At 40.8% G+C, this 144179-nt stretch overlaps 2 protein-coding genes across 2 annotated transcripts; both read right to left on the bottom strand.

Moving 5' to 3' along the window:
- Positions 1 to 38749: 38749 nt before the first annotated feature.
- Positions 38750 to 40636, bottom strand: VMO1 (vitelline membrane outer layer 1 homolog). Its single transcript, XM_048935492.1, has 3 exons — positions 40469 to 40636; positions 39721 to 39815; positions 38750 to 39035 (listed from the first exon to the last, which is right to left on the bottom strand). Exons 1-3 carry the CDS (start codon positions 40634 to 40636, stop codon positions 38750 to 38752), a joined length of 549 nt encoding a protein of 182 aa, XP_048791449.1.
- Positions 40637 to 79063: 38427 nt separating this feature from the next.
- CWF19L2 (CWF19 like cell cycle control factor 2) lies at positions 79064 to 142067 on the bottom strand. Its single transcript, XM_048935155.1, has 18 exons — positions 141934 to 142067; positions 135553 to 135663; positions 134745 to 134864; positions 133305 to 133412; positions 130820 to 130939; positions 129499 to 129592; positions 128254 to 128369; positions 124712 to 125409; positions 120859 to 120955; positions 119888 to 119977; positions 106625 to 106750; positions 105269 to 105406; positions 88161 to 88373; positions 87438 to 87554; positions 83546 to 83701; positions 82447 to 82527; positions 80484 to 80585; positions 79064 to 79629 (listed from the first exon to the last, which is right to left on the bottom strand). The coding sequence occupies exons 1-18, from the start codon at positions 142015 to 142017 to the stop codon at positions 79489 to 79491; spliced, it is 2712 nt and encodes a 903-aa protein (XP_048791112.1). The 5' UTR covers positions 142018 to 142067; the 3' UTR covers positions 79064 to 79488.
- Positions 142068 to 144179: the final 2112 nt, after the last annotated feature.

Here is a 144179-nt window from a genome sequence, read left to right as displayed (position 1 = left end):
CTAACCCAGGGATTAAAATTTGAAAACTGCTGCTATTCCTCCCTAGAAAGACTGCATTTCAAACAAATCCGTACTTCAGTAAATCTCAAAGTTGATCTTAATCAACTGCTTAAAACACTCTGAAGCACTGAGCAGTGCGCTGAAGTTACCAAAACTGAAGAATCACCTAATTCTTGGCAGCATTCTCAGTGGATGTAGCGTGTTCTCCATGAGGTACTTTGTACAGAAGCAAAACCCCAGGAGATGGCAAATCATCTGGCTAGGACCAGCACAAAAGGTCTGTTGGACTTTGGAGACTGCCCATTTAAGAGCTGTTTCCTTAGGCATTAAAAGGCCAAGGTTCAGGGTGTTTACTTTTTTTTTAGCAGGGTCTAACCAGACAAAGACTGACTGTTCTGGTGGGAAACTCATCACTTCCTGAAGCAAATTAAAGAAGTCCCCACGTCCTGGTTTCAGCTGGCGTAGAGTTAATTATCTTCCTAGTAGCTAGCACAGTACTGTTTTGGATTTAGGAAGGGAATAATGTTGACAACATACTGATGTTTAGCTATTGCTGAGCAGGTTCTGCAAACATCCAAGGACGTTTAAGCACCTTGTGCTGCCCGGACAGTGGACAGCTGAGGATGCACAAGGAACTGGGAGTGAACAGAACCAGCATGGCTGACCCCAACAAGCCAAAGGCACGTATCATACCATGTGGGGTCATGCTGCACGATAAAACTGAGGGAGTGGCCATTGCTTGGGAACTGGCTGACACTGGTCAGGTGGTGAGCAGTTTCACTGTACATCACTGACTTGTTTTTTTCGTTCTTTTTTTTCCACTTTCTTATTAAATTGTCCTTATCTCAACCTGGGAGTTCTTGCATTTTTTCCTTTTTTATTTAATTCTTTCCCTCATCCCACTGGGATCAGTCAGTGAATGGCTGTGTGGTGTTGAGGTGCCTGCTGGGTTAAACCACAACACCCCAACAAATGGTAACTCAGACAGGCTTTGAGACCTCAAGGGAGCTCAAGGGAGCTCAAGTGACAGAGAAGAGCAGAGAGCTCCGCTTTGCAGAAATCGTCACTGTGGAAATAGCTAAGGAGGGAGAAAATGAGCTGACATGTGTGTGACTTGAAGGAAAAGTTGTGTTCAGAACAACATTACATTCCCTGGAGGTCTCACGACCAAGGAGGGCAATGGGGCACTGAATAGTGTTCAGGTGTTTTATTGCAGTTCTCAAGCTGTATAACTCAGTATTAAAATACTGGATTTCGGGGGGAATATTTTACAAAGTCTGGGCATGGCGTGCTTTTGTGTGTCAGAAAATTGTAAATTCCGACTGCACGCAGTGAAATCTCTTGGAAAAAAATCTATTTAGATTTCTGGCAACCTGAAGAGACAGCTTCAGGACAGGTGGTCTGGGGCTGTTGGGCTGCAAATCCTCGTCTCATGGGAAAGGGATAAGCAAAGAGCCTGTTCCAAGCAGACAGGCCAAAAGAAGCAAATGAGCCATAAACTAACCAAATGAGGAAGAAGTAACAGAGTATAGATCCAGCCTACTATGACACACATGCAACAGCTGAGGAAGCTTCCCACAGGCACAATGATTTTAAAACACAAAAATCCCTAGCTGATTTTTCATCACCAATAAGTAAATGCTCCTAATGAATCTGGCCCTTATCTCAGTTAGCAATTCTGCAAGGCAATCTATATAATCCATTTCTTCTGAGTCATTTTTAGCCAGCTGATCATCTGTGATGTATGCCAATGAATTTTTGAACTGTGTGATTGACTGGGTAAGTCAGATGATGTCAGCCCTGCTCACTGCATGGCACAATAGGAGGAGAGTGCTGAACAGTGACTAATGGATACAGAAAGCAAATATTCTTGTTTAAGCATGGATTTTCTTGTTTGCATATGATGTACAAAGAGCATACACAGATATATATTTTTAAAGCATGCTACAGCAATTTCTTACTCATTTTCATGGCACAGTTGCAGACATAACAGCTAGAACATATATTTCATAGTCTGCAGAATTACCAAAAGAAAAAGGAGGAAAAATAAAAGAATGGGGGAAGGAAATGAAAGACAGGAAGGAAAGAAGGGAAGAAGGGAGAGAACAATGGAAGAAAGAAAAAGAAAGGGAAAAGAAGGGAGGAAGGGAGGAAAGAAACACAATTCTTATTTTGTTTAATGCATCTGTTAATTAAGTACTGAGGAACTTCCACCCCACGTCAGTTGAAAGGTCTGTCTGGTTCTTTTAACATGACAGAAATAGTAATATGTATCCAGTTACTACTATATATTCTTGCCTTCAATAAGAACAGGCTGAAGAATTTTCTTTCTGTGTGACAAGTGATTAATTATTGTCTTTGGTGTTAATGAGGCTTTTTCGCGAGGTTTTATTTTGGAGCTAGAAAAGCCATGCTAAAGGCAAATCTCATTATTTGGAATTACTTTGACCTTTATTTAACTCTGCCTGTGTGTACTCTTAAGAAATTATCAGCAGTGAAAATCCAGACAGCGCATAAATGGTGAGATTGATTCTCTTGAATTGCAAGACATGCGAAATAAAACGTGGAACTTCCTGCACTGTTTTTGTCTTAGAAATTCTTTCATCAATTTTTTGTGCTAATGACTGTTTTCCTACATGGACCATATCCTACAGGCTGTACTATGTGGGTGAAAAAGGAAATATTTAATATATCTTTCCTTTCAATTAGGACAATAACAGAGATATACCAGGAAGACACTTCACTTATCTACAGTGCAAAGAATCTGAAAATTTTCTTCCACAAAACTTGCAGTGCCTGATATAATATAAGCAGTTAATTCAGGCCTGTCCAATCTCTTTAAGCAATCCTGTTTTGAACAGACACTCTCCTGTCACCTGTATCAAAACCAGCCCCAGTGTATGTCACAGTTCTTATGTATGCATTACAGGCTGCTCCAGATATTCAATATAGACTCATTTCTGCTTTCCCTTGAGAAGGCCTTGGCTGAATATGTAAAACTTTTTTAAAAGAGAGAAGGGGAAATGGTGTTTCACTCATTGATATTAACTCACTATATTAAAAGCTAATTTTCACAGAGCTATAAGGGCAAAGAAATTGAATGTTGGCTTGCGCTTGAAGTAAAGGTTTTCTTGTTCTACCTCTCTTAATAGCAGATTATTGGGAGGAAAAATTTACATCTGTAGTTGAAAACTGATGCATTTAATTCCTGTGATATAGAAATCTGGTGTGCATTCTTTTCATTTCATTGTCCCTAAAATGTGGTCCAGCATCCTAAACTTCATATCTCTGATTTATATGGAATCAAATTACCCAATTCCAGCTCTGCTATACAAAAGCACACAACAGAATTGGATCAGCTGTCAGAATTTCCTGTGACCTGCTTTGACAGTGCTATCCAAAGTATTCCTGGGACATGCCAGTCTGCACAGTGGTTATTGTAATTCAGTATACAAACACTTGAATTCCATGCGCCATTGGCCACTATTTCTTCACTCATATTTTTCCATTTTTACTTCTGAAGCATTTCCCTGTCTCTCAGAGAAATAACAAATAAAAGATCAAGGAAGATATTTAGAGCCCAAGCTAAAATAGCTACAGGCCAAATTTTGTTCATTCACAGCACTGAACTACTGTCAAACTCCCTAGAGCTTTACACTGACATGCAAGAGGAGAATTTAGTGTTGACTTTGCAATTTTATTTACCATTAAGAATTTCTTATCGCTAATATCTGTAATAAGTGAGCAGATGCTTACTGTTTGGGCAGGAATTGGATACAAGTGAATATTGTTGTTGTACACTTCTGTACACAAAAAGTAAGTGTGGTTTAAGAAATGTGGTGTAAGAAATGAGGTCACCCCATCATATTCACACATCTCGAATCCCTTACTGCACCATACCTTTGAGGTGGGCAATCACTACCAGATCTGTTTTACTGGCAGGGAACAGAGTGCTTCATTGGAGAACTTGACCTCAGCAGAATTAAATAGCACCTCTGGCCATCAGGCTCAGAGTTACAGATCTGGACTGCTGCTTGAGGCTACTCTGCAGTGAGAGAGATGAGCATCACAGACTGGGAGTTAGGTACTCTGTGCTTCTTTTTAAATGCTGATGTCTGATCTAAAACAGATTTGAACTTCTCTCCTAGGGCATCTGAGGGAATATTCAGAATGAACTCTTTCTCCTCTTTCTGCTGGGTATGCATAATTGCTGCACTCGTCATTTTCAAGCTGAAGGTGGTGTAAGAAGGTTGGGAGTCACAGAAATCCCCCACGGAGTGGCAGAGCCAGATGTGAGTGCTGCACAGACTGGATGAGCTCTGACGGAACCCCCTCCTGCACAGAGCAGCACCAAGCAGCCCAAGATGGTACTGGGGTTCCACAGAATTACTCCTCATTCCTCTCAATGACTTTGCCCTCCTGTCACAAGGGCATGTTTGAAGAATCAGAAGGCACATGAACAAAGAGCAGTGTCTACCCCTGTAGTGAGGGTAGAAGACATGGAGATAAATGTGGATTTCAAGGTCTTTTTCTTGAGCTGCTTATCTGCTTTTACCTTAAACAGTCAGCAAAGCAAAATTTAATGTTGAGAACAGTCAAGTATCAACATCTGTGTCTAGGAGCAAGAGATGCAGTCTGCAGAGCTTCTGAAACATAATGGATGAGGGGTCAAATTGGGTGGGCTGGAGAGCAGTGGGTCCCACTGGGACAGAAGCAGCAGACAGCAGCTGGCAGCTTGGCTCAATTCCACTCATAGAAACTACAGTTGGAATATGTTGCTCAGCTGATGGATCAGACAAAAAAAAATAGAAGATGCAGAAACAATTAAAATGATTTGAGAGCTGGGGAAAATACATTACTAGGGTTAAAGCACTCATTGCATTTCCTGTGTCAAAGAGAAGCCTGGACAGGGTCCTGCCCTCAGAGGGGATTTGGCCTGTCACATAAGTTCTCCTTCATCTTCCTGAGATAAAAACAAGCTGTAGGAGACAAGTAGCATTCAAATGTATTTTAATCAGAAATAAGTCATATGATTCTAAGGTGGCTAACCAACAGTAGAAATGATCAAGGCATACAGTGTGTTCTCTCCTCCTTTGCAGTTGCACATGAAGGCTACACGCAATTTTGGAACATTACTTGTAGCAAAATACAAGTCCTGGTCTGAACAAAGACAAATGGATGGATTCAAAGCAGAGTGATGACTCCTGTGTTATGCGTGAGGAATGACTGGATATCAGACCTAATTTATTGAACAGCAATTTCTACTAAAGGCATATGTAACTAAATATAGGTAGGAACACAATCCCATTGCCTCACATATGTGAGCAATGAGCATGCCCTGCCATCATAGCCAGGTTTTCTCTGTTCGAAAATTGGGACACAGGAGTGCTCACCCACCCTTTCCCTTCAATAGGAAGTGAGGTGCAACCCAAACAGATGCCAACATCCAGCAGCCTGAAAACTTATACGGAGCCACCAAAGCTGCAAATGTCTGCAGCATAGTGAATTTACAGGAGGACATCTCAAGAGGCCGGGCCCAAATGATTTGCTCGTTGAAAAACATCTCTGATAACAAGAGCATGAGAAACCAAGTGGATATGCACACATGGTAACAGGGCTTATTTGGAATATTTGCTTCCGCATGTTCTTGTTCAGCTTTCACGTGGAAATCACGGAATCACAGAATGGCTTAGGATGGAGGGTACCTTAAAGATCACCCAGTTCCACCGCCCTACCTTGGCGGGGCTGCCCCCCACCAGCTCAGGCTGCCCAGGGCCACATCCAGGCCTTGAATGCCTGCAGGGATGGGACACCCACAGCTCTCTGGGCAGCCCATGCCAGAGCCTCACCGACTTCTGAGTAAAGAATTTATTCCTAACAGCTAACCTAAATCTCTCCTCTTTTGTTTTAAAGCCAAGTGCAAAATGAAGAGAGTTTTCCTTTGAGAATCCATGTCCTTTGGTCACTACAAACTAAAAGCAAAAAGCATATGCAGCAGTTGTTAAAAAAATAATGTAAATAATCCATGTGGGACATGCTGGCTTCCACTAGTGATGTCTGCTGCTTCTTAGTAAGCAGGAAGGAATAACTCATCATTATAACATTTACATCCTGTTTTAGAGTCTGTTCTAATGCTGTTTCCCAGAGCCATAAAGAATCTTCATGCTCTCAAGACAAAATTTCACATCATTGCTCTAATTTGCCATGTTGAGAAATATAACGATGTGTCAACACACTAACACAAGTGTAATGCCTGCACTGCATGCAAGATAGCTACTTAATGTCACTATCCACAGGGTTTTATGCGCAGTTTGAAGAGATAACTTTGCTTCCACGTTGGCAGCTGGTGGTTAAAGTTACGTACATGCTTAGTCTCAGGGGCACATTTTCTTCCCACACTGTACTAGATTAATGAGACTAATACAGGCAAGAGTATGATGGATATAATCTACAGCTTGCAAAGAAAGGAAGGCTTTTTTTTTTCCTGAGGGCTCAGGAAAAGAAGTAATGGAGCCAGATCCAGTGCTGGCTGTGCTGTCAGGGAGCTGCCGTGCGGTAACTGAGGTGTCACCTCCTGCAGGGAGGTGAGAGAGGAGAACACAGGCACAGGGAGCTGTGAGTCAGCTAGGGGCTGACACACACAGGGAGCACAGGGCACTTCTTATCTGCTGCAGATAAACAGAGCTGGAAGTAGGTCACTAAGATTTCAAGTTTCTCTGTGCAAAAGTAAATGAGAAAAGTTTCAGAGACACCATTAATGCCACACAGTCATCTGCCCACAGCTTCTGTTTGGTCAGGCTTGAGGCAATGAGCATGAACAATTCCCTTTGGAAATGTAAGTGGCTTCTCAGTGGGCAAAGAAATCTTTACAGACCATGGGAATGTAATCTCCTGAGTAGGGTATGGAAAGGGGGTTTAGCATATTTATAATCATCCATTTGAAAAACCAAGTGATCCAGTGTGTAAAAATCTGCCTTGGTCTGAGAGAACTGCCTTGTACTTCATCAGGAAAAGAAAAACTCATGAGATCTTGTGCAACCCAAGTTTCTGTGTTCTTCAGTAAAAATGCCTCACAGCATCTAATGACATACCCATCCATGTCAAGACCAGGACCTTCTGATGACCTTCTCCACCACATGAGATCTCAGCTGTACCTGGTATGGGCATCTTCCCTGTAGCTGGGCAGCTCAGAGAAGGACCTGTCACCTTTGACATTCCACAGCAATGCTGCAGGTCACAGGGGCTGAGGATCACCAGCTTTCCTGGAACAGGTTTCCACCGCAAATTCCACCAACGGAGTCACATTCACAGCTTTCTGGCAGGTCTGACTCTCCCAGGCTGACCTGTAGGTTGAAATACTTTTTCCAGCCAGAATTTCTCAATTGATCTGAGCAGAAAACATCAGTTTTCAGCATAAATTAAATAAAATAATATTAACGTAATCTTCCTGTAGCAAGACAAAAAAAACAAACAAAAAAAAAACCCACCCTACTGAGCACCTGCCAGCCCCGTTAGAGTTAGACAAAATCCCCCCGCTCCAGCTTGTGCTGAAACTATCAGCAGCTGATAGATTACATTTGTCACTAAACGTGCAGGCTGGGTTTAGTGGATTTCCTTTATTTAAAGGGTTCAGCCATTGACTGCAGCAACAAGTCTGACTGAGGTAAGTCCCTTCTCAGCAGCCCTTACTCATTTGTCTCTCATATAAAGAAAGCCTTGCATCCACAAAAGCTCACCCACATCTGACCAGTCTTGATATTGCTCTTTGATGCAGATTTCCTTCCTGTTTCTGTCAACAACATGCATTTATCCTGACTTGGGAAAACTCTTTCCACCCTGTGACTATTTTTTTCCCAGTTTAGTAGCTAAGATTGCTTTTTGCCCCAGGGATGAAAACACTGTGAATAGGAAATGGAAGCATTTGCCATCCTGAAATTGGAAAAAGAGGTCATATCAACTTGACAGATTTTAACTAATGGCTTCAAAAAGGGTGTCACTTGGAAATTAGTTTCCATTCCTACTGGCCTGAGCCAATTTCAAAGTGCTAAGCAATTCATTGCAGCCTCCATATGCTCACCCACAGCCTGAGCCTTTCAGTCTCCTCTGAGTATTGATTTTTGCTCCTGGAATATTTATGTTCTGCACAAACATGTTATCCAGCAGCTGCTCAATCCTGTGAGTTTTAATTCTTACTTACAAATGCTGAATTCTCTAGCAAGGTATAGAAACATTTAAGCATAGGAACGAACTTGGTATAGTTGCAAATGTCTCCCTTTCATGTTTTTAGTTTTTCAGTCTCTTCCTTCTCCTGTTTATCTTAAGACAAATGTTTCACATCTGGGCCTTAGCAAGCCTGTGGGCTGTGCTGGTACAGTAAGGAATGTTTTTCTCCTCATACCATAGCAGATAGAAAATACTGCCAACAGCTACGGACCCCCCAAGGAGGCTTAAGTACCATAGTGGGTAATTTTGCCTGCAGAAATTTATTGAGAAGCAAGGGCAATGCCTAAATATCATTTTGTTTGTACATTGCTCATTGGAATCATGTCACTGCAGATATCCTTTTTAAGGTGAGCATTCTTCCTCCTATTGCAAGATGGATGGGGGGGCTGAGAGAGGCAAGGGAGAGCCCTCTTCGTTGTGCATCGTGCTCAGGGACATCCCTTGGCACAGAATGTAGCAGAAATACCACTATAATCTTCACAGGGGATTGCATAGAATATAGCTTCCTCAGCCACATCATGAAAATCTGCATTCTCTGCCATGAGCTGGTGGGAATCTCACATCACAGTCTAAATGAGTACTTCCCATGTGAATGTGTCACACACTGTCTGTTCTGGAGGAATCTGCTGGTGCTGAGCACAGTGCTGCATTGCCCCACTATGCCTGATGCCCTCATCCAGCCACCAGAGACTTCCCAAGTTAAGCAGAAAATTCATTTGGAACAGTTTTCTTCTTGTTCTCCCTCCAGCTGTGCCCTGAAGTTTCATCTCCTGTTCCTTTAAATCCCAAGTTATGCAGCCTCTCTTTGTTCCTAGAAAGACTGTTAGCATGCAGAGGGCACAGCCACAGCCCAATGCTGCTGCACTCATTCTTCACTGCTGTTAGCAGCAGCAATCATGTCCCACTGCGATCTTTTCAATTCCTCCTTTCCCAGATGTGAACAGATCCCAATCCTGCAAAGCAGCAGGAGTTTCCCTAGGGGGTGGAATGCTTCCCTTATTCTTCCAGCTCATCTAGGTGGCTCTTTTTTTTTTTTTTTTTTTTTTTTTTTTTTAAATTTTATTTTAATTTAATTTAATTTTTATTTCACTGAACAGGAAAAGCCACTTAGAAGTTGTTCAGCTGTGAGGATTCTCTCTGATACTGTTGCAAATAACACAAACAAGTGCTTTCTCCCATATTGACAAACTCTTAAGAGAAACAGTAATCGTTTGTTCTGACAACTGGTCTGATGCCTAGGCAGCCTTAATAATCTGGATTTTACTCAGTACTAAGAAAAAGCAAACTTCAGTAAATCTCAGATGAGTTATAGCATGGTTAGGTTGAGGTTGGTCTTGATGATCTTGAAGGTCTTTTTCAACCTGAGCAATTCTATGATTCTATGGAAGGTGCATACAGTGTACAATTTGCCAAAGTTTATCGCTTTTGTCTTGTGTAAGTTATCTTTCAGCATGATAATGGTGAGGTCGAGATCAGTAGTGCCATAGAAGGTAGTGATGAAGAGTGTTCATGCTGCAACACATTAAATACTCCTGGGAGGTGCCTAGGCTGGTGCTTCAGTTCAAATCAGAAGCACAAATTGCAGTTGCCCCTTTTCCTGAGATTTACTGGGCAGCAGTAACTAATAGGGAGTAAGATAGCAAGTAAGAAACCTTGAAACATGTGCGCATGTCCTAAGTACCAGACATCTTGCTCTGCAAATCAGAAGATACTTTATACTGGACCATGCCCACCTTTCCCTACCATTTCCAGCACCTAAAGCACCAGCTCCATCTTCTGAATGTACTACCAATGTCTCTAAATGTCCTTAGCCTGCTGAGGGGAGCAGGGAAATGGGACCTCCATTACATTTCTGCCCCACAGGTACTGGGGTTAAAGAGCACTACAGTAAGCATGCAAATTGACTAGATTGCCCTTTGTCCTTGATGTAGCCACTGTGGGGAAAAGTTTCTAAGGATACTGCTTTGTCCAACTCTATCTGTATGCATCAGGAGGAGATGAGTCACACCGTCTTCCTCTGTCCATGGGCTATAGAAGAAACCTAAGGTTTGGTTTGCATGTGGACACCTTAAACTACACCAAAAAACTCGTATGTTTTATGGCCAGACATATCTATTTCAGGTTGTATTGAAGTTGCTTTCATTTGTTCTTGATAAGATACAAAATCCTGTAACCCTCTCTTTGGCCATACTTCCCAATTCCAGCATGCAAGTGAAGAACTGAAATTCTTCAGAGTACTCAGGGAGTAAATTCAGTGTGAAACAGGTTTACTGCAAGCATTAAATCTATCATATGAGTGAAGACTTCATCTCTTCCCCCTGCATAGCTGATGGTATAGAATTCTTCCCGGTACGTTCAATATGAAGATGGTGATTGTTTTTTAAAAGTAGAGCGTTTATTAACTTGTCTTATTTGAGGGATAGTGTTACTCAAATACATCCTAATAGTTGGCCTCTGAAAATCTTGTGGCAGTGAGATCCTGTGAGTAATTAAGTTTTTCTCCTCATCAGTGTAGATGTTTCCTCAGCTTTGTTGGCTCTTCCTTTGTTCAAATGTTGTGGCCAAGGGCACCAATTCATGCTGCCATCCAAGAGGGATAGCAGTCATGACCCAAGTTTATTGGGCCTGGTGGTAATTGGTTGATGACTGGACTTCATCTTGGAGGTCATTTCCAACTTTAATGATTCTATGATATGCAAGGACCAGAGACAAAATTGACTTGCTTTAAGTGGCGACACCTGAAATCAAAATGACTTTGCAAGACAAAGAGTGCATGGTCTGACTTGTGGGACAAACTCGGCCATGGAGCTCATGTGGCCAAATGTGCCCAGGGTACTGCAAGCCCCAGGCTCCCTATACGCCTGTGGGAACCTCAGCCCTTGCTCAGGTGTGGTCTGGGAAAGGATTGCAAAGGACCCTGACTGCAGGCTGGCCACGAGGAGGCTTCAAGTGGGAGCCGGCCTTCATCTACTGAGAACAGGGTCTGTTGTGTAGAAGGGGAACAGCAGTCGTGGAAATTATACATTTTATGGTGAAGATAAGCTAACACTGAAACCATAAAGCTCTATCTGCTTCATGTCAACACTGGCTAGAGGCTTTATTTCAAATTTAAACAGAATCTCCAGGCCGATGGGCACAAAGGCAGTTTGTGTTCAGAAATGGCTGCCCCACCAGCCTTTCAGTGCATACTGGGAATGCTCACTGTGTTCTGTGTTGGTGGGGATGACATGTTTAAATAGCAGAAAATGGAGTGGTTTTCGCTGAAGGAAGGTTGTGAGCATCTGCCACAAATCCTCTCAGCTCTGCAACATTCAGAGATGGCAAATTTATCTCTGGATGTGATGGAGCATTTTTCTCCCATTTCCAGTTTTTTTTCATCTCAGGCTAAGGGTCTGTGTGTGATACAGAGTTGGCAGCCAGTGGAGCCATTGCTCATTGGGATGCCCAGAGAAGCTGTGGATGCTGCATCCCTGGAGGTTCTCAAGGCCAGGTTAGATGGGGTTTTGGGCAGCCTTATCTGGTGGGGAAGGCAACCAGACCATGGCAGTGAGTTGGGACTTCAAGGTCCCTTCAACCCAAACCATTCTGTGTATATAATTCTATAATCAAACTGGGACAGGGCAGAGCCTCTCCAAGGCTGTGGATAGCCTTCACACAGCCAGTATATAACCTTCATATTTGCATGTCATTTTGATGGCATAGGCATTGTTTTTGCATTTTGCACGTATTTGCATAGCCATGCAACAGGCTGACCTGTACTTATTTCAAGGTCACTGATGTCCCCCACCCCCTCTGCCCACTACACCTGATTCTTCTCATCAGAGGAGAGTGCTGAGGAATTCAGCTGTGATTAATAACCCCCTCTATCCCTCGGGCTTATTTTTTTTCCCTCCATTTTTAATTTTACATTCTGCTTACCAGCTGTTCTTGTTCATTAAAAAAACAAACCCTCTCTAGCTCTCATTAACGCCATATGTCTGCTGGTTATTTGAGACAAGAACGTAAAATATATTTTAGTGATTAGTCAGATCGTGGTAGGCAAAAAGCTCAAAAAGCAAAATGCAAAGGCGAAGAACATCAGACTGCTGCATCACTGCTTCAGCTTTTCACAGCCATGCACAGCCTTTGTGTTCCCTCCCTGTTCCACTCATGCTTTCACAGGCGTAGTGAAACCACAACCATTTCCCCAGCTCTCACCCCAGAAGAGATTTTTTCCCATTCTTCAAGGAAGCCAAAACTGACCAGAAGCAACTTTGAAGTATAATCCAAGGGCTGGTGCTTGCTGCAGACAGCTGTTCCCTGAACACTGGTGAGGTTTCTCAGGACTGTCCCCATGATGCATTCCCAGAGCTAAGCCCCACAGAACACAGCTGGCTGCTGTCTCCTTCTTTCCTCTCTGCAACACTCTTCTGCAGAACAGCTCTCAGTATGCAACGCTTAAGGCACTTTTTTCCTGAAATCTCTCTCTATTTCCAAGTCCAAACACATTTAATTAATTTAAACTCCAAGCATGGAAAATCAGTTTTCTTTGGGACACAATAAGGCGAAAACTCTAACCTATTTCTTTTCTCCAACGACTCGTGTCATGCAACAAACTCCTTTCTGGTATTTATAAATTCAGTCTCCATCCTGACATCCTGATTGGTAAAGGAGAATATAAACAGCAGAGAATTTGGCTTGTCTGAATGCCTCTGCACATCTTTGGAGAGTGTGACATCTCATCTGATGCACATTACCTCCAGCAGCACACTGTCCCTTGGTGCAATGAACGTGTCCAGATTTCTTAGCTCATCTATTACCATCAGGCTCGGAACAGCAGAGCTGCTGACCGATGCTTCTACAGCTCCAGCATCAAAATTCAGTGTTTAGTACAGATCTGCAGATAGCTGCGTGGAAGAGAATGACAATCTGTACCTCTCCATAAATATGGGAAAATTTTTGTGCAAAAACCTTTGTCTTCTGTGATTGCTGGATTTGTAATATGAACAGTGTTGCTTATTATGGTCCTTTCTTTATTTGTTGTTTTTCCATAGGAGAAAAATAGCAAGCCATTAGCTGCCTGGGCAGAGACTTCCTGCCCGGAGAACATGGGGAAAAGGAATGGCTTTAAGTGGATCCTCTGCAGCAGAAAATCTTGTTTAGAATAATAGCCCAAAGTTGTGTCTCCTGAGAGGCTGTGCATATGCTGGAGGTGGGTCATTTTCATTCTTCCCTGAAGCACATCTGGAAAAACTGAGGCACCTGAGACAGTGCATGAATGTCTTGAAAAGGCGGGGAAAAGAATCCAATTTTGATCAAAACTCAGCATCCTATGCAGAAGATCAGGCTCTGTGCAACCTGATGGAGCTGTAGTTGTCCCTGTTCATTGCAGGGGTGTTGGGCTACATGGCTTTAAGGGTCCATTCTAATTCAAACCGTTCTTTGATTCTATGACTTCTTACAATCCATTACAGGGAACAGAATTGGATAGATTGCGATAGTTACGGCCATTAGGCAAATACACTAATGTAGAAATATTTTGCTGTGGGTGCAGCAAGATTAATACAGTTTTTAGAGTGGCCTTCGTGGGAAATCATAGGATTGTCAAGGTTGGAAAGATCAGTAAGAACAGCCAGTCCAGCCATCATGCCCATTACCTCTCTAGACCACGTACCACAGCGTGACACCTCCAGGGACGGTGACTGCCCCACCTCCCTGGGCAGCCTGTGCCACTGCCTCACCACTCTTTCTGAGAAGAAATTTTTCCTGAAAGCCAATCTGAAATATATTATAATATCTGGATTTTCCGGTCATTTTATCTTCTTCAGGTTCACTATAACAGCACTTAGTAGCTGGTTTGATCAATGTCAATGAAAGCTCCAAGTGCAGTTTGATTGTGGTCAAAATATTGCAGATTGTGCAGTTACTTTCTTACATGGATCTCATTTATGATTGTGCTTCCCAGCAGGCTCAGTGAGGTTCCACTACCCTGGGTAGGTTTGCCTGGAGCAGAGCCTCCGACCTTTGTGCTGTTGCTGCCTTGACCAGCACCAAACTCACCCCTAGAAGCCCCAGCATCACTGCCATCTCAGCAAAGCCCTGCAGATACTCTCTGAGAATTCATGCTTTTAGCACTGGCAGCAAGGCTAGGTATGCTTCACCTACTTGTTCCTCTTGCTGAAAGGATGGTTGTGGGATGAGAGCAGAACTACACAGTAATTGTTTTTTAAGACAAACATTTACAGACTGATTTTTAGAGCTTTTATTTATATATATATATATATATATATATATATATATGTTTTCAGGGGAATTAATAAAATTTTGAAGAAAGTGTTGAATAACTACAGAAAACCAGATGAGAGCCATAAGTGGTATGGCTCAGTACCGAGAGATCTGATGATTTTCCCTTTAAGCAAACTGTGATACAGAAGAAAGATTGAGTTCTTGTTCTTCTGGTCTCAGAGCAGAATTTCAAGACCAGACTCTCAAATCTGTCCATAAATAACTAGCTTCCTTCAAGACCAGTGGGTATAGGATGTCTACATTTTGTACAGAGAAGCCTTGGCATTTTAAGAGGAGTCTAAGCTTCTGAGCAATTCTCATTTAAAGGAATTCCTTTCTCCTCTCCTCTCCTCTCCTCTCCTCTCCTCTCCTCTCCTCTCCTCTCCTCTCCTCTCCTCTCCTCTCCTCTCCTCTCCTCTCATTCTCATCACTATGCAGCTATTGGAAAATACAAGACATTTGATACAACAGTTGCCCTCTCCCAGGAGGAAAACCTGCATATATTCTATCATGGTGTGTTTCCAGTCAGTTGAGTCTCAAATAAATTTTTTCCTTCATACACCTTTGAAAAAGAAAGGGTGCTTAGGTGGAAATTAGCAGTGAAAAGCACTACAGGTACAAACAGTAGAAATCTAATATCAGAACCGTGATGAAATACTGCTATTACCACATCATCAGAGTTACAGGGTTCTGTAAATTAATCTGGTGTAGCTGTAATTACTGGGGGACTGTTTCTGTCTTCTTTAAATGTTCATTCAAATTGGTATGAATTCATCTGGAAATAATGATATTCAGCAGCAAAGCAGTGCATCTCCCAGGGGCTGTTGGGCTCAGAGGTCGGTCTGGGTCTTCTTCGAATCTCACCCTGCTCTCAGATGGCAAGAAAGAGGATTTAGCCATATTTCTGCTGTGATTCTTTAAGTGTGCAAACATCCCGGCAAGACTGTTGTTGTGGTTCCATTTGTAGGACACTGATGGAAAAAGGGCATTAGCATGTGAAATCATTTGTTCACTGTTCACTAATGAGCAGAGTGCCTCTTGGCATCCAGACTGGGTCGGCACAGCCAGTTGATTTTCTGAACTTGCATCTTGGGTCACCTGAAAACCTTGGCTGATTCTTTTTATAGAGTAAACACAAATCTCAGCTTTTCTTCAAAGAATGGCAGAGCATTTCAAATGGGTTTGTTCATTACGAATCTACAAGTCATGATATGTATTTGTTAAACTTAAATTACGTATACGCATACGTCTTGACAGTAGTAAAACTAAAGCAAGTAGGAAATAAATCTCCAAACGCACTGATTTGCCTCTTTGCACAATTTAACTAAGTCCTCCTCTTAATTTGGTACTGTAGAGAAGTCACTGACATAAAGGTAGAATTTGTTTATTTGACTAGGGTGCAGGCTAGAGCTGTGTTGAAGCCAAGAATGTAAATGTAGTATCTCTAATGGTCATGGTACTCCCATAGTCTCCCTGTAAATGCCTTCTAACCTCGCTTCTATGCCTGGCAAAGAGCTGAGCACAGCGTCCCGAAAGTGGGGACAGGCAAGCAGGGACAAAGCAGACACTTGGGGATAGGAAATTCCAGGCTTGTGGCATCCTGCATCACCTGCATTGGTTGCATGCCCAAAGTGATGGCTTCCATTCACTACCTGGAGAACAGTTTTATACCCTGGCCTGGCATATGGTATGATGGCCTCATTGTGGGCGATAGAGCTGATGCAGGCTGCCCAGAGGCTGTAGGGTCTCTTCCTTGGAGATCTTGCAAAGCCTGGATGTGTTCCTGGGCACCCTGCTCTGGGTGTCCCTGCTGGAGCAAGGCTTGGGCTTAATGGACCCAGATGTCCCTGACAGCCTCATCCATGCTGGGGTTCCTTGATTTTGTACTTTCTGCTTAATTTTGATGAGGCTCCATACTTTCTGTATCTCCAGCTGTTTCTTTATATGAACAAGCATTTGTTGGATAAGGGTCCATAAAAGGCATATTTGGCAGATGATGTGTTACTTTTACTTGAAAACAGAAGCTCCAATAGTAAGTCTTCTTTTGGAAAACTGCCCCAGTCTGCCTATTGACATCTCAGTGGGACTGGTTTAATTTAATAAATAGATTTTGCATTTCTATAACTCTAATAGGAACTATGCTCATTGCAGCAACAGCCAATGCACCTATCTGGCCTTATTACTTACCCCTCTGCTTGATATGAACAGGTAAATTGGGGAGTTTCAAATAGCAATCAATGGCTGCTGTGAGACCTAATGAGATCCTAATCCTTTCTCCCACTGAGTCAGGGAGTTGAAGCCCCTTAGAGAACAGTGGGATTCCTCACTTCACCTTGATTTTCACAGTCATTACACAATATTCTTATTTTTCTTCCCAAACCTAAAATCTGCATTCAACCAGAGTTAAAGTCTGTCTTTCAGAAAGATGTCCTTCACTTCTGGGAGTCCTCATGAAGTGAAGAATCTGCTCATTCCCCCATTGCCCACTGTAACAGTGAGTTGTGCCAAATTAAATGAATGCCCCGTTTTTCCTTCTCAGTTTTTCTGTCTTCAGCATCCAAATGCTGCATCTCACACCTTCCTCTGTCCCAAACTTAACGAGCCATTCCTACCCAATCGTTTCTTCTTGTCAAGACTTTGCAGGTCACAATGAAGTGTTATTTCAGTTTGATTTCCAGCAGCCTGAATGAACCAAATCCTTTGATGCTCACCCAGTGCAGCATGTCCTCTAAATATTGCATCATTTCTACAGGTCTTTGCTGTATCTTCACCAGCCTTTCTACATCCTTGAAACCAGACACATAGCTGGGATGGGATGTACCTAGCACAGTGTCATCTCTGCACCTGTGGCCCTGGGCTCCTCAGAGAAAAGAACTGTTGTCATTGTTTTGAGTTACCCCACAGCCCATGCTAGGACGCTGTGTGTCACTTTGCACATGCACCTCAAGTGGTCGAAAGGAAAGCAGGAGAGTCTGGTTCAGATGCCTGTATTCAATTCTAGCCAGGCTTTTAGCCTTATTATGTTCTCACAGTTCACCTGTGTGCAAGCTGAACTTTTCATTTAGAACATGCTAATTTCTGCATGCCCAGACAAATTAAGGATAGATCTGTTAATGAAGCTACAAAAACACTTGATTTTACAATCTGTGGTTGGAGTAATGACTGGTAAAACACCTGCAGCTGAGGTACAGCACATTAAAACACAGGGAATCACAGGTTTGTGATTTGTTGTTCTTTGTCTTCATTTGTGACATGGGGCCATGCCTCAACATTTGATTGACAGCAGAGATTTTTCTATTGGCCTCACAGAGCAGGGAGGGCTGAAACTCATGCAGGAGGCACAGAGCAGAAGTGCTGCAGCAGGACAGCCCTGTTAGAGGCTGCCAGCAGCAGGTGGGAGCCCAGAAGTCACTTTCTTTTCCCCAGAGAAGCTGCAGAAATATACTGTGTACACCAGATATTAACGCAGGTCTTTCTTCCTAGCATTTTCACCTGCAATGGCCACAGGGAAAGCCAAGTCTGCATTTAAGGGAGAAGGGAAAAAGGGTGCAGCAGAGCACTGTATACAAATGAGCAGCAAGGGACTGTGCTGTGCAGAGCTGAGCATACAGCATCATCTGTAAAATCATAACTCTTTGCCTATTAAGCCCCATCATGTCCAAATCAGGCATTTTCATACAATTTGCATTCACTTGACCTTTTTTTCCTCCAGTCATATCTCTCAGGGCTGTTTCACATCAGCATCCTTCTGCAGAGGAGCCAGTATCAGTAGGCAGCCAGTGACAGTGATCTGCAGCACGTCACCACCGAGCAGAGGCAGCTACTGAATTGGATTGATGCTTCTGCCTGCTGATGCCCTGTTTTCCATTTCAGCCTAGGCACATGGCTCCCTCCTGCATATATTCCCTTTCATTACATTCTATGTTGTGCACATACCTAGCAGCACTGGAGCTTCCTGGTGGAGAAAGGACAGCAGCACCCAGACTCCTCTACCACTCACACAATGTAAAGACAGTGGGGATGCACACACCAAAATAAAAAGGTGTTGTTTTGTTTCCATCTCATGCAATAAACCTAAGAAAAAGCCGGAAAGAAATAGAACTTAAAGGGCATGTTTTTTGAGAAGAGTTATAAGGTCATATTAAGCCTGGCCAATAGAAGGGACAGAATTTCCCAGTTTCCCTCTAAATACAGATCGGTGAAATGACTGTAGCAGGAAAAAATATATTGCTTGTCTGTGGCCAATACTCAGTAGAAATTGTTGCAATACTTCCTCAGGTGCTGTTCAACTGGTGAACCTGGCAGGATCATTGCTTCCATGGGCTGTGTGTCGTGTAAACTGTCTCTGCCTGTTTCATGCTATCAGATAAAATGAAGCAAACCATTTAAAGCCAGGTTAGGAAATCTGAAGCATGCTTTATTTGCTCACTGTTTTTATACATCCTCATTCAGGATCCCTCAACCCCAGCTAGAGGCACAGCACTGAGAAATCTTGCCCTAGGCTGGAAGTTTGGGCACTTGCTGCTTATCTCCTGTCAGCTTAAGCAGACAGTCTTTTATGCATTGAGAAGGCGGATCATAGGTCATCAATGTGCTCTGGTACTCAGAGTCATGGCTGACAAATGAATCAGCGCACAATGAGACAGCTGTTGGCAACAAGGAGCTAATTCTCCTCTTTTTGAAATGCCAGAGCATAGGGACAGAGGCACCAACCTCACAGAATCAACACATTGCAGAGCTGCTCCTGCAGGTTAGGCTGATTTCATGAGATTTCTTCTCCTCCCCACCAACTTGTTTGAACAACAGAGAATAAAAGAAAAGAAGGAATTATCCCCAAATGGGTAATCCTACATGCAATGAGACAGATAGAGTGGAAGTAGAGGGTTATGGAACTTAAAGGATCTTTATCTTCAACCCAGCTATGCCATTCATCTATCATTCACTTCAGTCAAACAACTGTGATGCATTTTTGCTTAACTTGTTGACAGTAAGTTCTTCAAGACATGATCTACCCTTGCCTCTATATTATATCAGGCAATGCAGCATGGATCTTGTTCACATTTCTGGACATTAGTAAGCAAGGAACAATACTACTTCCCTAATTAGACTAGTTAATGCATTTAAGAGTTATTTTTTTCAGAGCTGTCACGCTCACTGATTCCAGTCCCACCTGAAAATCTTTCCCTGGGCAGCCTGACTAGTGGCTGGCAAACCTGCCCGTGTCTGGGGTTGGAGCTCCATGATCTATAAGGTCTCTTCCAACCTAAGCCATTCTACCATTCTGTGATTCTATCATTTGAGTATTTAAAAGGGAAGGTGATAACACTGGTGAAGATATCCATTAAAATCATAACCTTGCAAAAAAACAGTAGTAGCAAAAAGCTCTTACTACTTTTTTAGTGAACAGAAACCAAACAAAGAGGTGTTACTTTGAGATGTGATTAAAGCATCTTCTTACCAATGGAAAAAGCAAGTGTAAGAGCAGGAAGCATCCAGAAACTTCTGAAATTAGGTATTCTGTGGAAAAAAACTTGGCTATATGCTAGACAGCATGCAACTAGTCTGCACCACATTGCATTTTGAATTGCATTAGTTGGTCTCCAAGGCAACTCATCTTGAATTCAGTAGGAATCCTTCCAGAGAAGTATTTACAAAGACATACTTAGCCATCAAGTCACTACTGAAAGCCTAGAAGTAAAGAGCAATACAATGTAGCTATAAAGGAGTAACATATACCAATTCTTATTCCAAATTGGAAGCAGGCCATAGTTAAAAATTACAAAGCTTCTGGATTACCTGAAGGTCAAAGGAGAAAACACTTGGATTTCTGGTCAGCTCTAGCAGACTGCTTTGCAACTGGTCTGCTCTAGCAGAAGCAAAGTGATGCAACAGACAGCAATCGTGATATGGGTCATCCTCATCTCAGCAATCATCATCTCAAGCAAACACATCCCTCTTATGCTCCAGACCTCCATTGTTATAATTGCCATCACCCAACCCAGAGTTTGGGTTTTCTGTGAATACACATCCATCTTGGTGATGCAGGAAAGAAGAGGATGGACGTGCATGCAGACCACAGGTTATTATTTAAACAACACCATCTGTCTATGTGTTATGCATGACTCATTCAGCAAAGTTATAAATTTCTGTTAAAAAGAGAGGGAAAAAATTCTATCATGGTTGTAAAGAAATAGCAAATGTTACCTACTTCCCAGGTTGCCTATCAAAATCTTCAAATGAGTCTGGGAGGTGTGACCAACCCATCTCACTTGCTCACATTCATGACATTGAAGCATCAGTTTTAAAAGTCAGTCCTAACAATTTGATGTCACCAGGTGTGTCACCACACGAGAAAGAAATTAAGCAGAACTGGGCTCCACTGAGAAGCTGGAACTGTGATGCAACGAAGAGCAAATGGAATCAAGTCTTGATGACAGTGCAAAGTTTTACCCTTACCGCTGTCTTTTGATGATAAAGAGTTTATAGGTTGGTTTGTTTAGCAGTAGGGATTAGCACATTAATTTAAGAACCGATATATTAATTTAGAGAAAGGAATCCATAAGAGATAGTTTCTCTGAAATACAAACAAATGTGCTAGATATTACACAACCTTGACACCCATGGCAACTTTCTGTCATCTTTTTTCAAGAAAAATAGCTATTGCTGTCTTGGGAAAGGACAAAAAGGACTTGGTTGGACTTCTTTTCCATTAAGCTCAATGGAGTAAGGAGTCAGGCTTTTACAAAACCAACTGCCTCCATCCAAACCATGAAATAAGTACACATAGCTGAAATACTCAGGAAAGTATTGTGTCTTAGTCACACAGAATGGTTGAAGTTGGAAGGGACCTCAGAAGACTGTGTAGTCAAGAATTCCTGCTCAAGGAGGGCCACCTAGAGCTCATTGCAGATGATTGTGTACAGGTGGGTTTTGTGTATCTCCACAGAAGGAGACCCCAAAACTTCTCTGGGCAACCTCAAACCGTCACAGTAAAGAAATGAAAGAAATCCACAAGGTTCAACAAGGCCAAGTGCAGGGTGCTGCATTTGGGTGGGGGCAATCCCAGGTGTTTATACAGACTGGGGGAGGATCTCCTGGAGAGCAGCCCTGTGGAGCTCTTGGGAGTTTTTCTGGTAGATGAGAAGCTGGACATGAGCCAGCAGTGTGCACTTGCAGCCCAGAAGGCCAACTGTGCTCTAGGCTGCATTAAAAAAGCAGTGGCCAGCAGGGAGAGGGAGGTGATTGTCCTCAGCTCTTGTGAGGCCCCATCTGCAGAACTGCGTCCAGTACAGGAAGGATGTGGAGCTCTTGGAGCAGGTCCAGAGGAGGGCACTAAGATGATCAGAGGGCTGGAGCACCTCTCCTATGAGGAAAGGTTGAGGGAACCAGGCTTGTTTAGCTTGGAGAAAAGAAGGCTCCTGGTAGACCTCATTGTGGCCTTCCAGTACTTGAAGGGAGCATATAAACAGGAGGGGGAACGGCTGTTTATGAGGGTGGACAGTGATAGGACAAGAAGGAATGGATTTAAACTGAGACAATGGAGATTTAGGTTAGATATTAGGAGGAAGTTTTTTGTACAGAGGGTGGTGATACACTGGAGCAGGTTGCCCAAGGAGGCTGCGGATGCCCCATCCCTGGAGGCATTCAAGGCCAGGCTGGATGTGGCTCTGGGCAGCCTGGTCTGGTGGTTGGCGACCCTGCACATAGCAGGGGGCTGAAGCTAAGTGATCATTGTGGTCCTTTTCAATCCAGGCCATTCTGTGATTCTGTGATGATTCTGTGTCAGATAAAATGTCTCAGACATACAGCCTTATGAACTCTTCTCCCAGTTTCTGCAAGGAAGCATTAAATAACAGAAGCCATTGTCTTATGGCATAAATAACCAAATTAAAGAAGGAACAGAAAGCTCCACAGGGAGAATGTGCCTTTCCAGCATAACTGCAAGGACATGGCACCTCCTGGGATGTGAGAGGAAAGAAAAAGAACTTTAAAAAACACATAACCCAGGGTAAAATTCTTACTAATTAAGACCAGAGGCATGCAGACTGAGACCCAGGTACTGAACACTTTCCTGGGTTTCAGAGCTACTTCCTTGGGAAAAAAATTTTAGGCAGGGTCTCTGCAAGCAGGAGGGGTAGTGATGAGCCAGCCTGCAGAGAGCAAACTGGCATTGCAGGATGGAGCTGAGGGATTCCCTTTCTATGCAGCTGACTTCGGAAAGGAAGGCTACACCTCGGAAACAGTTCTTGCAGCAGGTTGGTGTCACTTTGAGTCTCTTCTCCTCTGACATGATATCATTTGCCTCCTCCCCATGGAAGCTGCCGCAGGGATGTATCCCTGTTATCTTCACTCATCTCTTTCCCTTCACTACTTTCTCACAAGCTGTCTCTGTGTTTCAGACAGCCTGAAAGACTCAGGTGAGGCAGCCAAGTTCAATATTACAGGCTTTTAAGTGCATTCCACTACACTGCATGTTAATGCCACCATTAAATGGGAAAGGTAGTCATAGAAAATGACAAAAAAGTCGTAGTCATCGTGTGAAACCTGTTGTTACAGGTATTCTTTTTCACAGTGGCTATGAAAATGACAATCCTCTGGTGGAACTCCTCTGTAACTCAGTTTAAGTCACAGATCATAGAATCACGGAATGGTATATGTTGGAAGGCATCATAAATTAACTCCAACCCCCATGCCATGAACTTGCGGAGATTCCCCAGCAACTCTTCATTAGATTTCACCCCTCTGCTGATCCAATCAGCCAGGTCTGGATAACACCTCAGCTCATCTGGAGGCAAGATGATACCTCTTCTCCTAGATGGAGAACTTTAGGGTCATTCGAGATCTGACAAGGAGATCTTGCCAGGACCTTCAAATGTGAAGAGTGAAGCTGCAAGGGGTATTCTTTATTTGCCTGGGAAAGGAAGATCACTGCATGTACTGAAATTATAGCAGACCTCTCACCACCTACCGCATGATTCAGCTTCCTTAAAACCCCTAGACATGAGGGCAAATATCAAGCACTTTCAGAGTGCTAAAGATGTATGACTACTTTCTTTGTAGAAACTTGAGCTACCAAAAAATATTTCAATCTCTACTTGTACTGAGGGACAAAGACCCCTGCAGATACAGTGTCATGGGAAAGACATAGTCAGAGTGTAACAGCAGCTCATTTTACCATGTTTTGAAGTGAATGCTGCTTTTATGATCCACTAGTAATTCATCACCAAGTGCAACTCTGCTGACTGCTTTTTCAGCAGGCCAGATTCAGGTCACAGCTTTGCTTGTGGATACCTTCTCCAGACATCTATTAAGCAGCTTCCTTGAATTCTTTCTGTCATCTTCAGAGCACCAAGGGCTTTGACAAATTCAGCAGAGTTATCCTACAGTATTCTTCTCCTGCAGACCCTGAGAATCATCTCCAGATAAAAGAAGAGCTGCTTAGGGCAGGCACATTCAATTCATGGCCCAGCATGGCTGGCACTACTGCCATCCCCTGCCCCGCACTTTAATGGCAGCTCTGCCCTTCAGAGCAGCCCCAGGCATGCACCCATCACTCAGCAACAGCCAAACCATGGATGTGCTATTAATGCTCGGTTGACTGAAAGCAGGGCAGGGGGAGGGCAGTGCTGTGCAGTGCTGTGCAGTGCTGTGCAGTGCTGTGCAGTGCTGACTCAAGTGATGGCAAACAATTGCATGCATTTTGATACAATGGCTAAACACAGTCCTCTGAACAGCAGAGAATATGCAGCCACACTTTTCAGTTTGCTATAGGAATTTGAAAATAGGCTGGGCTCTTGGCAGAAGGAGCGGTCTCCTGTTAACTTCCCTGATGTCATATAGTGAGCTCAGCTCCTTCATCAGCAACTTCCCTCAGTGCCTCAGCAGCTTGACAGCAGAATGACCCCTGCAGAGAAATGTAGATCATCCCTGTGGATATCCCAAACAGACTCTGGGAGACTTTTGTATGTCTGAGCAAATCAGCACCAACAGCTGGTTTCCCTGGAGCTCCCTAACAACAAAGTACCTTAAGTTACAATTTAAATGAGATCATTTAAAATAAAAAAGTTTTAGAAAATAACTCTTACACTTGTAGATGAGCATGGTGACACAATACAATGGCTCATCTCACAGCTGCTTCTCCATCTGGTTTAACTTCAAGACAGCGCCTGTGTCCCTCCTCAAGTCTCATTAAATCCGTCGATGATTTCTACCATTCCTCAAAGCGGCAGCTCTCACTGTGGCCAAAGAAAGGCATTTGTAATAAAGACTGCTTGCCCTTCTCCTCATCTCATCATCAGGGATGGCTGTGTCCAGTGCCAAACCATTCTCAGTTTCTCACTATGGGCTAGACCATCAATTTTGCAGCTGGGACAGCATACACAGTAAGTATTGGCAGTATGGAGGGCTGTGACCAAGCTCTCATTTCCCATCAATGCTGATCAGCAGTACAGAATGAGCTACTCAGAAGATTTCTCTCTGCCTTACTGAAATACAGCATTTCAGCAACAAGCTAGAACTGCTTTTTCCCTTTTAAACAACAAGGGTGGTTTGTATTGTTACTGAATCTCAGATGGTGCTCCTGCAACAGGAGAAGAAGAGAAGGACCAGAGGATATTGCTACTCACGAGCACACAAACATATTTAGCCTGTATTTAGTCAGGTATATCCCACCTGAAGGCCCTGTAATTCAGATAACTGTCACTCAGAGTAAATAATTTTAGCTAAACTTAGCTCAATTCTAATAAAGCACAGACTTATCTTTAATTGTGAGTGTTGAAAACGAGAGTGTTATTCATGAATTTGCATTAAACCTAAGCTAAGTTGCTTAAGTGAGTTGCATCTGCATTATACATTTAAAACTGAAAAAAAAAAAAACCCCACAACTTTATATAATTGGATGAATCAGAATGCATTTGTTCCATATTTTGTAAAGATTCAGCCCTCTTTGTTCACATTCCTGAACAGAACAAAACAGCAGAGCTGAGTACATCTTCCTTCCCCTCAGCCTGGTTGCTACATTTTCCAATAACTGCTGGTCTGGCTGTTCATAAGGAACCTCTCCATCTTTCCAACTGGAAATATTTATTTCCAGGCTCAATTTTTATGAATCACTCTATTCAGATAGCAAAAAAACATCTGAATACACATGATCACATCTCCAACTCCTCTGGATTGGTGTTGATGTGTACTGGCTATTGACAGCTATTACATAGTCTTTCCATACAGTGAACTGAAGTTAGTTTACACATCTTAGAGTTCTTAACACAATTGTTTAAAATACTGTAACTATTTTAAAATTTTCAAGACAAAGAAAACAAGTTCACACAGTTCTTCTAGTTTTATATAGGGAGGAATATATCAGAAAGACACTGAAGGAGGTGTATTTATATTGGCAAGAAAATAGACATGCGTGAATGACAACAATATACACAGAAAACAACATACATTGTCTCAGAAGCACAGAAGTAATGCTCCTGCTCAAAACTGAAAGCACAGCAAGTTCCTACACCAGGTACCATAAGAAGAGGCTGCTCCACCCAGGGGAGTGATATAAAGGACTTGCAACTGAACTAGAAACCAAGCCAGGAGGCAGCATCTGCAATCTGAACACAAGGAGGAGAGCCTGAAGTCAGTGTGACAACAGAAGGGATGCATCAGAAATGACTTCCCTGGGATATCAGAAGTCAAAGTATTTGACCAAATGTCAAAGGGTGAATTCCTTGAGTGAAACTGGATAACAGTAGGGATGACAATTTACATCATAGAAATGGTTAGCAGATCAAGAACATGGTCCATGCACAGAGATAACGGCTCATCCCAAATTCTTACCATGGTAAACACCACAAGGATTCCCTAACTCAGATTCCCTAACTCGTTTTCTTTGGCTGTGCCCATATTTCATAGTTTCAGAACCCAGCTGCACCAAATTGCATCATCACTGCATAGCGATGTGAGGAAATAGCATTCATCCCCTAGTTCAAGGGAGAAGGATTAAAAATGCACTTAGATGTATGTGGCTTCTACACCAAAGCAGCATCTTCCCACCTCATCTTCTTTCTGTATTTCCCTTGTTTATGATAATAACATGCACAAACTTGATTCCTGCCCTTGTCAGACAGTGTCCTGCTCCCACATCACACACTCAGATCATTCTGCTCCCTGAAGCATGGGCTTCTTCAGTCCCCACCACCACTCCTACTCACTGGTCACCACTGGCTCTGAATGCTGCCACTGGTCTATCTACACCAAAGAAACACTTGACTGATACATTCATCAAGTAAGTCTCAGTATGCTGGACATGACTGGAAAGGTACACCATACTTGGGGGTGGGGAGAATTGTGGCTAGCTTTGTAGTTGATTTTAAGTCTCCTGGAACACATTCAAGAAGAAAAAATTTTAGTGAGGAGCTTTACTCTGCACTTGGCTCAAGGTGGAAAATTCCCACAAATCAAGCACAAATCTTCACAATGACTTCTATTTAAAGTCAAAAGTTTTCAATACACACCTACTTAATACATAAGTCACATCTCTCTATTACATATTCAGAAGATTACGCAAGTACAATGTTACATAAACATATTCGCATCTTCTGCGCTTGTGTGGGGGTCTTTGGTGATATTCAGAGGTCATTTTGGGAGGTGTCTAACTACTCACTTTACCCACATTTGGGCACAGGTTTTATAAGGACTCGTAGTCTCTTCTTGGTTGGATTCTATCTTGGGTTTGTGCCCCTATCTCAGTGATATCTGTTCCTATTGTTCTTATCTGTGAAGTCTTGAAGTCATGAAGAGGGACATCTGGCATGTTTTCATAAATTAGCAGGACATCTGGAACTTGAAGCAGAACTTTAGCTTCAAGCAAATACCTCAACCAGATAAATATAATCAAATAATTAGTTGCTTGGAAGGAGAGTCTTTCTTGAGAGAAACACAATCAGGGTATGAATGGACTTTTAAAATGGTGCACAAAAATTTCACCTTTGTTCCCCCTAATCAAGCCTTGCAGGATGGGGACTTCTCCTTGCAGGAGCTTCCCATGAGCAACCAAATGGGAGAGTGAGGGAACAACACAGACTCCATGAGCATATTCCCTGGTCTGAGTGCACTTTGCCAGTAGGATGAGATTTGCCTGAGTGAGGAGAATTGATATACGCATAACACTTCCTGGCATTATGTATTTTCGGACCATTTGTGAAAACTCTTTTTGTATGTAGTATGAACACTGCATTTGAAACATTAATTTGATAGACTAGTTGCTGAATATACAGGGATTTGATAAAAAACATACAGAAGTACAATGAGAGCAGAAAAGCTTCATGATGAATGGCTCTGGATCTCAAAGTTCAGACAAACGGCCTTGTTAAGTCAGCTTCCAAATGCATACCTTTATTATTAATGCATCTAGCAAAAATAACACAGCAAGTTTTGTTCTCAGAACAAATTCAAATTTCTCTAGATGAAATCACTAGTGGTTTGGGACTATAGTGATGACAAGAAAATGTATTAAATTTTTCTGTTAACCAATTAGTATCAGTTTTCTGAACTTTCCTCAACTTGCTATTTTATAAAGTGGGAAGCAGAAACATTAAGTAGGGAGGAAAAAAAGTTGGAAATGGTATATAAAGGACAGCTTCCCCTACCTTGATAACAGATTACAAACCAACAAGGGGAGAAGAAGGGTAGTAAAGCCTTGAACATTCTTGATTTTCTTTCTGCTAGCTGCTTAGCTAGCACGGAACTAGTGCACCTCAGCACTGAAATAATGAGCATGCAGGCTGCAAAAAGACCAAGAATAGAGTTATATTATCTGTGACTTTCCTGTTACCAATCTACTAAAATAAATAAATAAATAAATAAAAATTTAAAAAATAAAAAAAATTAAAAAAAAAATAAAAAAAAAAATAAAAAAGAAAGCATCCAGCAAGGGAGGATCTAATAGTCAGAGTTTAGTTTCAACCTTGTAGTTCCTCTCTCTTTTAGCTGAAAGCATTAAAATACCCACAAACTACTGAATCATTACTACAGATCAGCCCCATCTCTGTCACAGAAGGGGATCAGTAAACGTCTTAAACCAAGTACAAGAACAGCAGATGGAGTCCTAAGAAAACTGGGATGCGAAATCATACGCAGACTGAATGTCAGGAAAATCTTTCTGCCTGACAAATCCACCATTTTACAGAATGCCCTCCCTGTTACATGATGAGAGGCCCAAGAGTTAAGGGGACCACCTAAAATGTAGTCATGAAGAATACATAAAATACATGACTGACAACAACAAAGTCCTGAAGAAGAGATCATCACCATAGGCGTTGTTTCTGTTCTCACTGATTTTGCATTTGCCATCATGCTTTGAGAAGATAAGTGAACAGTAAGATCTGTTCCATCTATAACTTACATAATTCTGTATGTTTTCATAAGAGTTTTATAAATCTGATCTTGCAGGGAAATGGTACAGCAGAAAATGTCAGAATGCTGCAAGACAATTCTATAATGTGGGATTTAAACTTATTTTTCCCCTATGCAAAACTTCACTAGGTGACAACTGTGGCATTCTTTGTGTCAGCATAAAAAAATGATTTGACTACTCACAGCACATTCTCCAGGTCTGTGAAAGCCTTTGGGATTATGCTGGAGGAAAGATTTAGTTATGTTTCTATGGAAACCGTAACTGTTATATAAAATCTTGTTTAACAAGGAAGAGTGTGATAGTGTATCTCATTCAAGGTGAGCCACCTCCAAGATACCTCACTGATAAACTTCCAGTTGGGCCTGAAAGTGCAGTGGGACACCAGTGGGTTTCTCACACCTCTAACAGCAGTGAGAGGCAGCAGTAGTGCTGGATAACTGCTTAGCGTGTCACATAGCTCTTAGAATCTCACATGGAAAGAAGCAGTTATCCTGCTAGACTTGAAAATAAATTTCTCAGTAGGTAGATGATGTAGTAATGATTTCCTAAGTTCGTGTCTTTCTCACTTACTCTCTATTTTATCTGCACACAACTTTACTGTCTCTGTTGTGACCCTGAGGACAAACATGCTTATGATTTTTCATAAAGTACTGAAGTGCTCCCAGCTGTTTGTTTGCAAACACCTAGAGATAGAAGTAGTGTTTTCTTCACTTAGTTGCTACATTTTCTGATATGATAGTCTCTAAAATTAAGTGAGAACATAGCAGTAGCTGTTGCAGTGAAACACAAGCACCAGAGCTGAATTAATTTTCATGTTTTCTCCTCAGAAAGGTGTTCAAGTCAACTTTTGGAATATATTTCATTTTTTCCCACTGGTAGCACTGCCAGCTATGTTGTGGATTTCATTGCAATGTACTAGAAATAATAAAGCTGGCCACAGTTGATAATTAAAATTGTGGCAAAAGCTGAGAAAGAAAGCTGCTTTTTTAAGTTAATTCTGGTTATCTCACCAGAAAAAGTTCACTGACATGAAAAAAAAATCACCAGAGAGAGGAGAAATGATTGAAATACATTCTGTACACATTAGATTGGGGGGTTAATCTCTTAACTTCCTACTTAGGAAAAATCATAATATTTTTGGATAGCATGAAGACGCCCTGTCCTCTGGACTGTCAGTGACCAAAAGAACTTTTACAAAGCTAATGATGTACATTTTTGTCAATGCACTTCTAACTGATTCACAAAACAGACACAGAATTTGCTCCTTTTGAGAAGTAGCAAAAACTAAGAGGAAATCCCAGAACTATTCAGGTTCATAGAATCATAGAATCATAAAATCACAAGGTTGGAAACGACCTGCAAGATCATCTAGTCCAACCACCCTCCCATTCCTATTAGTACCACAAGCTACTAAACCATCTCTCGTAGCTCCTCATCCAGGCGCCTCTTGAACACTGCCAGGGATGGCGACTCCACCACCTCCCTGGGCAGCCATTCCAGTGCCTGACCACCCTTTGAGAGAAAAAGTTTCTCCTAATATCCAACCTAAACCTCCTCTGGTATAACTTCTGGCCGTTTCCTCGGGTCCTACTATTTGCCTGGGAGAAGAGGCCAGACCCTTTTGCACCACAACCTCCCTTCAGGAAGTTGTAGAGTGCAATGAGGTCTCCCCTGAGCCTCCTCTTCTCCAGACTGAACAATCCCAGCTCCCTCAGCAGCTCCTCATAAGACTTGTGCTCCAGACCCCTCACCAGTTTCGTTGCCCTTCTCTGGACACGCTCCAGGGCCTCAATGTCTTTCTTGTAGTGAGGGGCCCAAAACTGAACACAATACTCGAGGTGCGGCCTCACCAGTGCTGAGTACAGGGGGATGATCACCTCCCTGCTCCTGCTGGCCACACTATTTCTAATGCAGGCCAGGATGCCGTTGGCTCTCTTGGCCACCTGGGCACACTGTCGGCTCATGTTCAGCCGAGCATCAACCAGCACCCCCAGGTCCCTTTCCTCTTCACAGTCATCCAACCACTCATCCCCAAGTCTGTAACTCTGCATGGGGTTGTTGTGGCCAAAGTGCAGGACCCGACACTTGGCCTTGTTAAACCTCATCCCATTCACCTCAGCACAGCGATCCAGCTTATCTAGATCCCTCTGCAGGGCCTCCCTGCCCTCAGGCAGATCAACACCACCTCCCGACTTGGTGTCATCTGCAAACTTACTCAGGGTACACTCAATCCCTTCATCTAAGTCATCAATGAAGATATTAAACAGGATGGGCCCTAGCACTGGCTCCTGGGGACACCACTTGAAACGGGTCTCCAGCTAGACTTCACTCCATTGACCACCACCCGTTGAGCACGGCCCTCCAGCCAGTTCCTTATCCAACAGAGGGTAAAACTGTCCAAGCCATGGGCAGCCAGTTTCCGCAGAAGGATACTGTGTGAGACCATGTCAAAGGCTTTGCTGAAGTCTAGGTAGACTACATCAACAGCCTTTCCCTCATCTACCAGTTTGGTCACCCAGTCGTAGAAGGAGATGAGGTTGGTCAAACACGACCTGCCTTTCATGAACCCATGCTGGCTGGGCCTGATCCCATGGACGTCGCGCACGAACCGTGAGATCTCTCCCAGGAGGATTTGTTCCATGACCTTCCCTGGCACTGATGTCAGGCTGACAGGCCTGTAGTTCCCCGGATCCTCCTTACGGCCCTTCTTGTAGATGGGAGTCACATCAGCAAGCCTCCAATCCTCTGGAATCTCTCCAGTCAACCAGGAGCGTTGGTAGATAGCCGAGAGCGGCTTAGCAATCATCCCCGCCAACTCCCTCAGCACCCTAGGATGAAGCCCATCCGGTCCCATGAACTTGTGACTGTCCAGATGGAGGAGGAGCTCCCTAACGGTCTCCACCTCAATCTCTGGGGGGACATTCTGCATATCAGCCCAGATATCTGAAGATAACTGGTCTGACTATTAAAGGCAGATGTAAAGAAGGCAGATGGAAAGTGCAGGAAACATGCCACAAAACAGAAAGTCTCTAAGAAAGGTTCAACTTTATCCACTACAGCGAAAGATGTTTTCTATACATCTGGAGTTGCCACTTCGCTGCCAATTTTCTTTCTGAGCTGCCAGGTGAGACCTTCCCCAGGACCTCTTGTTCATCCAGTCTCCACAGCATTCACTGATCCAGGGGGTACCCTACATCTCCTTTTTCTGCCAGGACAACAGTTTCTAACTTCATTTCCCGTCTGTGGACTGCCAGGACTGTTTAATTTCTGCAGAGATGGAAAGAAAGCAGGCAGTTCCAAACTGTGCAAAAACATCTCAATCCAAGTCATAGTGTTTGAGCACAGTGCCACAGATACACAGTCCTGAATCGCAAGGCGTACCCAGAGGCTCAGTTCTGTGGGGGGAGATGAAAGCCAGAATTCAACCCTTCATGAATCCCATCATCTACAAGGCCCTGCTGTTTTTCTCTTCAGAGGCAACAGATTAATATTCTGTGCTGCTCACTTTCCGTAGCAACATTTCCACATATTTACACTCTGAAAATTCCAAGGCAGATGTTTTCAATTGTTTCCTCACTGATAATCATTTCAGTTAATTAGGGTTGGCTTTAAGGGCTGGTAAAGGTAACTATGACAGATTGAGCATGAGCTGCATGGTGCATATCTCAATCGTGTATAGCATCTACAATTATATGTAGCTAAATCATCTTCAGTTGTTTTCTTGCAAAACAACGTCTTGCAAAAACTAGAAACTTGATGTTCAGAACATCTTTGTGATTGAGGGATTGTCTGTCTATCCCGAAGGAATGATACAGCATAGGCACTCAGAAGCCATGAGCACAAGGTTTCTAAATGTCAAATTAGTAGAAGCCATCTCAAATCTTGGTTAAAATGAATACAACTTACAGCTACAGGTCCTGTTGTCTCACAGGAACTGGATGGCAGTTCTTTGGCAACATGCTCCTGGATCCTAGATGTGCCAGTGCACAACCTTTGAAAGTAATGCAGTTGTGGCTGCTCAGTTTTCAGTAATTCACATTTTCAGCCATATCAGTTCCAGCTGTTGCTTCAGTTGAAAGCATTAAATTTCTGTACCCTTAGGGTACAGGACATCTTGAACTAGTGCAGTAAATAGCAGAGATCTCTTTGCTCGAGCTGTCCCATTCCATCTTTTTTGTAGATGATTGATGTTACCCAATTGGACCATCAGAGGAGGCCTTGATGAAAGCATTCCATCAGTATTCAGATGACAAAAACTTACCATTTGATTTTTGAAGTTGCTGATAAATACAAGAGAAATTACATGAAGAGGAGGCAGTGGTCTGTTTTCCAAATATTTCTTGGAGCAGCTCTTATTTGGAGCGTATATTCACACACCAACATGATGCTGTATTACATCAGGCATAATAGGGAAGCATGAAAGGTTAGTTTAGCTGATGGTGTGAATAATTCTTTCCCCAGCACAACCTCAAAATTCAACTGAATGGTTCTTCTGCAGAGAAGAAGCAGATGTTCAGTGTCTTCCAGTTAGCCTACCCTCCTGAGAAGAAATATCAAATCTGAAGTTCAAATTGTTTGTTACCTACACATACACATACAGAAGACAGGCACCAGTTCTTGAACAAATCACTCAGAAGAAATGTAATTATTTCTTTCAAGTACTTCACTTGTACTTTCAAGTACTTCAAGTACTTCACAGCACTAATGGCGATTCCAAGAATTAGCTTTCTTAGAAACCAACACTTTCAAGGGAACAGAGAAACCCGTACCTCTTTCTCCAGACATAGCTGATCATTTGGGAAACTGTGCAGAAAACTTAGATTCACAAAGCATGCCTTTCTAAGATTGCAATTTACTTCCATGCTGATGAAAAGCATTTGAAACATTATCCTTTTGTGTTTGCTGATGTTGCTGTTCACGCAGTACCATAATACAGATTACATGATAATTTTTATTTGTCCCACTCACTCTGATGGAAGGGCACCAGAAGTTGCCTCTGTAAGTCTTCTGTGAAGTGCATGGAACTTTCACTGTCTTAGCCCAGTGCTCAGGAAGACAATGTAGGCAACAGTTTAGAATAGTTCAGTCAGAAGAGACCTTCAAAGATCAACCTTCTGACCACTTCATTAATAACCAAAAGCTGAAGTATGTCACAGATAGCATAATCCCAGTGCCTCTGGAATGAACACTGATAGGCTTGCAGCATCAATCACCTCTCTAGGTGTTCTGGTTTCAGATGGGACAGAGTTTATATTTCTTTTGTAGTATCTGGTATGATGCCATGTTTTGGTGTTTAGAGAAAAACTGTGTAGATAACATACTGATATCTTGGTTGTTCTTGAGCAGCACTGTGCAGAGCCAAGGACATCTCAGTTTTCAGCTTCTCACACAGACCTGGCAGCAAGGGAGCTGCAGACAGGGGGCACACGGAGATGGGAGGGTACAGAACCAGGACAGCAGACCCAAAGTGGCCAAAGGGATATTCCAGTGTGACACCATGTGGGAAAACTAGATAAACTGAGGGGAGTTAGATGGGCAGGCAGCCACTGCTGGGCATCAGTCAGCAGGTGGTGAGCAATTCTTTTGTGCATCACTTGTTTTGTAACCATACATGTGTATATTCTCATTACTATTATTTCTCTCTTTGTTTTCTTTCCTAATAAGTAGTTTTGTTTATCTCAGCTTAAAAGTTCTGCTTTTTTTTTTTCTTCCTAATTCTCTCTTCCATTCCATTGGCAGCAGGGGGAGTGGTGCTGCACCCTCACAGTAAAGAAATGTTTCCTAACATGCAGTCTGAACTCCCCGTGGCACAATTTTATGCTGTTCTCTTGTGTTTTATTATTGATTAATCCAACATCTATGTCATCACAACACATTGCAACTGTTGTTATTCTTATGTCCTCATATCGTACCTCACTAATTGTATTGGATAGTCAGTTTGCAAGCTGACACACTTTCCCTATCTCATAAGGAAATGGAAAGCAAACACTAGAAGCAAATTAAAGTATGTCCACTTGTAGTGTTTGGCAACACTGTAGTTTTGGAAATCATACTTGTGTGTCTTGAAAAAAAAAGGACAAGTCAGTCCCAAACTGCTACTAACACTGATAGCATCACAATCTAGTTTTCACTGAGTTTAGTTCAGCTTGCTAGAAAAAGGTTGCAAATTCGATTGCTGTTCTGTTTTTGGTTTTTTGTTGCTTTTATTTTGGGGTGGGTTTTTTTGTTTGTTTGTTTTTTGTTTGCTTTACTAAGTACTAGAGCTGAGGGATTTGAATGTTTATAAAAAGCTGAATATATGATAAATATGGGGTTTTTCAGCAAATCCCAAATGGAGACAGAAGTTACAAAATATTTCCTTGAAGTTATGAATCCCATTTATTTCAAATGCTTCTGGGCTGGTTTTGCAAAATGAGCATTCATCCAAAAAAAAATCATGTGCTTAAAATGTCTGCAGTCAGGTGCAGCACTGAAAGCAGTTAAAGGATTGCTGAATAAATACCGAGTTATAAAAAACATCTTAAAAATTTAAGAAATAAATCTCATCCTCAGATTAAAAAAATCAGAGCTATACAAGTTTTAACCAGAGGTTCAGACCTGGAAAGTTTGTTTTTCCCTTTCTCTTTCTCTTTTGTATTTCCTTTTCCTACTTCTTTTCCTTTTTCTATTTCTATTCCTTCTCCTTTTTCATTTGGGGTGCCTTTTTGCTTGTGTTTTGTAATTAAATAAAATGCATGAAAGGTTTCTTCTTGCATAACTGAGTCTTTGACAACCACTTCAATTGAAATAACTTTGAATGATGTAAGTGGAGATGCATTCATTTATTCCAGCTGTGCCTCAGGAAGGAGAAGATGAGACTCAACACCTTGTACTGTATTGACAGAGACAAGAGAAATGTGTTATTCCCTGCTAGCTGCTGCAAATGTGATCAAGCCTGAGTTCTGTATGGCTGACCTCTCCATTTATCACCCACCACTTGGAAAATTCCCGTGTTGTCAAAAATGGGAACTAGGAGGCAAAATGACACAAATATTGTGAAAAATTGCTGTGTGCTCCAAAGGCCAGCACTGGAAAACGCTGCAAAACATCAAATCTCCAATGAACATGCTGTGATGAATTAAACCAATATAATTCATACCCTCGCTTCCCTGAGCCAGATAAACTTTACTGATGTGGAGCACTGCAACCAGAAAGAGTACAGAGATAGACCAATGGGATACTCCACAGTAATCCCCTGATCTTTTATCAAAACTCTTTTAAACATAGCAAATATTAAGCTTGTTCAACTTTTTAGCCTGCTTTTACATTGCTCTTAAAAGAAAATGTGGTTGTTACTGTAGTATTTTTTATGCAGGTGACAAGAAGAAAATTCATCATGGACAAAGAGTTAAAACAGTGATGTTTGTTGCATATGTGCTAAGCATGGGAAGTGAACTGCAAGAAGAAACTTCCATCCATCAGCTCCACGCTGCTCCACATTGCTGTGCCCTCAGACACCATAGCCCAGCCCATCACCAGGAGCACAGCAGCACCATGCCCCTGCCTCGTCCAAAGTGCAGAAAGATCCATTGCTTTGTGGGAAGACAACAGGTACACTTTCTAAAAGATGCTCAGAGAGATGATCAATCTTCTTGAACTCTTGTCAGAGAGGTCTCATGGCTCAGACATGGGGCTTGATGATAAACTCCAGGCACAGTTTTTCCCAAAACCATTATGTGGCACAACAGCTCAAGATTCTAACTCCAAGCTTATCCAGCAAATTTGAACATAAAAAATGGACGAATGATGTTGAGTTTATTTTTATTGTTTATTCTCTCTAATTCTGTTTGGAGCATGAAGCCTGAGAGAAACAAACAAAAAAAACAAGGCCCACGATACTGAGTTTAACATTAACTGCTAGGCGAACAAGCAGAGCACACTCCAAAACAGAAACAAGAGCGGTTTAGGGAGCTACAACTCAGGCACATGACATTTACAAGAATGCACAGTGTAAGTACACTTTCTAACCATGTTCCCTAAGGCAAGATCTCAGTTATGACCTAAAAGACTACTAAAAAAATATGCATACAACTCTTGATGAAATTAAACTGCAAAAACAGCTGATACAAACTGAACAAAGGGCCAAGAGGGCCAATGGCATCCTGGGATGCATTAAAAAGAGCGTGGCCAACAGGTCGAGGGAGGTGATCCTCCCCCTCTACTCTGCCCTGGTGAGGCCTCATCTGGAGTACTGCGTCCAGTTCTGGGCTCCCCAGTACAAACAGGACAGGGATCTCTTGGAAAGAGTCCAGCGGAGGGCCACGAAGATGGTGAAGGACCTGGAGCATCTCCCCTATGAGGAAAGGCTGAGTGAACTGGGTCTGTTCAGCCTTGAGAAAAGAAGACTGAGAGGGGACCTGATCCAGGTCTATAAATATCTAAGGTGTGGGGGGCAGAATGGTGAGGCTGGACTGTTTTCAGTGGTGAGTGGAGACAGGACAAGGGGAAACGGCCAGAAACTGCAGCACAGGAAGTTCCACACAAATGTGCGCAAGAACTTCTTTACAGTGAGGTGACGGAGCACTGGAACAGGCTGCCCAGGGAGGTGGTGGAGTCTCCTTCTCTGGAGATGTTCAAGACCTGCCTGGATGCCCACCTGTGCGACCTGCTGTAGGGAACCTGCTTTGGCAGGGGGGTTGGACTCGATGATCTCTGGAGGTCCCTTCCAACCCCTACAATTCTGTGATTCTGTGATTCTGTGATGTCCCACACCACATGGTGTCATGCAGAAGCTGTAAAACTGAGGGAAGTTGGCTGTGGGAGGCAGCTACTGCTCAAGGACAGGCTGGGCATCAGTCAGTAGGTGATGAGATGCATTGTGCATCTCTTATATAAATATATATGTGTGTGTGTGTGGACTGATTTATACATACATATATATGTATATATATATATATATATATATGGACATGATTTAGAGTAGGGTTGTTAGAGTTAGGGTAGTAATGGTTAGGTTGCAGTTGGACTTGATGATTTTTAAGATCTTTTCCAACCTGAGCTATTCTATGATGATTCTATGATTCTATGATTCTATGATTCTATGTATATTATCATTACCATTATTGTTTTCTCTTCCTCTTCTGTTAGTAAACAGTTTTTACCTCCACCCATGAGTTCTACATTGTGGATTTTTTTTTTCTCATTCTTGCCCCCATCCCACTGCGAGTGGGGAGTGAGTAAACAGTTGTGCAGTGCTAAGCTGCCTGCTGGGTTAAAGCACAACTCCAAACTAATATCCTTTCTTCCCTATTGGTCATGTCTGGAGGTCAAATATTGTTTCAAATAAAGGAACAAACAGGCAAAGCAAACTTGAAAGAAACTCACCAGTCAGAGTAAAGGAAGGTGAGAAGTCTATTCCACTGTTGTAGGCAGTTGTCAGAGATTTGAGATACTGGCTGTTAATAATGCAATATACTTGGGTAACTGAGAAGTTATGGTAAAGCAACAGAGGCTATGAGAAGTATTATCATTTAAGGCATGATCTAAGTATCTTCTAAGATGGCATGGTAAGACACAAGGAGAAGTTAAGCCACAAGAAACCAAAGGTGTGAGGAATTAATCCACAGGAAGTTAAGTCACTAAAATGAGTCTCTCCCCTCCACTTCATTTCTGTTTGTAATTGTTCTTCCTTTGTCTTTCTGTTCTGCTGTTTCTTACATGGTTCTGTCTCTCACCTCTTCCCTTCAGATCAAAAAGCTGGATTTAGTCAGCAACTCACAGACATTTCCCTGTATAAAGTTAGAGCAAAGTTTTGATGATGTCTCATTTGATGTGTGATGTGGGATGTATGGGACAGTGATGAAGACATGCAAGTGCTCATTTACAGCAGAAGAATCTCACATTGTTGAGCGCTGTATCATCCTGAAATCCTTGTGGTGGCTCTACCTTTGTCTGGAGACCACATATTTTGCATCTTTTGCTCCATGGGCCAAATTTTCCCCATGATAGTCCATCACCTACTAAAACAGCTTCATCCGAGCATCTGAATTGGATGTTGTTGGCCGCTGTGTCATCACCTCCTCCTTGAGACTTCTCCGTTCTCAATGAAAAGGAGATCAAGTAGCCTGTAGGACAAACTAGGAAGCTGGTCCAGGTACCCCATCTGCCAAAAAAAAAGCAGACAGAGGAATTTCTGGGCTCTGCAGGCCATTGGTTGTACCCTTTCTCCTTTCCACACTGCCTTCAAGTTTAATGGCTCCTAGCTCTCAGCAGTGACTATTACAATGCCCTGATGCACTCTGTGTCTTCCTTTGGATGTACTTTTCTCTTTATTGGTATCTTATCGGAAAAAAAAATAACAGAAAATTCCAGATTCTGCTAAAACCTCTGTGGAACACATGTTTTATGATAAATCCCTGACCTGGCTCACAAGTATGCGTAAGAGAGCAGTGAGAGCACACACTCTGCCATCCTGAGGAGCACAGTTCACTGCAGCAGGGCCAGGACTTCAAACAAAGTTTCTGAAGATATGGTTAAAAATCCCTTTCTCCTCATTTGTCACATATGTTGCAGATTTCCAAGAGGGGCTGTAGCCCTGGGAACATGACTAAAGTGTTCACAGTGCTCTGCAGAAATTTCAAGAGCAAAAGAAGGTGGTGATGAGAAGTATCCCTATTTAATTGCCCTAAAAATGAATGAAATAAAATAGTCAACCACTCGCATTATTTTACTTTCTATTCCAGCTCTGAGAAAAGAAAGTCAAAGAAGAGACCTCTATAAATGGTGGTGCTTAGGGATATCTTGTGAGATGGTGCATGACAGATGGGGGAGGAACCAGTGTTACTTACTTCCCCACCAAGGACTCAATGACTGAGCCTTCGAGGCAGCGCAGCCGTATACCATTCAGAGCTGTGTCATCTCTGCCAAACTGGGAGGGCTCAACCTGCAGTGGGAAACACACGGACAGAGATAAAGGCAAGATGGAGAAGGCCCAGGAAAAGCCCTGTGAGTGCCTGTCATAAAAGGTTCTATTCTATTCTGTACTGAAAAAAAATACCTTGAAAAGCATGTAGGAAAAGATGTCTGTCACACTAGGAAACAGTTATGTAGCTATGTAAAACAAGCAACATGCTCTTCTTTGTGGTTTTTTTTAACTCTTTTTGGTTTGACAGATAGAGCAGAGACTCAGCTCCAGGGAACACACTGGAGAAGGCTGCCAGCTCTACTGAACCCTGACTTTGGCATAAATGTGGCTTCCTCCAGCAAAGTCAGTCACAGGCAGAACATGAGTATGCCTGCATGCCCCTGCCCAATCTGACAACAAAACAATGCTGGCAGTAGCTCTGTTTTTACTGTATCCAATATGAGTCCTCTTGTCTTGAAAACAAATGAATTAATTGGTAGATAACCATATTTTTAGTTTGCTGGTATAATTCTGGTGGCTACGTTTTCCCAAAAGCTCAGAATTTGACATGCAGTATGCCACAGTCAGGAGGACAGATACTTTAGAAATCCCTCAGAGTCTGGGGAAGACCCTCAAGGAAACATAGAGCAGGGCACAGAAACAGGAGGCAAAGAAAACAGGGAGAGTTTTACCTTCAGCGCAAATCCATTGGCGTAGCCACTGCGGCAAAACTGCCGAATGCCCCACTTTCCCCAGTGGCCTCCATTGGGCACGGTGATGACAGAAGTGTATTCACGTGCCCCTGCATCCACAGCGTAGAAAAAGAGCAGGATGAGTGCTGCTGGTGTGAACACCTTCATCTCTTCCAGTCTGCATCTGAAGGGGACCTGGTGTACGGACAGGGAACTTATATCCTGTCCAGTCAGCTTGGGTTTCCCCATCAATTTGTCAAGTCACTGTAGGAACAATAGCTCCTACCCAGGCAGCAACACAGCACTTGCTGACCTGTTTCTCATGCCAGTGAGGAGCTCACTTGGAAGAACAGTTTGACAACAAACATGCAGCAAATGCTGGGGCATTAGAGATGCCCACTGTTACTGGAGAGCTATAGGAACACCTGTGTCGTCCTTGCTGTGCTGATGGTGCTTAGAGAGAAACTTGGCAGAAGCTTAATGCTGATTCTCTGGGCAGGTCCTTGGCCATGTGAATATTTGCCTTTTGAGTGAAACTGTCATAACCATTTTAGTTATTTCTAGAAGGCTGGCAAGACAGGTCAAACTATACAAAGTAACACAAGGGACTTGATCTGGAACAGAGTATCCCTAAACTCATGTCCGGTGTCTCTCTATCCCACCGATGAATAGAATACCTGGCAAGGTATATATGTATATATACATACATATATAAAAGGTAATACCTGGTAATGTGCATATACATAAATACATACATACAGGCATGCATATATATACAAAAGGCTGTTCTGAAATTAATGTCTCCCATTTAGTCATTTTGGCCCATGACATCAGAGGTGGATACTGATGGTTTGTCAGTAGAGGCTGAGCCTTCCCACCAGTGTTCTATCCCATTTTGTTGCTGTGTGACAGATGGCAGCAGAGGAATGGTCTGACAAAATGGCATCTGACGTGGAAGTGTACTTGAAGCAAAGGTGTGGAACTGAACACTCAATGAGGAAAAACTGCTGCCCACTGACATTCAGTGATCCTTGCTGAACATTTACAGAGAACAAACAGTGGATGTGAGCACAGTGAGGTGGGGGGTGGTGCACTGCAGCAGTGACAACAGAGACAGTCAGTCACCTCTGCTGGTGCAGGTGGCTATGAGCATGACATGCAGGCTCTCATTCATTGCTGGTGAAAATGCATAGTTCATGGTGATGACTACGTTGAAAAATTTTGTAGCTGAGAATTTGCTTTGTCAAATAGCGTTATTATGTTCTTTGTATTGATTGCATTTTCCATGGAAATAAATAGAAGGCATTACTTTCGGAACAACCAAGATGTATGGGCTATTTAAGGTTTCAGTACCATTTTGTTTCCACTGCTACTTCTATCTCAATAAAAAATACTGTGCTTTGTCACAAGCTTAACTGGTCAGAAATGCTGAGGTGCCCCCAGCAAGTCTCAAAGTAACTGAAAAATAAATGCCACTGGGGAGAAACGTGTATGGCAGGTTATCCAGAAAGGTGGTTCTGAATTTGAGTCTCTGAGGATGGCACAATGCAGGGAGAGATGAATTTGAATCCCTGTTTTTGAAAGGATCTCTTCACACACAGATAACCAATGCTCCCTGAAGACCACAGCCAAGCTTAGCAGGAGCTGATTCTCTGTTCAAGAGGCAAAGAGGAGAATATAATTCACAAATACATCCTCTGGCCCAGGATTTTAGAGCAGGATAGGATGCCAAGCCTTTAATTACTGGAAGAGAACAAGTTTCCCTTTTCTAGGGTTCTCTTTCTCTCTTTGCTGTGTTTCTGCCCCAGTAAGAGCTGATGTTGCCTTTCCAGTCTTCACTCTGCATTCTCCTTCTACTGATCCACACTTCTGTGTAGGTGCCAATATCTGCAAACGGTGATGACAGGAATCTGGACAAGCCTTTCTGAGGAAGGGACCACAAGATCACCCCAAGTGATGGAGGCACAGCCTTTTTTCTTTAAGAGACTGGGACTTTAATTTTGATTCTTGAGGGCGGGTGTCAGAGCCCAGAGGACAGGTGCTTTCCATCGCAAGGACCATGCAACCATGGCTGCTGAGCCAGGTGTGTTTGCTCAGGTAGAGTCACACCAGGGCAGACAGGGACACTCAGACCTGCCCTTGTCTGCAAGAGAACAGAAAGAAGCAGAAAGAAACAACTGGGACGTAGTGGTAACACCACTAAGAAAAATCAGGATCCCCACATTCACTTACACTTTTTTTGCCCCAAATCACCTCCAGCAGTCCTGCAGACCCACGGCCTAGCAGAACCCTATCAGAAGATGCCCATCTGCTCCCAGCAGCACAGGAAGGGGTCCCAGGGCACCAGGAGCCCATAGCATGCAAGGGGATGGGGGAGAGGGCTGGGATTCAGCCGTGAGGAATGAGTAGTGCTGTCACTCTAGGACCAGGGAAGTATCATTTTCCCCATTTATAAACAACAAAACTACTTACTAACCTGCAGTGTCAAATGTGAGATGGTTGATTCTTTTCCACTTTTTAATTCTCTAAACCTGCAATTTTTAAAAAACCTAGTAATAAATTTTATTTCACTGGCAGGTAGGGAAATTCTGTTCCCATCACTCTCTCTACTATGTATTTGGTAGAACTTCCTGTAAAAGATTAAATATGCTAATCTAGAAGAAGTTTCTTCTGGCAACATAACTTAAAAGTAGAAATTGCATCTCAACCTTCAGCCATCCATTCTACCCTCCATGTTGGGTATCATGCCCTCTTTTTTGCAAAACATGGTGAACCCTCTGGAGCAGGGAGGGGTCCAACACAATGGTTGCCCAAGAGATAAGTGAAGGATAAGAAAATTCTGCTGAGTCTGTTGTCCCTGAGGATAATAAAACCTACAGGAAACTGGAAGAGACATATCAATGGGAACAAGAAGGCAGAAGAAATGGCCACATAGATCATCTCAGTGATGTGTTCTCATTGAGCTGTACGAAGGGCTGAAAGTAGTAAGTGCCTGGGAACTCAGGGGGGGACTGGAGATAAACTGCATCTACCCAAAGAGAAGTCAGTCATTAGAGAGGGGTGCTTTCTGATGAATGGCTGTGTTTCTGTGTGCTCTTGGCCATTTGGTTTTTCTCCCACACTTTCACCAAGGTAATGGTTGCTACCTATCAGCTTTCAGTAGCCATGTCCCCAGCAGCTCCTATGTCCAAAGTGGCCCCTACAATCAGGTGTAACACACACCCTGCCAAACCGTCCTGACCTCCAGCTTGAGGGAGGAGATGCAGGAGATGTGCCACTTCACAGGTAACTGCATTCCTGCAAAATAGCTCATTGTCTCAGAGGAAAGGCACAGCAACAAACCCAGAAATCACACCTGTGTTGTCATGAAATATCAAATCTGTTTTGTCTTTGTAAAAATACAAAGGGTTGCATTATTTAGAAACAAGTGGTGAGATTCTGACTGAACCTGGATGTCTATTGTAGATAATTCCCTTTATGGCTGCTGAGAAAAACAGTACGATGGCAGCAGTGAGAAATAAATACCCTCACATAAACCTCTCCCTAAAAATACCCATTCATCTCCATTGACTGCAGGGAGGCAGGATGCCCATCTGGACCAGTCTTATAACTTCTGTCTCTTTTTAGGCTTTAGTAGGCTAAAAATAGTAGTGGTGAATTAGAATTAGTGCTGTGTAGAATGAGCAAATGTTCAAGAAAATATATGTAACCAAATTATGTGCTGTCTGTTCCACTGTTTCTTGTTTGTTAAATTGACTCAGACTGATGGAAAATTGAAAAGCAGGAAAAAATGCAAGTGAGACATCAGAATGTGACAAGAGACAGGATCTTCTAGATGCATAAGAAGAGAATGAAGCTTTACAGTGAACAACAGACTGAATATAGCTGTTTGTCAGGTGTAGGAGAAGGCTGTTTTGCATTAGCAATAGAAGACATCTCAGAGCTTCAGTCTCGGAGTACTCCTCTTGCTGTGAGCTTGTCTTCATGCAGTTTACTACATGTTCATGACCTCCAATTTTCATAAAGTTTCATATTTTTCCTCAGGAACTAATACAAATCAGTCATTTAAACATACAAAGCTGAGCACCCATTGTCTCAAGCATAAATTTAGAGTTTCTCTCATTTTTTATTTCTGTATTATCAGTAGGACTAACCTTCCTTCATGTATGACTTGTTCTTGTCCTGTTTGCATGGCCTTCATCTTTATTTACTCACTGTGATTTTGGTTTACAATAACTAACACTGTTTTAAGACACACTTTTGAAAGCCCCACTTCTTTGCAGTTGGCACCCTCAATTTCTTCTGTTTCTCAATTCCTACCTGGGAATCAGCATGCTATAACTGCTTCTTATTTTTGCCAGAAATTGCCACAGAGAATCCTCTCTGTAAATGAATCTGAGAGACAGAGAACTTGATGAAGGAGAGCAAGGCAGCCAGTCCATGCCTGCAGCCTTAGGACAGGCTCAGTCCACACCTGAGTAAGTGTTCCCAAAGGGTGAGGAGTGTTTGTCCCACTTGTTTTTTAAAACTTTTGGGGATAAACACATTGCAGATCTCTTAAGGAAGACAATACAGTGTTTGGCTCTCCATACTGTTGGAACAGTTCTACTGTCTGCTGAAATTTAAGCCCACTGCTTTTTCCTGTTAGAGGTTCCCTGCTCCCTTCCTTCATACTAGATTAATTTCAGTATAACTTGCTCTCTGCTGTGCACACACTGAAATTGAAAATACATGAAGGGCCCACTTGTCATTGAAATCCCACTGTGATTTCCACTTGCATGGTGGAAAGAAACCTGTTGAACAGAAAGAAGACACCATAGCTGGTAACCAAGAAAACTATTTTGCTCAAATCTCCCTGTAGTTTACAGGGAGACTTACAATCATAGAATTGCATAATCATGAGGGTTGGAAAAGACCAATAAGATCATCAAGTCCAATCATCAACCCATTAGCACCATGTGCATTTCTTTTCCTCAAGTCTGTTTTGGGGGCCAGAACCAGCAGGAAAGGAAGGAACTTCACAAACAAGGTCGGAGAGCAGCAGCTAGAGAAACAGAAGCACCTGCCTAGGCAGGGTAGTACTGCAGCAGCCTGGGATGGACAGAGGTGCTGTCTAGTTCTGCTGGAAGGAGAGGAGGGAGGCTGCAGAAAGCACAGCTTGGACATGGAGATGAGAACCTAGCAGACAACAGAACACTATCAGGTGATGACAGAAACCAAGACATTGTTTCCTTAGGCTCTGACACTTCACTCTTTCTGAAGGTCTAATCCCCATGTGTGATTTTACCATATCCCCCTCACGATCCTTCTCATTCTTACAGCTCATTTGAGCAGAGGTTTTAACTAGGCTTGATTCCTTCCTTCCTAACCATTTAGCCAGCTCTCAATGAGTGCACATATTTCTAGGGTTTGTAACAAGACACTGGGTAGATGGCCCAGACCTGTGATAATACAAAGGGCTGCAAGATTCATCAGCAAAACTAGACTTTTGGGCCTGAATTTGTTCCTGGCAAGGCATCTCTTGTCCCAGCAGAAACACCCTGGAACAGAAATGTGTGGACATATTGTGGATGAGTGTACAACAAAAAAGCAAATGACTGCAAGTCAATGAGCTAATCATTCCCAATGGAGACCTGTTTATGCAGCTGCACATTCACAGCAGCAGATTATTCTAGTGCTGCTGTTTGAGATATACTTTACTTTTCCCACTGCCATCTCTTCCCTACACTAAGAAGGCCTGGTCTTCTTGGTTATCCTGCTTCAGTTGTTTTCTCTCATCCTTTTTTGAGACCTCTCATCATTTCTGCTGCTCTCCTCTAGTGGTCGCACCTGTTTTGAACAGCATTTCCATGGACCTTGTCGTCACTGCAGAGCAGTTGAAAAGTGGAAACTTTCTACTTGGCTATTTAAGTGAAGTACCTGGTTAGATAGCAAGGATGGAATCAGCACCTCACTTAACACAGAGCTTCTTCCTCAAAAGTTATTTTCTCTCTTTGAAGATAACTTCTAACACAGCAGTATAATACTCTGCACCTGTGCTTATTCTGAATTCTATCCTCATCTTCTAGTGTTGTCAGCATCTCCCGGGATGGTGCCATCTACACATTTAATAAGCAAACTCTCTATTCATCAATATGTGTTTCTACAATTGGATTAGTCTTTTGACATTTTTAATCATTGATTCAAATTGCTAATTAACAAAAATAAAAGAACCAGACCCTGAGGTGCAGCTTTACTGACAGCCAGGGACAAAATGTCAATTTACACCTGTTGCAGATCTATCACTACATCTTCATCTAAAGATCACTTCACATAAGAAAACTTCAGCAATTTATTCTGAAAGCATACTGGAAAAGGTTCTCTCAGAGAGGACAGTGAAGCACTGGCACAGGCTGCCAAAAGATGTTGTGAATGCCCCATCCCTGGAGGTGTTCAAGGCCAGGTTGGATGGGGCCCTGGGCAGCCTGACCTGGTGCCTGATCTAGTGGTTGGGAACCCTGCCTATGACAGAGGGTTGGAATGAGATGATCTTTGAGTTTCCTTCCAACCAAACCTATTCTGTGATTCTATGGGTGTCCATAACCTTAGCTGCAAGGCTGCTCAGTTCTCTGAACAGTAGCACTGTGTCCCATCTAACGTGGCACAGGTGCCACCTTTCAAGAAGATGCTCTGAATCAGGGTCTTACTCAGCTGGCTGCATAAACTGCATACATAATATTCACACCTGGGATTTGTTTTCCAGTATCCAATTGTTTCCTGAGATGGGGATAGGCTACCACCAGATATATGACATTCTGCACTGAGATGCCAGTCAGTTGGCACTACAAGGCAAGCTGGTCTTCACCACTTGGCAATGAAAATCTGCCTGGTGCTAACAGCAGTGCCAGTGGGGAAATAATCTCTGGGCCTTCATTTCCAGAGCGTCCCCTGCAGCCACAGTGAAAGAGGGAGCTGGGACCTTGCAACTACTTGTCACTGGTAACACCTTCACCAAGTTTAGTTGACTGCCTTCCTCAGTTCCTTTCCTCACTCTTTACCTGACTCATGGAAAAAGGCAGCATATGCTGTAGCTGGGCTGAAACCCAGCCATGTGTGCAGCAATGGGGTGGCTGTGCATGCCAGCTGAGCTACATCAAGCCAAACAAAGCAGATTGAGATCCATTCAGAGTTGAGGAAGGAGGGAGGAAACAAAGAAACTGTACAGAGCTCTGAAAAGACAATGGAATATCTTTAGATTACTTTGATGAACACTTGATCATATAGTGTACATCTTTCTTTTTGAAAAAGGACCTTTAGTAGCAAATGCTGAGCACTCAAGAAGAGTAGATTTTAAAAAAGGGGGAAGACAAATCCTCAACATTAAAATGGCTATTGGTGTTCGTTATTTGTGAAGATCTCTTTACTTACAGTCTATGTCCAGAGCCAGGCAATGCAATGATCTCTTCTATAATAAATGTGTTGACAGAGTGTTTGTAAACAATCACATGAAGACAAAGACTCATGTGAGAAAGACTGTGTTCCTACAGGAAATCTGTATGTGTGGAATTTACTGTGAAACACTCTGTCATCTGCAGTTAACCATCCACCTCTGGAACTGATGCTGCACATTATATTGATCCATCAAAGCCTTTAAGCTTTGGATTAATCTTCAGGATTTCATTTATATTCTTAAAGTTCAGCAAGTGTGAAAAGGCTTTGCTGTACGGCATTCGGACTTTACAAGGATAACCCTCCAATTAGCAGCCTTCAAATCATGGCCCAAGAACCCTCCACACTGATGGCAGACTGCTGACCCACGAGGCAGTCCTGAGCCTTATATGGTTTTGGTTCCTGCCTGTCATCAAATGTTGGGAACTACAAAGGTAGTATATTTTGTTATATATATATATTTTTTTATTTTTTATTATATTATTATATTTTTATATTTATATTATATAATATTATATAATATTATTATATTTTTTATATTTTTTATTTTTTATATTTTTGTTATATATATATATTTTAAGTTTGCAGATGACACCAAGTCGGGAGGTGGTGTTGATCTGCCTGAGGGCAGGGAGGCCCTGCAGAGGGATCTAGGTAAGCTGGATCGCTGGGCTGAGATGAATGGGATGAGGTTTAACAGGGCCAAGTGTCGGGTTCTGCACTTTGGCCACAACAACCCCAGGCAGCGTTACAGGCTTGGGGATGAGTGGTTGGATGACTGTGAAGAGGAAAGGGACCTGGGGGTGTTGGTTGATGCTCAGCTGAACATGAGCCGACAGTGTGCCCAAGTGGCCAAGAGGGCCAACGGCATCCTGGCCTGCATTAGAAATAGTGTGGCCAGCAGGAGCAGGGAGGTGATCATCCCCCTGTACTCAGCACTGGTGAGGCCGCACCTCGAGTACTGTGTTCAGCTTTGGGCCCCTCACTACAAGAAAGACATTGAGGCCCTGGAGAGTGTCCAGAGAAGGGCAACAAAGCTGGTGAGGGGTCTGGAGCACAAGTCTTATGAGGAGCAGCTGAGGGAGCTGGGATTGTTCAGTGTGGAGAAGAGGAGGCTCAGGGGAGACCTCATTGCTCTCTACAACTTCCTGAAGGGAGGTTGTGGTGCAAAAGGGTCTGGCCTCTTCTCCCAGGCAAATAGTAGGACCCGAGGAAATGGCCACAAGTTGTAGCAGAGGAGGTTTAGGTTGGATATTAGGAGAAACTTTTTCTCTCAGAGGGTGGTCAGGCACTGGAATGGCTGCCCAGGGAGGTGGTGGAGTCGCCGTCCCTGGTGGTGTTCAAGAGGCGCCTGGATGAGGAGCTACGAGAGATGGTTTAGTAGCTTGTGGCACTGATAGGAATGGGAGGGTGGTTGGACTGGATGATCTTGCAGGTCGTTTCCAACCTTGTGATTCTGTGATTCTGTGATTCTGTGATTTGGGTATACATCATGGAATCACAGAAAAGGTTGGAAAAGATCTCTAATATCATGAAGTCCAACAATCAACTCATCTCCACCCTGTCCACTAATCACTTTCCTCAGTGCCCCATCTCCACATTTCTTGAGCAACTCCAGAGACAGTGACTCCACCACCTCCCTGGGCAGCCTGTGCCAGTGCCCCACCACTCTCTCTCAGAGGAAATTTTTCTTAATATCCAACCTGAACCTCCCCTGACACAACTTAAGGCCATTCCCTGTTATCCTATCACTGTTACCTGGAAGAAGAGGCAATTCCCACCTTTGTACAACCTCCTTACTTCAAATTACATAAAAGCAGTTCTTCCCAAGTTGTGAACAGATATTCATAGAACACATTCTGAACCTTCAGCCTGCTTGCCTCGTTCCTGCAAATGTGATGATCCAAACCTACACATACTGTCTCAATCATCCTAGACAGACCAAATCCAGACCCCAGTTCATTGGTGAGGTGTGCATCGGGCCACATTGTTGTTGCAGCAACAACCCTGTTCAGTTGAGATGAAACAACCAGTCCATTTAGTGTTCCATCCATGTTTAGTTAGTTCCATCACTGGAACAGGCTGCCCAGGGAGGTGGTGGAGTCTCCTTCTCTGGAGATGTTCAAGACCTGCCTGGATGCCTACCTGTGCGACCTGCTGTAGGGAACCTGCTTTGGCAGGGGGGTTGGACTCGATGATCTCTGGAGGTCCCTTCCAACCCCTACAATTCTGTGATCTGTGATCTGTAATTGCTGTCAAGGCTCATATGGATAGGTACAAAATGTTGGGTTTTTTTGCTTATATTTAATGTTCACAGTAATTATGGAAAATGAGATGTGAGGAGGGAACGCAGACAACAATTATCATGTTAAACTTTGCATATTTGAGCCAATACCGTATGTTGCTGAAATGCTAACTTTCTAAACCAGGGCAAAATTATATATTTTTCTCTATCCTCCTTCTCAGAAATACTCTAACTTGAAACTGTTCAGAGAATAACAGAGCACAAGAAGTTTCACAAGTCATGATTTGGCAAAAATATAAATTGAGATCATTAGGCAACCCAATCAGAACAACCATTTTTCTTTCCATCCGCAGCCTCTTGACTCCTCTATTGTTTCTGCAAGTCTCAGATGATCTTTTTGGTTGTTTTTTTTGTGTTTTTTTTTTTGTGTTTTTTTTTTTTTTTTATTGTTTGCAGGGGTTTTTTTTGCTGCGTTTTTCTTAGCAGAAGCCACTTACCCACATTCATCCCCACTGGAAGTTGCACTGATCCAGGAGTTGGATTTGATACAGGCCCAACTCAAGATATTCTATGATTCTATGATTCTATGACCCAGTGCTGTTCTGTATCACTCGCCTCCTGGCAGAAGCCTCCCAGCACAAGCTTCTAAATCCCCTCTGCCCTGGGGTTACTGTAGAGCAGCAGTACAGCCCACACAAATGGGAACTGCCAGTCTCTTGAAAAGACTTAAAATTTCCATGCAGATGTGAGTAAAATTCTGAGATTCTCTCACAGAGTGGCTACATGCATGTGCCTAACATCTTTTGACATGTTTGTGAAGCTCTACGTATTCAAATTGATTAAATGCTCCAGCAAGTGCAAGTTCATTTAGTTTCTCCCCAATACCTGGCACACCAGCTGTCAGTGAAGCACTGGTGAATCGGTGATATAAGCAGGGCCTTGTTCACAGCAAAGAGCTGTTCTCCTACAGCACTGCTACAGGAGACACACATAAGCCTTTCTATTTGCTGCCACATGCAGATTTTCAGATATTCCCAAGCGTTTCTTCTCAGGAAAGACTCTTTTTGGTGGTGGGGCCAATCTCTGCTTATTTATCTCACTTGAGAGACTGCTAATGTGCAGCTGCCAGTCATCCTGCTCTTCTCACATCCTTGAAACTTTGACAATGCTGTCTGCATTCCTTCCTCCTCAAATCACCCAATGTTGATACTCATGTTAGACTTGGGGATGCTTTCATGTTCAGTGCAGGGACAAATGGGAGACAAGGAGGGTACCTATATGTTATTCTGTGGGTCCCAACAACCGTGTAGGAACAGCCTTGGAGATGGAGGGAGAAGATCTGGGGAACAGAAGGGAGAGAGAAAGAAGTCATTTTCTTTTTTCCTTTTATGGCACCACCTCCGGCTCCTTTTCCTTCCTCAGTGACTCCCTTCACCCCTCTACATTCATGCAGGCTGCAGCCAAGGGCAAGAATGGGTGACCCCAGCTGCCTCTGTGTGACTCCACCTGAGCAAACACACCTGACCCATCAGCTGCTCTTCTGGCTTCTGGCTTGGTTTCTTATTCCAGGGGGGTAAAGGAGCGAATACAGAGCAAACAGGAACTGTCCCCTTATCAGCTGCTTTCTGTGCTGTGGTTCCTCTTTTTTCTGCATCCAGCTAAGCATGTACCAGATCCTCTAGGAGAGAGCCATTCTTCTCCAGTCTTGTCACCTTGGTCACCACAGAAATCTTCTTCCTGCATCACTCTGCCAAGTCTTCCTTGTCCTCAGTATTAAATTAATCATATTACAAATGTGAGTTAAAAAAAAAACAAAACTATTGTTTATTCATGTCATACTTACTTCAGGGGATTTCTTCAGTGCTTTGATCCTATTTACCCTTCCTTCCCTGTGACCAACTGTAGAAGGACAAAGAAATTCAGCACATACTTTGGCCATAATAGCTTTATCATTGAGGCCAAGGTGACATGCAGTGAGTCTACATGAGATGCAGTTGTGCAAACCAAAAAACAAAAAAGGCAGACAGGGATTTTTTCCACCCAGCTTGGTACAAGACACTGTGGAAAAATATTATCAGTGCATGTTTCTTCTATGGCCGCATCTGCACAATTTATCATGTAATTAAACCTTGGCTCCTGCCAGTAAGGAATCTATTGATGAAAAGCTCGTCAGACAAAGGAAAGCTTTACTGCATAAATTAATGCGGATCAGGAATGAGCTCTCTCCTCCCATGCTGCTCAGAGCTGTTTTGATTTCTATGTTGCTGCAAGAAATTACTGTACTGCTGGAGCCTGGGACAGCAAGCTGCTCCAAGGAATACTAGGGCAATACCCTCTTGATTTTTTTCCTATGAGGTCCAGGACATCTAATTCACAGCCTGGAACAGACAGAAATAAGCAGGAAACTGTTTGCTTTGCAGGTTCTTATTGAAACCATGTGGTGTGTCAACTTCAGCTTGAAGACTTTCCAATAAGAAAAGCACTTGGGGAAGGTGCTGTAGGATTGCAAGAGAGAGGAAAATGGGAAGATGTACCTTGTACAGTTCTGTGCCTCTGGTGTAAGTGGTGATTGCACAGTGCTGCTCCTCTGTGCTCTCCTGGTGGAGACACTTTGCCTGCAGTGCCAGTATTTACCCCTGGAAGAGGATATTGTTCCAGCAGGGCAAATCATGGCTCTCACTGCAGAGCCGCCCATGCTCCCAGAGCTGGGCAGACCTCAGGGCAAACAGTGTAGAGGTGTTACAGCTGGCTGAAGCCATCTCAGGGCGGCGAGGAGAGCCTGAGCCTCCAGGGATAATCATAGTATACCTCTACAGTGTATATGAAAGCTACACTTGCTGCATGAGATTCAGTTTTACTTGGTGATAACACAGAATGCAAATATCTGTCCCTGAAGATGCCAACTTCAGATGCGTCAGGAAGGTTTGGTCTGAAATATCAAAGAGCTTGTCTTTGGAAATATTACCCCAGATGCTGAAAGCATCCTTCCCAGACAGGTTTTACTGGATTATCAACATTATTTTATCATTATTATACTATACATTTTGTTGTTAATATAACATTATATAGCTATATTTTATAATATTAATAACAATAATAAATGGTAAGTTAATCCTTAATTCTAATACTTTTTCAAGATGTATATGTATGAATTATATGATGTATATGACTAAATATTAGAAATAAATTCTTTACTGTGATGGTGGTGAGACATTGGAACAGGTTGCCCAGTGAGGTTTTAGGTGCCCCCTCCCTGGAAACATTCAAGAAAGTCAACCCAAGCTTTGATTCTATCTTTTCCAGTGTTTGATTTAAAAATGTCCTTTCACCTCCCGCCTTGACCTGAGAATAGAGCTGGATTCCAGACTGAGGGGGTGCTTCCTAATCCCAGCTGGTGTAAGCACTCATGCAGGCCCACACAAGCTCACTTATCTCAACAAACAATGCTGTAGCTGAAGGGAAGTGCTGAGCATCCCTAGAAAATTGGCTCAGTGCTATTGCTTGCATGTCAGCTCTAGGCAGGATTTGTGTCCCTGTTTGTTTTCTTCACTGCTGTTTGGGGGATTTGCCCTTTCTAGGCTCACATTACTGTCAGAAAGAGGACTCCCTGAGCAGCAGGAATTTGATGTCCAACAGTTTCCTATCTGCAGCTCTAGTTTAGCTTTCATTAACAAAATGTCAACATTATTAGAACTTCCACTCTTCTGGGAGAGGATCTGGGAAATTCAGTGCAGGCTTAGAACCACAATAAAATATAATCTTTGCAATAATATATTATCTATTTTTTAATATGCTTAATCTAATAAGCACAGCACATCCTGCAATGATATATGACCTCGGTTACTTACACTTTCTATCAGCAGTCAGTGCACAAAGTTAGATCCCAACTGCCTTTGCCCATTTTCTCAGGTTTTTTCCTAATTTTACCCTGCAAAAATAGTAATCCTATTGCACTAATAATGGTTGGCAGCAGCCTTCAACCATTTGCTGGTGGGATGCTGCTGGAAACATATCTCTTTTGATATTAGGCAAAAAATTTCTTCTCAGGCAGTGGCACAGGCTGCACAGGGATGTGGGGGAGTCACCGTCCCTGGAGGAGCTCAAGAAAAGGGCGGATGTGGCACTGAGGCACATGGTCTAGAGTGATCACAGGCATGGGTTGATGATTGGACTAGATGATCTTATTGGCCTTTTCCAACCTAAATGATTCTATGATTCTATGGTTTCACTTCCCACCCAGCAGCACCTGACCGAGGGCTTGCTCTCCCTGCACGCAACTGTGCTGAGGCCATTGCAAAAGGCCAGGAAAGGCTGCAAGGAAAGCTGTCCCCACAGTCAGCCTACAGAGGAGTTTGACATGATGGTGGATGGCGAAGAGAGACATCTTGGTGACATCTCCTTCCTACTTCAGTTCATCTGCTCACACTGTCTGCAAGCGACACCTCAGGAAAAGCCTTTTGCTGTGGAGACACTTTGTGTCCCCAGGTCCTTGTTGGTGAAGACTGACAGCAGGCAGGAACTGCACTGCTCTCCACACAGCACTGCTCCCATCAAGGTCCACATCTTTCCCAAGTGCAGCTAAAAATCCTCAGATGATGGAGATCTCCCAGTCTCATTAGGCCTACTCCAGCTTTACCACTGCACCCTGATGTTCAGCAGAAATGGTTTCTCATTCAGCCCCTAGACAACCACGTCAGTCCTCACACCCCACTTTGGTCCTGTACATCTGCTTCCTATCCTGGCTTTCCTGGAGGAGTCACCATCTCTGGAGGTGTTCAAGAAACACGATGGAGACACAGTGGTTGACAATTGGACAAGATGATCTCAGTGTTCTTTCCAATCTTAACAGTTCTATGATTTTATGATTCCTGGCATGGATACAGCCATGGAGGAAGGGACTGGGAAAGCTGGGACAGATTTTCTCCCCTGTGCTCTCTGCACTAGCCTCCCACAGCCACCCACTGCAGCACTGGCTGCAGACCCTCAGCTGAACTTCTCTTCCCATAACTCTGCTGCCCGGTCCTCTCATCCCCCAGTTATACAGCCCCAGCTCTCACATTTGTTCCTCACGGGTCATGTTTTCCAGATCTCCAACGATTTGTGTTGCTTTCCATTGAACTCTGTCCAACAGGGCCACATCCTTCTGGGAGCTCAGTGCCCTGAGCCGAGCATCCCTGCAGAGGAATTACTTCTCTCAGAAGAAAAGTTGCTCTGTTTGTCTCACAGGCTATAGCTTGGTTCCTATATCTCATCGTAGAGACAACATGACCTCACTGACTCATGCTTAGCCTTTGATCCATCATGACCCCCAGACCCTCCACAGAGTGATGTTAAGGCAGCACTTTTCTGCATGCAGCTGCTCACAGAAATGAGAAGTGTCTGCCTTAGCATTATGTGTAAGGAAGAGCTTGCACTTGTCTCTGTTCCCGTCCTAAGACTGTTTCTCCAATTTGACAAGATCATTTGTCAAGCTCAAGAGCACTGGAAGCTTCTTTCAGCATGCTATGGTCTGCAAAGTTAATAAGGTTGATGTTTATTTTGTAGACAACCATTGATAACAACGTGGACAGACATTTCCGTGTTATTCTTTCTCCATTAGTACCCTTGTTCATTCTCCATGAAGCTTTTCTGTGGGAAGCAGATTTGGTCAGGGCAAGAGGATTTATGATGATAAGAAAATACAAAAAGCATATTATGAAACAAGACAAAAAAGCCAAACTCAGGTTATTATCTCTTTCCCATTTGAGGACAGAAACTAACACATAATGCATGTTACCTGCTTTCTCTCAGACATCCTATCCAGCAGCTAGTCTGAAACATGCAGCCTTAAGCAACTGACATGCAACAGTCAGAGCCAAGATGTCCTCCCACGTACCATCATGTTCCAGAGAGGACCTGAATGCTGAAAGAGGTCGGAGCCTGCAGTGGCTGCAGCACAGTGTATCAGCGAGCCTGGAGAGCCCATGAAGGAAGGAGGTGGCCAGTAGGAAACAGCCATCAGCTCTGCAGCTGGGATCACGAAAGAGAAAAGTTCTCTGGCTGCACCATTACTTGGTCAGCAAAGGACCTACTTTATGCTCACTTTAACGTCCACATCTAGCAATGAACTTCAAGCAGTTGTCTGGCTTTCTAAGCCCATTCTTGACGAGCATGGCCAGTTTCCCATCATACTGCTGTCATACTGAGCAGTGACCGCCCTTCCCCTGACAGCTGCTCTCAGAGGTGTGGAGGAGGTAGCAGCAGTTGTTTCAAAAGTCAGATCTCTGTGCTGCTGGAGAAGCAGTTCCTCCGTTTCCAAATCTGGGAAGTACCCAGCAGCTGCTCTTTCAAGATGCTCAGGATGAATGCTCATCACGTAACTCTGGGGAGAGATTAGCACTGATGGTTAAAACTTTTTCTTTTCCATTATCTCCCTACTGCCTTTGTACTTTCAATATCCATTCTCACAAGGATAATTCCTTTGTGCTCAAGATATTTTTGTTGTATGTTTTGGGTTTTTTTGTCTTTTCTTTTATTGTTATTTCTTCCATTCTTTTCCTTGTTTTGCAACCAGCAAACCAGCCCTTGGTGTATATTAGATTAAAGAACAACTAAAACTCTGATTTGAGCCAGGAGGGAAGTTATTAAAGAAGAATTCTGAGACTTTGCAGACCACAGTTATGGAGGTTTAGCTTTTCAAATGTCTTGAGTTCCCAGGCAACACTGATTATATCAGAAGGAGATGCAAAGAAAGAGCTCAAAAGGATGAGTCTCTATGGGTTAGAAGAGAGAAGAAATGAGATTGCATCTGGAAACAAATTAAAGTAGAAAAGGTACTCAACATGTGTAAACTAGTAGGAAGAGAATAAGAGTTTAAAAAACTGACTCAGAGGACAAGTCTGGAGAAGAGTTTTCCTTCACACGAACGTCAGCAGCACTCTGACATATCCACTTTTAAACCAGTTCAGTCTCAAACAACATCCCAGAGGATGTGAGTGTTTCATAGTGCCAACATCAAAGTAAGACTGAGTTTCTCAGAATCATATCCAGTCAAGTTCTGAACGCTATTTTTTTCCTCCAGGAAGAAAGAAGAGCTGGACTGAGCACCTACAAAGAATTTCTTACACATTTTTCAGAGCAGGTGCATAGTGATTTTATGTACATGATATCAAAGCTGAGTTCAACACAGGGAACAGTATTTGAACTTCTCCCAGACAATTTCTCCAAGACCAGGTGAGGGGTGTGGGCCAAGCGGGGGAGGCACAAAGAAGAGAGCGGAAGGATTCCAGGCCCCTCCTCACCAAGAAGTTCAAACCCAAGTTTGCAATGTGCCAACCCTTGCTTGCAGTACCACCCCAACCTGAGGGGAGGACTGAGTGTTAAGGGAAAATAAAAAAACAGGGCTAGAAGTCAAGGAGCCGACCCGAACTAGGCAATGTTCATTAGAAGGAATGTGGGCAATACCAGTGGGTGTCCAGGGTGTTCAGTGTATGAGCAGATTGATTTATCCGAATAAATCAGTGGCATTGTCCTCCTTCAATCCAGCATGACAGATGCAACTGCTAATTTGCCATGCCTTACTTCTACAGAATGGAATGTTTTGTGTAGAAAAGTATGGAAGTGTTTTTGATTCTAGGAGGAGGCTCATCATTCTGGAAGGCTAAAAAAATAATGAGAGACAAGAGAGGGAAACACGAAACTGATGCTAGTTCCATGTTTGTTTTCTAGCTCACCACTCTGTGTTAAATGCATGTGCTGTCCTCTGTCTCCCACAGGTAGAGCTAGTTATTTGTGTGACCAATGAGTGAGACTCAAAAGTAGCAGAATTCAGCTCTGTGGATCCGTCAAGCTGTAAAGCATCTCTCACTTTTTGACCTCAGCTATTTTAGGATCTCCTTTTCCACATAGCTCCTCTTCACTGCTTCTCCTCCCCTGCTGCCTGCAAGGCACTGAGGTACAGCAGTAAGACTCCCTCCTCACTGTACCCACTGCAGAGAGTGGGGCATTTGGGACCAGACACAGTTTATCCCAATGGTTACACTATAGGAAATGAATTGAAGATAATGGTTATTTCCTTCTTTGAGGTAGGAAAAAATCCTGCTGTGAAATTACGTTCCTTCATTCTGGCATCAGTATGGCTGGCCATGACACATTGTTCCATCACAGCAGTTTGCATTGTACCTCTATCACTCATGCAGACTTATCAGTAAGAAATCTCTAGTGCAGAGTAGCTCTCCAGGCTCCCTGCTAGCAAGTGATTTCTTAGCAAAGGAATTCACAGGTTGAGAAAAACCCAGGTTCTGTACCGCACAGCCCCTTTCCAAAGGATAAAGTAAAACATTTTTCTGGTGTAGCAATCTCTGTTCGCAATTAGACAAACCAGGAAAATTAATAACATAACCTTTCTCCTAGAATAAAAAGCCTACACTAGGGCACTATGAAATACAATGAGACAAAAAGGTGGGATTCCTTACATGGTTATCTCAAGAGGTTTTGTACAGCCTTTGTATTATTGTATCAATTTCATATTCCTCATTCAGTTAAATATGTTGTTGTATGCATCACTGGTATTTCATATGACATTCAACATGAAAAGATGCTATCTCTATGTAGGCATGATCCTGCAGAAATACTACTCTGAGAAATTATTTATTGGTTATCCTGACAAGCTCTTGGCACTCCCCATTAATGAAGAAAACTCTTAACCATATTGAATCCAAATGCAATGGAAGATCTTTTGAATAATAAATATTGCTGTTTCTCAGCTGAGATCTAATGGAGAAATGCTGGAAGCGAAATCCTTGTCCACTAGTCCTTCAAATTTATTATTTAATGTAGGATTTTATATCATGAATGCCACAACAGCAAACTCCAGAGCTTGCCATGGTCCACCACAAAGCAACAGGGCTCATGTCAGCTGCTCTCTTTCTGCCTCTTCACACACCACCCCTTCAAAGAGAAGCTGTGATGCACAGCTGCCTATAGCTTTCCCATCTCAGGAAAATATGGATTAGATACTAGATGGAAGCCCAAGACTCTTAATAACAGGTATGTTTCCTGTGCAGCCCTTTACCCTGATGCATAACAAGCACTCTTTGAAATGTTTAATTGTACATTCCTGAATTCAGGAGTATTTTGTCAGTAAGGCACCGCAAATGGTCAGACACACAAACATTTTTCCTCCATTTACTGAGGAAAGCATGCATGGTCCCCTTAATTTTATGTGAAGATTTTTGCAGAAACTCTCCCTCAAAATATATGGTGTGTTCACAGCAAGCACTGATAATCATATATATATATTTGAGCATGTGGAGAACGGGGCTAGGTCAAAAATAAGGTCTAGGATTTACCTTTGTAAACACAGTCCATAGTGTGGAAGGATGGTGACCTTACTCTATCTGAGCAATCAGCTTTTCTCCTCAGAAAACATCTACTTTCTTGCCCAATAATGAGTGACTCAGACAAAAAATAAAAAAATTAATGAAGTTAGACTACAGTAAAGAAGTGCAACCTCAAGCAAAAATCTTTGTTAGGGAACTGACAGAAAAGATGTACAGCAAGCACTGTTTGAAATGTTTAATCCTACATTTCTGAATGTGTATTTCACCTTTAAGGCACCTTTGAAGTCAAGCTTCAAGCTTGGGTGAACCAGTGTGTTGTCCACAGGCAATCATAAACTAGTCCTGCTGTTTTGGTTAGCATGGCATTCAGTTGAAGCTACAGCCATCTCCTCTGTGCACCACAGCCATCATAGCTGCTCAGTACCCAGTTTAGAGCAGAGGTAACACCATCTACGAGAGTGTTCATAAGAGTTTAGAAAAAGGCTGCAACAGGTAGACCTACTTTTGTCCTCAGCCCTCTCTCACCAAAGTTCAGCATTGTTTTCCCTTTGCCTTTATGCCATATTTTTGTTCGGAACTTTCTACCCAGTCTTCTTTCTGTGCTATATCTAGGACAATACATGCTATCTCTCAAGCTTTCCTCTTCATATGCACAAGGTTCTGCAGGGTGGTGTGGAGAACTGGAACGTTAAGGTGACAGCTGCTTTGAGAAACATTCATGTTTTATCACTTACATCTGTATTAATGGAGGAGCTCTATCTCATATTACATAACCATTCTGGAGACAGACCTAAAATGTAAAAAATCCCTTAATAAGCCAGGGTTCTTGCAGTAGACACTGCAACCAGAGAGCAAGAGGATAGTCCTTTTTTGCAATTTGAGCACGGACATTAGCATGTACAGAATCATACAACAAGGGATCTCAAAAGGGATCTCAAAAACCATCTAGTTCCAAGCCCCAGCCATGGGCAGGAGCACATTCCACCAAATCAGGCTGCCCAGGGCCCCATCCAACTTGGCCTTGAACACTTCCAGGAAAGGGGCATCCACAGTTTCTCTGGGCAGCCTGCACCAGTGCCTAACAACTCCCATAGTAAAGAATTTCATCCCAATATCTAAGCTAAATCTACCTTCTTTTATTTTAAAACCATTACTACTTGTGCCAAGGCTGAATGCAGAAGTCCAGATGGGGCCTCACCAGCTCAGAGCAGAGAGACAGGATCACCTCCTTCACCATGCTGCCAAAACTTCTTTCAATGCAGCCCAGGATACAGTTGGCTTTCTAGGCTGCCACTGCAAGCTGCTTGTGTTTGATTTCTCATCAGTCAACACCAGCAACTCTTTTTCCCAGGGCTGCCCTCAATCCATTCTCCACCCAGCCTGTATTTGTGCTTTGGATTGCCCTGATTGAGATGCAGGACCTTGTACTTGGCCTTGTTGAACTTCATGAGTTTCACAGAGGCCCACTTCTCCAGCCTCTTTCTGGATGTCAGCCCTTCTTTCTAGTGTATTGACTGCAACATTCAACTTGGTGTCATAAGAAAACTTGCTGAAGGTGCACTCAGTCCCACTATTCATACCACCAATAAAGATGTTAAAAAGCACCAGTCTCAAGACTGACCCCTGAAGAGTGCCACACCTCTGTAGTCTCCACCTAGACACTGATCCATTGATCACAACTCTTTGAGTGCAACCATCCAACCAATTCCTAATCCACTTTGTGATCTATCTGTCAAATCCATGTCTCTTCAATTTAGAGACAAGGATGTTGTGCGAGACAGTGTCAAATGCTTTGCACAAATCCAGATGGATATATTCTTCATGGACTAAGAGAGGAGAAAATAGTACTCTTCTTAGAAGCCACAGGCCCATCCCCCAGCTACCACAATGCTTGAGACATGCTTCCAGGAGTAAGAGAATAAATATGTGTAATAGACTACAGCAGATGGAACACACATTGGAGTCTTCAGTGTTTCTCCTTGAAATACTGAAGGAAGACAGAAAATGTTTTGATGATTCCCATTTTCATTATAGGATTCTGTTCCCCCAGTGCCCAAGGAGCCCTTGGACTTCATTCCCAAATGATAAAGGCAATATGAGACACTTCACAAATTCTGAAAGGAGTCAATTTAAATCTCTCTATGGATTATGCAAGCTGAAAAAATGAATATCAAAGTTGGAAAACAGGTGTCTTCAAAACCTTGTAAAGTGTTCACATCATGAAGCATCAGCTCACTTCCAGGCATTTCAAACAGCCAACCCTCACGACAACAGTTAGTCCCCAAAATGCCTTGGGAAGTTTCCTGCATTCTCCTTCATTTCAACAAGTGATGGACTCTAGTCTGAACTGAAAAATAAACTGCACCAGAAGGAATCGCAGTCCAGGATTCCTACACTTATAGGTGTTCTTTTCCTCTGAGCCCACCACATTCACTTGAGAAGCAATACATCTCCAGTGCTGCAAAGTTTGAACTTGGCTCCTCATTGAGCAAATGTCCTTAAAGTTCAGAGCTCTTCCAAGCCAGCTTATTTCCTCTGAGAGCACTTTAATGAAGTACTTATTTATATTTTCCCTGCAATACAAATACAGTATCTGTGTCATCTGTTATTTTTTATTTCGGTAGGAGGTTTGTTTTTGCTTCCACAAGTGTTTCTTTGACCTGTAATAAAATTCTTACTGAAGTCATGGCTAATTCTGAACAACCAAGTAATTATTCCAGTAAATCCAAAGCAGGGTGCAAACAGCTACATTCCTTTGACCCTTCTGTGACTCTTTTCAGAAATGAGCATGTACTTGTTGCAGTAGAACAACACTTTTTGTGTTGTGGTCCTGCAGGGTCATAGCAGAGTGCTGCCTACATCCATGCAATTAAAAAGGAGGTTAATTAGAATTGCTAAAATGTATGTTTCCAGTAGGCAAAGCAGATAGAAAACATATTTAAATGGGATGAACAGTTTATTAAATGTAATTATAATAAATACTTTGCCACTTGTCCTGTGTCATTTCAAGATGAATTGCTGTAATTTCTCATCTTAGAAAAGTCCATTACTTAAATAAGGGCTGTAGTATCTGTGATGCAAATCAGTATAATCTCTCTTATTTTTAACCTAAATATTTAATCTTTTTTTTTAATCCTTTAACCTTTTCCATCTCTCCTTTTATTTTTCTAGCAAAAGAAGAGATCAGCCTCAACCAAGACTTCATATAGAGGAGGAGAGGAGAGGAGAGGAGAGGAGAGGAGAGGAGAGGAGAGGAGAGGAGAGGAGAGGAGAGGAGAGGAGAGGAGAGGAGAGGAGAGGAGAGGAGAGGAGAGGAGAGGAGAGGAGAGGAGAGGAGAGGAGAGGAGAGGAGAGGAGAGGAGAGGAGAGGAGAGGAGGAATTGGTTGTGTTTCATGAAGCACATGACAACATTCACTATCCTCATAATACTTCCAAGCCTGAAATATGTAGCAGTAATATCTGGTTTCACAAGAACAAGTCTCCAAGTGCTACAATTTTAATGCTTTGGTAAAATCTGTGTCTCTGTTGTAGTTGTAGTACATATTCCAAAGTCTCATTATGCCGCTATTTTCTTTTCTGGTTCATCAGAAAAGCCTGTCATAAAACAACTACTGTCTAAGCACGCAATTCCCTTTCTTCTCTAAATATTGCTTGTCTGCTTTTACAGAATTGTCTAAATGCACCTCTGTCATCTGTAATAATGTAATGGACCTAAAAATTACTCAGTGTCATCGTATGTCTTCCATTTAGGTACAGAAAATGTTTTAAACCTACACTGATGCCTTTATTACACCTTTTTCTATCTGTTGCTTGTAGCATTTTTTGATATCAGCTCCCAAGGACTACAAGTGGGAAAAGAACATAAAAGCACTCTGACATCACTGTTATTTTACTGGGCTGGAAAATCTCCACAGAGTTCACATTCAGTATTTCAGCATAATTTGTCATTTATGCTTGGTGCATTAATTAAACAGTCCACAGAAATTCCACACACAGCGGATTGGGTGGAACTGGTATCCAGGCAAGATTGCTTGGAACCCAGATAGAGAAGCAGTTCTGTTGGAATTCCATGTTCATTAATAGCTCGTGTGTTCCAGTTAATTGAGGGAGGGGGGAGGAGAAAGGGAAATCATGGCCTGACAGGAAAGAAAAGCAGGACAAATTGCCTGTATCTGTGTTATTAACACAAGCCATTTTCTTCAGGAAAGCACCCAAGGTACCCTGCACAGCTTTGGTAGGAGTTACAGGTCAGCCAGGGTCCTGCCCAGTAAGCATTCCAGCACTTCTCTGCTCATGTAAATATAATGTTGTGATGGTTTCACATGATAGCTGACTATACCAAGCTGCAACTGCTCCAACACGGCTCCATCCTACAGGGCCCACCTTCAGGCACTGCTCAGCACAGCCCCGTGGGTGGCAGCTCCCCCAGCCGTCCTGCCCCACCACAGTTCCTCTCCACGGGCTGCAGCTCCAGCCCAGGCTGCTCCTGCAGGTGTTCCCATGGGCTGTCCCTCCTTCAGCCTTCATCCACTGCAGCACAGGGGGCTCCTCCATGGCTGCATGTGGAGATGTGCTCTGTGCAGTGTCCATGGGCTGCAGGGGGACATGGGGCGCTGCTGGGTACGGCTCACAGAGCCACCCCTGCAGCCTGCTAATAAAACTTTGCCACATAAACCCATTAAAGATATCCCTCAAATCACGCCCTCATCCTTATCTAGAAAAACTCCCTGGCAAATTGGAAATTCCTAGTTCCAATGCACTTATCTTCTATCCTCCTGACACTGTACTTCTAAGCTGTGGTCACACAATGGACTTTGACTTAAGCCAGTTTTACACATATCCCAAAAGGTGCAGAACACAGGCTTAATTTGCTGTCCATTAAGCGTAAAAGATTAAGGCAGCTCAAGGAGAGTATATCTTATGGATAAACCCATATACCCACTATCCTGATCCTGCTTGAATGTCTTAGGATCACTTACACAAAACATTTTTTGAATTGGAATTTAAGGATCATTATTTCACTATTTGTATACCTGCAGAATGATGGCAAAAAAGTAAAATTCCTGTGTGTTGCCAAGCAGCCTGACAGGGATGGCTTGGTCTGGTACCACAAAGCAAAGCATTCCCCTATTTCTTTCATCTCTTTGTATTTCTCTTTGGACTATCAACTGTTTGTGTCAAGAACAGTCTAATAATACATACAGATAGTGTCTAGAGTATGAGGTTATCTAGAGCCTCAAACTACCTCTAGCAGCTGTGGAGTTTCTGCTCTTTCCTTCCTCCCAAGACATTTCATGTGAGCTCCGACAGCTCTACAAGAAGTGATGTCTCAGGAGAGTTTACCTTTCACTAAGTCATCTGCATTAAAGTAAGCTCTTTTTAAACTCCTGTATAATTTTTTCAACTGACTTCCTGAATGTTGAAAGTTTGTTTGATGCAATTTTCAATTGGTGAGTTGGAAATACCTTGAAAACACAAGATTTACAACATGAGTGAGCCAAAAAAACAGTTACAGAGCAGTCACTACAGAGTCATATGACTTCACTAGTATTTTTCATGCAAAGAGAATAATAAATTTTGTCAGCTACAACATCTACAAAAACCTGATTCTTTCTTTTCCACAGGAGGAATGATTTACGTACATGTGTTACAGTTTCTTAGCATAAAGAATTAATTGATGATAGATTGCTTGCAGCCCACAAGGTCAACTGTGTCCTGGGTTGCATCAAGAGAAGTGTGACCAGCAGGCTGAAGGAGGTGCTCTCCTGAGACCCCATCTGGAGTACTGTGCCCAGTTCTGGGGACCCCAACATAAGAAGGACATGGAGCTGCTGGAGCAGGTCCAGAGGAGAGCCACAAAGATGATCAGAGGGCTGGAGCACCTCTGTTATGGGCACAGGCTGAGGGACCTGGGGCTGTTCATCCTGGAGAAGAAAAGGCTCCAGGGTGACCTCATAGAGGCCTTACAGTACCTGAAGGAGGCCTACAGGAAATCTGGGGAGGGACTTTTTATAAGGGCAGATAACAACAGAACAAAGGGAAATGGTTTTAAACTGGGAGAGAGTAGATTTAGACTACATATTATGAATAAATTCTTTATTGTGAGGGTGGTGAGACAGTTGTCCAGTGAGGTCAGGATGCCTCCTCCCTGGAAGCATTTGAGGCCAGACTAGATGTGAGCAATGTGTTCTAGACAGAGGTGCCCTGCTTACAGCAGGGGGTTGGAATGAGATGATCTTAAATGCCCCTTCCAACCCAAACCATTACTTGATTATATGATAGAAGAGCACAAGTCCTTGTTGGGTGATACTGTCCTGAATAGCACAAAAAAACACACTGAGAGGTGGGGCTGCCTATAGACTTGCCAGGAAATATTTATTTATGAGTGATAACCTTTGTGTCAAGCAACCTGCACCAGATGAAGGCTGGTAGAAACAGAATGTCTCCAGCTTCTAAAGCTGAACATGCAGGAAAAAAGTAATTTTTTTCTGCAGTCTTTTTTTGGTGCCTAAAGAAACCCCTCTCAGCACAGCATCACACACACACGCACACACACACACACAAGAAAGCAGTTTCAAATTTAAAAAAAGAAAATGAAATCTGATTTTCTTTGCAAAATCTCCTTAAAAGAAAGTAGATTAAATTGTGTGCCAGGGAAAGGCAGCCTTTGTTGTACCTAACCATTCTGCTCTAAGCACTCACTAATCTGCAGGGAAACTATTCCAGAAACACTACCTATGTAGGTTCAGATTAGTAAGGCTAATACTTTATTTCATTTTAAGAGGCGTCATCTTCAGAACCAAAATCATAAAAAATGACTGTTTGCAAGTTCAGCAGCTACCCCAAAACCATTTCTTTCTGGTTGCATTAAGGCAGCAATTAATGCAACCACGATTTTCCATGTAAAACCTAAAAGCACCTCAGTTAAATCTCAGATTAATTCCTGGAGCCAGAAACATATCCTGAAGAGGAGACGACTCTGCAGAAGAACAATTCTCCCCACATTAGAAGAGATGACTCAGACCTGCTCAGAATTCTTTTCAATTCTCTCCTAATCTTCATAGTACACAGGGGTGAAACTGAGAGAGGACAACAATCAATCTCACCTTTTTCTCAATTTCTCTTGTATTTTTCCCTTTCTTTTTTGTTCTCAAACACCAATTTTGTATGCAGTTTCTCTGAGCAGCAGCATCATGTCATCCAGTGTATTTTCAGGTCTTCCAGAGCAATTTTGTCTCTGATTATCTTTCCCAACACTCATCAGAAAGCTCAGACTTTTGAGATTATCTTCTTCCTTGGTTGGCAGATCTCCTATAACAGAAGCAATATCATGACCAAAAGCTATTAATCACAAGTATGTCACAGGTAGGAGTACACATCGGTCTCACCAGAGATAGTCAGAAAAGTAACATTATCAGTAAATTTCAGCTGAATTTTGGGCATGGCTCAACCATATGGAGTCAGGAGTTGGAGTTGATGGTCCCTGTGTGTCCCTAGTCCATGATTCTATGAAACACTCTGTGAAGCAATCTCATTATTAAAGTGATGCCAGAGAGATTTTGCATCATAAAATTGAGAGAGCCCCACAGGAACTTTGCAATTATGTTTTAAACAGGGGCAGTGAATCATTATCTTCAGGGTTACGGGAGCTTGAGGTAAGGAAGTTTTCTGTAACTTATGGAAACAACACACAACCTTTGACCTAAGCACTTTTAAGAAAAGAAGTTTATTGTTAGCAGATGTTATGGCAGTTAAGGGAAACAGGATACCATATGACCTGTTTTATGAGAGTCATTCAATTAAGTTCGTGTCTTTGACAATGTATAATTAAAGCCTTTAGAGATATTAGTCAACTACAAAGCAGCCTTTAAATGTCTTAAATAAACAGAGGATTCCCAGATTAGCTCAGCCTTACTGTACGTACTTAGCATAGATTACCCTGGTCTTTCACTTACTGAGATCCAAGTGACAAAGAAGGATTGAGGTGACTTCGCTGAGTGGAAAAACCGAAAGAAAAGATCTCAGGGCAGTCAGCAATGGGACGTGTTTAATCAGTGCTCTTTGAGTCCGTGTGCTTGTACAATTTATCTCTCCTATGGTTAGTCATCCAAAAGCCAGTCCCTCGGGTACTGCTCAGCTAATGAAAAGAGGTGATATGTATTAGTGCCTACGTACAGGAACTGATAGCTCAGTCTTGTCCCTCCTGTTCAGCTGACTAGGACTGAAGTCCACCATGGAAAATGGAGACCTTCATTCTCCATGTTCACAAGCACACCCTCATTCACATAGTCCTCACATTTCAGCACAGCACTCAGATCCACCCCACAGCCAGGCCTGGTCCCAAGACACCTATACAGATCCTCAGGTCAGAGCCAGGGAATCTGCTCAGTCCTTTCAACAAACAAGAAGACAGCCTTCTTTGATAAATGAAGGCCATCTGGCCACTACAGCTATATGTTATTTAAACATATATACATATATACACACACACACCTATTCTCCTGTGTATTTTTACATAACATTAAACTGATGAAATGATTATACTAAAAACATCTGTGAGAGTTTATTTTTGTTCAGTTTCTTCCAGTGCCTCCAGAAATACCAACCACGAGGAACAGTAGATCCTCCAAAATGAAATAAGAAGCCTGATGTCAGCCAAAGTGCCCAGAGCCCCGCATCAAGTCACCTTCTTGTCTGTGTTCAGCATGAAAGCCCAGAAGATGCAGACATAAACACAGCCACATCTCAGCTCTTCTCATTCCCTAGGGACATTTCTAGTAGTACTCCAAAACTTGTCTGCCCACAGCAGTTCTTAAGTGTAAATTCACAGATAGGACTGATTTCTGTTCCCGTAATGTAGAGGACTGTGGAAGCAAAAAGAAATAATTAAGATGTGTAGTTATTCCACTATGTCTCTTTTGATCGTAGGGAAAGGCCATGCAGGTGGCTTTTGGGATCCAAACACATTGCTTCCAGTTGCAATGTGCTTATCTACTTCAGGGAATTTGGGACTGAAAAAGAAGCCTATTAGCCACAAGAGAGTGTGGTCTAGCCCAGCAGAAAGAACAGGTTTCGTGCGCTTCAAAACCACCTTTCTATGGCATACCACATCAAGAGGACAGTGATTTTCATACTCTTATTCTTGGGCAGTAATGCTCCATCTCAGAGCAAAATAAAAGAAAATGCTTAAATTTTGCAAGCTTTACTCAGCGGGAAAACTAACTTTTGAAGGAAGTATGAAGATTCCCATGAAAAGAACTTCAAATACTTGATTCTTTTTGAAAGTTTCCTTAATTTCTTTCTTTAAAAAAGACTTTCATGAAAGGAACAAAGCTCTGGGACATAGATCCAGGCAATCTTATGCATACTTTAACATTATACTGTACTTGATAGTCTCTTTGTGAATATTTATTAGTTTGCAGTAACAGTATTCTTGCATTCCTCAAGATACTCCAAACCATCCAGATTGTTTCTCAATGATGTTTCAGAGATGAGCATGCATATAAATTGCCTAACATTTTGTTCTTCCTCTTAGTTCCTTATTCTTGACTATTATCTACTGAACTGTTAAGCATCTGATCAAAACTGACACTTCCATGCAAAGTTAGAAGCAAAAGTGACTTCATCCAGCTTTTGCACCATCAGTTAGTTGTTGCTCTCCATAATTCAGCAATGAACCTGTGCTTCCATTGCCTTCCTTAGTGTATATGTATAAGCTTCTCTGTCTCTTATGACCCAGCTTTGCATCTTAACTCTCCTCATTTCATCCCTACACATTCTTTTTCTGTCCACAAGTAGATCTCTAGCCATTTTTCACTTGCATATGTTACAAGTGGATTATTATGCCTCCCATTAAATGTTGCTCTGTGCTGACTGCCTTTGCACACAAGGGACTGCACTGTGTCAAGTGTCAGTTAACACAGGCTCTTATCTTTCCATGGGTCATCCCTTACTAGCAAACAGGAGTGAAAAGTCGAGTTCTCCACTGCTCTGTTGTTTTTTTTAAAGTAGAGTTTGACCTCTTTATGATACGGCTTAGTTATGTGATTAGGCAATAGGCAGCGCAACAGCTGAATTGGTCTGCAGGGTACCCATAACAATACAACACCCAAATTCTAAACATAATGTATTTGTTGTGTTTGAGAAGCAGTTTCAAAATATCAGTGCTAGTACTATTCCTTTCCTGTTATTATGAATAGAACACCCTGGAAAGAGATTGGCAGTATTTTTCTGTTAACAGTTCTGGCTCTTCACTAGAGACTCCACATAAGCAACTCTTCTAAGCAACTAACTATCCAGAAGTTCAAACACTGTAGTTGAATAGCTGCTAACTTGAAGAAGAGTTTGTTCAAATCTAAAAGTTTGTTTCCCATCTCCAAGCTCTGTTTCCACAGCTTTGGATTCTCTCTTCTAAATAACATTCATCAGGAAGATGGTTTCCATAGGGATGAATCACAAAATTGCAGGGGTTGGAAGAAACCCCTGTAGACCATCTAGTCCAATCCTTTGCTAAAGAGTTGCAGTAGGAAGAACAGTAAAGGACATGCAGTAGGTTACACAGGAAAGAAATCAGATGGGTCTTGAATATCTTCAGAGAAAGAGACTCCACAGCCTCTCTGGACAGCCTGTTCCACTGCTCTTTCATCCTCAAACTGTAAAAAAGTTCTTGAGTTAGTATGGAACTTCCAGCATACCAGTTTCTGCCAAATCCCCTTTGTTCTATTGCTGCACACCACTGAAAAAAGTCTGACCACATCCAATTGTATCCTACGGTTAAGATACTTATAAACAGTGGTAAGATCGCCTCTCAGTCGTCTTCTCCCCACTCTGAATAGCCCCAGGTCTCTCAGCCTTTCCTCAGATGGGAGGTGCTCCAGACTCCTCCTCATCTTTGCAGCCCTCTGCTGGACTTCTCTGACTTGTGGAATCAAACTCTATGGCCACAAAGTAGTTATAAAGCAGGTATGTTTTTTATTTGGCACCGGGTGCAGGAGGGGTAACCCCTTCCTAGCCTGCACACCGAAAGCAGGTGAACATCTTTATTTATAAAAGGAATACATGCATATTCATGGTATTTATAAGACAAGGAGTGGTTATTAAAATTACTTGCAGAAATCCAATACAATATTCCATGCCTATTCTACAACCAAAACTCCACCCCTAACTAATGCTTGTATGCATGCTCAGTGCCTCCTGGTGGTTGCTCTGGTGGTCATGGGAATGAAGGCCATATGTCATCCTCGCGTTGTACTTATGACCTTGGTGTAGGTTGAGGAAGTATTCCAGCTTCAACTCATTAAGTGTCTAGGATGGTTTCTAGGATGTGTCTCCTTGGACCAATCAGCAGGATCCTTGTGTTATGGTTGAGGTACTCCATGTCTTTCCCATTGTTCGGGCTCAACTACTTTTATAATTATAACAATATAACAAATTAGCTCTTTATTCACCTCCTAGAAGATTCCTGTCTTTCTCCAACTGAGGAGCCCAGAACTGGGTACAGTGCTCCAGATGTGGCCTCACCACAGCAGAGTAGATGGGGAAGATCACCTCCCTCAACCTGCTTGTCATGGTTTGCGTTTTTTTTGGCCACAAGGGCATACTGCTTGCTCATGGCCAACTTGTTATTCACCATGACCCTCAGGTCCTTCTCTGCAGAGCTCCTCTCCAGCAGGTCATCCCCTAACCTGTACTGATGCATGCAGTTATTCCACCCCACATGCAAGACACTACACTTGTTTTCTCTGAATCTCATCAGGTTTCTCCCTGCCCAACTCTCCAGCCTTTCCAGGTCTTGTTGAATGGTAGCTCAGCATTCCGGTGTGTCAGCCACTTCTCCCAGCTTTGTATCATCAGCAAACTTGGTGAGGGTGGACTCTATCCTTTAATCCAGATCATTGATGAAGGTGTTGTACAAGACCCTCTGTTTGATTACTTGCTGTATTGGCCATTCATGGCTGCTAGGGAGAAACACCATCATCTTCTGACCATTGCAAGAGATAAAGCTAGGAGTAGGTCTTCAAACACAGGGGTTTGTATCATAGCATGGCAGTAGAATGGATGTTGCCCAGAAGCGCGACAGTTCATTACATTTATCACAGAAGAAACATCTCCAGTTTCAAAGGACTGAAGAAAGAATGAGCCCCACAAATGGCTGTCCATGGGGACTATGAATCAGTGGGAGAATCAGATGCTGAAATCTTTAAACAAAATAAAACTCTGAATTAATTAATTTCTTTAATCAAAGAATGAAAGGAATAAAAATTTTCTGCCAAGCATGCTGTCAAACTGACAAAGTGAATCAGCAAGTGTAATAATTGGTCTGTAATGTGATTATATTTGGGGATTCAGATTGGGGTTTAGACATGCTGTTAAAGACTAAACTGAAAGTACAGATTTAACACAAAGTTGTCAGACAAGCCGTTCTAAAAGGGTCCTACTGACTGTCATTAAACAAGTGGGAACTCAGCACACAAAAAATCATTGGCTGCTGTGTCACCACAATAGGGCTCCATTAGTAAACATCCTTAATAAGATAGATCAGTTCCCAGAACTCTTGTATAGCACTCCTCCTCCAGAACAGGGTGGAAATCAGAACCACAAACCCATCTCTAAAAAAGACTCTGTCCCCAAAGCTATTGGGAAAGGAAAAAGCAGGGAACTCCAAGGATTCCGAGGACTCCAAGGACAGGCCAATCTACTTAAATAAGAAGATTTCAGATACAGATTCTAAGCAGAATATCATTCAATAAACTCTTTCTCATTCACACCTTCAATTATTAGCAAAATACTCTTAACAGAACCATCTTTCATATGGAGGACTTTAAACTAGAGTTTTTCAATTAAAATAAATTAATTGCTGGATTTGTAGGGTTGCAAGCAACACTTGTCACAAAGTAATCACACTGAGCTTGGCCCCCTTTAATGTAAAATGAATTCCTGGGTTATTTCTTCACTTTCTGTGAAAGATCTGAACAAAGCTACAGGCAGAGATAGGACATTCTGCATCTGTATCACTGCAAACCCTCATGGATGCTGGCTTTTTGACCCACACTCGTGGCTAGCTGTTGCCTGACTCGTTGCCACTTTCTGCTGTGAGTTATTCCCTTTTTCCAGGCAGCATCAGTTTCTGCTACTAAAAAAAAGAAAAAGGAAAGAAAAATGATGCTACTTCCATATTCTCTTGGTCATCTCCTGTGAAATCACAGCAGTTAGAGACTTTCTGGGTCTCTCCTAATCACTTTTTGTTTAGACTTACACATGTAAGTAGTTTGTAATATAGACATGAGAGCAATGATTGCGGATTAAATGGGAGTCTCTCCAGAGTCTGTGACAGAAATATCCCTCTCCTCTACCCACACTCCTGTGATCAAACAATTCACTTCTCAAGCAAAGGAGGAGCATGAATTCCCTAGGCACCACAAGCACTGAGAAACAAGGGACTCTGAGTGTGAGTCATAGAATCATAGACTCACAGAACAATTCAGGTTGGAAAAGACCTTAAAGATCATCAAGTCCAACCATGACCTAACCATACTACCTTACTAACAACCCTCCACAACATTAATTCAGTGCATTCCAAGCAACTGAGGGAAGATACAGCTACCATCAGTGTTACTGACTAGATTATTTCAGGCCGTGTATTTGCAATATTAAAGCTTTGTTCATCTTTCTGCATCTTATCATAGAATCATAGAATGACCTGGCTTGAAAAGGACCCCAATGATCATCGAGTTTCAACTCCCCTGCTGTGTGCAGGGTCACCAACCACCAGAGCAGGCTGCCCAGAGCCACATCCAGCCTGGCCTTGAATGCCTCCAGGGATGGGGCATCCACAGCCTCCTTGGGCAACCTGTTCCAGTGTGTCACCACCCTCTGTGTGAAAAACTTCCTCCTAATATCTAACCTAACCTCCCCTTAGTTTAAAACCATTCCCCCTTTTCTTATCAATATCCACCCTCTGGTGTCTTGTATCTTGTGTCCAACCAATCCAAATATTTTCAGAGAAGAATTTCTTTTCTTCAGAGAGCCCTTGAATGCGAACATTCCGCAGTGATTTTGTTCCATCTCTGCCTCTCCCCACACAGAGCCCTTGCAGACTGAGCTCACAGGTGCCTGTGGGAGAGTGAAGGAAGTGAGAAAGGCAATGCAACCTCTGGTGTCTGGTCTGTAACACAAAGTCATGATTCTGCTATCAGTGACCTCAAAAAACAGCCCCTACTTTCTAGTTTAGAAAAAAAACTTACATTGTCACATCTCTGATACCTTAAAAATAACTATTAATGATTGATCAGAGCAATTCACAGAAACCAGACATGGAATCAGACCCAGCTGGAAGATGGTGGAAGAAGCAAGCATCCTCACAGCACAGCTTCCCAGAAGAGCCAGGGACCATCACATGGCCCTTCTGTGGATCAGGAGGAAGAAAATGGTGGAATCCTCACAACCCACTTGCCTGTCTTCTCTTCCTATCATTAAAAAACTATGCAGGCTTACTAGCACTGCTATTATACTAGACAGAGGCTCGCTGACCTTTATAAAGTTAATTATTTAATACACTAGAATCATATTACTGTTCTCATCTACCTATATTCCTGTTTGATTTGTATAAGAGCATCCTAAGGAAGACAACTGAACAGCTTAACAGCAAGACCAAACTTGTCATTAGCAGAGAAGAAGACAGCAAAATTATCCTGGGCGGCAGTTCTCACAAAGATTTGATTTGGGATCTTTGCACAGAAGCTAAAAATAAAGACGACGCAAATCGTCTGAAACACAGCATTCACGGGCAAGGAGCACTTCACAGAGGCAGCTGGCCACTTGAGAGAGGGTGGAACTTGGGGTTGGGATTAGGGATGCGGGTGGAGCAGGGCATCCTCTGTGACATCTGTTCCAGTTCTGATACCAGCCACAATATTTTTGCTCTGTGGAGAAAATAAATGCAAAAGCTTCCTACACAATTCTACACATTGGACAAATCTCTTGAGAAGCACGTGATGTTTATAAAAAATAATAATTAACATTAAAAATATGAACATTAAATATGAATACAATCGTAAAATATAATAGTTAAAAAATCCGCCTACTCCTTGCCTTTGGAAGCGTTTTCAAGGTTTCTGAAATTTCAGGTCTATGTTTTTATTACAGATAAAATTTTCCAGCCATTCTCAAGAGTGGACAGCAGCACATTCATGTATAGATTCAACCGTCTGGAAATCACTGCAAGGACTCACAGCGCCTCAAAGCAGTCTGCCAAAACTTCTGCTTCCAATGGTCATCTCACTACCTGCAGATAGCAAAGGGCAAGGAACAGGTGACTTCCCCCAGGACAAGCATGAGACAAATCAGGACTTGGCCCAAGCCTTCCAAATCTGTTTACACAGGAATCTGCTCCCTGCTCCCAAGGCAGGGGGCTAGAAATACCAAGTATGGTAATTCCAGAATAATTTCCAACACATTATAGCAAAGAGAGAAAGCTATTGAGAATGTCAGCCATGAAGTTTAATCCACAAAGTTATTTCAATTAAGCTGAGACATTTAATTCAATGTATTTATTTTCAGTAAGTTTTCTCTGCTGATAGACTAAGGTTTGGTGTTCTGATCATTTCTGATTTGAGAGAAGAAAATGTCAACAAGAGAAACATGGGTTGTTTACAGACAGAGTGCTGGAACAGGCTGCCCAGAGAGGTTGTGGATGCCCTGTCCCTGGAGGTGTTCAAGGCCAGGTTGGATGGGGCTCTGGGCAGCCTGGTGGAGCATTAGATATGGAGGTTGGCAGCCCTGCATGTGGCAGGAGGGTTAGAGATTCATGATCCCTTCCAACTCAGGTTATTTTATGATTCTGTGATTCTATGATAAGGCTTCTGACTGTAAAATCACTATTCAATATAAACATCATGCAACATTGGAGCAACTCCTTGCATCTGTGTGGAACAAAAATAAATATTGCCACATTGTGCCTCCATAGAATATTTCTCTAGGCTAAAGGAGTCTAGTTTGTCAAATCTAGACTGTTTCTACGCTGAGAATCAATATCACTAGACTCTAGCAATTGATCTGAATAGTCCATCAGGTCATCTGCACTGGTGTGAGATGAATCACCCCTGCAACGCTCCATCAACTTCACTGCGTAGGACAGCGCTGACTTAATCCCCTTAGACGTGCAGCCTGCAGATGGACACAGAAGAGTGTTTTAATAGGGAGCCCACATGCAGCACGTAAAAAAAAGACTTCTTCCCATTTCAAGACTGTTGACAAACAGAAACAGAGGAAAACAGAAGTACTGCTTTGCAGCAAAGGGGCAAACACGGATGTAGCATGAATTTCTAGTTCCTGCAGTAGAGCATGCTGCTTAATTTTGCAGATGATTCAAAGGATTGTAAAAAAAAAAATCTTTTTAAGAGCAGGAGCAGAATTCAAAATGGTTTTAGTATAACAGAAATGAAATCCAGGAAAAGGAATGAAAATCAAAGATATATGAAATAACCTACATTTGGGCTTGATTCAGGCTGAGAGAGCTGGGGCTGTTCAGCCTGGAGAAGGATTTGGGGAGACCTGAACGTGGCCCTTCAGTATCTAAAGTGAGGACAGGCTCTTTAGCAGGGTGTGTCGTGACAGGACAAGGGAAAATGGATTCAAACTAAAAGTGAGGTAACTTAGATTGAACATAAGCAAGTTCTTTACAATAAGAATGATGAGGCAGCGGAAGAGGTTGCCCAGAGAGGTGGTGGGTGCCCACCCCTGGAGACACTGAAGGTCAGGCTGGATGGGGCTCTAAGCAACCTATGGAGCTGTAGATGTTCCCCTTCACTGCAGGGTGGTCGGGCTAGATGACCTTTAAGGATCCCTTCCAACTCAAAAGACTCAGTGATTAAGGATCTTGCTTCCAAAGGCATATATCATTTTATGTGTTTACACATCATCTTGTGCAGCTTGAATCATAAACAGAAAACATGCTTGAATGATAAAAATACAGATACAGGAGACAGAAAATACTGAAGAAATTTCAGTCAGAGAGAATCATTTAGGAACACATCAAATCACTTCTTATTTCATTCTTCAGATTACAAGAGACATGTGATCTCCTGCCATGAGAACCACTGTTTATTTTACCATGATATTTTCCAGTCAGAACTCAGACAAAGTTTAAAACAAGTTGGTAGAAGAATTCAGTAGATAAAATCCCAGTAAGACACATTTCATTATGAATCTGGGACTAATTCATTCTGAAGAAAAGGAATAAATAAATAACTCAGACGAAACAGACCTTGCATGTTGCTATATTAACTTTCTTTAAAAGCAATAAAAATCCACATCGTATTCCTTCAGGAATTTCAATACGTACAAAGCAACAATACTGTACTGATTGCAGCACCTCACTTATCTTATTCCCATGGAGAACCCAAGAGGAAAAAAGAAAAGCAAGTGGAACATGGACATGCATGAGAACCACCTATCTGAAAGAATACCAGTGATCAGTAGGAAGCCTTGCTCTCCCCGTTAACTGAATTTAAGCGTGTCTTCAGCAGATGACTTCAGGCAATCACCTTGCTATCAACCTCTGTGGTTATGCAGAAAGATAAGGATACCTCTGTGGCTTTTGAGCTCCATTTTGTAGCCAGTGTCATGGTGCTCTGAAAGTTGCATCAGGGGAGGTTCAGGTTGGGTATTAAGAAGTAGATTTCTTCTCAGAAAGAGTGGCGACGTCCTGGAACAGGCTGCCAGGGAGGTGATGGAGTCATGGAGGTTTTCAAGACTCATGTGGATACGGCACTGAGGGACACGGTTAGAGGGCATGGTGGGGATGGGTAGATTGTTGGAGTAGATAATGTTAGTGGTCTTTTCCAACATTGCTGATTTTATGAACTTCTGATGGAATAAGATATATTTTCCTGCCTTTGTAGCTTGGAAATATGTATGGGCAACATCTCAAGTCCTTTCCAGTCTAAGGATTAGAAGTATTGCTGACACCCAAATAATAAAAATATGCACAGATGATGTTTCAGAGCTACGTATCCTATGTGAACCTTCTCTTGATGGAGATTTTCAGCAGAATTTAAATTATTTTTAAAAATTGCATCTCTATCACTGCATTTGATAAATGACTTTAATACAGCCTTAAGAGATGATCACTTCTGCCATTTCATGGCTGTCCTGCAAAGGAAGAGACGAGAACAGAGGCAATGTGCACTTTCTGAGAAAATAATCTTTAAGTTATGTTTTATACCACAAAAGACTGCATTTTACCTAATTTTCCTTCAGCTTTACCACATCGTAAGCAACAACTCCCATCTACTATTTCATATCCTGTTTGTACTGTAATCTCACCAGTAGCCTGAAGAAGATCAAAATTGACTGGAGAATAGTAGAAATGGTTCTTTCATCCATGGCTTGCCAGTTAAAACAAAAGAAATCAGACATCCAATCGCCAAAATGATCATGACAACTTATTTTTAAGTTATTTCCCTTGTAGTAACAGATGTTCACAAAGATCCCACAAAAATTCGCAACACAGTAATAGCTTTCTACCTCTAACAGATTTACTAGTCAAAATGGGAAAGAAATGCTATGTGCTTATGTCAAAAATAAGAAAAGAAAACCTCCTAGTTCTTCAGAATAGTTGCAAAAGACTACTAAGGAAGCAGATATAAACACTTAACTCCACTCTGAAATATTTAGTTTTCCACTTCTGAACCCGACCAGTTCACCACAGGTAATAGAGTTGTACAGACAAGTGGTTCAACAGGAAAAGAGCAGAAGCAGGTTGGCACACCAGCACAATGCCTCAGCCGCTGTTACGCTAAAGGCTTCCCATCTGCCATTCCAGAGCCTTTCCATGCAACGCTCAGTCTTCACTCAATTCTCAAAGTTTGCAACTTTGCACTCCCTCCACTGGGAGGACACCACAGCAATGTCTTCCTCCTTGACCTCTGTCCCTGCACTGTTCTCCTAGCTCTGCTCCTGCAAAGCCTCAGATTACTTTGTCAGCTTTCCCATGGACTGTGACTGCCAGTGATTCAAGAATCTTCCTTCTTCTACTCACTTTTTCCCACCCTCCCATTTCATAACTTTTATGCAAAAAAAAAAAACAAAAAAAACCACGAGACCTAGTGAAAAATATGGTAAATAACAGTCCATTAAATATTCCAATTACATAAGCAAAAACAATCAAGATGGAGTTTGAGCCAGTCCCAGTGAAAACTATGAATTTATTATCTGGGAAGTATTACTACAGATCATCTGCCACTCTGGCAAGGGTGCTAGTGGAGAAGAGTAATTTGGGGAGGCCCCTGTGGTGATTTTCTTTCTTGGCTGTCCATCAGAGAATATGTGTCCCTTAAGCTTCTTTCCCTTCCCTCCCCTCTACTTCCTTTTGAGTTTTAATTGTCATCAGTACTAATCATAATCACTAAAGCTGTCATTTGCCGTCAGCTTCGGATTATCTCATCATCCTTTGTGCAACAAGATTGAAAATACTACTGCATATTGAAAGAAAGTAAAGAAAATTGCACTTTTGTGCATAGGATCAACAAGGGTTTATCACGTCATAACTGAACATTACTGCAATGGTGTCAACTAAAAGAAAACAAAGACTCAAAGGCAGTGCAACAATGTGTTTTAATCAACATGTTCATAAAATTTACACCATTTTCTAGAAAAAGACACTGCAGTAATTAAGCACTAGTTCTGTGCTACAAGATAAAAAATTGTTTCAAATTACTATAAAACTCAAAAGAAAATGCTATATTTTTAAGAATTCCAATAGTCACATGGTTCTTTTAGTTTTGGCTCAGCTAAAACATTAAAAACCAAAATCACTGTAAACTTCTGGTTTTGTCAGGCTTGCAGGTTCATGTTTCATACAGTATCTAAACCAGAAAGAGATAATCAAGTAACTAACACTCCTGGGTTTAAAACATAATAGGAATATATAATATACTGGTTTTAATATACTGGTATTACATTTCATAAATGAAATATCCTTTTATATAATTTATGGCTTATAGAGTCCTTAGCTGCAAAGATGTACTTATTCTTTCTTTTTGGTGAAGTCATATGGCTTCCACCACTGTGCAAACTGCAACACTTTCTTCCTCTGTTCCTCAAAGTTCTGCCTGACTCCTTTTCTCCATAGCCGTGGTTCCAAGTCCAGCATGCCACCAATGATTTCCTTTGCAAGTAGAACAAAGACAGATAATGATAAATGCTAAAATATAATACCACTTACTGCTATTTTAGCATAAAATGTAAAAACACTAATTTTCCAATTATGAGATCATTTGTGCTAGCTATAAAAACTGAAAATTCTGAAAAACACATCAATTCAAGGACTATAACTGTAGTTGCGAGACAGTTGCCTTACTAGAATTGTTGTAAGTACAAAATATCCTAACATTACAAGATTGTTGATGCATTTCTATATTTGTGTCAAAAAATGGGAAGCTGAGAACAAAGCAAATTATTTACTTTGCTCTCAACTTTTTCAAGTTCTATTACTTCCTAATCCCTCTTCAAACTTTTGTAATACTGACTCTTTCAAGAGCTGATCACTGCGACACAGTAAGGAAAAGACAACTTTATTGCAGCATTTCTATATGTACTCTCTATGCCATAATGGAGTGATTTAACCACATATGTGTTACACTAGGAGTTGTCTGTGAGCCCGTGTGTGTATGACCTCTGCTTTGTACAAGTGGCAGTCAGAGTGCCTGTATGAAGATCTCACCATCCCGAAAACCCTATTTTTAACATCTTTAATAGTAGCAGTTATTTTCCATCTATCAGACTGTATGTCAAATATCTAGAATTCCTATTGATTCAAAAGAAAAATCGATCTATAATTCCAAGTATCACACAATAAAGCAATCCTTCATTCACAAGCTAAGTTATACTGACTTACCATGAAAAGGCAAGTCATGAACTGTGATAAGGTACATCGAAGTGACTGTTGTAGCAGCAACTGGTTTAATTACTCAAAATTTACACAACAGAGCACAGCTAGTAAACTGATTTTGTATACAGTACCTTTCCGAAGTAGTGAGGGAACTTGTGCTGATCTTCAATGATATGAGCAAACCCTCCTTGAAGGCCAAAGTCCACTGAAAAGTACGGTAATCCTTTAGGAACCTATACACACAAAAATGCATTTTTAGATGGTTAATGGACTGCAAGCATTTAATAACCTCCCCACAGCTTCTTGAAGAAAGTGGTTTTACAGTTAGTAGTATTACATCTTATTTTAAATCACTTCCGAAACCACTTTGTGCAGTATAAAATACATATATATAAAGTATAAAATATATATAAAGTATAAAATACATATATAAAGTACAGTAAGACCAACAGGTAAAGGGAAAAAAGTCAACTAGGCACCATAAACAGAAAGAAAAAAAAAAGGACTGCCAGGTGGCAGAACCTGGAGGGCACCATTATACATCAGGTCAGAGACTGGGAAGGACAGAGACAAGGAAAGAGCTAGACTGCAGCATGCACACTGAGCAAATGGCTGTCTGAGTCCACAGCTTTGAATTATATGGGATGAGTACAAATTTTATGCACATTTATTAAAAATAAGGTGACGCGTTGTACAAGGAAGTGGTTACTCAGAGGAAACACTGATAATCACTGATCCTCACACAGAGTGATACACTGATAACTGCCAAAGCGGATAATTTCATAATTTGCTTATTATTTGTTTCTGGATAACAAGGTTTAAAAAGCCTCAAACTCATACATATATTCTCTGCTACGGTTCAAATAACTGAAAATTTTCACAAGGTGCTCCTTATATTACTTGTGGATGGATTTTCTCCACAGCAGCCCACACAGAGCGATTTTTGGACTGGTAACTAGGCCAGTGTTGATAATACACCAGTGCTTATTTATTGCTGAAGAGTTCTTGCTGCACTGTCAGTGTCAGCTGTCCCAGCTGTGCTCCCCCCCAGCACACTGCTTACCCCTGAGTTTGTTTACTGGAGGGTGCAGAGTAAAAAAAAGAAAGGCTCTGATACTGTGCAAGAGCATTGGCTGCTTAGGCTTGTGTGCTAGGGCTCTGCCTCTAGAAAACTGGTCCCAATTTCTGCACAGTCAGTCCAATAAACGTCACACTCATGTCTGCTTCTCATTCACACACCACCATTTCATACTGCAACTCTATTTTCCTCAGGTCAGTCTCTAAACTGTTCTCCCAAATTTTCTCAAAGGCATTTCTTTTCTTTTTTTTCCTAAAATAATGTTAAAGTTATACAACTGGGAAACACTTTACAAGCAGATGCATTTTATTAATTTAAAGAAGTGCCCTGAATTAATTTGAAAAGTGATCTACTTTGGGTACATAACACAACCACAAAAACATATGTTTAATTAAAAAAAAAGTCCTGATGCTCTATCAAAGACAAGTAAATTATACTTTGTTTTCTTGAGACATGTGTTGACTTTCCCTGTTAAGAAAGGCTAAGAAGCAGAAGAAATCCAAAGCATACCTAGGGATCGATTTTTGAACTTAACAGTTTCAGGATTATTCATTTAAGATGCATACGCAAAAATGTTTCAGCTCCTTTGTTACAGAAATAAAGATCCATAATACTATTTGCATCTTCACTCCATAAATTTAGCAACACTGAAGGCTGTTCCAGGTCAGTGCAAAAGATACACCATATTCTTTCCCAGACAGCAATTTTCAGATCTTTGATCTATCTTAATTCTTAAAGTTCATCAAGAAAATTATGCTGGTGCATGTACTCAAAATGCCAGCTTTGTTCTCAAGCAATGTTTGCAGCTCAGTCCATCTGTTGTTGAAATAAATGGGAATCTTTCCTAACGTCAATTAGGAGTTCAGTCAGACTCCAGTGCTCATCATGTCTATGCCATCTCCTGACCCACTAATTCAATTGCGCTCTCCTTCTTCTCTCTTTGAAACAGTTAATAACTGAAACAGATGAAAGCAATTTGCTGAAAATTTCAGTGTTCAATACATTTCATTACTTACAGATTTCCGAACATCTTTTGAAGAAAGATCAATTATCTTCTTGTTCATGGACCACTCTTCATCAGACTCCATTATAGCTTTCTGTAAAATCATTTTTCTAAATGAGAAAATTTAGCACAGCAGTTGTACAGCACAGAACTCACTTTCCAATGGAGTAAAGCGCACTTTGCACTGCAAGTACTGGTCATTTCTTAACAGAGTAATTTTATTTTTGGCAATCTTTCTGATTTAGAGAACATACTTTATAGAGGAATCATTTAATATCTTGAAACTCACTTAATTCTATTCCTTTTTTTCCCCTGAAATCAACCTTCTGCCTGACAAGTCATCTCTAATAAAAAACTTCCAAATTATTAGAAACTAAAAGGTCTCATTTTCTTTTTACTAAGCTCATAATAAACCTGTTCTGATTTCATTATGCCATATTAGCCTTTTTTATTTTTTTATCTTCTTTTCCTTTTGTCTATTTTTAAGCTCCAAAACGAAAATCCAAAAATCCAAATTAGAAGCCTGAATGCACTCAAAAACCTCTAAAACTGACTCTGCATCTTTCATAATATGGAAGTGTGGATAATATAGGTACCTTTCTCATTTTCATTTAATTTTCATTTACTGTGTATTTTAGTGGTGGAAACTCTCAGAAAAAGTTTAACACAAATGACATTGCATTGAAGCTTGTACTTCAACTTTGTTAGTTTTCAAAGAAGATGCTTAATGCACTTAAAACATAGCCAGTGAGATGAATCATGTGGAGAGTTACAAATGTGTTGTAAAAGTTACTGCGTTGCTATTCATCACACTGACTTCCACTTCATTAAAACAATTACATTATTTATTTCCAGAGAACATTTTCAAAGAACAAATAATATACTCATAAATACTGAAGAATGTGTGCACTCAGTCAAATTTACCCTTATAAAAGCTTCTTTCTCAGATACTAAACCAACACATTTGTTTAAAGATCAAGAATCATTTCTTCATCAGAAAAACAAAAAATTACCTTTTCAAAACTAGCACTTCAATATAAAAAAAACTTTTCCAGAAATAATTTATGATAAACGCATTCAAATGACCTACAGAAAATGCTTTTTTCATCTACCTTAAAGTAGATTGGAGCCATATCTCCTACTTCTTTTGGAAGAGGAATGCATTCGTATACCATATGATATCGTTTCTTCATACTCATATTTGTTTCTATAAAGACACAGTCCAAGCCTCTAGCTTCAAACATTTTCACCAGTGCCGTTCTAAACATCTGTTAAAAGAAAAAGAATGTATAATTTGAATTAGCTTTTCAAAGCTTCCAGATAAAATATTTTATATTATTTCAATAATAGAGATATAATTCCTTAGAAAATCATAATAAAATGGAACAGCAGTGATCACACTAGGAAAATTCTACTTCATTCAACAATCTAATACAAACTGTATTTCTGACAGTGCAAACATGCAAAGTCTAGGAATCTATTGTGAAATATGCATTATACTTAACAGTATAAACTCAGTTCCACTTAATATCACATTTATTATTGTTGTTACTATCATTATTATTATTTACAATTGGAAGTAAAACTAGGTTGAATTTCATAACTATGATGTACCATAAGAATTAGGCAACCCAGGAGGCTCTAGAATGTATCAGGGATAAATTCCTGAGCCAAGTAGTAGACATCCACACCAGGGAGGATGCAATGTTGGATCTATTCCTCACCAGCACAAGTGAACTGACTGGTGACATCAGGATTGGAGACTGCCTGGGTTGTAGTAATCATGCAGTGGTGGAGTCTGCAATCCTGAGAGATATCAGTCAAAGAAAAATCAGGATGCTGAATTTCAAGAAAGCTGAATTCCATCTCTTCAGAGAATTAAGTCAACAAAACCCCCTGGGAATCTGTCCTTAGGGACAAGGGAGAAGAGCAGAGCTGGCAGATCTTTAAGGAAGTTTTCCATAGTGCATAAGAGCTCTAAAAAAAGGCAACATCAAACCCATTCTTAAGAAACTTAGAAAGGACCACCCAGGGAACTTTGGACCTGTTAGCCTCACCACTGGTCACAGAACAGATCCTCCTGGAAATTATGTTAAGAAGGAAGTGAGAGAGGTGGTATGAGACAACCAGCATTGCTTCACCAAGAGCAAGTCCTGCCTGACCGCCTAGTGGCCTTCTATGATGATGTAACTGTATCAATAGACAAGGGAAGAGCTATCTATTTGGAATTCAGTAAGGCTTTTGACATGGCTCCCTGTAACATTCTTCTCTCCAAACTGGAAAGACAGGGATTTCATGGGTGGACTGTTCAATGGTTGATAAACTGGTTGCAAGATCATACCCAGAGGGCAGTGACCAATAGATCAGTGTCTGTATGGAGACCAGTGACATGTGGTGACCCTCATGGGTCTGTACTGGTACCTGTACTCTTTAATATTTTCATCAAGGAGGCATGATTCATGCTCAAATATACAGTATGTTGATACATGTCACAACTCAGGCAACAGAACATGCAAATATTTATGTATTTTTGTATAAAAAATTAGATGCATATTTACTTTGTCAAGTGAAGTAGATAACTTCTAAAACATGCATCATGTTGAATTTAAGCACCTGAAGATGCAATATAAAAGAACTTTTCCAATATATCTCAGGAAAAAAAATAATAGAGCTAAAACATGTGCAATATAGTGTAATAAAGATGGTTTTTTTTCTGTCAACAATACCAAATAGGGCTTTGGCATCATTAAGTTAGTTTGGTCACCAAGTAAGCGTGTGCTTATATTCCTATGGAAGCTTTCCAGACTCCTCCTACTGAATTACACAAAAGCTGCAAAATAATGTGACCATCACCTCCTAAGTACTTTGTCACAAAGAAATATTTAAACTCACAATTAACACATTCACAGAATTGATGAGTTTACCAACAAGCTGCATTTTCTAGCAAGAAAAATTCCAGGACTGAATTCAGAAACTGCATTTACTTATCTTGTCTTTATCCAATTTTCCTTCCCCTATACATTTAGAAAAGTGATCATTCATTTTGAATCATTTATTCTATGACCCTATTTTGCTAAAAGACAATAGGTTAAAGTAGAGGATACAGGATACACATATAGACCACTTCACCCTCATCCTTTGTTTTTCCTTCTGATCATACTCATTATGCCTGTTCCCTTCTTACAACAACTTTCTGAAGCATTTCTGTTCATATATGAAAGTTCTCCTATTTGTTCTTCCTAGGGAGGAGAGTAATTTGCAAAGCAACACTGTACAAAAATTACATCAGTCACAAATATCAATGCTGAGAGTACCTGTGGAAAGTCAGAGAACCCATATGCTACACTTGAGACAAGACCAAAGTTATTTAAACCATTTCAAACTCACGGATTAACCTGATTTTACACCTAGAAACTGTGGAATTTAACTGTGTCGTTAATGTTTTATCTTCTTTGAAATAGTCTCCAATATTTTGATGCAAATTGTTTTACCATTGTAACAATACCAATGGTGGAATTAAGGGAGGCTGATCACTATCTTTTAGGCAGAAGTTTCTTATATGTCTCCCTTTTTTTTTTCCTTTTCAAAAGAAAGCAAAACTCAAAGAAACCTCAAAATGTCTTCACATGAAAGAGAGCTTGGTCCATCACATTTGGCACCCTTATTGTAAAAAAATCTTATTAAAAAAGGAGGAAATTGTATTCTACCAGGGACCTCAGATATGAGTAAGAATGATATCTACCACAAAATCAAATTAGCTTTAAAAAAAAAAAAACAAACTCATGTATAAATGTATCTTTAGCTGGTGCTTCATTATAAGTGATCTTTCCTCTCTGACAATCATTTTCTTAATAGTGCAACCTAGCCAGTTGTTACACTTTCTGCAAGGGATCAGCTGTACCTTTGTCAGTCTTGACACATCCCTCTCATCTATTGCCAGGATCTCCAAGAAGTCCTGCAACATTCTTAGGCATTTTTTTTCTAGGGCTTATAAACTGAAACTTTTCTTCAATGTTTATCCTGCATCTCCCTTAACCAACTTTTGACCATTAATTTCCTTTTATAATGCAAACATGTTCTATCCCTTAGTGGGATCAAAATGAGCTGACAGGTTGGGAACTATTAAAATAGACACAACAAGTATCACACAATCGTATCATAGAATGGCTTAGGTAGGAGGGGACCTTAAAGATCATCTAGTTCCAAGTAGAGTTGCCATCCACTAGATCATGCTGCCCAGGGTCTCATTCATCTTGGCATCCAGGGATGGGGTATCTGCAACCTCTCCAGGCAACCTTTTTAACAGCTCACCACCGTGCCAGTGAAAAGTTTCTTCCTAAGATCTAACCCAAATCTCCTCTCTTTTTAGTTTAAAGCCATTCCTCCTTGTCCTACCACTATCAGATGGTGTAGAAAGTTGGTACTCCTTCTACTTGTAGGCTCACTTTACGTGCTGGAAGGCTGCAATGAGGTCTCCCTGAAGCCTTCTCTTCTCCAGACTAAACAAGCCCAGTTCCATCAATCTGTCTTCATAAGAGAGGTGCTAAAGCCCTTTCATCATTCTTGTGGCCCTCTTCTGGAGCCACTCCAAGAGCTCCACATCCCTCCTATACTGGGGGCCCCAGCCACGGACACAATACTGCAGATGGGGCCTCATAAGGCAGAGTAGCAAGTGACAATCCCCTCTCTCTCCCTGTTGTCACTCCTCTTTTGATGCACCCCAGGATCCTGTTGGCTTTCTGGGCAGCAAGTGCACACTGCTGCCTCATGTTCAAATTTCTGTCTATCAGGACATCCAAGTTCTTCTTGGCAGGGCTGCTCTCAATAAATTCTTCTCATATCTGAACTCATATCAGGGATTGCCTTGACCCAAGTGCAACACTTTGCACTTTGCCTTGTTAAACCTAATTAGATTCTTGTGTACCTACTTTTCAAGTGTGTACCATATTATTCAAAGTATTATTTTACAAAGCTGCTGGAACATGAGACAGTTTCTTAGCTGACCTGAATTTCTTCCCAGATTTCTTCATCCAAAAGAGTGGCTGCAGTATGGTGCTGTAAAGGAGCTATCAGGCAGTGACCTTCAATTAAGGACTGGTTGCTTGGCAGAGACAAGTATACCTATAAAGAGTGAACAAAAACTAAAGTTCCTATTATTATAGAGTTAAAAATATTCTCATTGCTAAGTTGAAGAAATACATTATCTGTTACATTTCAAACCAATAGAAGCCATTATCTTCTACTTACAGCAAAGTATATACAGCAAGGGCTGTTATAAGTCCAAATATTCACATACATTTTGAAAGAATTAACAAAATGGGGAAGGTTTGGTTTTGTTTATTTCAAAGGATTTTAAGCTTAAGAATGAAATTCTGCACTTGGGTTTCTTTGATATCATTGAGATACAGATCATAATCAGTTCAAATTTCCTCCAGAGTGGTATGATTTAGCCTTCCACAAATCCACCTATGGTTTGTACTTAGATCTTTCATTAATGCTTTATGTTTTCCACAGATTAGAAGTTCTGATACAAAAGACTAGATTTGTAATTCACAACAGATATCTTTTTCTCCCTAATCCTTGAGGAACTCTTGAAATCAATTGGAAGGGCAGGGAGAGTAAGATGCAGAATAATCAAAGAAAGAAGCAATTGTGTTTTTTAACTCAGTCATTCTACTATTCTTTCTTTTTTATATTTACTTTTGTGCTAAATTGCTATTTTCTTACCTTGGTACCAATTGCAATAATAAGATGTTTAGAAAGTTCATTGCTATCAAAACAGTAAGGACACTTTTCCATGCGTGCAGCAAGCTGCTGGTGCTCACGTATTGCTTTTCTTCTTTGTATTTCTTCTTCTTCCCCACTGCGTGCTTTTTTTGCTGCTTTGGAAACAAACATGTCATCCAGAGTGTAGTAGTCTCTGTCAGTTTTTTCCATAAGCTGAAAAAAGAGACCAAAAAAATTGCATTTAAATATAAATAAGTTAGGAAAAAAGCACACTTAGCTTCTTGTGATATCCTTTACTAAGAAAAGGATAAAGTGTGTAGCAGAAGCAGCACTGCTCCCTTCCACACAGCATCTGCAAACCATACCATTATCAGATTCATCTCCTGACAACAGTCATACCCTGTTTCAGACAGCTTAGGCATTAAAGTACAGATGTTTAACAACAGGAAGAGGAGTATGTCACTATCTTCCATCACAAGATAAGAGCTAGGCATTTCAATATAAGCTTGACAAAACTCCAACTTAAAATAGATGCACAATCTTCTTTTAATCATGTACTATCATACGTTCTATTTCAGTCCTTCCCCTCCTCTTCCTTTCCTACTACAACTAACACTGCCCACTAAATCATGTTTTGTAGAACAGCCAGACCACAAATCTATGCCTCATCTTCATGCTCTGTGAAAAAATGCCAACACTCTCCTCAGGTGAGCAACACTAAGCCATTCTGTGGAGAAGTCTTTGTCTTTCTTGAATGGATCTGTTCCTGGATAGGGATAACCAACACAACTAGCGTTACCAGAAACAAGGCTGAATAATTCACTTTTTTGTTTGTTTGTTTGATAATTAATTGTTACATTTCAGGTAGGGGCCATTTATTTAAAAGAAAGCTCTGAAAATACTTAGTATTTGTTATGAAGATGTGTTTGATGGTTAACAGTATCTTACAGGGTCTTAATATTGTGAAAACCCACACAGAAAGGATATACCTCACCTGGACACCACTTAAGGAATGGTGTCTGTGTATAGGAACTGGACGTGATGCAGGGGTTACAGGGCAAGGGCAACAAGAGACAGTGAATAGAAGGAAAAGCAAAACATTTATGTGCATCATGGGACAAAACCAAGTGATAAAAGATTTTACTAAGCTTCACCATGCAACATACATGTGTGGGTGTGTATAGCATCAGTCTCATATAATCAGATTTTGCTGATGACAAATAAATGCCTTGTTGTATTGCTGAAATGAAGACTTTGCAAGTCTTAATTACAAAGACTGACTGTAAAGGATTTTGGAGAGTATTAGACACTTAACTATTTCAGTTTACTCTATACAGTTATAAGATTACGTGCCAGTTATACCCTGAATATTCAGTGTACATAGCTAGAGCAAAAGTAAAAAGCTTTCAAAATAATTTTTCCAAGTTTTTCTTCTATAAATGAAGTCCCAATGCTGTAATAACTCATGCTATACCTGATTGTAATTTTACCTTGAATAGTTTCAGTAATTTCCTCATCAAAATGACAGGGAAAAAACAAACAAACAAAAAAAAAAAAACCCACATTGTATAGATCACTTGATATTGGAGGTGCTAGACCTTCAGAGCATTAGCAGATTTATGTATGAGTAGTTTTGCTTCAAGAATTACTAGGGAAATGATAAAAGTGTATTTGCAACAAATCCTAATGGACATTAAAACACTGATTGAGGTATCTCTAGCAAAGGACTAGTGCTCTAAAGGCATCGAAGAGGTACATTATTTTCTGTGATTGTGTAAATGAAGTGCCTTTGTCAAGATAATGAAGGAAAACCTACTGAAAATTCTCTTAAAGCACTCAGAAACATCTGCCCAGGGAATAACTGAAAAAGAAAGGAAAATGCATATACTGCTCTTCAAGACTTGGAGTCCTGCAAGTAACACCAGAATCAATGACACTACTCAGTAGATATTTTAGCTGAAGCTACATCATGCTAACAGAGCTGAACACAGCAAGAAAGCTGCATTTCCTCCCAGGAAGAGCTGGTTTGCATCTGAGACACTTTAAACTTAATAGTTTGAAATAAAATATTAATATCTGAGCAGAAAAACAAATTTCCAATGCAGTCAATTTGCTAAATGTCTCTTCCTCTGAGTACAGAGGGTTTCTGAACAAAAAGATAAATACTGTAAGCATTCAAAAGATTCAAAAAGATTTAGGGTCAAGGGTGTCAACAGAGCATTATGATTTGCTAACTGTGATTTAAGAGGCTTCTCTTCAAAAACAGTCTCTCAGATATTTTGGTTAGAGGTATTTTACCTCATTACTAAAACAGACATTAAATCCAACCTAAGAACACTAATAAATCTACACTTCAACGTTTAATATCTAGAATACACAGCTAAATAATACTGAACCTTCAGACAGACCCCTTGTAACTGTCTCCATTGTAACGAGACCTACAAAGAATCCAGTCACAATGGACTGCTGATTTATATATGTGACTTATTGCACATAATATGGTAGCTTCATTCTATTTTCTTACAGATTCAAATCACATACTGCGATTGGAAAGGTCTCCCTTCCACCTTCAATATTCATATGTAGCCACAATTTAAGATAACAGCAACATTAAAGCAATTATCATAATTGAAACACATTCTCCAAATGAAAGAAAATCTTCCATATACTTCATAAGTAGTTAGTTCAGATACCTTGCTAAGAAAGAAAGAAAGAAAAAAGACCATTTTTTAGACAATAGATAATTAGCTTTCCTTCACAAAACACAAAAATCAGCTCTTACTCTTCCTGAATCTTGCAAATCCCTGAAACAGACCAATGGCTTCATTTGAAAAATGCTCAGTACTGTCAGCACCAAGCAACTACATACCAACTTCCCTAAAACTACTTTATGTAGCTCTAATACATTCAGCTGCTGATGTGCATTTCCTACTGAAAGCCACTGTATATTAAAGCCAACAGTTCAACAGCAGAGTTCTGTTTTTGTTGTCTTACTAAAATTCTGTACTTCTGTATTTAAAATAAACAGGAGATTCTTGAGCTGCAGAAAAAATATTTAGTGGTTTAGTTGTCAAAAAATCCATTCTCTGTTCTACTGTCATACGAGGATAAGAAAAGTAGAACTAGAGCTTCATCAAAAGAAACACAAATAAGTACTACCTGTTGAATAGCACCCCTCCATTATTACTTCTCTTTCTCTCCTCTCTTAGACAATTTGCCATGAGAATGCAAATAGACATGAAACAAGACAGCTGGCAGACTACAAAGAAAAGACGGAATGGAAAACAAAACCTTGGATATCAGAAATATCATACACAGAACAGACTGCCATCACTACTTTGCTTTCCTCGCACTTAGAAGGAAATATCTGGACAGTCATGGAAATACCTGGTTTGCTAAACACAATCTCTTTAATGTAACAGCATTCTCCACAAATGACTTAAAAATACTCTATGGATCCCATTAAGCAAGTCTCTCATGCAACAGGAACACTAGTCAAGAATTCTATCTACTGATGAAATTAATTTTCATCCTGTTTAACAGGCTGGTTGATGTCTTTCTTCTACAGTGGATACAGTGCTGAATACAGCAAGGCACATGGAGCCCAACATAAAAGGCTTATCTTAAAAGCAGTAACCATCATTAAAATGCTATCTAAAGACCAGATTTGGTTTTCTCCTGGCATAGTAATGAACAACACAGGATTACTACATTTCAAATGGTAACTCACTAAGACCAGAAAGAAATTATAATGTTGCTCTTTAGCAAACATACTTTTCTTTATCATCAGATGATGAAAACATGGAAAAATATTTAAAATTCAGTGACTCAAACTTAAAAGTAAATAAATGAAATAAAATGAAGTCAAATAAATACATAACCTTGAGTGATATCAATAAAATAAGAGCAATTCGGGAAAATTAATAATAATAAGTTAAAAATGTAATAAAAAGAAGGGGAAAAAAAAAAAAAAAAAAGGAAAAATAAACAAAATGTAACAGAAACATCACTGGTAAAAGTTGGAGTCCAGAAGAACGAGTGGGAAATATTCCCCAGCTGCACTAGAGAGATCTGAGGCCCTGGAACGTGTTCAAAGAAGGGCAACGAAGCTGGTGAGGGGTCTGGAACACAGGCCATATGAGGAGAGGCTGAAGGAGCTGGGAATGTTCAGCCTGGAGAAGAGGAGGCTCAGGGGAGACCTCATTGCTCTCTATAACTTCCTGAAGGGAGGTTGTAGTGAGCTGGGGGTTGGCCTCTTCTCTCGTGTCATTAGTGATAGGACCAGGGGAAATGGTTTCAAGCTACGGCAGGGGAGATTCAGGCTGGACATGAGGAAGTATTACTTTTCAGAAAGGGTGGTCAGGCACTGGAATGGACTGCCCAGGGAGGTGGTGGAATCACCGACCCTGGGGGTGTTCAAGGAAAGACTGGATGTTGCGTTGAGGGACATGGTTTAGTAGGAGCTATTGGGAATAGGTGAACGGTTGGACTGGGTGATCTTTTAGGTCTTTTCCAACCTTAGTGATTCTATGATTCTATGATTCTATCTCTCAGTGCCTTCTGAAAATCTATCTGTAGCTGTTCAGAATTCAAAATTGGAAGTCCTCAAAGTGAAGGGAAAGGGCAGAAAAAATTAAATATCTTCTATTCTAATAATGTTACGTAGGCTTTGTGCAAAAGTGGGATCATGTGCATACATCACTCATTCAATACTTCAGGATTTCCTGTAATCAAAACACATATAAAGTGTCAGTGTGAGTTTCTAGGACAGCCTGGGTTCTACTTGAGGTCTACCTGTATGAGGCTACAGTAAGTCAGTAGAATGCCTCAAAGTTTTTTATTTTTCCTGGAAACAAAAAGATGTATAGAAGAGTTTATACCAGTAAAAGCCATGACAGACAGGAATACTAATATTGAATGGCATTTACAAAACAAAAATTTACCAGACTACATTCCAATGGCTCATTTTACAACAACCAAATTTAGGGATGTTAACTATAAAATATTAAGCAGGGAAAACTAATATACTGAGAACCAGCCTCAGACAGATATTTTTAACAAAACTGAATAACAAAAAATACAAAACTTAATCTGGAAAATGCAGTTTGCTTTAAGATGTGACACATTTTTTTCGACAAGATTGAGCAAAGCAAGTCAAGGAACTCAATAAAATAAACACAAAACAGCTTTTCAGACAGGAACTAGCAATGAAGTATTTTGGTGAAAGAAGCCGTAGTAAAGGGACATTTAGAGAGAGCATGTACAGATCAGGTTCAGAGCACCTCTATCACAGAGTCTTTACCAGCAACAACAGGATAATGAATCACAGAATCATAGTTGGAAGGGACGCACAAGGATCACGGAATCTCAGGGGCTGGAAGAGACTTCAAGAGATCATCGAGTCCAACCTCCCTGCTAAAGCAGGCTCCCTACAATATGTCACACAGGTGGGCATCCGATAGGTCTTGAGTATCTCCATAGGAGACTGCACAACCTCTCTGGGCAGCCTTTTCCAGAGCTCGGTCACCTTTACTGTGAAGAAGTTCTTCTGCATGTTAGTACGGAACTTCCTATGTTCAAGTTTCAGGCCATTACTCCGTGTCCTATCACTACACACCACCAAGAAGAGCCTGGCTTCACCCATTTGCCTCCTACTTCCCTTTAGATATTTATAGACATTTATCAGATCCTTTCTGAGCCTTGCTGGCCCTTTTGGCTGCCAGGACATACACTGAAATATTACTACAGATCCCACCACAATAACAGAAAACACTAAGGAACTCAAGGCTGTTCAAGAAACCAACACCTTTGTTTCAGATATTAAGCATTTGAAACAAACAGGATCTAAGAAAAAAGTTATTTCAGCTGGCTTGTGCAATGAAAAAACGCCTCATAATTAGTAAGCTCCTTGAGCAATATAGCTTTCACTTGTCAAAGAACAGACAAGGAGGAAGGGTTGTTATTACTATTATTATTTCCCTTTGTCACACATTTAACAAGATTACAGGACCTTTATTCACAAACACCAATGCACAGTGCCATATTCTGCAGTTTTGAGACAGAGATCCAGTTACACACAGTCACCCTGCCCCTGGATCTTCATTTCTTGTCATATTTTATCACATCCTTTAGATAATTTTACAGGAGTGTTAAAATGGGATACATTTTCACCTCGAAAAAAGTATCATGAATGGAATAACAATTTCTTTGCAAATCCTCTATTATAACAATGTCCCTCTAACCGAAATCAGAAACTTAAAGACAGGTAAAACTATCATCCAGCAAGAGTTGTGTATTCCTACTGCAATAAGATATGCTACAAGTTTCTGCCAGCACAACCAATCAACAATGCTTTTGCTGCCTTAAAAAGTCACAAAAACAAACAAAAATTATATTTAGTTCTTAATATTGCAATAGTAGCAATGAACATCATCAACACATCCTCTGCCAGTAGCAGTTAAAAATGTCTGTTTTTCTTTACTTAAGGGCATAATTCCTTAAAAATGTTTTTTCCCCAAAATGCTGCAGATGAGAAACACTTACATGACAGCACTAAAATACAATAAAATGCAACTGCTACTACAGCACAATAGAGAGTATTCCTCCGCTACTATTCTATATGTTAGCTCATAAAAAAAAGTTATTCAGGAAGAAAATGGAAATTCTCTCTCCAAAAATTTCAACTCTTACTATAAGGTGTCTGGTATGCTTTGTCAATTGCATTACTTGGCTATAACAAAACTCTGAGCAAGTCACTGGGGAATTGAAAGAACAAGAAGACAGTGTTCTCCTAAATGCCAGAAGGGAAGAAAGTAACAATTTAAAAACTGATTTATTTCATAAATATGTTCTTCCATACAAAACACACAGCTAGTACAAATTCAAAGGAGAAACCATAGCGAGGTGTTGCTGGTCCCTGTGCTGCAACAAGTGACGTTTTACATCTGTTAAACGTGGGAGTCAAAGCATCCTGCAAGTTGTGCATTTAGTTCCCAAGCCAGGCCTGATGCTACCTATGCAGACATGTTGTATTTTGTGCTGCACAGAGACACTGGCAACCACTTATGTAGCACTTTAAGTTTGGATGTCCTAGGAATATCACTGACCGCTCTAAGTTAATATTCAGACACCCATAACAACAACACACCTCACACTGTTGTTTCTACCAGACAATGGCCAAAAAAGTAGAGCTAATCTAACACCCTCATAAGAGAGAGCATCTTGTCAGTCCCTCGTCTTTTGTTTCCCATATCACTTTGCTTTTTTGGGCCCATGGGCCACATCCTTCCCTCATAGGTGCACTCTACTTTCCAATTTTTCCTTCTCCTTTGGCAAGTAACGATTACCCAGAGAATACACAGGCAGCTTTCACCTCCTGCCACCAGGCAAAATGACACAGTCACAATTCATGGCATGCAATTGTGAATTTTCTTCCATCTATCTGACAGAGGATCTGTTTTCCAAAGCCAGGTGCAGTTTGGGCTTAACCAATAGAGACAGCATAATTATTCTGCTCACCCTGGCCAATGAAAGGTCTGCACTATACAAATGTTTAGGAATAATCAGGAAAGACACCCAAATTTAATGCAGGAGAACACAAAAATCATCCACTGGACTTTCATTTAGATGGCTATACTACAGTGTAAACGTGGCAGACTCCCAGGAAAAAAAATAAAATAAAAAAGACAGAGAGAGAGAGATATGTGATCATTCAGCACAGGAACTCAAGAAAATATTAGCATCTGACAATGCACTAATGAGAATGATTTGAGATGGAAAAGTTACAGTGTTGTGCTGCATTTGTTGATGAAATCTTCTTTAACATATTCTATTTATGTTAATTACTATATTACATAAATAATTTCCTTATATAATATTCATTTCATGCAACATTTGGGGTTTTTTTTCATTTTTACATTATTGAAGCCAGTAGGCATCTTGGCACGGGGCTGTTTATGAAAGTAACTCTCACAGATCTGTACTCAGCTCACTCCAGGTTTAGCCTCATTTTTCTGCCAACACATGTTCAGAAAACTGGAACTGTACGTCAGTTTAATTTTATATTGATTCTGTTTTTCTTACTGCTACAGTAAAACCCCTGGAGTCTTACACGCTGCTGGCAGCCTCCATTTTCAATCTGAAGTGTGCTGTGCCTCTTATCTCTCCCTCTGCTGGTAATGCTTGCTCTTTGGGTGCACACTGTGGAAAGAAAGCCCTACTAAAGGATCTAATACCATTGGAAAGTAAACCTCAAGTCACAGAACTCCTAATCAACAGGGATTACTCCTACATAATACACTGATTGCACCTTCCCCTCTTCAGATTTCCTCTGAAATTTTCTCTAATTCCATTAAATGCAATTAGCATGGTAGCAAAATATACCTGCATTTTTCTGATTTATTTTCAGCTTATTTTCTTGTTCTATTTTGTATCTAAGTGTTGAACTTCTGCTTCTGTTTTCTTTGACACAGTCACATTTAAAGTAACTTCCATGTAAGCTAATAAAAGTGCATCTGCTTGGAAAATCTGCAAAAAAACCTCTATAGATTGTATAAAATGTATCAGTTTGATTTTAAATTGCCATGGCAACGCTGACGTCTTCAACTTTAAATGACAGAGTTAATATTTGTGGAATGCTGCACTCATAATATATTTTGGGAAGCTGCAAAAAAGAATAAACTATTATTTTGGAATATAAACCTGAGTGACATAAGAACATGTCACCACACTTAAATTTAAACACACTGTTTACAACAAAATCACCATAGAAATAAGTCTATCTCATCTCAAAGTGTATTTGCTCAAGCTTTATTAAGAAAAAACTTCATCACGTTAATTTTGTTGGTGTAACTCCAACCTTCCTATGACCACAAAAACTGAGTTTGTAGGTTTAATTCAACAAACAACGCCACATACAGGCATTTCCCAAATTTCTCTTTCTAGTAAAATAACATGGTAAACACAGAGCTTCAAAGAATTCTTACATATCAACACAGAATTTTTGAGGTCTGTGTTGCTGACAGGAGAATTACGAGCAATTGTGATGAGTAAGGCAGTTCGGGCCATCTCTGAGCAATGGAAAGCCAAGCAAGAAGCAAACAACTCACTGCTGTTCAATGGTGAGGGAGCACACTCCTTGTTTCAGCTATTTGAAATGAAAACTGCACATTTTGCTACAATCACATATCAAGACAGATAAAACTTTATCTTCAAGCCACTGAAATGAAATGTAAGCAAAACAAAATACCTTCAACCTCAGAATGCAGTGTTCTGAAGTACAAATGATTAGCATGTAACCCTACAGTTATCCATGTCCTCAACTTTAAGGCACAAAACAGGCTGTCCTCTACAAGTCTCCACAGAATCACAGAATCACAGAATGGCCTGGGTTGAAAAGGACCACAGTGGTCACTTAGCTTCAACCCCCTGCTATGTGCAGGGTTGCCAACCACCAGACCAGGCTGCCCAGAGCCACATCCAGCCTGGCCTTGAATGCCTCCAGGGATGGGGCATCCACAGCCTCCTTGGGCAACCTGTTCCACTTCATCACCATCCTCTGTGTGAAAAACTTCCTCCTACTATCTAACCTAAACCCCCCCATCTCAGTTTAAAAACCATTCCCCCTCCTGCTATCCCCACCCACCCTTGTAAACATCCATTCCCCCTCCTGTTTATATGCTTCCTTCAAATACTGGAAGGCCACAATGAGGTCTCTTCATTATTACTTTATCTGGTATCCTTAGCATAAATCATAAAGAACACAAAACATTTACACAGATGTTTAACATGTGCTGCATCTACAGGGTTCCTCATTTTCCCAGGTTTTCTTTTCTAACCTAGCTCTCACAACTTGGATTCGGTTCCAATGAACAGTTTTAACTCAGTGTCTATGCAATACACACAGAAAGCTGCCTACTGCATTCAACCAAAGCCTAGTGGAACACAGAACAAGACAAATGGAATTTTTTCTCTTGGTTTTCTGTACTAATTTTTCTACACTACACCACATGCATGCTTACATCTTCAAGTGAATGTAAAAAGCAACAACGCACAGAGCTTTGTAAGGATGTGATAATGCCTGTTGACACTGCCCTATAAGGGCTGCCCCAGGTGAAGAACGAACAACTTTGTTACCTAACAGCAGCAGCATCCTGCATTCTTTCAGTTTAGCTTGTAAGGCACTTGCAGACTGTTATTTTTATTTATGATGATGAAAATGCAAATAGGTACAATAGACAGGTTTGCTCAGTAAGAGAAAAGGATGAGCCTGAAAGCAATTTGCCATTTTACAGATCCAAACCAAGGAAAGGCAAATTCCCTTTTTGGAAATCTATAATATCAGCACATTTCTTCAGTAAATCTGTAAATGAAGGCAGCATTACTAATGCCATTTTGTACTTTAAATAAATGTCTTAAGCATTTAAATTCATGTTATACAAATTGCTGCAGAGACTTTTAAATAAAATTAGTTCACGGCCAAAATTGAAATGGTCTGATGAGCAATACAAATTAATCTTTCTTACTTGCTTTTAGTAAAACTTAATCAAAAAGCAAAAAAAAAAAAAAAATCCAGAGTAGAATTTCTGCATCCAAATAAAAGGTAATTTCTATTGAGGCACTGTTCCAGAAATCAGTCTCCATACACCCACAAGCATCTATTGATGAAATGAAAGGATTACGTACGTTTTAACAGCATGAATTTGGGAAAATTGAACTACTTATAACAGTCAAGGGCAGAAGGAACTACAGAGAAGTTGCTTAAAGCTAACAGTAGTAAGAACTGAATACTTCACACATATTTTGTATTATCAAACTGTCAGTAACAAAAATACTTTCCCATTTATTTAATTTTTTTTAGCTTTTCTGTATCCTTTAGTCAGTAAGAAGCAGTAAGACGCAAATCTGCTTTCCTTGCTGAAGAAAGTAAAAAGCAGAAATACATCAACTTCAAACTTTCGGTTTTCTTTGGCACTGCAGTCAAATTTGGAAGAGTCACATTTTAAGGCCTGCTTTTCTACACCTATGGAAAAGATCAGTGTTGTGTATTCTATTCCCGTTACTTTAAAAAAATAAAAATAAAAAAAAAAGCTTCTTCACCACTGAAAATAAAAGATATGGGGATTTTTCATTATGTTTCTAAGTTTAACGTATTAGCATGCACAGGACAGCTGTGGCAGAGGTTGTATTTACAAACCAAGAGAACTGAAGTCCGTGCTAACCTGCTGCAAACAAAAACCAAAAAGTAGCAGGGCAAGAAAATGCGAAGAACAAGAGTTTTAGATCCAGTTCTACAATATGAAGAAAGCAAAGGCAAACTGATACACTGGAATTTGCTTTTCATCTTAATTTAAAACAACCAGCACGGACTTGGCATACCTCTTTTGTCTGATCTTGGGGAGCTCCTGAAAAAAGGAGACTTTATGGGTGGATAGATTTGTTAGGACAAGTATGGTTTGAGCACAACAGATATTTAGTCTGTGAAGCTGAACAGAAGTGAGGCATGAAGTAATGTCATATTGATCATCATTTTCTAATGGGATTGTAGTAAAAATGCACCCTGTCCTCACTCTCCAAAAGCAGCTGTCTTGTCTGTAGCACTAACTTCCTCTACCTGAGTAGTCACACCTAAGAAATCACAACAATAACCCAACAAAAGCAGTTCCGACGGGTAAGATGAATGAAATTACTCAGCAGATTTTTAACAGATAGGATCTCCTTTCTCCCATCCTATGCAAGATGTCATTTGCAGACCTTCAGCAGTTTCCTCCCATTGTTCTTTTGAAAGATGGCAGATTCATCTCTATGGATATGTTTTCTGCCCACAAGAAGAAAATAATTTATATGTGTCAAAGAATACCATGCCATCATACCAAAACTGACAACAGATGGTTGGATGCTGCAGCTCCTGCTGAACTCAAAAGCTCCTTGCTCAATTGACACAGGAGAGACTCAAGATTTTTTGAAGACTGTCTCACTGAGCTCCCAGATAACAACACAGATGTACAGTGAAGTACGGGCTTATAAAGTAAATACACAAACCCACACTTCATCCTAATGCTGACCTCATAATGCTGCCAAGAACACATTCTACCTAAAGATATGGAAAACTGAGTATGCCTACAGTCAGTTAATTTAAGATAAAGACACAATTGCCGCCGGTGAAAATCATCACATTTTGTGGAGATAAGCTATACAGAAATGATTAAACCATTTCAGAACTTAGCAGAGGAGAAAAACTAGAATGTATAATGCTCCTTGTTTACAAAAACCAACCAAAACCAATAATCTTTGAAACTTACATGTGAGATTGCACGGTACTGCAGGTCGTAGGCACCATGAATTATGATTTAGACAACTAAAAAAACATTGCAATTGTACACTTATACAGCAGAAAGCATAACTTCACCTTGAGCAGTAACTGACATGAAGATGTACTTCGAGCACCTGCTCTAGCTCATTTAGCCAGTAAGATGAATGAAATTACACAACAGATCTCCATCTTCCCTTAAAAGACTTAGCCGAGAGCAAGTCATGAAGGAACATGGAGATGCTGTACTGAGAGACATGGTGTAGTGGGAAATATTGGTGATAGGTGGACGGTTGGACTGGATGATCTTGGAGGTCTTTTCCAACCTTGGTGATTCTATGATTCTATGACTGCATGAAGCTCATTCTAACAAAACCACGTGAAGTAGTGCCTCTTTGTTTAGTAAGAAAAAATAACCACAGTACAGCTGATCCAAAGTCACTGCAAACTTCAGAGCCATCATAAACCAAAAAAAAAAAAAACTAAAAAAAAACAGATACATAAACCAGGAAGCACTCTTCCAACATTACTAAGAAATACTATCATAAAACAAATGAACAAACAAAAAAATAGAATGAAAAACACTGAACTCAGCTGTACACTGCACTGCACAGACTATTTTACATTGCAAAAATCGATCTCCAGCAATAGCTAAAATGTTTGGAGAAAAACTCCTACAACTGACACTCCTGCTACAAATCTGCAGCTCTCAGCAATTCTCCTAACGCGGAGGAGAACTCTCTCAGCATGTGGAAATCCTGTATTCGTATTTCCATATTCAATAATTACCAATGAAACTGCAGTTTCATTGCCATATCCTCTCTCCTCCTGCTCACAGTAACAGCCCCCAAAGTATCTTGTGCTCTACAAGTTCTACAGTTTCCTTCATTTACTGCTTGAATGAAAACCTCCATCATGTTAAGCATGATTTGATATAGAAGCAGTTGCTTTCTATGACAATTTTTATATTAATTGTCACTTCTTTTTACATACATACCAGTCGCCTTCTCCCCACCCAAGCTGAAAAAATGTTAAGGATTATTCAAATGCCCACCATTCTGTGCCTTTGACCACACTTGAGTATCCTTCAAGTATGGGAACATCACCAGTACACTATAGTAGTATTACACGCTTTAAGTTGGTCATAAATTCCCATCTTTCAAAATCCCCTAAATTGTGTTTATCTTTTCAGTCACACTGGTGCTGCGATGGTGTCTGCAGGCTCACAACTATTCTCGAATGAAACTAACAGCCTGTGGTGTTACATGCACAGCTGAGTTTTACCCAGCTTCATCATTCATTTAGGATGGGAGGTAATGACTTAAGTTGTAGTAAGGGAGGTACAGGTTAGATGTTAGAAAAAATTTCTTCTCAGAAAGAGAGGTGAGGCATTGGAACAGGCTGCCCAGGGAGTCATCATCCCTGGAGGCATTCAAGAAAAGAATAAACGTGGCAGTTAGGCTTAGAGGGCATGGTGGTGATGAGTTGACAGTTGGGCCGGATGATCTTAGTGGTCTTTTCCAACCTTATGAGTCTATGACTATCACCACTCTACATGCATCAGTCCTGACCTTCATCTGAATGAGCTGTCCAAATACCTATGATGGGATCTCTTTCTCTGTATTTTAGAGGTCTACAGCACAATCTTGTGTGCCTGAGCTAATTTTCTTAATTCCTTTTATACCCATAAAATCATTCAGCAGGCACTCAAAATAGGACAGATGACTCACACCACTCAAATACATACTTCCCTCCAGTGACTTTCTGAAGTGAATCTCAAGGAGCAGTTCAGATGTAAGCTCTAAAATGCTTTTTGTTTTGAATCCCTCAGTTTTTTACAGTGAGCTTTAGTTTTAACAACTTGAATAACTATGTAACAATAACAAAATGTCAGAAGTATCCCTCCTTCCAGATGGTTTCTGTGCATGTTGAACACAAGAGACTATTATGGAGCCCACTACTAACCTTCTTTTATAATAAAAATTAAACATTTATTCCTGCCTTCTCTTTTCTATTTAAAGAATGCAATTGCTGTTGCCATCCCTTGGTCCTCAGCACCATGGATGAATAAAGGCTGCACTCAGCAGTTCCTCATTCACCAATGTTATGTCTGACTGTTTCCAGATCACTTGAGTGAGGACCACTTGGTTTTAGTCCTTTGTCATTATTCCTCTCGAGCTCAAGTTTGGTTTTAAAATGACGGATTTTTATATAACTAAATTCCATTTCACTGATACTACTGAGACAGTTAATCATTTATTCTCCATGAATTTATTCCCTCATGCAAAGGAAACTCTTTGTAGTTGTAACCATTTATAGTTAACACTAGAATCAAGGACATCTAGGTTGGAAAAGGCCTTCAAGATCAAGTCCACCACTAAACCATGTTCCTAAATTCCACATCCACAATCTCTTAAAATACATCCAGGAATCACGACTCTACCACTTCCACAGGCAGCCCTCTTCAATGCCTAACCTTTCTAACCATGAAGAAATTGTTCATGATATCCATTCCAAACCTCTCCTGGTGCAACTTGTGGCTTTTTCCTCATGTCCTATCACTTGTCACCTGAGAAAATGCCTGAGAAAAGAGACCGACACCTTTCTCACTGCAACTTCTTCTCAGGTAGCTGTAGGAGTGACGTGGCCCCCCCTCAACCTCCTCTTTCTCAAGCTAAATAGCCCCAGTTCCCTCAATTGCTCTTCAAATGCAAGTACTTCACTAGTTCTTCTCTCAAGCAGGTACCTTTCCTGAAAGCTCTATTTACACCTCGATGGGTTCCTTTTTAACATAACATTTCTGCAGGCAGCATCCAGTGAGTTTAATCCCTGTTTTTTTATTTTTTACTTTAGCAGACTCAAAATATTGAGTCAATGTAATTCCCTCAAGATCCTTTTCAATCTTTCTTATCAAAGCTTACTTCTACAGCTTGCTGGGCTCAGGCTCTTTTCCATTCCTCTTACCTACATGTGGCAAGCACTTTACTTTTCTGTTCAGCCATATTTAGACTTATTTATAATAAAAGTTTTATCCCATTTTGGGAAGGCATTCTCCCCTTAAACTGTTTTGTCAGTGGCCTGTATTTGCAGTTAACATTTAGTGCTGGAATTTCTTAACAGCCTGCAAGCATCTTCTCTGCAGCAGAATTTCCAGGTCATAGCCTGAACCAGCAGTTGAATAGCAGGTGAAAAGGTGTGGCTAACCCAGAGAGCTCTGGTGTAAGCAATGCATGTGAGTGACTGGAAGGGCTGGAGCTTGGCTGCATTCCTCCTCACCTTCATTAATGGGTTAGAAGCTGAGGGAGCAGCATCTCTCTGGATAGAGACTGCACTCTGCTTGGGCTGTCGTTGGTAATTAGAAGGGGTGAGCCAATTTCCCTTCTTTTTTACTTGCTAATGCTGTGGTGCTTGTATCCTATTAGAAGGCACTATCATCATCTTCTTTTGCCACATAATACTTAAAAAAAAAGAAGAAAAAAAAAAACCAGATACACACATTTCTCAGAGAAGTCCAAATGGTCTTTTAGGTGCATTCAGAAGAATCCAAACAAATGAATATTTCTGGCTTTGGGAGCAATCACCATTAAGACTAAGATCTGATAGCTTCTTCAGGAGCTCCGAAGAGGGAGTTCTACTGATACCAAACTCAGCAAAAATGAATTAGTCTGGTTATTCTTTTCAGAGACATGAAAATATCAGTCCACAAAAATTTAAGCAAGCCTGTGAACTACTTTGTGGAAGCAGTCATGTGAATGCATCAGACAAAACACATGGCAAATTAAGCATGCTAATGGTAATTTCAGTTTCAATACTGATTTAGGAATTTACCTTCAATACTCAGATTTGAACCATTTATTTTAAAATCCAGCCACATATGTATATTTTTTTTCATAAACACGCAAAGCACCACCATTTCTCATGAAAGATACCTTGTCTAAAGAAAATAATTAAAGGAGAGAAGATAATACAAATAATAAGCTTTTTGAGTTATACACTGACTATTTCTCTTTGCTATTCTTATTAGCATATGAGAACAGTATGAAGTTCTACTGTGTCCTTATATTTTCATTCACTTTTCCACATTTGCATGGTGATGACATGTATTGTAAGTAACATCTTGCACAAGTAGAAGGGTTTTCAAGCAAAAGTTTTATATATTAGGTGGGTTTTTTTGGCAGGGAGGGTAAAGAAGGAGACAAAACAAGTCATTTTTGGCACCAACACATCTATTTAAAACTGGATCGTAAGGGCATTTCGCCCACTCCCCCCATGTCAGGATGCCAGTGGGACAGAATGAGAGGTACCAGAAGCAGCTGAATTAGATGCATAAACCACATTACTATCTAAAGCTCTGATAACCTCTCCAGAAGAACTTTGTGCCAGAAGGTTTATCACAACAGATTAAATATTTTCTACTGGACATTATCTGACTCTTTCAAGTAACACCATAAGAATGAGAAAATAAAATAACACCAAACAAATACAAAACCACTTTTATGGTACTCCCCTGGATTCTAAGCACTAAGAAAATGCTGCTCGTATTCATCGTTAATTCGGGGAAAACAGACTTTGCTGTGCATTTAAAAAAAATTAATGTACAGCACACTGAGAGAATTTATCTCAGAAGTTTAAAAGAAACAGGCAGAACAATCAGCTCATGAAGGAACTGAACCATCGTATGTCCTGCATGCACACAGGTTTCCATGACTTGAGAACATCAAAGCAACAAACCTAGCACAGTGAGACTTTATTGCCTTCTCAATACTTCTGACTGTAAAATGCTCATAAACCCTTGCCTTACCTTTGATGCCATACGCATGAACAACGCATTCTGATCTTCTGCTGTTCTCATTTTCTCATTTTTGACTAAATCCTGAAGGCTCATACTGTCATCATCCTGAAAATATCTTACTCTTTCTTTATCTACATGAGTCGTGACCTGGAAACAAACAATGAAAATAAATATTAATCTAGTGAGAAAGATCAAGTATGAAATTCAGACCCCAATAATTTCAGCAAGTTTAAAGAATGAGGGATCAAGCTAAACATATCTGAAACAACTGCACTTGCTACTTCATTTGACCTAAGGAAAGGAGGGTTTTCCATTTTCTTCGGTTGTTTCAGTATGCCTAGGTAAAAATACTGCCTACATCTCTTATATCCTCAGGCTGACAGAGCTTACCACTCTGGAAAGATGCAGAATAATTCACTAAAACAGCTCATCAGTTCACAAAGATGGAATATTTTAAACAATAATTTCCATTATCTATTTTTAAACTGCAGTTTAAAACAAACAAACAAACAAACAAACAAACAAGCAATTACAAACACTACTGAAAATTTGTATAAACGTGTATAAATTTGTATAAATGTGATAGCTCCACCATCTTAGAGTGCACAAAGAAACAGTTTGCCCTTCAGAGCAGAACTAAGCTAAATACTGAAAAAGGATATGGTAGGATATGGTCATTAACCACATGCCAAAGGTGGCATCTTTCCAAGACAAAACCAATAGGAGGATTACAAATAATTCCTTATCCCCTGTATATTTCACCCCTTCATAGCATTATTGCAAACTGATCTGTCTTACCAATCAAGTACATACTAGAAATATAGAGATACTGGATGCTCCCCCAGCCCCAAGATCAAATAGTTTACCATTGGCAAGCAAATATCCAAATTATAAAATGCTGCTCCAGCTTCCAAGATTCACGCACTCCAAACACTTTTCTGTTAAGGTTAGGTCATAACTTTTCTTACCATCAGCAGCATTTTTTATCAGGAAAAAAGGGAAATTAGTCACGGACACTATCTTAGAAGTATTCAGCTCTGCTAGACTTTACTATTTACAAATAATATGTAACATAAACTACTTAGCTAAGAGACTGTAAGAATTTGAAAAAGAGAAAAAAAGACATTTGATAATACATTTAAATAAGCCTTAGAGTGGTCCACAGGGAAATGTAAATCTGAAAATAAACTTAATATACACTTAATAAATATGTACTCTATCACTTAATTACAATCATCATCTGAAGGGAACTTTTAACTACCTATTGACATTCTGATAAGACACATTGACTATTGCATCATACAAGTGCATCTACAAAATCATTTTTGAATTATACTCCTTAATACTCACTTCTATAAAACTTACCATCTTTCTCTTTCTCCGTCCTCCTTTAGGCTCCTGTGGCTCAGTTGACGCAGTCACAGGCCATGCCCTTCCACTCTGATCTGTTCTGACAAGGATCACTTGCTCATCTTCTTGATGACTTGAGGCCTGTAACAGGTTTTAAGATATACTTTAAAACAGAGGACAAAAAACAGACAAAAAACAAAAGAAACACCTAATCCCACATTAAATAAACAATTTAAACCCTAAAGATTAAAGAACAAATTATTTTCTTTTTGTGTGTTTATTTTTAATTATAAGAAGGTACTATTACATTACACACAGTGAAAATGAACAGGATATTGAAAATGTATCCAACCAGTCAAGTCCAGAGTAAACATGTTTTTCTAAAAAGAATTAATCTTCTATTCTTGGTTCTTTCTCATAAAACCTCATTCCCAAAAGGAACACAATGCTTCTGAATACTTCAACAGAGAATATTAAATTAATTTATACAACCAACCCAATGGTGTTCTCCTGAAAAACATCTGTTGTTCTGAACATTGTTCAGAAAAATAAGCACTTAACTTTCTGGAACAAAAAAAAAAAAAAAAAGAATAAAAAATAAAAAATAAAAATGTGAGAGCTTCTTGATTACACTAGACAACAAAGATATTTAGGGAAGAGATGATGAAATTAGAGCAAAAAGGGGACATCACTAACTCTGGTGATAATAGGACAGCCTTTGTCAAGTCGTATAAGCAACCTTATTAATCTCAATTTGAAGCTACCTTCCACTGTCCAACTGATGCATCTACTTTACATGTGCCATTCCTCCCTAACAAAAGCCTGTTCCAGAAACCCCAATCAAAACAGAAAGTTCTGGAGTATGCAGGCTCAAACAGCTTATATTTCACAGGAATAGGCACACAGAGGTAGAAGCTGTGGAGAAAAAAAACTGTCTAGATATACTAAACTATCCACTTCTGTACCACCAAAGGCAGACCTCACTTTTGGCACTGCAAATCAAGCTGTCCACGGCTGACCTGGCTCGAATAAGGATGGAGAAGAGGAGCACTTTGCATACACCACTTTTTCAGAACAGTTGTTTTCTCTCTCCTGGGAAGGACCAGGGGAAAAGAGGTGATTAACTGCAACAGGGGAAAAAGGTTGTGCATCTCTAGATGAAAAAAGACAAGTACAAGAAGATGAAGAAAGACTATAGAATGAGGGGAATAGAGCAGGATGTACTATTATTAGTTGTTATCCAACTGATGACAGATGCAAAAGGAGTGTTCTATGTATGACAAGCAGGTAACCAGTACAAAGAAGTCAGGTAAAGCCACCAGGGCAATAAATTCCAACCGGCTCCCATTTACATAACATGAGATAATGCTGAGGACAAACATTAAGGTGTAACACACTGAAGTCAGCACCTACAGGGTTTGTCAGTCTGGTTTTTTTTTGTTCAGAGTGTCCTGACACAGGACACAGAGACTGACCATGACATCTTTAGATTTAATATTCCAGAGAACAGGACAAGGCACAAAAGACAGTAATCCTCAACTTCAGAAGTTTTTTTAAAAAAAGATAATAAAAATGGTGAAGTGCTCCACCCAAGGGAAATTCAAGGGCGCGTATTATGAACAAAGATGAATCCAATACATCAGATGTGCCAGGCATGATTATCCTGAAGATTAAAGCAGTTACTAGAGCTGAAGACATCCTTCAGAAGGCAAACTCTTGTCTAAATATAACTTTGAAAAGTTTTAAATATAAACTGTAGAAGTATATTGTACCTTACGAAAAAAAAATGCAAGGCAAAAATTCATTTGGAAGAGGCTCTTATTAATACACAAATTATTTCTCAACTTCAGAAGTAGAAAGCTTTCTGATGGAAAAATAGGAAATGATCAGGTGGCTACTGCAGTATGAAAAGATGAAAAATGAATTAAAAAAAAAAATAGTGTTCCTTTTCCACTTCAAAAAATAAAAATAAAAAAAAAGAATCATTTTCAAACCAAAATGTCAGAAAAGTTTTTCAAGAAAGCTTCCATAAAAAATGATTGTCTCTGGAGTTTCTAAAACAATTCCAAAGGATACATCCACATACTTGGCACTCACTGTATCACTTACGTAGGACTCAGTACAAAGACAGCAGATACAAAGACCACCACAAGCTCTGCATTTTCACCAGCTATGAACAACAGCCTGCATGCCATTCCCTAAAAGCCTTCACAGGTGCAGGTGACACACTGCTGCTGTCACCACAGCTGAAACACACCACGTGCCACCTCACTGTGCTCACACCGACTGCTTGGCCTCCACAGACATTCAGCAAGCGTCAGTGAATGTCAATGGGTGCCATGTTTTCCACATGAAGGAACTGGGAGACACCTTTGCTACATAGGCACTCCCACCTCAGGTGCCATTTTGTCAGACTGTCCCTCTGCTGCCATCTGTTGCACAGCAACAACATAATACAACATTGGTGGGAAGTTTCAACCTCTACTGCCATACCACCAGCATCTTTCTGCCTCTGACATGGTGGGCCAACATCATAAAATAGGAGGCATCTCTTTCAGAGCAGTCCTTGTGCTATTAAGGTTTGTAAGGTGAAGTAATGACTCTTAGCAGAGCCAGTCTTTTCTGAGGAGCTTAAAGGCATGCAGTTATCTAGCTGAAAGAGCATGCTGAGAACTTTTATCTGTTGAACTATTGTCAGTTATCTCATTAACTCTGGAATGCACCACCAAATCTCATATGTAACAACCACTAGCATTCTTTACCCCCTGCTCTCATATCTTCTGTTGATTTTCAACTTTTTGCATTCCCCTGACTATATGACACAGTATATGCTAAGACCCGTTTGTCACAGCACAAGAGTAATGACTTTCCTTCCTTCTCACACTCCACGAAACCATCCAGAAGACTTTACAAATATTCCCAGGAACTGCACCATCTTTCAGAAAAGAGGCATTAATTATCTTCTTGTGCTTTATATAGAGACACACTTTGAGAATAGATTTTGCTTCTGTTTTAACTTGCTTTTAGAATCTAGAAAGCATATTTATCCCTTCATAAAGTGGCATGGCATTCCGTGCTGTTACAAAGCTTACTTTAAATCTCTCAGCTTTCCAAATGACTTCAACTACATCACACTATGTTATAAATACAAAATAGATGGCTATATCAATGTATTAATTTTTCCTGAATAGTTATTGCCAGATAAATAACATCTTAGAAGTACAATACAAACTTTTAAAATACATGTTGAAGTAGATTAAATATTATATATACTATTATATGTTAAAGTTGAAACTGCAGAAGAGATTCAGTCCCCATTCCTGAGCCATGTGATGATCAGTACACAGGCAATGCAACTTATAACCCTAACAAGCAACGTTTGGGTGAATTTACTGAACTAGACTGTAATTCTTTGTTGCCATTAATGAAGGAACATGAATTTCTAGTTCAGGCCAATTAAACATGCAAAGTACAAAGCAGTTCTCAAAAATATACAAGACGTTACAGAGTAATTAATACCCAAGTGAATGAAACAATGAGAAAGATAAATGCTTAAAATTAAACAATAAAATGCAGTTCAATAGAAGATTTTTTAACTCTCCTGAGATGCTGTCTGTTCCGTAATCTAGTAAGAGGAAATGGAAAAAGCTCTGCCTCCATATATGCAGGGACATTCAAGTGCCTAAACAAAGGGAGGGCCATCATCTGAGACAGTATCCGCTTAATTGGAACTGGGCTTCAGTATTAGCAGTTAGAAGAATAAAATACATTTTAAGAGGCAGCACACTGCAGGATTGAGAGCTGTGCAAGCTAGGAAAAGCAAACTTTTTTTTTTTAATTACTGAGCAAACAAAAAGCTGTAGACTGTGTGAAACAATTTGTCTGCACATCCTCACTAAGCGCTACACTGGAGTGGGACGGGCACAATGTAACAAGGGAAATACAAAACTTGCCAATGTCTTCAATACAGACAAACCACAACCACCACACCAGCTCTTTGCTTGCAGAAAATTAGGTGCTGAACTAATTTGTTGTATAACCTGTTTATTTCTCTTACAGTCTATGGCCAGTGGAAATGCCTTGAATCCATTATCTCTAATTGGTCTAAGGATTTCTCAGCATGCCGGACTACAGCTAGCTGTTTCTTCCATCCTCTGTCTCCTATTATTTTCAATCGTTTTCTCCATTTTCAACTGATCTTTTTCTGACTCCTCAGATTGTGATTACGCACAATCATTTGAGTTTCCAGAAGGATGTGGCAGCCCTGCTCAGGCTCAATGGTTACTTTATTTGTAACCATTTTTATGAGTAGAGCTCACCAGTGTATTCATTGCTCTGAGTGCCCATTAAGTAAGTTTCAAAGTACCCAGGCTACTCCTCATTTGTTATGAATACCTGAACCACCCACTTCAAAGGTAATAGCTAATAAATTGACAGATATAGCATTCTCATAACAAAACCCAGGTTTGCATCTCACAACAAGAAGTTAAAATGGTCACAGGTCCATACAGCAGACCATAGTATAAAATATCCATCTCTGATTTGGGTTCCTACAGAGAAGAACAAAAGAAAGGAAGATGAAGGGAAATAGCAGAACGAGGAAGTAAGAGCAAGCTTCAGCCCAGGTTAGAATTCAGTGTTTTGGTAAACCAATAATCAGCATCAGCGATCAACTTCTAGAAGTACCAGATGAATGCTTAAAGATTAAAAAAAAAAAAGGTATTGTTTTTTGTTTTGTTTTGTTTTAATGAGATGAAGAATAATTAGCAACTTGCATTTAATAAAGGAGAAAAAGCAGAAAATCTAACACAGGCTGTAACACCAGGCCAAAGTATCCAACAGAATATCTTTATTAGGTTCTGCTATGTTTATACATAAAGCGTGAGATGAAAAAAAAACAACGTAGGTCCTAATTCATAAGTGGAAGCATTCATTATTACAAAAGGATTAGACACACAACTGCTAATTTATCTCTTTTTTAATCCAGTTAGTGACATCAGTTAATAACATGTTATGTAAAAATGCAATTTTGTCTTATAAAATTGTTTGCCCTTTAAATTCAATGTTTTGTTCTTGTATTCTGAAAAATGGAATTTTATCTAAACTGCTCATTGCTCAGAACAACAAACCTGACCGCCTTGTTCATTTCCTCTTGATACTGAACGCCTCCAATCAACCCTGCATTCAACAGTTGTTCTGTTTGCCCTCAATACTCAGAGCATCTTTGAGATAAGGTTATCAGAATAACATCTCATGAATAGAATGAACAAGCATACAGCCTAAAATCAAAATCAGAAGGCTTTGTATTACCAGCTTCTGGAATTAAGATTAGGACTTAGAAACGTTTACCCGACAGCAGTTTGCACTACGTCCTGTAATGAGAGCCTAACAGGGAAAACTGAAGAGATTAAGCCTAGGAAGAACAATATCAGATGTTAGCAAGCCATATAACCTTGCAAATATAGTTCCAGTAAAAGGTTTGAAGATGCAGTTCGATATTTCAAATTGCTAGCTGTATTTTGAAAGAGTCTTGTAAACAACATAACTGCCACTGCAGCATGGGATGTAGAAAAAGGAAATAAAAACAGTAATGACTAGGCACATTGTTTCTATAGCAAGAACATCAGATACAAAACATAAATACACAGACCATAAAAAGAAAGGTCTTGCAGCATATTGATTCTTCAGGCTGCAAATTTCTGTTTCATCTTACCAAAGACAGAAATGTAATATAAGACTCAGAATGCGATAATGTACTGAAACTAGTATGATATTTTATTTCATTTAGCTACTAATACAATTTCTCCTGTACTTTTTAAATACAAAATTCAATTTCCTGAAAATTACATTTAGGAAGTTAAGAAAGTTTGTCTTAATATGTTTTTGTAGTATAAAGAATTGTTTAACCTTCTGCAGCTGACATGAACAAGAGTTTTCAGGAAATACTCTCACCAGAAGCTGCATATACCTATTATTTTTTAAAAGTCACTCTAATGCTGTTAAAGTTCTTCTGCAAACATATGCCTACTTTATTATTCCTTGATCTAGTTACAACTATTCAGCACGCTGTGTGAAGAAAAGCTTTTGCTGAAGACACAATGGCACAGCCATCCTGCACAGGAGATTCACGTGTGATGGAACAGCACCAATTAGAAATTAAAATGCACTGAGAACATTTGAGATGCAGCTGGCCAAACTCTATTTGCTACTGTACCCCACATTATCTGAATCTCCAAATGAAATCACAGATTTTTACTGTATATTTAGCAAGGGTCATTAGACCCCAACATCCTAAGTCTCACACACGTGTTTCAGATGTATTCTTCCAAGAGTTTTAAGTAATTTTTAAACAGCCCTCTATCTAGATAAGTCAAAGAGATTTACTACAAGTGAATTTAACTTCTACACTGGGTATGGCATAATGAAAGGCCATTCAATTCCATAAAATTAAAAAATGTTACAGGTAAGCTTTGATAAGCAAATATTTTTACTGCATAAAAATAAATCACTTCTATATCCTCCTCTATTCTCAAACATGAAATTGAACACGATGGCACACCTGCAATTTCAAATGTTAATTTTAAGGGCTTGGGGTGTCGTTGTTTCATTTTTCTAAACATCACATCTGAAGTACTGACTGTATTTCACCCCTCTTTCCTGTCGTGTTCACACTTATTAACTACTGCTTAAGTCTTATGCTCATAAAACCACACTTGTATACTACATTCTTGATACTATAAAGATTTTCACTCCAAGATAAAAGGAGCTAAATTAAGAAGCATCTTTTCCTTCCCTTGTAACATTCCTTCCATCTGTGAGATGTGTAATGGGCTGGAAAGTGTTATCATTGCCTGGAGGCAACAGGTTGCCTAGAAAAAAAACGTCTCCCTTAAAGCAGTACAGCGTTAGTCAGATACATATGGTGAAGTGGAATACAATGCCTGCCACAACTCTAGGGATCTAACTGCTCTAGGGATACCTTGTCCAACAGTCTTCACAGAAGCACCACACATGCTTCATCAGAAAAAAAAACAAACAGATTTTGAGTTTTTTGCTCTATATTGTAGAAATATAAATCAGATGTTTTATTCCTTATAACTTAAATATAGTCATTGAATGAATCATATCAGACTGAAGGCAGCTGCATTTTCACAGAAAACTGTTATTCAAATGAAGATTGACTATGCTGCAGTCATTCATGTTTTCCTTACAATTTATCTCAAGTGCGTAATAGAAAAGTCAGTATTTGCTTTTCTGCTTTTCAGAACCTCACTCTCACCTTTTAAATATTCTCTGATAGTATATATTCTACCATGCTGTTTTGCTTGAAGAACCACCTTTTACTTTTCACTCAATTTTGTATTCCTTTTTGTATTATAAACACAATTCATCATTATTAAAAACTGTCTCTAGCAATCACCCAGCAGAGATTACTTTCTGTTTCCTGCATACTGATTAAGTGCTATGGAACCCAATAACAGGCTTAGGGCTCAGAAGGGGTCTTTTCGTTCATTTGAAATTTCCTCAAAAGGCACAGCTATTTTCAACTCCAAGTACAAGATGTATATAAGATTTTTATAAGATGCAAACACACTTCCTTCATCCATCACCACGAAAAGAATCCTAGATTTACCTAAATTTGTACTGTGTCAGTGTATTTTCTGATTAAAAAAACACAAACACAGTTAAGCAAATTTTTAGCAACACAAAAGCAGAATATTTTTCATTGAGCAGATTTGACTAATTCTTATGCAGGAACAGTACTAAAGCAAGTGTGAAAAAATAGAAGTTACTTTTTAAATACTGAAGCCTTCACAATTTTCTGCTGTCTTTACATACAGTAAGCACTCACTGTCCTCACCTATCCTAAAGCAGAAACACTGGCACAGCAGTCTTCATTACAGTTTCAGTAGGGTTTAAATGGCCATAAAAAAATTAAACACAGGAATTTGAACATAAGCACCACTTAATTCCATCTAAAATTAAAATGAAAGTTAGCCCAAATGCTGCTTTGGCATATTCACACAGTTTGTTCCTGGTTTTTCAGCTTTTTTGTGTTGGTTTTTTTTTTGGTTTTTTTTTGTTTTTTTTTTTTTTAATTTCCATTGACTCTGAAGGTTTCCTTGTGCTGAAATGTAAAGACAAAACAAGCTACATTTTTAATCCACCTAAGCCTTTCTTTGTTTATATAGTGTTGCTGTATACATGCAGTTCAAATCTAGTGCAGTCCAACATCTCTCTCACTGGAGCTGACCACACAAAGCCAGCCAGGCATTTTGCAATTAGTGCATGTAGTCACAGCCTTGCCATTAATGTCACATGCAGTCTCCACCCCAGGAAAACTACAGAATCACAGAATCACCAAGATAGGAAAAGACCTCTAAGACCATCCAGTCCAATCATTCACCTACCACAAATATTTCCCCTCTCAATCATGTCCATCAGTACAACATCTAAATGTCTATCAAACACCTTCAAGGGACAGTGACTCCATCACTTCCCTGGGCAGCTCATTCCAGCACCTGACCACTCTTTTGTAAAAGCAATTTTTTCCTCATACCCAACATGAACCTCCTCTGGCACAACTTGAAGTCACTCCCTCTAGACCAGGCTCTAGTTACGTGGGAGAAGATGCTGATCCACCCTGCCACAGCTCCTTTCAGGTAGTTGTAGAGAGCGCTAAAAGTCTCCCCCGGGTCTCCAAGCCTCCAGACTAAACAATCTCAGTTCCCTCAGCCACTCCCCATTAAGATTTGCATTTAAGATTAACATTTAGACATTAACATTAACATTAACATCTTAAATTAACATTTAAGATTTTTAAGATTTTAAGATTTGACCCCTCACCAGCTTCATTGCCCTTCTCTGGAAACACTACATGGCCTCAATGTCTTTCTTGTAATGAAGGACCCAAAACTGAACACAGTACTCAAAGTACGACCTCACCAGAGTTGGTGGTCACTTCCCTGCTCCTGTTGGCAGCGCTATTTCTGATAAAAGTCAGGATGCCATTGGCCTTCTTGACCACCTGGACACATTGCTGGCTCACGGTCAGCCTAGTGTTAACCAACACTCCCGGCTCTGTTTCTTCTATACAGTCTTCTTGCCACTCTGCCCCAAGCCTGTAGCATTGCCTGGGGTTGTTGTGGACCTGGCACTCAATCTTGCTGGCCAGCTATACAGCCTGTCCAGATCCCTCTGTAGGACTTTGCTACCCCCAGGCAAATCAACACTTCCTGTCAACTTGGTGTGAGGTGTGATCTGCAATCTGCAAAGTTACTGAGGGTGCATTCAATGCCCTCACCCAGACCATCAATAAAGATATTGAAGAGGACAGGCCCCAGGACCAACCCCTGGGGAGCACCACTCGTGACTGGTCTCCAGCTGGATTTGACTCCATTCACCACTCTATGAGCCTGGCCATACAGCCAGTTCTTTACCCAGTAAAGACTGCCCCTGTCCAATCCACAGGTTTTCAGCTTCTTCAGAAAAATACTGTGGGAGACAGTGTCAAAGGCTTTGCTGATGTCTAGGTAGACTATGTCAACGGCCTTTCCCTCATCCACTAGTTGGGTCAGCCGGTCGTAGAAGGAGTTGGTCAAGCAGCACCTGACTTTGGTGAGTCCACACTGGCTGAACCTCATCCCCTGGTTGCCCCCTACATGCCATGGGATATCCTTCAAGGTGATCTGTTCCATAACCTGGCACTAAGGTCAGGCTGACAGAGCTGCAGTACCCCAGAATTATGACCCTGCTTATAGATGGGAGTCACACTGACAAGACTCCAGTTCTGAGACCTCTGTGGTTGACCAGGAACTCTGATAGACGGTGGAAAGCAGCTTGGCAATCATTTTTCTTTTCTTTTTCACCCCAGTGGCCAGGTCAAGTTCAAGCTTGGCTTTTGCCTTTATAATTTTCTTCCTGTATATCCTAACTCCTTATTCTTATTCTGCCTGAGTTGCCTGTCCCTGCCTCCACAGGAAGTTAATCCTATTCACTGAAAGTCAGGCTTTCAGTGTTCAGTGTTTAGAGTGCTTAACCTTGGGCTGCTATTCTGATCTAATTTCCTATTTCAGACTAGAAAAAATAGCATCATACTGTTTACTTAATGTTCTAATACAGAAAACAATCTGTAGAGCCGTTAAGGATACCAGACACTGACATATTCAGAGGTGTGAGGAGAACACACTCTAAAAAATCCACCTTTTAGTACAAGTCATTTTCTTGTCTAGCCTGGTGTTCTGTTTCATGGCCTTGTTTCTGAGGTGCTTTGCTAACTGACAGCAGCCTGATACACAGTGGTGTTCTCAGAGTCTTCCTGCTTACCACAGCACTGAAAACTTTTGTCATTTTTATGGCATATTCAGCTATCAAGTTTGATAAGATCAATGCTTAGCCCTCCTGATACCACTAACTGCAAAAACACTTATGATAGCATACTAGTTCAGAGGGTACTGAAAATAATTCATCCTCAAATTAGGCTTCTGATATGGATGTGGATACGTATTTAGGTATGAACTTCCCATGATGAAACTTAAAGCCATTCCTTCTCATCCTATCACTGCTACATGATGCCTCCTCTTCTCCAAACTAAACAATCCCAGTTCCCTCAGTGCTGCCCATAAGAACTGTGCTTACAGACCAGCACAGCTTCTCTGCCCTTCTCTGGACACCCTCCAAGGCCTCAGTGTCTTTCCTGTAGTGAACTACAATTTCTTGATCACTTTAAAGTGGTCGATAAAGAACTAGCACCACTTCACTTCAAAAAGAATTGATGCTGTCCTCTGCACAAACCCCAGTCACCCATGCTACCTCTTACGCTAGTATGAGTCTACTTTCAATCACACAGTAAAATGAATTGGGAAATTGATCCACGTTCAATTAATCGCAAAGAAAGAAAGAAAAAGATTAGCTGTGGAGATGCATTCAGAATTACCTTCACTGCTTTCTGAATTATCTCCCAAATTCCCTAACAAAAATGAAAACAAGGAAAGCAAAACCAGGTTTTGGTACCTTTCAGCACAACAATGGCAATGTTACTTCAAGGAACCACAGACCTACCTGAAACAAAATTCTTTCTGTTTGTTATTGGTAGTAGGCAAATACATCAAACTTCAGGATTGTTGAGGCATTCTTTTGGAAACCATTCCTGTGGAAACTGTTTCAGGTATTTAATTTGAATACCGATGTCTAAATCGATTGAGACCACCACTTGAACGGTCGATGCTACAGAAAGACTAATTGAAATACTACCAAATATATTTTCAGCTTCTTGCTACAAGATGGTTTCTGAACCTGTGAGTTGTTTATACACCAATGATTTGCAGGCCCAATACATTCTGCTTATGTCCCAAAACTTCAAAATCAATTTGAGCTATGCAACTGGTAAGATTACCTTGGCAACTTGGATAGGACTTAGGACTGAGCAACTATCAGCTTTGCAAGACTGCTCACACTTAAAAAACATCTAATATAAGTTAGCAATAACCAAAAAACAAACACTACCATGGCATATTCATAAAAGACAACACAGCAAAGCTTTAGAATGTCACAGAAGACACCCACTCCCTGGAAAGCAAGCCCTGGGCAATAATTAAATCTACAGTGACTTCATGTAAACAGCACCATTTTCACAGAGGCTGGAAGAGTCTGCCAATTTACAAGCCTAAGAAGCTGAGCAACATTACAGCAGGTTGTAATGAGGCTGGCCCTCTTCAAGCAAGGTGCATTTCAAGAGCTAACCATCAGCAGGATTATAGACACCAGCCCCAATGTATCTGTAAGGGACCATTCCCACTGGCAGACTCTGGAAAGATGACAACAGTAGGACTGTCAGCAGTCCTGACTCTCACAAAGATCATTTCTGCAAGATAGACAGACTAACAAAAGTATCACTGAGGTGAAGAGATCCGAAAAGCAAGCACATACATAATGGAATTATTTAAGATGCTGATCCTGGGCTTCAGAGAAAGCCAGCATGGGAAGCACAAGGGTAAATATTTTGCATCTAAGAGGCTTAAGGGAGGAAAGAGTCCTGTTTCTAAAATCCCTAAATCCACAGAAGCTCGTAGCAATCCCAACGCTACGGTGGTGCTCCAGAAGGTTTTGAGAGGCAAACAGGGGAGGCAGGAGGCCAAGTGTTCTGTTTTTTTCCCCTAACGTTTAAAGGAACACAAGACAGTGAATGTGCCTTCTAAGTCCCTAGATCCAACTGAAGTATATGTTACAAGAGTGCAAAACTGAAGATAGTCACACAAAAGATATAAGAACAATCATATAGAACTGAATAGTTCAGTGGGAAGATCATTGAGTCCAAACAATAACTACCTTATAGCAATAATTCATGAACAGAAACAACTAAGTCAGTAGCTTCAAGGTTTTCAGGAAACAAGCTTGAGTTTGTAGCCTAGCAAAGTCTATAATGTGTCCTTCTTAGTAAGACCTCTCCTAGACTACTCATGAATGTTTCAGATGCCAATCCAAGACTTACTAGAACCAGATCATAACCAGCCTAATCAGAAGGATGCAAAGCTCTTCTTTTTCAAAAGTTTATATTTCTGAATTCCCAAACTCTCATTTTTGTGAACTTAGTGCTTTTAAACATGGGGAGGAATCCCCAAATTGCAGAGCAGTATATCGCTTGGTAAAAGCAAAATCTATGACATCAATTGCTAAATATGTTTTCACTTTTTTTTTTTTTTAATTTTTCCCTTCAGGAAATTCATTTAGTATTAACATTTTGTATTTCTGCAATGATCACATGTTGTTAGCTTTAAAAATCCTTAAATTAAAAATTAAGATAAAAATCAGACTATGATTAATATTTAAGGGTGCTCAAAATTGTTAGTCTTAAGAATTTCCAAGTTCACCTACAGAGAGCTGTAAATTCAAGGCCTGAGATTTATTACTTTGACTGTCATGACGTAAAGACCACACATTAACTTCTATTTCAGACCTTCTTCCAGTGACAAGCAAACTATTAGTAAATGTAAAAGCTCTGAGATGAACACTTCCTGAAAAAATACTCAAATTCTGCTGACAAAATATGCATGATTTTTCACTATGGAACTGAGGTCAAACTGGACCAAAACATCAGTTTTCCCTAAAAATCTTCTCTCCATTATGACGACAAAGTCTACAAATGAAGGTACAGACCTTTCTTGCATGCCACACTTTCTCATTTTCCTGTGTGTATTTCATGTTCTCTCTGATATATCTGCTCCTTGCATTGTATCACATTAGCATTAAAAAAAAAAAAAAAGAATATTTTCCCCTTACCTCTCTGCGAGACTTCCCTGGGATCTGCTTCTGAGTCTCCTTTAATTTGCGCGCACTGTCAAGTTCAGCTTGAAGTTTTGAAGCCAATTCCTTCAAACAAAGTGGTAGCACTGAATTAGTTTCACCATTCTGAACTTACAGAAACCTGTCAGAAGTAACTATTCATTTCATTTATTTACATTTTATTACATTTTTTAAAACTCCAAAGACACAAACAGACTAAAGAAAGTGTCAATATAATTCACACAACTCTTTACTTTTTACGGAATGTGAATATAATTCACAAAACTCTTTACTTTTATTTTACGGAAATAAAATACAAATATTTGTTCAGACAAGATGCACTTGCAGTACAGAAATGCATATTGTAATAAAAACACCTGTAAATTAGGGTTTGTTTTTGTTGTTTAAAAACTAATTCAGAGTGAGTATGCAGAAAAAAAATGCATATTTAAAGTGACAGCAAAATTGCAGTGTCATCTCTGCTACATGATTTTGCAAAAAAAAAAAAAAAAAAAAAGTATTATAATTAAAGAATCACTCTCTTCCCACACACCTCTTGTATGCTTATTCAAAATATTCTTTATTCTGTTGCTGTCAGGCTAAGAGAAGTAAGCCACGCTTGTGTCCAAACTTCCATTTGAACAACACTCCTAAAGGACCGCCTATAAAACATCTGAGTCACCAATACTAATTCCTCACAATCCTGTAACACAGCTACGTTAATTCAGAGGCACATTTTTTTTATCTGTGTATTTCTGTTACAGAAATATTCTATTTAAATGAAATATTCTATTTAAGTTGTACTTAAAAGTAGTATCATCAAATCTTACATTGATTTGATTTCAGATCAGATTTCAGAGAACTTCATTTGCTCAGAAAATATACTTCTATTGTTCATGTGGCTCCTTAAAACTAAAGCACTGCGTGCAAAATTGCAGTAAACTGTCACAATTTTTCAAAAACATTACCATGTTTCCCATGAGCTCAGCTTTCACAATCCTGGCTCCCAGTTTGTTCATCTCATCTTCACTAAGGACCCGAGGCGGCTCATCCTCTGATGGATGCCTGGAAAATAACATCAGCATTAGACCTACACAAAAACAATACTGTATTCACCTGTAGAATTATTGTACACCTACTGCATTGGCACATGCACTCTTACTGTCAAAAATAATAACAACATTCTATGGAAACATTCCTGCAGTCAGAAGTTGTCACTGTTATAATGACTCTCTTTTATAAAGAACACTACCACTATTATTGCCTCTAAAACCAAAAAGCTGAAAGAAATTTCATGAGTTATGTTTTCTTTTAGTTCTGAGTTCATTAAAATGAGAAGCACTATCCAATGAACACTTTCGCAGCATAAAAATCAGTCAAGAGCCAGCACTAGGTATAAGACAGCAAAAAGCAAAGAAAACAGCAGTAAAAAGAGTAACTTAAACCCACTTTGTAGCCATCCTTTCTGTCTTTGGTCACGCACCTATTTCCCAGTTCTCCTGTGGCCTTCCGTCTCTTGAAGACTACTCCTATGCTTGTATTTATCTGCTCACAGCATCATCTCTGTAACAATGCTGTGGCTTGAATGCTGCCAAGGATGGCGACTCCACCACCTCCCTGGGCAGCCCATCCCAGTGCCTGAGACCTCTGAGAGAAAAAGTTTTTCCTTATGTCTAAATTTGTCTAATTTGTAACATATGAAATGCTCCTAGGGAAGCTACTGGCGCTAGCTTCTTGGGATAATAAAGAATACCACAAAGAGTAACTGTAAAAAGCCATCAAACGAGTTTCACTTTTTTTTCTCTAACCATAAAACAGCCTTCAAACAACAAACTCTGAATACAAAAGAGCTAATAAAAGTGATATAAAAATCCAGCTATGATATCGGTCCCTGCTATTAAAAGGAAGACTGAATTCACTCACAAATCAATACAATTAAATCCCATAGGAATTGAAGAGTGGGAGAATGGCAGGATTTTGAAACACAATTTTTACCCCTGCCAAATTACCCCTTACTTTTATCTTTGCCTTGAAGATGTCCAATCCAAAACACAAAAAGTCAACAAAACTCAAAAGGCCACAAAAATATTCACGCTAACTTCACCAGAAACAGAAACTTCATAGACAAAGTTCTCAATTCCCCCTAAACCTCCATTTTCAAAACAAGGCAGAGCACGTGAGCAACGGAAGCAAGAGATGGTTTATCACTTCAGGCAGCGTTTTTGAGCAGTGTTAGTAACTGCCTGCTGCAGGGGGCCTGCTTTGCAGGGGGGTTGAACTCGATCATCTCCAGAGGTCCCTTCCAACCTCTACAGTTCTGTGACTCTGTGCATCAATCCCTTCAAACTTTTTGAGATTAGTGGCATTGTTTTGCTGTTCTTTATTTTTTGGTCTCAGATTAAACTCTGAAGCAGTCACATAATTAAGTGTGACGTCCTGCAAACACTCGCTGGATGGACTTTTCCTCTGGAGAGACCCCCTGGACATCTAATCAGCACTTTTAATTAACCTGTGTCATAAATGTCCAAAACACTTTGATCTATAGACTGAAGAAGCTCTCCCCATGTTTTAGAAGTGATAAAATCTAAAAGGTACATTGTCAGTGTGAGAGAAGAAGAATTGAATTACAGCAACACCTATTAATTCAAGGCTTCATTTCAGTGAAGGTTTACTTTTAGTTTTTGAACAACATCGAAAACATACACGTAATGCAAGCCTTAAAACTTCAGGAAGAAAAGAAAGCAGCAGCTATAAATCGTTACCCAAATTAAGTACCTCAAAAACCCAACCCCAAGAAGCTGCAAGATTCAGAATAAACAAGTTATTACTGAGGGGAACAGGAAGACACACCATGTTCTTTTCAAACACAGCAATGAGACACACACAGGGAGTTGAGAGTCAGTTTAAAAGAGCTTGGAAATAAACCAATAAGCAAAGGCTACTAAGGTCTGGAAAACTATATAATCTTCACTTATCTACTGATAAATCAGCTCAGTAATCAAATTGGTTAAGAAATAGAATTATAATATAAAAGAAGATGCACAATTGGGTTTCAGAGTACTAAAACAGAAAACATGCAAAATAAAGTATCAGCTAAATAGCTTCCATGCTTAATTCTGTTCTGAGAGGGAAAGAAAAGAATTACATCAAGTTATCTGTTCTACCATTACAATTTAATTCAATGTACTGGAATAAGCAAACCACTTCTGCACACAATCTAGTTTTCCCAAATTTGCGGCTCTGCCCAGATCCAGTCAGCCTTGTGCTTGCTACATGTGCTAAAACCAAACAGTAAAAGATGCAGCTTTTGCACTTGCCATATAAAAACGTGATTTGCCATCATCTAACAAAAAAAGAAAAAAAAATACCATTGTAAAGCAGTAGTTGCTTGTTCTAAGATAACAATCAGAAAGTGATTTTGGTGCCAGTGCTAGGGCACACAAACTGCTTATGACAGAATGGCAAACTACTCCTGCCACAATGTACATTCATGCTTTAAAAAAAAAAAAGTCAACATCATTTTACCCCTGCTATGAAAGGAAATGCACATTTCAGTAGTTCCATTCAAAGCAGAAAATATAGTAAGTAAAAATTTGGAAGAACCACACCATCTGTGCAATACAAAGAACTGTGTAGACTCAGCCACTTGCCTTTGGTTCGTCACACAGTATTGGTTTAATGTACAATTTACCTTTGCAAATACACTGCAGGGTTTCTGCAAGTACTACATGTAGGAGCAGTTGTATGTTAAATAAAGAACTGTAAGGTACTGTCTTGTTACTAGAATCCAACATTAAAGCATTAAAAGTGAATTCATAACCTCACTATAAGAATTTTTAATGCAAATAACTGACAGGAGCATTTAAGAAACAAGGAATTATACCTGAGAACATTTCATCAACTGCTGTTCCTGACTAAATCCTGACTAAATCCTGTCACCTTACATACACAGGCCATGAACAATCACTTGCCAACTTCCCCAGTCAGTCAGACCCCGTGTACCTGCATAACACTACGTCAATTGTAAAACACTCTGCACATGTTTATCAGCTACCAGGAAGATCCAAAGCAAACCTTCACAGTAATTCCCACACTAGTTATATCACTGGAAGAACAAACCAGCTGGTAATGATGGAGAATAGCTAGCTTTAAGAAGAGAAACAACTCAATTTTCTGCAACTCATTTTTCTACCCTCTCCTTACTACTCCCCATTTTCTTTTAATAAAGCAAGTCAGTCAAACTGAAATTTCCATCACATGCTGCCTTGCATCTCCCTTCCCATTCCTTTTCATCTTATCCCTTTTTCACAGAAAATACACCTTTCTAATCAATATCTTCTGCTATTTTTCACGTGCTATTAGTTTAGCTTATGAGTGAATCTTACAGGAGGCAAATTTCCCTTCCCCTTAAATCCCTTGTTTTAATAATTACTTCAGTTTTCAGTTCACATTTCTGACATTTAAAGTTTGTCTTTACTAAATTAATCAAAACATGAAACATGGTTTTGCTTGGTAGAGGGGGCATGTTAATAGGACAATTTTACTGTAGCGTGAGCTAACATTATAAAGAAGCAGCAAAATAATCTGTAACTGGCAATTCTTAAATATGCCAAGGAAACAGAGGAAACAGAGGTGCTCATTAATTCCACACAGGTCCATTTTGGCCATGCCTAGCTGGGAGACAAGTGGACAAGCGTCCACACAATTAAAGATCTGACATGGACAGCTTGAATACTACTATAATAAATGCAACATTTTAGCTATACTTTGCCATGAACAATACAGACAAACCAAAGACAAGAAGAGGTGTTTGTAAAATACCTGGAATATGCTGTTATGCTGTCAGACGACATTTGCTGCTTCTCAGGGATACTGGTTGGGTACTCCTCTCGTGATTTCTCTTTTTCAAAACTTTGAGTTCTTTCACCATGCCTTTTTGCTGCAGCATCCAATGACTTCTGATCAGACACTGATCTTTCACTGTTCTCTTGTGTGTGCGTTCTGTTCCACAATGGAGTATCCTCACTAGGTTTTTGGAAACGGCTGCTTAAAGAGCTATGAAGAGGCGATTTTGAAGAAGATCCCTGTGACTTGTAGTCCCCAGATGCACTGTAAGATGACAGGTCATCTTCAGAGGGTTTCAGAAATTTGTGTTTTATGTCACTTAGAGACACACTCTTTTCTTTACTTCGTTTTTCATCCAAGTGTTTTTCTACTTTGGAGCTATAGCCTCTCAATTCTGAGTCTCTACTGCTGTGTCCACGCTCTTGGTTTGCTCTTGTTCCATCTCTATCATAACCTCTGTGTTCTTGTGTCCATCCTTTGCCATGCTTCTCCCTTGTATGTCCCCCAGACATGTTTCTACCATCTTCATGTCGTGTCTCATCTTTCATACGATGTTCCTTCTTCTCATTTTCTGAGTAGTCATGTTTTTTCCATCTACCACCTCTATAATCATTTTCCTTCTTGGCTGCAACTTTTTCAGCTTCTTCTAACCGTGACTGAAATGCCTCCATTGACTACAAGAAAGAACAGAAAAGGTCACACTGCTTTTAAGCTCATGGAATATTGTAAAGCTCCTTAAGAAACATTACAAAAAAGGCATCATTCTGTGAAAATGTATCACTGTGCAGAACCGTGAGCCATGGAGGGGGAAGGAAGAAGGAAAATCAATTCAAACAAAAAGTAAGAATTAACAATTTAGAGTCTCAAGTGCTCCACAGGGAAGGCATTCTGATCACTTATCTTGGACTGTTTCTAACTTTCATCCAGTGGCTCTACTGTAAAGCTCTGAACACTCTTGGGAACAGGAAGCACAGCTTCACAACTGTTTCCTCCAGCTAACTCAGTGATTAGGAGCTTGAGCTGGCAAGAAAGGTTTCTTCTTACCTGCTCATGAACTTTACATTTATGCTCACTGGATGTTCAGCTTTTACAGAACCAGCAGATGTTCCCACTGAAGTATTTTATCATCCAGCTGAATTCTTAAAAACGTAAGAGAGAAAGCTTAAAATCAAAATCCATTAGCCAATTATACAAAATGTGAACTGTTCCTCTTCTTTCATTTTGTAGTAGGCAATGCAACACATTTGAGAAGTTAAATGCCACAAATTACATATTTTATAGAATGGCTTGGGTTGGAAGGGATCTTCTTTAAGATCATCTAGTTTTTACTCAAAATACTACACAGAATCATAGAATCATAGAATAGCTCAGGTTGGAAAAGACCTTAAAGATCATCAAATCCAACCACAACCTAACCATACTACCCTAACAACCCTCTGCTAAATCATGTCCCTGAGCACCACATCCAAATGGTTCTTAAACACATCCAGGGATGGTGACTCAACCACCTCCCTGGGCAGCCTATTCCAGTGCTTCTCAACCCTTTCTGTAAAGAAATTTTTCCTGACATCCAACCTAAACTTACCCTGGCACAACTTGAAGCCGTTTCCCCTTGTCCTGTCACCTGTCACCAGTGAGAAGAGACCAGCCCCGCTCTCGCTATAATATACTTTCAGGTATTGGAAGAGAGCAGTAAGGTCTCCCCTCAGCCTCCTCTTCCTTAGACTAAACATCCCCAGTTCCTTCAGTCTCTCCTCATAGGCCATATTCTCCAAGCCCTTCACAAGCCTTGTTGCCCTTTTTTGGACCTGCTCCAGCACCTCCATGTCCTTTCTGTATTGAGGTGCCCAAAACTGAACACAGTACTCTTGGTGGGGCCTCACCAGTGCTGAGTACAGGGGCAGGATGACTTCCCTAGTCCTGCTCACCACACCATTCCTGATACAAGCCAGGATGCCATTGGCCTTCTTGGCCACCTGGGCACACTGCTGGCTCATATTCAGCCAACTGTCCATCAGTACACCAAGATACACCCTTTCCATCAGGCAGCTTTCCAGTCATTCCTCCCCAAGCCTGTAGGGTTGCCTGGGGTTGTTGTGACCGAAATGCAGGACCCAACACTTGCCCCTTATTGAAACTCATACAGTTAACCCTGGCCCATCGATCCAGTCTGTCCAGATCCCTCTGCAGTGCCTTTCTCCCCTCAGGCAGATCAACACTCCCTCCCAACTTGGCGTCATCTGCAAACTTACTGAGGGTGCACTCAATCCCCTCATTAAGATGGTTAATAAAGATGTTAAATAGAAGCAACCCCAGTTCCGAGCCCTGGGGGACACCGCTCATGATCAGCCGCCAACTGGATTTAATTGACCAGCACTCTTTGGGCCCGGCCATCCAGCCAGTGTTCCACCCAGCAGAGCATGCGCCCATCCCAAGCATGGGCAGCAAGCTTCTCCATGAGAATGTTGTGGGGGACAGTGTCAAAGGCTTTACTGAAGTCCTGTACATACTGAGGCATACCAGGCCAAGACCTCTTCCAATCACTACCCTGTACCACAGCAGCTAGAGTGTGTGTGCGTTTGAATCCTACTTTCTTGAAAAAGACTCTTAAAAATAATATTCTTTAAAATCACTGGCACCAACTAATTTCCAACAGTGCTGACCTTGCTGGTTTCATCATTCTGGCGTGACAAGACAACAGTATGAACTCACACTGTCTTATCCAAGATTCACACAACCAAACCAACCAAAAGAAAAAAACCAACATACACACCCCACACACAAAACTCAAAACTATAAAATTACAGCCAAGATTAAATACTAACATCCCACACATTTGACTAGTGCTTTTAAAGACAATATTACTATATCTAGAAGCCTTGAAGAGCAATCTGATCTAGCTTAGGTGTCCCTGTTCACTGCAGGGGAGCTGGAGTAGATGACCTCTAAAGGTCCCTTCCAACTCAAAATGTCACTGTGATTCTATGATTCTAATATTGTTATGGCAGACTTAATAAGGCAGTCTTTAAAAATAATTTTTAAACACTTCCAAAACATACAGCTTTCTCAGTGCATTGGGACAAGTGGCCAGAAGATTCACATCTGGTAAAACCTGACACAGTTCTCCAGATTACCTCGGAATTATTATTACCCACAAACTGTGTGCAGGCAAAAAATACATTTTCTAATAACTATCACAATTTTGAAAGCACTCAGGTACTTTGTAACTGGGATCATTTGATCAACAATGCTGAAGGAAATTATTTTAATATATAGAATCCTACAGCAAACCTAAATAATATTAACAAAAAAGATATTAAATGAATTTGGATAGCATAAAACTTTTCATCACTGCAGAGAAGCTTAAGAGGCTGCCTTTTCCTGATTCTTTCCTACTGCTTCTTTCTGACACTGCACATTATTTGTGTTTTTACATGAAAGTAACCTTTTCCAAGCACCTATAAAAAATATACTGTATTTATAATTGCTATTAAAAAAAATTAACTAAAGATCCTTACCCCGTATCTTTCAGCTACAATTTCCTCAATATCCCGTTTCTCTCTCTCAGCCTGCTCCTTCATTCTTTGATATGATTTTCGTAACCAACTTAAACCAGCATCTTCTATCACTGTAACTAAAATAGAAAACAATGAGAAGTCATAATTTTGTATTTCAGTAGTTACTCCTATTTAAAACATGCTCTATATGTGACATTAAACCTTCACCTGAAGTTAATGTAATAACTGGTGGGATGCAAAAGAAAAACAGAAGGAATCTAATAATGCCATTACACATTTTTATAACTTCAGTCGAGTGCCCCTCAGTCATACTATTGATTAAATTTAAGCTTCTCTGTTTTGTCACTGAACACAACATAGATCTTCCAAGACAGGAGCAGCACACTCACAGAAAGCTGTGAGATTTTTCTAAATGAACTTAAAGAACCTTCTTATTGTTTTCACCTTCTATGTCTGTTCTTTGGCACTCCCATTCAATACAAACAAGCGCATTTTCCTTCTCAGAAAACTGATGAGTAACCCACTGCTCTTCCTTTGAGAAGTTAGCATGAGGTCTTAACACTCAGAACACATCCACCAATGCCTGCCGCCTTCATACAGTGCTGATCTTTGCTACTCCTGCAAGCGTGCATGAGGCTAATGGTTTGTAGGACAGAGTGTCCAAGGAAAAGGCTCCCAAACAGAAATGCAAGGGACCTGAGTGTTCCCCACTGACAGAATACGAGGGCCTTTTCACCACATGATAAATGTTTCGTGACATTATGAAAAACGCTTTTGCTAGAAACAGATGAGATAACCCCAGGGTAAGGAAAGAAACAAAAAGGTTACAGAAATAATATTTTTCACAAATTGCATCTGTAATGCAGTTCACTTTAATGTGACTCAGACTTCTGTAGTTGAGTATTTTAACACTATAATTTGTGTAATGGAATGAAAGGAACCAAATGAGATGACAACAATTTATCTTGTCTTGGTTAAATCGTGCTTCTTTATTTTAATTAGTTCTACATGGGGAATTTCTATGAAGATACTGAAGGTTAAACCACTCAAGACTAGCAACCAGTGAAGAGAAATTCTGCAAAACAACATACTATGATATTAACCCAATATTCACTACTGAATTTTCATCTGAATTCTACTTTATCTATAATCCAGTTACATTAACATTTGTAATAATTTGCTAGTAACCCAGAGACCAGAGAGTGGAGATAGGAATTTAAGATTATTAATAAAGTTGCTGTTTACCTTTTTTAACTGAAGCTGAGTGATCCTCCTCTGGTGGCAATCCCATACCACCGTCCTTCCAATAGGGATTGAGTTCTCTCTCAGAAAGCACGGCCTGATACAAAGATAATGTTTATGCAGGCATTGCATATGTTTTGTATTCATTATCAGTGTAGCAATAACACGCACTTGTGTATGAAGCAGGGCTATGAAAGCTTCTGCTCTTACCTCAAGAAATCTCAAAATAGATTTCTTATTGTGATTCTGTCAACTTATTTGTCTGGAAGCAAGCAAGTTCACTGGAGAAAATTTTTAATAGGAAATTCCAGCAGCGACAAGTTTATATTTGTCTCCATTTATTTTCAACTCATCGTGCTACACACATCTGTTGTAAGATGGTTTGATGTACCCAATAAGGAATAGATAAAATATAAAGCTGCATGGAAAGCAATTGGGTGGAACAGTCTATAACAAACCATATTCTTCTAGGATCAAGAGTATGTATAAGTGGTCATCAACCATATAATGCATGCTGACAGTCTGGTAATGGTCCTTCAACGGGTCAGAAAAAACGTTCAGCAAAACATTATGTGGGAAGAAAAAAGATTAAGCTCTGCTCAAAAGCGAATACCTGAAGTGCTGTGTAGCACACAAGAACAGTCCAGGTCTGCTTGGTTCTTAACTACAATGTAAGTATTTGAAAAGCATGGCAGAAAGAAAAGGTTGTGATCATCAACTACGTTTTCAAATCAGATCATACTGCATTGAAAGAGCTGAATGAACAAATGAAGCCACCAACAACTGTACACACACAGAACTAATTTTATGACACCAAGCCCTTCCGCAATTGGACTCTGATCCTCCGAAGTGTTAACGCACAACTACCACATGGAAGGCACTGCAACTGCTCTGAGTTCCTTCTTCATGAAAAACAGCCATATTACACTTTAACACAGAAACCTGAGTGAGCTTTTACTGCACAAAACAACAGGGCTCCTTTCGCACATATCATGGGGAGAAGGCCAGGCCAAGAGTATGTAACTACACAAAACATCTCCGAAGTACTTCAATCATTACAGAACTTAGTACTTGCTAAGCTGGCCTTTTTCTTACTGAAAAGGTAACTACAGGCTTTTCTCTACAGGATAAGCCTGCTATAAGAACCCTTCCTAATCCAAAGAGAACAAACATCTGATCCATTTAATCAGAACCGTTATCAGACACAACATCAGGCATTAATCTAAATAATTTAAAAGTATACTGAAACTTAGGTATTAGAACCAATTCATTATGTAAAACATGGTAAAATGTAGAAAAAAGTTGGTGCATTAATTCCTCCTACCTGCTCAATTTCTCGAGCTTTCTGTCGTTCCAGTATTTTGTCTTTCTCTCTTTCACCTTTGACAGATGCCAGTGACATGGTTTTCAGAGACATGAAGTCTAAATTCATCCATTCTTCTCTCTTCAAATAAAAAAAAAACAAACAATGCAACTATTGACAAAAGCTACTTACAACAAATAGCACACATTCTACCAATACATATGAAATATTTTGATGAAAGGCAAAAGCGATTTAATGAGCTTCAGTCTTTAATATTTGTGTAGAACTGGTGGAACTTCCTGTGTTCCAGTTTGTGCCCGTTGCCCCGGTTGTCCACCCAGTGTATTTAAGACAGCAGTAAATACGCAAAACGTATAGACAGCTTTTTTTTCATTTTTGCTTAAGTGAACTTTGTACAGCTAAGCCAATTCCTTTTCCAGAATTTAAATTTGCTGCTTTTGGCTTCATGAACTCCTATGTATCTTCTAGCATACACAAAATCTGCCAAAAAAAATATCATTGAGCATAGTTCATACTGGGGATATCTCAGCATCTAACAGCACCCCCAAATAAAAGAGTTGCACATCTAAATTCTGTCATTTGTACCCCACAGTAGCAGGTAGAAAAGCCAGATTGAGGACATTTAAAAACGAGGAGTACTTTCTAAAGAACAGCAGCATATGGACAACCTACTCAAATTTGAAACACTTCTTTATACATACAAACCCTGAAGCATCAAAGAAGACAGTGTCACACACATTATAAGCAACTACTCTGCAAAAACATTTGGAACACTTCTATGTATAGTACAGGAATCAAAATGACACAGCTACATCTATTTCAAAACATGCCTTTGCAGAAGAGTCTTCAAATGTCTTTGCTAAGGTTCAAGTCTGAGCTGTCAATCTTAACAGATGTTGTATGTTAACTAGTTCTCCAGTGCTCAAAAATGAGTGTTTTGGAGGTGATAAACAACATTCCACTTCCCAGATCTCCTCCAAGAAAGAACTGAAAACTAATCTGCTTTCAAGTCATTCAATAGTATCTATACTTACATAACCAAGCAGTATGGATCAACAGAAGATTTGTAAGGATCTGGAGGACACCTGGTCCAAGCTCCCTGATCCCACACAGAGAAGGGTGCCTGGGTCAATATCCAGATGTCTTCCAGAAGATCTCCAAGGAGATTTCACAACTGCTCTGAGCAGTCCTGTATGCATCTTCTGTATATATGAAATGGTTTTATGAGCTCCAAGACTGCTTTATAATGACAGCAAAAATACAAAAGGTAGGAATGACCTGGAAATTCACTCCTCATCCAAAATAAGACATGTCCAGAGTGTACAGAGTAAGTGACTTTACATGAGAAATGTCTGGCAAAAACAATGGCTTTGCAATACAAATCACAATGATATCCATAAGGACTTGTGGGCCACAGAAATGATCCAACAGATGGAACACCTTTCCTACCAGGACAGGCTAAGACAGCTGGGGCTGTTCAGCCCGGAGAAGAGAAGGCTCGGGGGAGACCTGAGGGCAGCCTTTTGTTATGTAAAGGGGAGCTGTAGGAACAGATCCTCTAGTAGAGAGAACAGAACCTCATATCTTTCGTGATATGACAAGGGGAAGTGTGTTCAATCTAAAACAGGGGAGATACAGATTTGATATAAGGCAGAAGTTTTTTTTTTAAATAAGGGCAGCAAGGCAGTGGCACAAATGCCCCATCCCTGCAGACACTCGAGGTCAGGCGGGATGGGGCTCTGAGCACCTGATGGAGCTGTAGGTGTCCCTGTTCACTGCAGGGGAGCTGGACTAGATGACTTTTCTGAGTCCCTTCCAGCTCAAATGATTCTGTGATTATATTTTATTACTACATACTTTTTCAAAATATATGTGTACAGTTCAGAGATTCTTTTTATTTCTCTTAATAACATACACACCTTCAGAGTGAGAAGCAGGAATGAAATAAGACTAAAACCCTTTCACACAACTGAAGACATCATGACATGTCGCTACACTTATGCCATTCTGATAGTAAATCTGCTTACTGTGCACAGAATTCACCTTGGGAGTGGCCTTGAGCCTATAAATATTGTTGCTGAGAAGTTCTGCACCTCTCTTCCTTACAACTGTTCAATAATTGCAGAAGCAAAACTTCATTCAACTGTAGAATAAAACACCTAAATTATGTAGAAAAATAACTTCTCCAATCAATCTTTTTAAACTGACTCTTCAAGAAAATCAGGCTAAGTTGCTAGAGCCTCAAAACAGATGAAAGAAACTGGCGCTGGGCAACTTCAAATGTTGCACCTTGTTAAATCCTATGCAACTATCAAGTAGAGAAGCCATGAATTAATGAAATGTAACATTTACCTTGATAAACACAACTTTACTCTGAGAAACAGTGTTTATTCAACACACTGCAAATGAACTGTCAAGAAATCCAAGCACATTCCACATTTGGTCATGCTGAATTTATTTCTGGAGTAGTTACCTGACCTCTTACCTGCACAGCTGGTTCTTTTGCAGCATCTGATTGCTTGCTGACCTTCCAGGCCTTTTCTGTGTTATCTGACTGTGAAGCATTTGACTCAACCCATTCAACTGAAGAATCCTAAGTATAAATTTTAATGCAAACAATTATAACACATCAATATACACTGATAAAATTTATGCCACTTACCAAGTATACTGTTAGTCAAACTTGATGCTGGTTGCTAAGCACTACTAATGTAATATTTGAGGATAAAAATGGAGTTTAGATAGATCTAAAAGGAAATTGTTCCTTCATAACCAAAACACACTGCTAGAGTTCATGAGCACACTGCAGTATGTAACACCAGTTTCCACTGGCTGCTGACTCACATCATAACACTGCTAATGTTAAAACTGTCAGAATAAAAACAAAAAAAAATGTTTTCATTGCATTACAAAAACAAAATATTAAAAAAGTTTAGGTTCGTCACTATGCTTTACACTGGAAAACTAAACCAGTAACTACCATCCAAAGCACTTCACATGTTATGATCTCCCATTTTCAAACCCAACTTCGACATTTGCAAACCATGCACTGTAATTTCACACTCAAACCAAACTGTATTTTATTGAATAGAATTTCTTTGCTATTTATCTGAACCTGTTGTGGCAATAAGAGACTCTGGAACAAAGCAATCAGACTTGTGCTTTACTGTGGGACTCACCAATGTAATTTTAGTTTTGATGAATCCCACAGGAAATGTGGGACATTTGTGGTTACTTCCCACACTTAAAGCATGGTTCACCTCCTTCGGTCACTAGAAAATAAACCTCATCATACTACATGTTTATTCTCTCAGTAAAAGAGATTCTCTCAAAAGAAAAGTCACACTGCTACCTGACTTGGACCAAAACACCAGGAAGATGTTTTGCACAACATGGCCAGAAAGCAGCAGCTCTCTGTACTGTTTTGCCAGAGTGCCTCTGAATGAGAAGGCATCTGTCAAGAGAATCAAATGCACTGGTCTGAGCTTCCTTTGGACTAGTGTACAGCTCCCAGTTGAATATCCATGGGAGAAGGCAACAGTAACTCATGCTTGAAATCTAAGTCAAGCATTTCAATTTTAGACACATTGTTCTACCTTATATCCCTAACTACAGAGAATTATGAATTTTTCCACTCTATTCCAGAAGTCCCCAAATATCAAGAACTTGGCTAAAAAACTGCAAATCCTTATTTTCTAACTGAATATTATAAAATTCAGACAGATTCAGATTACAGCATCTTCTAAACTGACTAAACATTTGCTATATGAAGGAGACTTGGTACAATAAAGAGACAAATATTGCCACAGCTTTTCCCAACAGGAAGAGTGAGTCTTAGTATTACTAAACATGTGTGCCCAAGTACCCATAGAACGCTGCAGTTTTTATAGAAGTCACTTGAAGCTCTTTTAAGTTTCTTACTTACTGAAGAACTATCATCAATGTCATCCTTTTTTTCAGATTTCTGTTTTTTATTTTTCTTTTTTTCTTTCTTAGATTTTTTTGAATGTTTATCCTTTTTCTTTTTTTTCTTCCCAGAATGTTCCTACAAGAAAATGTTTGTAAATGAGGTTCAGTAAACCCAACTGGCCACATACAAGAAAAACAATCATAACCTACATACCAAACCACACTGAAAAAGGTAAAACACACACATCTGGACACAGACACGTTTTATTTCTACTACCTTCTCTCTTCATCTTAGGGACAGAGAAGAGCTGTCCATAACCAATCCCCACCCCTACCCACAGTATCCTTTTCACTGGAACTAAGGCACTACATCAGACACAGATCATCTGCACTACCCTTGTTTCAGTCAAATGCAATCCCTTGAGCAACACTGTGTCATTTGTTGATATATCACACAGGTTTCTAAAATAACACTCAGGGATGTGATATTTGGATGCTCCATTACAACTTCTCTGTTGAATTAGCGCAAATGAGCTTACTACAAAACCCTAAATCCTCTAGAACTCCTCTCGAGGCACTATTTTTGTCTGGCAGTACTTGCTCCCCTGTGTATGATAAAAATTAACGCTGGAATTGAATGATTAAAGTTGCTTTCCTCTTTCTGAGTAAAAGATTATTTCCACTTAAACAAAGCTAATTTTGAAGCATACAAAATTCAGAAATTGGGAGATCTTTCAGACCACATTAGGGCCCTCAAACCTTCCTGTGCATATGGACATGTTATAAAACTACAAACACAATTCAGTGATTTCCAGGCACATCACCTCCTCCAGTTGCTCCACACGCTCGTTCACGTCAGGAAGCATCCACGTGTCTTCGCCTCGCAGACGCTTTTGCAGCTTGCGCCTCTCCTCCTTCTCGTAATCAATTTTGGCCTAAAACAGAGAAGAAAAATAACTAAATGGAGCTCAGTAGCATTAGGTACAGATGTTTTTGTAAGTCACATTGCCACAGTCATAGACAATTTTAAAACAGTACTTGAGAGCTTTTCGTATTACTGGACAGCAATAAACGCACTTCAGGATTACTGCACGTTAAATGGGAAAGCCAGCTAAAAAAAGATTATGCACCCTACTTCCTCAGGCTACAGTTCTGCAGCTTCTCTAGCACTGACTCCATCCCGTCATCCTCAGTAAACAAGGCAAAGATGTTCACCTTCCTTTCTTCACTCTGCAGAATCTTCTTTCTTGCAGCCTTCACAAACAGCACACTATGTGATACAGTGGACTTCTGACATTCCCTGGGCAATTACTCCACTGCCAAGCACAGCTCAGTATGTATTAATTTTGCAAGTAAGCTGTAAGCAAGCCTTCTCAACTTCAGAAATATCTCAGCCAGATTCAAAATTTGGAGCTGCAGAAGGTTCTTCCCTTTCTGGTTATGGAGAGAAAGCTAGAAATATTTTTAGTCCTATTTCTGAAGTTAGTAATCGCTGCACTTTCAACTCCTGAAAAGGAATGCTGTGAACAATGTAAATAAGATGTCGACCCTTCCAGACAATGAAGTTTCCTGTGATACATTCATCAGAAGCACAGCTTTCAGTTCCCTTGAACTGAATTTGTCATTATGAAAACTCTTTATCCCAAATGCAATCATCACATCTGATTAAGCAGGAAATTTTTTTTTCATTATTACAACTCCACTCCTGCAATGTTTTCAGCTGTGTGAAATAAACCGTGCACTTTCTAATAAAGTTGAAGCAAAAACTAAAGGCAGGATTTGGTTTCCATCCTGAATCAGTTTTACTAGAAAGTGTTCTCAATCATAAACCAAATGACTGCACAAAAAGAGTAACAATATTACATATTTGGAACTCACTGCCTCCTTTTGCACGCTACTAAAGTCAAAAACTACTCCCCATCCCTTTTGTCTCCTCTATCAGCTTCATTCCTGAGCAACACTCACTCTTCTCCTATATTTACTTCCTCCCCTTTCTCCCCCCAGAGAACTCATCATTGCTGTATAAAATCTTTCACTTATTTTCCATTGCTTCTTCACATTTGCTGGATTGCTTTTTGGTTGGGTTTTTTTTTGTTGTTGTTTGTTTTATCTTTATGCTTATTCTTTGCGTGTGATTTAAACTTTTCTCTGTAACAGAATAGAATGAAATTACTCTTTGCCTCAGGATGGAAAATTTACAAATAGACACTGAGTTAAATGAGGCTAACGTTACAAACGAGGAACAAATTAACCACTGACCTGTTTCAAAGCACCATTATTTTATTCACCTTGTTTCAAACACATCTTATTCACTTGAAATATTGAGTGAGCTCTCATTTACTTGCAAATATATTTTTTTAAACAACGCATTGGTAGCAAGAGAATCTTGCAATCTATCAGTCACCCCTAGCAGCTCCTACATAAGCAATAAGCAAATCACATCAGCCCTAGAGACCAAGTGAAACTCATCAGTTCCATAAAAAAACAAGTCACAGAAGGGTAACAACGAAATTAAAAGCTGTCATGACATAGCACAGATTCAGGGACTAAACTCAGGAGTGAATTATTGCCAGTTTTTACCAAAGAAAAAAGTGCTCACATCTAGGAAAAGTGCACAGCCCTATGCTTACCAAAACACCCATCAAATTATTTTCCCTCTCCAAACTTGCAAAGTAAAACACTGATGTCATGAACGATCATACTCATCAAAACAAGATGCTATTTCTGGAGCTTGATAACAATTTGCATGTCAACACTTAATTATTTGATTACTGATCCTTATCCACAAGCATTACCAGCTGCTAGGGTTTTATCAATGCAGTTGGGAGGGCAGATTACACAAATAGAAGTTATGTCTCCAAAATTTGAAAGAGAAATCTCAATCAATGGGTTTGGAAATATTTGGATTCTTCCAAAGTAGTACAGTAAAGTCATAACCAGCAACAACATAAGAGTAATTAAAAGTCAGCAAGATACAACATCTGTTCAGCTCCTTTTAAAGTAAAAGGTAAAGAATACAGTTCTATGTCTACAACTGTTTCAAAACAATTCTAATCTTGATTTTTGAGGATATGGAATTTGCAGAAAGAAAAGGGAGAGTGAAACCCATTTTTTTCTTGTGACTTCAGTGATTTTGGTAGAATCTTTACTTCAGGAAAATAGAGTAAAGGTTCTCCCAGACACCTCAGTGTCCTACCTATGAACAAACAAATGGTACCTGGAACCAGTGAAAGGTCTTCCCTTTTTCAAAGCCCCAGCTGCATTCTTGACGGAACAGAAGACAGGTAAACAATTTTCAATACTATACTACTACAGGCTCCTGAAGATGAGTCAGTTCAAAATCTCATCTCATTCAGAGTCAAAAACTGAAGTACACACAATCATCTCTTTTTGGTCAGTGGTTCTACATCCAGGTGGAGACCAGTCATGAGTAGCATCCCCTACTCTGGACACACACACTGTCTTGGCACAGATACTCTTCATCAATGACAGAGTGAGATCGAGTGCACCCTCAGCAAGTTTGCAGACAACACCAAGCTGAGTGGTGCAGCTGACACAACAGGAGGAAGGGATGCTACCCAGAGGGGTCTGGGCAGGCTTGAAAAGTGGGCCTGCATGAACTTAATGAGGTTTTATTTATTTGGGGGAATGGCTCAGATTGAGCCAGAGGAGATTAAGGTTGAATATTAGGAAATACTTCTTCCCCGAGACAGTGGTCAGGCACTGGAACTACTGACTGCCCAGGTGGAGTCACTGACCCTGGAGGCGTTCACAAAATGTTTTGATATACTGAGGGACATGATTCAGTAGGAAATATTGGTGGTAGGTGGACAATTGCACTGGATGATCCTGGAAATCTTTTCCTACCTTGGTGATTCCATGATTCTAAGCAATCATTGTTGCCTGCAAAAATAGATGCTGATATTTCTTTAAGATTTCTATCTAGGAATAAAATGTATTCACAACATTTTAAAAACAATCTGAATAAGACAATCACAGAATCATAGAATGGCCTGGGTTGAAAAGGACCACAGTGATCATCTAGTTTCAACCCCCCTGCTACGTTCAGGGTTGCCAGCCACCAGACCAGGCTGCCCAGAGCCACATCCAGCCTGGCCTTGAATGCCTGCAGGGATGGGGCATCCACAGCCTCCTTGGGCAACCTGTTCCAGTGCGTCAACACCCTCTGAGTGAAAAACTTCCTAATATCTAACCTAAACCTCCCCTGTCTCAGTTTAAGACCATTCCCCCTTGTCCTATCACTATCCACCCTCATAAACAGCCGTTCCCCCTCCTGTTTATAAGCTCCCTTCAAGTTACTGAAGGCCACAATGAGGTCTCCCAGAGCCTTCTCCAAGCTAAACAAGCCCAGTTCCCTCAACCTTTCCTCATAGGAGAGGGGCTCCAGCCCTCTGATCATCTTAGTACCCTCCTCTGGACCTGCTCTAAGAGCTCCATATCCTTCCTGTGCTGCCCCAGGCCTGGACGCAGTGCTGCAGATGGGGCCTCAGAAGAGCCGAGTAGAGGGGGACAATCACCTCCCTCTCCCTGCAGGCCACTCCTAATGCAGCTCAGAACACAGTTGGCCTTCTGGGCTGCAAGCGCACACTGCTGGCTCATGTCCAGCTTCTCATCCACCACAATTATTTGCTTCTTGTTCAAATTCAAGGAAAAAAACAAGTTTAGTGAAGATGGCTTGCTAGGATTAGATAAAGTTCTGTCAAAATCACCTCTGTATCCTTCCCTCTACATCTTCTGTATGAAAAATCACCTTCATCACCAGCTTCAGCCTTTTCACCATGAAGTAGCTTAGGTCTCACTGTCATACTGTGTTACAGTATGCAACCCAACTGCTTTTCTCAGCTTCAGTATGTCTCCCTGAAACGAGACTTACATGATGACAAATTCAATACAAATTTATTGGATTTTCTTTAGATTGCAGCATATGTAATACCACAATCTAGTGACTACAAACTCCTACTTAAAGTTAACACTATTTAAAGATACAAACAAAAGAAGTAGAAAGTCCTCTGAAGAATAAGTTATGCTAAAATTTTAAAATCCTCACAGTATACTTCTGTTTCGTGTTACACCACTGATTCTAGCAGAAGCAAAGAAAACAGAGAAAAATGATTATTTGATAAGCTGCACCAACAATGCCTGACACTGTACAGTTTTTCTACAAACAGAACTGTAAGCTCTCAACTCTCTTGCTGTACAAGTGAGAAGAGGTAAAACAGGATAATGGTGCCCTACAGAAATCTTACTTTCTTCTAGTTAAGAACATTTTCCAACAGTTTGAATTGCTCAAGAGAGCACTTCTAACAGGAATTCAAATCAAGCAGGAAGTGAAAAAAATAAAAATAACAAATTTAAAAAAAAGAAAAAAAAAAAAAAAACTTCTGCAGGATAATACGGCTTATTACCTAGTTAAAGGATATCCCTTTCAACTGCTTGTAAGAAGAAGGGAACATAGAGAGTAGAATTGTTTCACATTTTGATGTCACTGAACGGAAATCCTGTTGCCTAGGAACAGTTCCCTAGTTATGCAAGAGGCACCCACGTAAAACATTACCTAAATTCTGCTATCTTCTCACGTTGAAAAGTGAGAAAAAACATCACTACTATGTAAGCAGCAAGCCATTCAGGCCATTTTTTCATTCCCTTTGTTCTAGAAATATCTTGGCTGTCTTCCTTCTCTCACAAGCCCACCATCACAACCTACTGTTATTTCTGTATCTTATCCTACACATCCATGTAGTCACTCCTTAAGCTTCGTATCAAGCCACGTTACTTAACCAGCATGTGATTCCCAATGCCACTATTCATTCTGCCTTTGAGTTAAAAGAACCAGCAGTTCCCTGCACATGCACTGATCGCTGCACACAGGCAGGCTTTGAGTGTATCAGGATAAAGACAGCTAGCTCTCTGGGTCACAGCAACTCCATGAAAGCTGTGAAAGAGTGGCTGCTGTGTCTCAGCTCACACAAGAACAGGGGCTAACCCAGCAGCTAGAATGTGAGCTCTACCCATCAGGCTGCCTCACTTTTGTCTGAGATGTCACTAGCCCCACAATGAAAATGCCAGTGGTACAACATGGGCTCCTCAGGAAAGAAAGGCCAGGAGATGACCTGTAAAAGGAAAGGTTGAGAAAACAATAGAATTATAGAATAGATTCATTAAGGTTGGAAAAGACCACTAAGATCATCCAGTCCAACCGTCAACCCCTCACCACCATGCCCACTAACCACATCCCTCAGTGCCACATCCACACACTTCCTGAACACCTCCAGGGACAGTGACTGCACCATCTCTCTGGTCATGTGCCACCTCTCAGTCTGTGCCAATACCTCACAACTCTTTCCAAGAAGAAATTTTTCCTAATATCCAACCTGAACCTCCCCTGGTGCAATTTAAGGCCATTCTCTGTTGTCCTATCACTGTTATGCAGAAGAAGAGGCTGACCCCCACCTCACCACAACCTCCTTTAAGGCAGTTGCAGAGAGTGATAAGGTCTCCCCTGGGCCTCCTCTGCTCCAGACTGAACAATCCCAGTTCCTTCAGCTGCTCTCCATAAGCCTTGTGCTCGAGACCCTTCACAGCTCTGTTGCCCTTTTCTGGACACGCTCCAGGACCTCAGTCTTTCCTGTAGTGAGGGGCCCAGAACTGAACACAGTACTTGAGGTGCGGGCTCACCAGAGCTGAGTACAGAGGGACGATCCCCTCCCCGCTCCTGCCGGCTGCACTACTGCTGATACAAGCCAGGATGCCGTTGGCCTTCTTGGCCAGCCAGGCACACTGCTGGCTCACGTTCAGCCGGCTGTCAGCTAACAACCCCAGATCCTGTTGCTCCAAAACTGCCTGGCCTAGAGCTGAGAAGGTTCGGGGTTATGTGCACGAATACATGAAGCCAAGTTCAAAGCAGACAGAAGTGGGCTCTTTTCAGCTGACTGAAAACCAGACGCCCGTAATAAGCGAAATAGCAGACAAGATCCCCGCTCCGCGCCGCCCCATGTCACGGCACTCCCCTCGGGCTGTCCTGTGAGCCCACGGCGGGCTGAGGCCTCGGGCAAGGCCGCCCTCGGAGCGCACTCTACGGCCGCCCCGGCCCGGCAGAGCAGAGCAGGGCAGAGCAGAGCAGAGCAGAGCACGGCAGGGCAGGAAGCCCTCGGTCCGGGAAGGCCGAGCCGCGCCGAGCAGCCCACCTGCGCCAGCAGCGCTTCCCGCTCCCGCCGCCGCCGCTCCTTGCGCGCCTCCAGGCTCCGCTCGCTCTCCCATCCGGACGCCATCGCTAAGTCCCGCGGAACGCGGCGGCTGCACGGCAACGCTGCCGTACCGAGAGGCAGCGGCTGTCGCGAACGGCGTCCCGGGCAACGGCGGGCGGGGCGGCCCGGGCCGGGCCCCGCCCGGCAACAGAGCGCCTTACCCGGGCCGAGCCGCCCGCGGTTCCTCGCGGCCCAGAGCGCGGGCGGCTCAGCCGCGCCGCTCGCGGCTGTGAGGGAGCGCCGAGGGCGACAGGCGGCTGTTCAGAGCACATTCCGCAGCCAGCCGGGGTCGGGCTGTGGCCGCTGCCCTTTACAGGCACCCGTTGCCCCGCTGGCACAGCCGAGCCATCACGCGGCCGGTGCACATCCTGAGGGCCCGGGTTCGGCGGCACGTGTGGGTACTCAGTCCATCCAGAACCCAGCTCTGGTTTGCGGTCCCGCCACCGTTAGATTGTCCATCTTGAGATGGTTTCACCGACTCCATCGTGCAGCCGTTTCCCCAACCTCGTCACTCAGCTGTCCATCTCATGGCATTTGCCCTAACTCTGTCATCCAGCCGTCTCACATCCCTGAACCTCACATCCCTGAACCTCCAGATGGGGGCTGGATGAACAAAATGTCTCCCAGTGTAAGAGCAGAGCAAGTTCATGACCATCTCATCAGTCTGGTTCAAGTCTGTGGGGCCCAATGTCATGCATCAAAAGGTTCTGAAGAAACTGGCTGATATGGTTGCCAAGTCACTCTCCAATATATTTGCAAAGTTGTGTCTGTAAGGGGAAATCCCCAGGGACCAGAATATGGGAGACATCACTCCCATTTATAAGAAAGGGCAGAAGAAGGACCTGGGGGAACTACAGGCTGGTGAGCCTCACATCTGTTCCTGGAAAGATCACACACAAGAGGGATGAGGAGGTGATCTGAGACAACCAGAATGGATTCTCTAAAGGTAGATCATGCCTGACCAATCTGGTAGCCTTTTATGATGGAGTGACCACATTGGTGGAGAAAGGAAGGGCAACTGATGTCGTCTACCTGGACTTGTACAAGGCCTTCGACACAGTCTTAAAGCACATCCTCATCTCTAAACTGGAGAGAGATGGTTTCAAAGGTTGGACTGTTCAATAGGTAATGAGTTGGTTGGATGGTTGCATCCAGAGGATTGTGCTCAGTGGCTCTACGACCAGGTCAATCATGAGTGGTATTCCCCAGGGGTCTGTCTTGGTATTGGTAGTCTTTGACAAGTATATCAGTGACATAGACAGTTGGATCAAATGTATCCTCAGTGAATTTGCAGACAACACCAAGCTGAGTGGTTAGTTGACACAACAGGAGGAAGGGATACCATTCAGAGAGACCTGGACAGGCTTAGAAAATGGACCTACATGGACCTAATGAGGTTCAGCAAAGCCAAGTGCAGGGTGTCACAATTGGACCAAGGCAATCACAGAGTTGCATACAGACTGGGAGAAGAGCTCAATGAGAGCAGTGCTGCAGAGAACTTGTGGGTACTGGCAGATGAAAAACTGGACATGAGCCAGCAGTGTGTACTTGCAGTTTGGAAGACCAGTATCCTGGGCAGCATCAAAGGAAGGGTGGTCAGCAGGGCAAAGGAGGTGATTTTCTCCCTTTATTCTGCCTTTGTAAGGCCACATCTAGAGTACTGTGTCCAGGTCTGGGGCCTTCAGCTCAGGAAAGATGTGAAGTTTTTGGAGAGGGTCTAGAGGAGGGCCACAAGGATGATCAGAGGGCTGGAGCACATCTCCTACAAACACAGGCTGAGGGAGTGGGACTTGTTCAGCCTGGAGAAGGGAGGAGCCCTCTCTGTAGCATTCCAGTACTAAGGAATTTATAAGCAGGAGGAAAATCAACTTTTTACAGGATACAATATTTACAGGAGTAAATATTGATAGGACAAGGGAGAGTGGTTTTAAACTTAAAAAGGGAAAATTTAGATTAGATGTCAGGAGGAAATTTTTCACTGACAGGGTGGTGAGGTGCCGGAACAGGCTGCCCAGAGAAGGGCATTCCCTGGAGGTGTTCAAGGCCAGGTAGGATGGGGCCCTGGGCAACCTGACCTACTACCTGATTTAGTGCTTGTCAACCCTGTTCAAGCAGGGGGATTGGAACTAGGTGATCCTTGAGGTCCTTTATAACCCAAACCTTTCTATGATTCTATGATTCTGTGC

The sequence above is a fragment of the Lagopus muta genome, chromosome 1 (genome assembly GCF_023343835.1).
Source record: "Lagopus muta isolate bLagMut1 chromosome 1, bLagMut1 primary, whole genome shotgun sequence".
Lineage (NCBI taxonomy): Eukaryota > Metazoa > Chordata > Aves > Galliformes > Phasianidae > Lagopus > Lagopus muta.
This window is presented reverse-complemented; position numbering and strand designations above follow the sequence as displayed.

Bases quoted from the DNA above. Each gene is read 5' to 3' on its own strand.
- CWF19L2 (XM_048935155.1), bottom strand. From the start codon at position 142,017: ATGGCGTCCGGATGGGAGAGCGAGCGGAGCCTGGAGGCGCGCAAGGAG. The intron at 135,664-141,933 runs GTGGGCTGCTCG...TCTCTGTTTTAG, and splicing joins GGGAAGCGCTGCTGGCGCAG to GCCAAAATTGATTACGAGAA. The intron at 128,370-129,498 runs GTAAACAGCAAC...TTTCTATTTTAG, and splicing joins CTCAGCTTCAGTTAAAAAAG to TTACAGTGATAGAAGATGCT.
- VMO1 (XM_048935492.1), bottom strand. From the start codon at position 40,636: ATGAAGGTGTTCACACCAGCAGCACTCATCCTGCTCTTTTTCTACGCT. The intron at 39,816-40,468 runs GTAAAACTCTCC...TTCCCACTGCAG, and splicing joins CCAATGGATTTGCGCTGAAG to GTTGAGCCCTCCCAGTTTGG. The intron at 39,036-39,720 runs GTAAGTAACACT...TTTTTTTGGCAG, and splicing joins ATTGAGTCCTTGGTGGGGAA to ATGGGGTACCTGGACCAGCT.